The following is a 144,179-nucleotide window of genomic DNA, read 5'->3' on the forward strand; positions in this document are numbered from 1 at the left end:
TCCAAGACGGAGTGGCTGTGGATGCCGGCACCCCGGTACAGTCAGCTGCAGCCGCGGCTGTCTGTTGGGGGTGAGTCATTGGCCCCGATGGAGAGGGTGCGCAACTTGGGCGTGCTCCTGGATGGGCGGTTGTCTTTCGAAGACCATTTGACAGCCGTCTCCAGGAGAGCTTTTTATCAGGTTCACCTGATCTGCCAGTTGCACCTCTTCCTGGACCGGGATGCCCTATGCACGGTCACTCATGCTCTCGTTACCTCTCGTCTGAACTATTGCAATGCTCTCTACATGGGGCTCCCCTTGAAGAGCACCCGGAGACTCCAGTTAGTCCAGAATGCGGCTGCACGGGTTATTGAGGTAGCAGTTCGGAGCTCCCATGTAACACCTATCCTGCGCAGACTGCACTGGCTGCCTGTTGTCTTCCGGGTGTGCTTCAGGGTGTTAGTTACTACCTTTAAAGCGCTTCATGGCTTAGGACCGGGATACCTACGGGACCGTCTACTGCCAACGTCTATCTCCCAACGACCGGTGCGCTCTCACAGAGAGGGGCTCCTCAGGGTGCTGTCAGCCAAGCAATGTCGGCTGGCGGCCCCCAGGGGGAGGGCCCTCTTTGTGGGGGCTCCTACCTTATGGAATGAGCTTCCCCCTGGACTCCGACAAATACCTGACCTTAGGACCTTCCGCCGCGAACTTAAAACCTACTTATTTCGTCTTGCTGGACTCGCTTAAATTTTATATTATCAAATTGATTTATGGGTTTTAAATTTTTTGTAAATTTTAGAGGGTAATATTTTATTTATAAGTAGCCAAATCAAATAGGTTTTTTAAGGTTTTTTTTTAGTTTTGTATTGTTGTTTTCTTTCTGTATTTTATTCGTGGCTGTACACCGCCCTGAGTCCTTTGGGAGAAAGACGGTCTATAAATAAAAATATTCTAATTCTAATTCTTGATTTCAATAGGTCTAGCTTGAGCAATCCAGGTCTCTTTTTAAATGTGTAGAGGTATACAGATAGTCTCAACTTGCAACCACAATTGAGCCCAAAATTTATGTTGTTAAGTGAGATATTTGGTAAGTGAGTTTTGCCCCATTTTAAAACCTGTCTTACCACAGTTGTTAAGTATCTCTGCAGTTGATAAGTTAATAACCCAGCTTTTAAGTGAATCTGGTTTCCCCATCACATCAGGTGACATAATGATCACATAATGATCACATGATCTTGGGACACAGAAGCAGTTCATAAATATGAACCCAGTTGCCAAGCATCTAAATCTTGATCACATGATCCTGGGCATGCTGCAAAGGTTGTAACTGTGAAAAACGGTCATAAGTCACATTTTTTAGTGGTGTTTAACTTTGAACAATTACTAAACAAACTGTTGTAAGTCAAGGACTATCTGTATTATAATATTTGATATTAATCTCTTCTGCTAAGCTCATTTACAATACAACCTTACTGTATGTTATTTAATTGTGATTATTGGTTTACATTCCAAAGTAATGCTACCTGATTGCCAACAATTAGAGATGCTATTAAAGGTGAATTTTAAACCTGAAAGGTGCAGCACTAATTCAATGTTTTCACAAATATTGCCTCTTAGTATCCATATTAATAATATCCACAAAACTAGAGAACAAGGTAATGCAGAAAGTAATGAATTACAGAATCAGCACCGTTTGCTTTATCTACATCAAGAATTAAAAAGAAAAAACATATGTTTTCCAGTAATAATAGTGTCATGTTTCAGCTATTTTTTCACCAGTTCATTTTAGCTGCAAATATAGTAATATTCAATTCAGAATAGATCTGGAAGGGACCTTGGAGGTCTTCTAGTCCAACCTCCTACTCAAGTAGGAGACCTTGTACCATTTCAGACAAGTGGCTATTTAGTCTCTTAAAAACCTCTAGTGATGAAGCACCCACAACTTCCGAAGACAAGCTGTTCTACTGGTTAATTGTTCTCACTCTTAGGAAGTTTTTCCTTAATTTTAGATTGCTTCTCTTCTTGATTAATTTTGATCCATTGTTTCTTATCCTTCCCTCTGGTGCTTTGGAAAATAAGTTGATCCCCTCTTCTTTGTGGTAGCCCATCAAATACTAGTATACTGCTATCATGTCACCCCAGTCCCTCTTTTCTCTAGACTGGGCATACTCAATTCTTGCAATCTTGTTCTTTACATGTTTTTTGTCTCGAGGCCCTTAGTCATCTTCCAAAATGTCAACTTCTTTTTTGTAATGTGGTGACCAAAACTAGATAACAGTATTTCAGGGGTGGTCTTATTAAGGTTTTATAAACAGTAATGATAATATTGAATGCCTTACTGAAATCTAAGCATACTATGCCTACACCATTTTGTTGGTCTACTTATTTAGTCACTTTGTCAAAGAATGAAATAAGATTGGTTTGGCATGATCTGTTTTTAACAAACCCTTGCTGGAAGTAGTTATTTGTTTATTTCTTTCTATATGTCCACAGATCTGGGATTTTTTTTTATGTTTCCCAGTATCTTGCCAAGTCTTGAAAGATATTGAAAAATGTAATATATTTAATTTTGCCCCTGAGTATGGCAGCATGCTATATAAAATTCTAGGTGTTCAGTACATCACCCAAATTCAATTTAGATAATCTACTAGCCTCAAATGAAATATCCAGACTATAGCAAAGATATAATCAATTTAAGGAACTCTCAACTTTCAGATTTTCTCCTATTCTAATTATTCAGGAGAAAAACCAGAAGACTAGTTGGTAGTGTGCTGTCTTTATGGGTGACAATTTGATATGAAGAGAGGATCTGTGCCTCCAAGGAACTGGCCTGATAAATCTTGCTGGATTCTTCTAATCTGTGGCCATCGCCAATCCTTAGGCGTCTGCTGAAAATGAGGGTGAAGGAATCCTAATAGTCCTTTAACATTCCCACTGTGTTTCCCAAGTAGCACTTTTATTTTCTACCCGAAGAGAATGATGCAATACAATCTTGAATGAACAGAGTATTTGAAGGAAGGGTTGGTCCATTAAATCCAAATGTCCATTCAATCTGAAATTGCATAATTTGAAACAATTTTCTCATTTCAGTAATTATATATAATTATTGTTTTATTCAAATTCATTTGCATAAAGAGGTCAATTATATTGCTAAATTACATAAAATGATATAACATACTTTCCATGAACAGTCTGGACCACTTCAGAAACAATGGACATTTTTTATTATATGAAGTAAGGTCTGAATGAAATTTTGTTCATTGCATCTGAGGTCCACTGAACAAAGGTCCAGATAATTGATGTTCTGATATCATCTTTTTTTTGTCTAATATCTAACATTCTTGGGCCATTTACTTTGATTTTTCTAACAAAAGAAATGCCTGGCTACTGATTATCAAAGAAGTTTCACACAGTGGTTCCATAAACCTTATTTTGTTCAACCCTGCAATCTTCTAATAAAGCTTGCACATTATTTTATATCTTTGAAGAATGCTTAATTAATGCAATACACTAAGTACATTTTCTCCATTTAGTAAAAAAAAAGCAAAAACAAAAAAGAAATATTATTCCAAGTAAAAGAAACACAGTTAACACATAAAACACACTCTTTTCTCTCTCTCTCTCTTTCTCTCTCTCTCTCTCTCTCTCTCTCTCTCTCTCATTTCTCAGAAAAGAAAAAGCAGCATGGATTAATGTTTTGAGAATGAAATAAGATGTAGTTGAAGGCTAAAGGATAGATAATTATCTACTTATATGAACACAGAAATCAAATTTTAAAACCCTAGCAAAGTTGAACAACTGCAGAACACAAATTAAATGTGTTCATTGTATTTTCTGTGTGATATGACTACAGTGATGGTAGAGTTGATGTTTGTGTCCAGTCAATGTTATCACTGTCACAGCATTTAAGTTTTCTTCCTATTCAACAAGGTAATGTAATGTAACATAATATAATGCAACACAATGCAATAAATGCAACATAACTAGCATAACATAAAAACATAACATAATATAACAATACAATACAATACAATATATTCAACATAAATGAATTATTTACAAATATAACAAAAATAAACTATATTCTTTTTAGAGCAAGGTAGGCAAAACTTTTGAATTTGGAGTTCAAATAATTATTTGGTGTGAGGGAATAAAGGAGAGATGGAGCAGTAAATCAAAATTTCCAGAATGACATCATGTTAAAAATGTTTCCATACCAAGTATTACAAAGTGTGATATATATGAAGTACATATACTAATTCTACAAAAGGGGGAAATAACAATAAAATGGGATTAAAACATTCTATTAAAGGATAAAAATTAGAGAAAATTAATGTCTGGGAAGGCTAATGTAAGAAGATGCGTTCTGAAAATTTGCCTAAAACATATGTGCGTTGGAACTCAATGGCAATTTGTAAGTCTAAGAACACACTGTAGAGGAATTCTTCTCGGGAATGATATAATTGAAGATGTAATTGAATTCTTTATTATAGATTTCTGGGTTGTGGGCAGGGCTAAGATTTCTGACATTAGATTTCTTGATAGTGCTTAATGCACCAAAAGTTTAATATAATTCATGGCGGCATCCTACGAGTCCATGTACAAGGTTTAGGAGGCAAAGACCCTATTTGGTAATCGTTCAGTGGTGAAATCCAAAATTTCTTTACTACCGGTTCTGTGGGCGTGGCTTGGTGGGCATGGTGTGGCTTGGTGGGTGTGGCAGGGGAAGGATACTGCAAAATCCCCATTCCCACCCCACTCTGGGGCCAGCCAGAGGTGGTATTTGCCGGTTCTCCAAACTGCTCAAAATTTCCACTACCAGTTCTCTAAACTGCTCAAAATTTCCACTATTAGTTCTCCAGAACCTGTCAGAATCTGCTGGATTTCACCCTTGTAATCATTCCACTTCTATTTGAATGGTTGGTTACAATCAGTGATGATCAAGGAGAACCACTTGCACCCAACAAATCTCCAGTGTAGGATTCTAAAGTTTCACTCTTCTTTTCTATGTAGGAGAAGCATGTACTCTGCTCCCAGTAGTTATCAGAATGAGATTGTGATTCCCCAAAGGATGTGATTCTTGAACTGAGGGGTCATCTAAGCAACTCCTTCCTAATCAGCATTTGTAAATAATGGCCAGGGGAATCTTTTTTCTGCTTTGTACGTTATATGTAGATCAAAATGCCCTCAGTAACTCCTGCCTTGTTGGATTATCAGTTGGATTATTGCAAAGCATTGTATATGAGGGTCTCTTTGGAGACTACCTGGAAGTTTCCAGTCATGCAGCAGTAAAATTATTGGCAGGAAAATCCCACTGATATATCAAAGTCACTGCATTGGTTGCCTTGGTCCTTATTTGGGTGACTGACATCTTGGATTTTATTTTTCATGCTATCATTTTTCTTTGTGGTAATCTTTTTTTTTCTTGGACTCATTTGAATTTAATTTTTAATTACTGTACTTTTAATGTAGTTGCTTTGTTGCATTGGTTTCTGTGTACCACCAAAATTCCTTTAAGAATGGTGGCAAGATGAGAATTAGTTAATCAATCTGATTTTCCAGCCAAAACTGATTGAGGGTAATGAGAGATCAACATCAATATATCAAAGTAGAGCCCGGGGGGTTGGGAATGTACTGCATACCGACATGGGAAAGATAACTCCTAAAATCCATTAAGAAATTGGAAGAATATTTAACAATGACCGTTCTGACATTATCCTAAGTTTATTTAAAATTAAATTAATATTTTCTTGGTCTTGGAGAGGTCTCATTAAATTAAAAATAAAGGAAAAGATTATTGTATTTAAAGTCTGAGTTTATTAAGTATTCACAATTATTTTTTGTAAAAAAATGTACTTTAATTTGGCTTTCTGGTTATTTCATAAATTTTGAATAGCTTCACCAGTGATAAATTTTAATCAAAATTAAATGCTAATTTTGGAACTAGCAGGAATGTAAAGTGACATATGAGATAGCTGCTTTATGAAACATTATGCTGAATTCTCAAAATTATATTAAAATATTATGTTACTAAATCTGTATGAAAAAGTATAGATACAGACAGAAAATAAACAAAAAAGAACTCTTGTGCATAAAATGTGCTAAAAGAAAGTGTATGAGACAAAATTTATTTACCAGCTTATTCATTTTTCATCACATTTTATAGCTGTTGTTATCTATAAAGTAGATGGAAGCATCTTAATAGAAGCAACTCTAAATCCTTTGTCCTGTAGTCCTCTGACATTTGCTTTTATTAAAAAAGGTTGTTCAGTTTAAGCATCCTTTGCTTAGAAAGAAAGGCTGGGGGTGAACTTTGTCTGCAATACAGATATTACCAATAAATCCATAAAGAACAAACATGTAACAAAGCAAGCTTTGCCATAAATTAAAAGGTATAAATGTGTCTCCTTTTACAGTGACAACTATTCATTTCAAGGGGGTGAACTGCAACTGGAAGATCTAGGGTCTTTTTATATATATAATATATAAAATATATATATATAATTTATATATATAATTTATATATATAAAGACCTAGATCTTCCAGTTGCAGAATATATATATATTCTGAGATTTTCGCGGGTGTTTGTATATAGGTCTTCGGTTATTCGGGTTTTCTCCCACGTAAAATTGGAAGTGTCTTGGCGACGTTTCGACGAAGTCTCATTCGTCATCTTCAGGCTTCAGCTTCGTGCTTCTGGGAGCAATGTGTGATCGCAGCTGTTTCTTCCTTTTAACTGCTAGAGCGGGTTTGAACTGATTGAACTGACAAGCTCCCACCCAATCAGTTCAAAAACCTCAGAAAACAAATAAATAAATAAATATATATATATATATATATATATATATATATATATATATATATATATATATATATATATATATATATATATATATATATATATATATATATATGAAAATAGGATTGGAAAGATTAGAAACTTCATGTTTATGTAAACAATATATACAGTTACCCATCTCACAAAAGAATCTTGTAACACGCAAGGTTACAAACCAACACACAACTCATTAAAAAGCTAACATAAACGACATAACCATCCAGCTCAAATGGCAATAAAAGTCTAACTGGCTAGGGGCCACTCAGATCTTTGCAAGGATGCTGTTCCATATAGAAAGCATAAATTTGGGGTCCAACAAGATGATACTGTTTAACAGAAGAGATATTGGCAATGCATCTTAGGTATTTTAGGGCAGTCCTTCTAACTTTAAAAGCCACTGTGAAATACATATTGTTACAATTCTGACATTTATGCAGAATAAGTACTCTGTTTCTCCCAAAATGAGACATCCCCAATTGGGCTTTTAAGCGCATAGGCTTATTTCATGGTTCAAAAAAATATAAGACAGGGTCTTATTTTGGGGGAAACACAGTATTACAGTACATACGTACATATGACCACCAGCACCCCATTTGCATACACAAACACATAATTTTCAGATATAAATGAGGTGTGAGCTCTTAAGAGATCAGTTGGAATGCTAAGCTGAATTTACAACATATGACTTGATCCCTTGGCATCTCAATACTTGATCCCTTTGATATCTCAATACTTCAGGACTCACAAAGAAGCATATTTGAGATTCAATCTAAAAAGGCAAGTGATGAAAGAATTTCAAAATGCTAAACAATAACTAGATTTACTCGAAACAGAAGAATTACAAAAGAAGATAACATATGCTAAACAAAAACACTTTGAGGATGCAAACAAACCAGGAAAAATGTTGGCATACCAAATTAGAAAAGAGAAAGCTGCACAATATCAGAAAAGAATTAAATTGTTATGTGCAAGATTGGAAATTGCAAAAGAACTACTCTAGAAAATTGTATGCTAAGCCTCATATTGACTACTTCAGCTTCAATCACAACAATACACGAGCACACAATAGATTTTAGCTTAATTTGAACCGTTCCAATCTTGATTGCAGAAAATATGACTTCAGTAACAGAGTTGTTAATGCCTGGAATGCATTACCTGACTCCGTGGTCTCATCCCCAAATCCCCAAAGCTTTAACCAAAGACTATCTACTACTGACCTCACCCCATTCCTAAGAGGTCTGTAAGGGGCATGCATAAGAGCACCAGTGTGCCTACCGTTCCTGTCCTAATGTTCCCTTTGATTGTATCCAATTCGTATAGTTATTTCATGCTTATGCTTATATATACTGTTGTGACAAATAAATAAATAAAATAAATAAATAAGTAAAGCAAGGATTACTACATTGCTATCAAGGACTTCGAACTCAAAGATTGTAATATACAACATAGACAAATATTAAATAAAGTTATAGCTATTCAAGAAACCAGAGAAGCAGTGAAACAAATTAAGCTTGGAAAGATACGAGGCCCAGTTGGGCTTATCGCTCTGTATAATTAAGAACTGGAAGAACTCCTAGAATTTCTGACAAAAGCAATGAATAAAATAAGAAAGGCAAGAACAATACTACAAACATATCTAACTTGGATTGATAAAAAGGAAATAATCTGGAGAAGCCACAGTCATACAGACCAATCATATGGCATTTTTTAAACTACAATAATAAATCAACAGTTAAAGAAGTGTATGTAATACATATGGAACAGAGTATATTCCCAGGAAAAATATTAAAGACAACATATATTAAATATTAAAAAATATTAAAGACTGTTCTAATAAACACAACAGAATATTTCAATTAAAAAAAACAGAAGCAGAGATTCTTCTTTAGACACATAATTTTTTTTTGGCAATATAGAAAGGACATTTATCTTTGCAGTATTGAAAAAGCATATATAAGCATATATAAGCATTTTTAGTAAGTAAAGGTCCTGCAAATGAATGTGAGAATTGGCAATCAGTGACACTGTTAAAATGAAGGTATTATCCAATATATTATTTTCTAATTTCAAATGGTACCAATTTCCATCCCAGAATATTTTTTTTGCAAGATTAGTAAAGAACAATTTAGTTAAATTTTAAAATACTTTTAGGGGTGGGTGGGTGGAGACATAGAGTAAAAAAAACCAACAACCTGCATGACTCAAAACACAGAGGTGGACTTCCTCCACTACCAAATTTTAAATTATATTATTATGCAAGTTGTTTGTCATGGATATCTGAATAGATAAAATCGTTGAATAGAAGTGTATCCATATTAGAAAGTCTCAGCCTAACTAATGGCCTTCTCGGTACTTATGATATAAGAGTACCAAAGAAAAAAGGCAAATACTTAAAAAAAATATAATGTAGGACAGGACTGGGAGGGGGGAGATAAAATTCCACAAAAGCAATAATAAATCCAGAAATCTTGCCTTTAGCCTCACCCACAAATACTTTCTATTTTGAAAATAATTTTGCAAGAAAAGTGTAATTATGCGTGCAGATATGGTGCATCCAGACTCTAGAAACAGAGCAAAGATACAGCAAGAATAATTGGTTGAAATCAAAATGTACCATGGTTAGTGTATTTACAGGTTGCTAGAAGATAAAAGCAACTTTGAGAAAGAAGAAAGGTTTTTGAGACAAGTGGTAAAAGTTGAAACACTTCCAGAAAATTGAGACTATCTACAAGGACAAATATGTAAAGTGCTGTTAAAATCACAAATATAGAAATAACAAATGAAACATTGCATGATAAATTAGATTTTTTAATGCATTACAAAAATGGAAAGATTTATTGAAAAATTCACTAAAACTGAACCCATATTGTAATTTAAGAAAAAAATGGTATAACTTATTTTACAGATGATACATAACTCCATGAATATTGGTTTAAAAAAAAAGATAAAGTAGACTGGAATATTTTAAAACAATACAGAAAGAAAACTTAGTAAAGTTTATATTGCTTTATTGTTATGTCCTTAAAAAAAGATGATGATGATGATAGATAGATAGATAGATAGATAGATAGATAGATAGATAGATAGATAGATAGATAGATAGATAGATAGATAGATAGATAGACAGACAGACAGACAGACAGACAGGATAGTTATAATGTAAAGATAGATGTAGCCTTCTTGAAAATGTCCTAATTAAAGAATATTGCATTTTCTCCTTTAACTCTAGAATTTTATAGCAAATTCCTCTCCCCAAACTGTTGTTATTGTTGAAACATTTGACATTATATTACTTATAAATTCAAATAAAATAATGAATAAACAAACATACTTTCCTGATTTTATGCTGACCAAAGAAAGACTGGAATTTACTTTTACCTGCAAATTCATACATTCTGACTGCTTCACTAGAGATTCCTCTGTGGTTTCTCTTCATTTATGTGCTGAGACATCATTCATCCTAAATCCCTACTCCTTTTTTTTCCTGGTCTCCTGATGTCGACAGGGTTTCGACCTCTTTTGGTCTGAGCCCAATGTCATGCTTTTGCAGCTCTTTTTTCCTCACAAAGATTTTTGAATTCATCCCTCTGGTTGATCGTGGCTTTCTTTGCTGTCTCTCTCATCAATTGTTGTTTAATTCTTGCGTTCATTTTTTCCCCTAAACTCTCACCTGTTGAGTGCTAAAGCCTTTTTTTTCCTAGAACAACCCCAACTACCTATTAAAACATGAAAATGTAGTTGATTGTTGGATGTTCATATAGGATGTTGTGTATAACACTCTGGGTGTAACACTTTGTGAATAACACTTTGATAATTTCCTACCAGAAACTTCCAACTGTGCCAAAGCAGCAGTAACAAGGGCAAAATTTATATCATTTCAACAATGGCCTTCCTATGTTATAAAGTTATTACTAGTGGAGAAATGACCTTTGACTAGCAATTTCTGCCTACAAAAAAAAAAAAAAGAAGAAGCTTTCTTTTAAAATATTGCAATTAGCATTGAGTGATAATTGTTAGGTAGAAGTCTCACATGGAAGTTGAGACTTTCTATAAATGCCATCCAAAGTAGAAATCTTTGTACATTGCATCAGAAATGTAATATGTTCTGATGAACTCTGAATCAACGATAATTATCTTTTAAGTACCATATTATAATGTGGTATTATTTGCCAGATTTTTAAACATTGAACTGTAAAACTGCCAACACAAAAGAAGGCAATAAATCTGATTCTTTTCTGAAGGGATGCTATATCTATGCCTCTCTAAGATAGCCAAAATCTATCTTTAATATTAATATTAGTCAAAGAAATCCTATGTCACTTAGATTTGAATTCTTCTCCTTCCCCAATCATTTAGTCTACAAATCTCACCACTTTGTAACTCATTTTCTCTTGCTGCAGAAATCTGATTGGGGTGAGGAGGAGGAAAAAACACCCCTGAAAAATATCCAAAGTTGATAGATTGCTCTATTTATAAAATTTTCCCGCTGGTTTTATTTCTTTTTTTTGTCACAACAGTATACACAAATAATTATCATAGATAAAACAACATAACTTGAAGAATATATATATGTGTGTGTGTGTGTGTGTGTGTGTGTGTGTGTGTGTCTGTCTCTTTGGTTATTCGGGTTTTCTTTTCATCATTGCTCCCAGAAGCACGAAGCTGAAGCCTGAAGATGACGAATGAGACTTCGTCGAAACGTCGCCAAGACACTTCCAATTTTACGCGGGAGAAAACCCGAATAACCAAAGACCTACATACAAACACCCACGAAAACCTCAGAAAACAAATATATATATATATACATAAGTAAAAAAATATATGCATCGATAATATTAATTTGATATAATGAAGGGAACAATAGGACAGGAACGGTAGGCACTATTGTGCTCTTATGCACGCCCCTTATAGTCCTCTTAGGAATGGGGTGAGGTCAATAGTAGACAGTTTTTGGTTGAAGATTTTGGGATTTTGAGTAGAGTAGAGTAGAGTAGAGTTGAGTAGAGACTATGGAGTCAGGTAATGAGTTCCAAGCATTAACAACTCTGTTACAGAAGTCATATTTTCTGCAATCAAGTTTGAAGCGGTTGACATTTAGCTTGAATCTATTTTTTGCTCTTGTAATATTGCGATTGAAGCTGAAGTAGTCTTTTATAGGAAGGATATTGCAATAGATGATTTTGTGTGTTAAACACAGGTCATGTCGAAGTCGACGTTACTACTGGTTCTTATGAACTGGTCCGAACGGGGGGGAACTCACCACTGAACGTACCCACTTCTCAGCAGAAGTCAATGTGCAAAAAGAGAGAATTACTATAAGCTTTCCTATTGCCTATAATGGGTAATCTTTAACCCACAATGTGCTCTCTTGAGCTGTCAGTTTCATGTTCTTCGGCATTATTTTTTTTAACTCAAATTTCTTTTCCTCTGTGGAAGAAGACATTTGTGATTTGAATTTTTTTTTAATGAATAGCATCAAATATTTACCCAAATTCAGGAAGCACAGCCCTTTTCTACACAGAAATACTGACTTTGCAGGACTCTAAATGCTGCAAAATTGATTCAGAAGTGTCTCAGACTTTACAAAAAACATAACAGTTTATTGTGCTCCTTAAGGTCACCCAGCTTTTGTTGCTGCTCTAAAAGCAAAGTGTAGATGCCTTCAAGCAGCAGAATTATTTTTCAATGTCATCCAGAGATGCTGTATTTCCATGAGGCTCAAATTATCCAGATTATTTTTGACTGTTTTTAATTCTCCTATTTTGTATTTATATCTGATGTTTCCATTGAATAATCAAAACATGACAGAAACAAAGGAGCAAAACAAATTCAGCATGTATACAGTTCAAAAAGACCTGGGAAAAAACAAATTATTTTTGTAGCTTCTGGAACCTCTTGCAGTCAAAGCTATTGAGTGGTATGCTTTTCTGCTTTGAGTCAAAGAGTACATGAAAATACATGAAAACTAAAGCAGGGTTAAAATCACTTTTTTATATTAAAAAAAACAGATTTTAGAACTTCTCTTCTTATTAAAAATTTTGATTTACGTCTCATATTTCAAAATTTCCCAAATCCATATTAAGGTTTCAGAAGAAAAGCATTTCCTCCTTCTATTTTAGTGTGTGTGTGTGTGTGCTTTAAGTATATATTTGTGTGTGAGTGTGTGCATGTAGGATCCTTGGTGCTCTCAGACAGTGGTGGGATTCAAGTAATTTAACAACCGGTTCTCTATCCTAATGATTTCTTCCAAAAATCAGTTTACCAAACTGTTCAGAAAGTTAACAACTGGTTCTCCCGAAGTGGTGCAAACTGGCTGAATCCCACCACTGCTCTCAGAGCTTGATCTTCTCTGAGTAATTCAGACAAGCAAGCTAATAGTAAACAATAGCCCATTCAAAGAATTACCAAGACTACTACTAGCAACCCTGGTAGGGCAAGCTACTAGTATATAAAATGAGAACAAATCCACCTCTCCTACTAGAACTGATGCGACTTAGTATCTGCAAGAAAACAACCAAGCTCAGCGAGCACCAAGGACAGGACAAAACAGAATAACAAAACAGAATAACAGAGTTAGAAGAGATCTTGAAAGTTTTCTAATCCAACCACCTGCTCAAGCAGGAAACCCTATACCACTTCAGAAAAATGGTTGTCCAATCGCTTCTTAAAAACCTTCAATGCTGGAGCACCCACCATATTCTCTTTAGTTCCTTCTTCAGCCCTTAGTATTTTTCCAGCTTCTCATACTCCTTCTTTTTATGGTGTCATATATCTTCTCTTATTAGGTCTACTGTTATCTAGTATTCAGTTAATCCAGGTTCTCTTGTCTTGTCAATGTACAGTTTGTTCTAGTAGTCCTTTTATTCTCAGATTATCTGGGATTCCTAAATCTGACATGGACCTTTTTAATCTGATCGATGCCCAAGCCAGCATGACTCTATTAGTTTGTGAGTGTGAAGCAATAGGGGGTCTTTACCCAAGAACCTTGCTGGTAACATAGGTACCAGACAGGATGTGTGTCCTGGTCCCCCATGTCAAAGGTGGCACACTAATCAGTACACTATCCAGCCACTCTAGCTATGGTTTTGTGTTTCTGAATACACTTACCTTGTTTATAAAGAGACCTACAAAACAGTTGAGTATGTTGTTAGAAAAATCTAATTAAATGAAATCTTAAACTCTTATTTAAGATGATTCTTATGAACAAATTTGGGAGCGAAAACATTGGGTGCCACTTAGATCAAAGAGATTTTAAGTACAAATAATTGCTTGCCCAGGTTTTGGGTTTTTCAAGAAGGCAATCTAACGGCTTCTTACATTTTATTTTTGGGATTTCTCCCAATGAAATTCTGTTCTTAGAGTCACGTTATACTGTAATTATCAATGAGAAATCTCTACAAAGATAATCCCTGGCTATCTCAAATAAAATATCATATGATTCCTGGGGTATCAGGAAAAACGTAAATCAGGAATAAATCTTCCAACCTTTACTTACAGAAACCAAGTTATTTGTGAGATACAAGAAGGCTGGTATATGAAAAGCAAGGGCAAACAGTGGCAAAGTCCCTGTCTTATTTACCCCAACATGCCTAACTTGAGAATATTTCGCCAGACACCCTCCTAGACTTTGCTCTCTTCAGCTATAAGCTATCACTTTTAGTTGCTGACATTTGGGCATTGCAAATAAAACAATCACACGCACCACAGGTGTTGGTTTGTTATACAGAAAAAGCTTTTCAGATGGACAAATTTGTTGTCAACCTCTGACAGTAAAATATTTGCAGCTTTGACTTTAAGAAAGGAGATATTACAATTTGCAATTATTCCTGTAGCACAGGTGCTTTTTCTGAAGATCAGGAGGTGAAAAATGAATTTAGGATCACTGGACTGAGAACATAAGAGGAGAGGGAAGACAGTTCCTTCCATTTTGATATCCAGCATCTGAAACAGAATGTAGCATCTATTTTAGCTGTTGCTTCAACTTCTGCTTCTGCCTTTTCAATCAACAAAACAGTTTTCTCTGGTCTTTCTTCAGCTTTGTAGGTGGTATCATCATCATCATAATCATCTATTTCTGTTTAACATAACTGCAAAACAGAGGGTTATATCTTCTATTCCTGTGAAGGAAAATTCAGTGAATATTAGTGTAATATGATAAATAACAGTGGCTTCCAAGCCTGACAACAGCATTAAAGAGAAACATGGGAACACTTTATGTGAGAAGCCCTTAAATATGTACTTATTCAGTCTGTAAGATTAAAATTCATAGGTTTAAAACTATTCCAGTCTGCTGCTATTCCAAAATAAATCTCCAGTTGCAGACAACCATTGGGTGAACAAGGTGGCTAGGAATCATGTTGACCTGAGGTGAGATAGGTGGCCAATAAATTTAATAAATAATAATGTCATTTTTTAACCTAAAAAATAGTAGAGTTTGGCAGTATTTTAGGCTGAAAAGTGAAAAAAAAAATAGATCAAGATTGAAGCCACTGTAGATAAAATTGAAAAGGTATAAATCTTATTCACTCTCACACCCTTTTTTATCCTGTTTAATTCTCCCTCTTAACTGTAGGTAGAAAGGAAAAGGAAAAGGTTCAACAAGAACTACAGCTAGAACCTCTGATGGCTCAGACTTCTAAGACAGTCTGTTATTAACACAGCTGCTTGCAATTACTGCAGGTTCAAGTCCCACCAAGCCCAAGGTTGACTCAGCCTTCCATCCTTTATAAGGTAGGTAAAATGAGGACCCAGATTGTTGGGGGCAATAAGTTGACTTTGTATATAATATACAAATGGATGAAGACTATTGCTTAACATAGTGTAAGCCGCCCTGAGTCTTCGGAGAAGGGCGGGATATAAATGCAAATAAATTTTTTTTTAAAAAACCCACCTTATTTTTTGCACTACTACTTGAGTCTGATAGTCCTTTCTTCTAGTGGCACAGAACATGGCTGACAGGGAATGATTCTGAATTATGAAGACTGCCTGAGGCTAATATATGCAGGGCTATAAAATCTAGGCTAAAATATATGAATACTGGCTAGAAGGCAACAAAGAATTACAGATAGTTTTTGAATTACATATAGTGTTCAAGATCTGACCATAATCAAACCGGCATATTATGGTCACATGTCATGATGGCCATTAAGTGAAAGTTTTTTACCCAACAATTCCCCATCCCTGCTTCCCCTAGTGAATTGTTCAAAGAATGTGTGGGTCATTCAGTGAAGCCTCAGGGGTGGGACGGACCATAGGGTGCCTAGTGCAGGCACAAGCCCACCTGCCTCAGGCTTCCCCCACCCTCTGAAAAACCTCATGCTGTGTATCTCACTCCTCTAGTTCCAATAGTTACTTGGCTCTCCTTTCTCCCTCCTCCCATATTTTTCTGAATAAAAAATAACACTTTTAGTTTTCCTTTCATTGATGGATGCTAATTTTGTGGGAGCTAAGGCTACTGTCTAATGAGGAAAGGAAAATCAAGAAGATTTTTCTGCCTTGCTAATGTGAACCTTAGCTCCCCCAGTGTTAGTGCACTAAGGCTAACATCTCCCGAGTAAAGGAAAACCAAGAATTTCACTTATTTTTGTTCAAAAAAGAAAAAAAGATGGCCACTTGTGGAATTGTGCAACATAGCGCAGAAACAGAGCAACCTAACCTCCTTTCCTACCTTATCCTGCTGAATTCTGGAGAACTTTGAAAGGTAAGTAAGTGATTGGTGATGAGTGGAGGAGTGTATGGAGACTTCCCCTTGGAAGACTTTTCCTTAGAAGTCTTGCTCCACAAATAAATCTGTGGAAAAATAACTATATAAACATAATTATAAATGAGGCAAGAGCCTTCAATGAAAGCTCTCAGACTTCAGCTCTTCTGTTCTGTTTTGCTCCTGTGACTACCTTCATACATCATTTATCCAGCTCTGTGGTAGAATGATACATATATTTAGTGAAATTTGTTTTCATTAAATAAGAGGGGGGAAAAATTGAAGAGCAAATTCAGGGTATGAGGGAAAGGTATTACTCCTTTCCCATGTCCTTACCATTAGGTAATGATAAAAAAGTAAGATATAACAATTATGGATCATCAGATCTAGGAACAGTTTCCCATAATTTAAAATAGATTCAGCAGAGTCTGTAACAACCACATGCATATCTGATGCCAAGAGGATGGTATGTATGTGGTGACATCATCACACAAATGCCACAGTTAAATACTTGTATCATGATATTAGATATTAGCATAAATTGACAACATTTAAGTGATATCATCACACAAATGGCTTGTTCCTTTGCCTCTGTTTTTGTTCACGGGTACGTAAGTGTCATATCTGTTCCTGACTGTTTTCTCAAAAATGTAGTCATTTAATCCCTTTTTAGATGCATTCTGAGAGATGTAATGCAATCCAAATAATTTGGTATCAAGGGAAAACGTTCATTATTCTATTATTGATCTCTGATATGAAGTTCCTTGTGCCTTGATCCATTCTCTTCTGTATCTGTCTGAAAGATTAACTACAAAATTGCCCATGAAAATATGGCAGTATTTACCCCTAAAACATTGCTTCATGCTATGTTAAAAAAGTTGATTCCCACCTCTACAGAGATTGCATCTATGCACTTACCTCATATCATGATCTAGGTCACCTCTCTTATAACCATTTTAAAATTAACAATGCTGCCATTTTGAACTGCTTTTACTGAAAAGAGCACCAGAATTTTATACATCTTGACAGTCTATTGCATTAGAAGCACCAAAGCATCTTGTGGCATTTTAAAAAGCTAACACATGTCTCGAGGCATATGTTTTTGTTTGGTTTTTGTGTTTGTAAGAGCTGCAGTCTACAGATGGATACATATTTTTTTTTTTGAGTTACATGCATTTGCTGAGAAATTGTAAATAGTATGAACAGGGGGAAATTTAAAAAAGAAATAACAGAAATTAGCTACAAAAAAAAAAGTAACTGTACCAATATTGACCATGAGGCAAAAATCGAAATTCTTTTGGAACAGTTGGGAGTGCAATGTAATGTAACCTATTTGCTGGGATTCCATTGGCATGTTTACATTTGACTTCATGCTTTATCTATCACTATCATGAAAGATGCAAATAGAAGGGATGCAAGAAATGTAAAACTTTTTGCAACAAAAGTTATTGGTGTTACCAACCAAGGACATTATGCCACAGGAAAACTAATTAGTGCCTTTTTCATTGATGTTTTTTAATCAAGTGGGATCTGTTCTGCGATTGTCTTGGTCCACCTGCCATCTGTTCTTCTTGCTATGTAACCAGTCCATTTCCATTTCAATTCTTTTACTCTCTTGATGACATCGTATACTTTTGTTTGTTCTCTAATCCATGTGTAGGTCTTTCTATCTTGTTTTGTAATGCTGAACATGTATCTTTCCATGGCTTTTTGTGTCACTCATAGTTTTTGTATCGATTGTGAGGTTAGTGTCCATGTTTCACCGGCATATGTTAGAACAGGAAGCACACACTGATCTAAAACTTTTCTTTTCAGGCATAGGGGAAGTTGTTGGCAATTATGCTTAGATTGGCGAAAGCCTGCCAACCACATTTAACATGCTGTTCAAGGTTGTATTTAATACATTCACCAAATTATGTATGTGTGTGTGTGTGTGTGTGTGTGTGTGTCTGGAGAAGAACTAGATTACATATAGCTTGGCCAACTGGAATGTAAGGTGATATAATAAAGGAAATCTCATAAATAGAAGTTAAAAACTCATATCCAAAAATAGCTTGACAAATAGCTTGAGAACATTAAACTAGGTTCATACTTTGTTAGAGCTTGATATAAGTCTGACATCCCCCCTCCTCTTTGTATCTTTTTTTTCCTGGTGATTTTACTTAAAGATTTATCTGTCAAGCTCTTTTGCCATTAGTAGGCACCTGCTTCTTTTATTTGTAATCAATCATTTCAAATGATGAAGTACTTCTCCTTATTCAGACATAATGTAGCATTTGAAATGGTGATTAACGACTCAGAGTATTCTGGGATTTATGAGTCAGAAAGAATGGTTCTGAGAAACTAGGAGGCACTTTGAACTTTGGAAAAGAGGTCATTATCAACAATCAAACATGTGAAAAATTAACATTTCTCCAGGCAGTCTCACACAGCTTTTATTTATCTCTTTCATTCTGCCTTCAACAAAGACCCAATGTTACTTTGATAAAGAGAGGACACATCACTACTGCATGTTCTGTAGCAGGAACCAGAGACTCACCTTTGACCTAAAGTTGTTTCTTCTTACTATTTTCTTCTTACAGCAAATTAGGAACTGTGAAGAATCATTACTATTATCATATTATTATGGGAAAACATGGAGCTGCACCAGAAATTATTTTGTTAGTGCATGTCTGACCATTTCTCCCTTTCTACTCACTACACCTATCTGCATGAAATTTTTGAAATTAGCCTATGTTTGCATTGTGATCCTGTTATTTCCTCTCAGAATGTAAAACAACAACAAAAAAACAACTTTCTTTTAATATTTCCATCTAATAAATAAATCCAGTAGTGGAATTGTGTATCAAAAATGGCTTTAATCATGAATACAATAAAGAATATTTAGTCTCTGAATAATCGCTATGTCTGTATGCATGCTTGCCTGAGTGGCAGTACCTAGCTGATCTCAAAAGCTAATCAAGACTGGGTCTGATTAATACTTATATGGGAGACACCAAGAATCTCAGGGTTATAGCTAGACTAGTAACTTATAAAAAATATCCTATAACACAGTGACAAACTATTGCATATGAACTCACTTGTACATAGCTCCACTTAAAGCTGGGGTGAAATGTTCCAAGTTCGGACCGGATCACTCGATCCGGTAGCGATCTTGGCTGGCGGTTCGGAGAACGGGTAGCAATTGCAGTGCGAGGCTCCACCCACCCACCTGGCTGTGATTACTTCCTGGTTTTAACCAGGAAGTAATGTGTTTTGTACCCTCTGCAAATGCGCAGAAAGGTTTTACGCATGCGCAGAGGGTGTCTATGCGCACTTCCAAATCGGTAAGAAAGGTAAGTAGATTTAACCCCTGACTTAAAGGACATTTATGTTACCATTTGAGACTAGCTTAATATGCATATGCTATATATTGTCATGAGCCCCTTAGGCACAGGAGGCAGACTAAAAGAATTCTGTACTCAAAAACCCATTCTAGAAATGAAAGCATTTGGTGCTTGTATTCCCAGCATAGTTCAAGTTATATAGAGGCAGGGGAATCCACCAACCAAGGTGAATGGTAGAAAAGCCCTAAGTATTACAAAGAGTTTTCAAGCACAGTAACATTTCTTTGTTTGCCTTATGATGTCCTTTTTATACATGGACAGTCTATGTGGTCTCAATAGGATACAATGGATTAACATACAAAAGTATAAAATGAATAGATAGCAACAATGGGTGATGTCTTGGATACAGCCAACAGTTTCAAAAACTCAAGTCCTGTCCTAGACTTTGATTTCTCTTGATGATATTTATTCATAAATAAATAACCTTCCTTTAAGAAATGTTTGTGAGAAAATGAACTAAGAATTTTAAAGCACATTATATATAAGATTGCTATATAAATGGTAATCAAAACAGCATCTTTGGTATTGGAACACAAAATAACTTCACTTTTATAGAATGTTAGCACCAGATGCTTTATAAAACGTCAAAAACGCTGGGGGATTACTATAGAAAAAAGACACTTTTCCATCAACTCAGCATGTTACAGTGACAAGAAAACTCACTATAAAAACTAGAAATGTAAACTGGAATAAATATTGAACAGGACTTTCAAAATTGATGGATTTAATGACTTGAAATGGTACTTCTTTGGTGCATTTTCTTTACGTCCAAATTGAATATTAAAGTCTTCACGCTGGTTTTGTGTGATTAAGTCGAGCTTCATACTGTTTAAACATGTGAGAAAAGGATCAAGCTTCATATTGTATAAACATGTCACAAAAGGAAACATTGCTGATATCATGAAAGACTATAAATCAATAGACTGAATCCAAAGTATTAATATTAAAATAACAAATGAAAATGAGACTGAGTAAACCGATATGTCTTTCTCAAAATTAAGACTCATTATGTTCTGTAGGACTTAATTTTGGGTAATTGTGTATGGTCACCATTGTATTCTCATTGAGGACAAAGGAAAAAAAGAAAAGAATCTGACTAAAGATGGCTGATCATATTCTGTTATCCATTTAGTACAGATTAAAATTGAACATATATGTGAATTACTGTTACAGGTATATTTCCTCTTTGGCCATTCATACAACACTTTGATTCCCTCTCTATACATCTGCAAGTACAGTATGTTTTATCTCCCACCATAGCAAAAATACTAGCTCTTTGATTTTCAACCGGACTAAAGGAAGGGGGATGGGAAAGGTTAAAACAAGGGTGGTTTGTAAGGAAAATCCAGCTCAGCTGCCAAAGCAACCAAATTGATATATCCTAACCATGAAAGATAGTTAAACATGCTACTGGTAGTTAAACATAAAGCATTCCTTTTGTGACATGTCTATACAGTATGAAACTCCATCCTTTTCTCACATGGTTAACAACTAAGAGATGTTGACATGTTGTATTCCTGGGTGCCATAGTACCACTAAAATATGTGTGTGGAACCTCCCTCTGTGAGGGAGATGGGGAATTTAAAAATGTGATAAATAAATAATAAACAAAAATTGAAGTATTTTATCATTATGTTCAAATCGGTTTCATCGAGCATGAAAATTATTGGCTTTGTATTATTTTCATAATAAATAAATACAAAAAATATTAGCTTATGAGACCGCTCTCATACATTTCAGTACTCTTGCAAATCTCACCTCAGAAAAAACAAGATTTTGGTATCTGTGCATGAAACTCAAGAACTGAGATTTCTGACAATTGTACAATTTCAGCCATTTTTTTTCTTTTTCTTTAAAGGAACCTGGTCTTTATCAAAATGCTAAAAAATAGTGAGCAGTTGGGATCATTTCTTCATATTTGGCAGCAAAGTTGCAAAGCTCAACAATTTATTCTTCTTCCGCGCAGGACTGGCATAGAATTAGTACTATTATTTGTAATTTTAAATGGGGTTTTATGGTTTTATGTATTTTAATTTAGGGGCCAAATTTAATAATTTTTTATCAGTGTTTTTATTTGTATTGTATCTATTTATTGTTGGTTTTTATCTGGCTGTGAACCGCCCTGAGTCCTTTGGGAGAAGGGCGGTATAAAAATTAAATTATTATTATTATTATTAATTCTGGAAAATGATTTCTAGTAGAGTGAAACAAATTTAAAGCTTGGATTCCTATTTCAAGGTGTAGGATTATTATTAAGATTTGCTAAGCTACCATATGGGGATATATTCCAGGCGTACTGAATTAGCCTTGTGTATTATGCTAATTGTGACACGGATATTGTTATCTTTTTTTATTACAAAACACACACACTCCTTACAGTACAGTATATTTCATAGGCATAGTATCAGTGGGGAAATCCAAATTTTTTTACTACCGGTTCTGTGGCCGTGGCTTGGTGGGTGTGGTGTGGCTTGGTGGGCAGGGCAAGGGAAGGATACTGCAAAATCTCCATTCCCATCCCACTCCTGAGGGAAGGATATTGCAAAATCCCCATTCCCTTCCCCCTCTAGGGCCAGCCAGAGTGGCATTTTCTGGTTCTCCAAACTGCTCAAAATTTCCGCTACTGGTTCTCCAGAACCTGTCAGAACCTGCTGGATTTCACCCCTGCATAGTTTGCATTTACATAAACAAACCAAATCTCAACCCACCCACCCCTTGCAAAATGTCCCCCATGACTTTTCTCACTCTCTTTTGCCTGGCTGCTTGATTCTTCTTTCTGGATTGAATATTCCCCATTTTGGCCCATTTTATCTAATTTAGTTATCCACCCACTGGCTCTTTTTTTTATTTATTTATTTCATTTGTCACAACAGTATACACAAGCATCGTCATAGATAAAAAACAATACATCATAAAAGAAAAATATAAATATATAAGTAAAAGTATGCAACAGCTATATTAATTTGATATAATAAAGGGAACAATAGGACAGGAACAGTAGGCACTTTTGTGCTCTTATGCACGCCCCTTATAGTCCTTTTAGGAATGGAGTGAGGTCAATAGTAGACAGTTTTTGGTTGAAGATTTTGGGATTTTGAGTAGAGACTATGGAGTCAGGTAATGAGTTCCAAGTGTTAACAACTCTGTTACAGAAGTCATATTTTCTGCAATCAAGTTTGAAGCGGTTGACATTAAGTTTGACTCTATTGTTTGCTCTTGTATTATTGCGATTGAAGCTGAAGTAGTCTTTTACAGGAAGGATATTGCAATAGATTATTTTGTGTGTTAAACACAAGTCATGTCGAAGTCGGCGGAGTTCTAAGTTTTCTAATCCCAGGATTTCAAGCCTGGTGGTATAAGGTATTTTGTTGTTTTCGGAGGAGCGAAGAACTCTTCTAGTAAAATATTTTTGGACGCGTTCAATTGTATTAATGTCAGAGATGTGGTATGGGTTTCAGACGGATGAGCTGTATTCAAGAATAGGTCTGGCAAATGTTTTGTATCCTCTAGTTAGTAGTGTAGAGTTTTTGGAAAAGAAGCTGCGTAAAATTAGGTTTACAAGTCTTAGAGCCTTTTTTGCTATGTAGTTGCAGTGAGCTTTGGCATTTAGCCTTCCAGAGCCAATTTGCTTGCCAAGTCTAACCCTAACCTAAAGTAAAGTAGGTAACTCAAAAGTACCTACTTTGCAAGTAACTCAAATAAACATCTAAGATAGCCCCTCCCTAATTCAGGGAAAGATCAAAGGAGAGAGGGGCAAACACATTCAGACTTACAAGATTCTGTTGTTAGAGCTGTTACAATAAACATAGTTTTGACCTACATGGCACTGATTTCTTAGCCTAGTCCACCACCTTGTAGGATTGGCAATAGTTTATTTTCTCCTTATCTCAGCCTACTTACTTTCTTCAGCGGTTTCTATTTCCCTCTTGCTTCTAACTTTCAGTTACTGATCTTTGCAGGCAGAATTTTGGCAGCCAAGTTAGAACTTCTTTACTTCTGTCAAAGTCATTCCAGTGACATTAGTGCACCTTTGGAAAGGAAAAAAATATATAGGACTTTCTTTGTTACAATCACTGTCTTGACTTTTTGACCCCTCTTTCTGGATGTTGCTGCTACAGTATGTCCTTTAATTATTTTTCAACTGCAGCTGGATTGCACAATATAGATGTGGAATGTTGACCTGGTTACCTTACTAATGGAGAAGTCTTTTTTTGTTCCCTCCCAGAGTGTAGATATCTGAAAAACATCCTATGGTTTCTCGATATCTTCTGATGAACAAATTTATTTGATGTATATGCTTTTGTAATATAAAAGTATATGCTTCTTATACACTTCTAAGCACTTTAATTTTTTTTATTGGATTCTGTTTAATGGTTTGCACCCTTGATTCAGGGAAGTTCATTGAGAGTAGATCTTTCATATATAATCCAAGTGGATTTTGGATTTATTTTCCCTTACTTTTTGGTACTTCCTTTTGTTATAGTTGCTATATCTACTTGAATAGAAAAGTGGTTTTATGGTATTTATTTTTACATTGTTCAAAAGGAATGCAATAGATCTGCATCCTGTCTTTATGTAGTGTGAGGATTTGCACTAAGTATCTAAAAATTAACTTCAAATATTACAAAAACATTCTTTTCAAAATCCCATGCTACTAAATTAAATTTCTTTCACAAAATAGATACTATCCTATATACATAGTTGTTCCCAAGTATTTTAATACTTGAGCCTGTAACTACATTGAGTCTATAACTAGCTGGTAACAAAAGATCTTCTGAAGATTGAAAAAATATTGGCCTATGGTTGGCAACATAATGAAAAATTGCCCCCCCCCCACCCCCCGACAGAATTTGAGGACCATGAAAGCTTTTCCATAGGAGCTTTTTCATAACTCCCAAATCATCAGTGGCTTGTTTGTTTGTGTGAATCACACCAACTTAAATTTCTTAATCTTTGCTTAGATATCAACCTATTTTACCTAACCACCACCTATCTACAATAAAACACTATTTTTTTAGGTGTCTTTCCTTACCTCTGTTATGATATATTAACTCTCTCTAACCCAGGCAAAATCAAGAGAAAGAAAATTTCTTGAAGACTGGTTTTCCACAAATAAGTTAATAAACAGACACATTGACATCAACCTAATGTACCAATCACTAAGAATGAAAGAACTACATCAGCCATGATCCTGAAGGTAGTATTTAAAATGAACAAACAGGCACTTCACTACGCAGCAACAAAATTATAACTCATTGGCTCACAAGAAATTGGACCATGTCTCAATAACAACAGCCAGCCAATCAAAGAGTCCGAAATCAAACCATGACTCAGAAACAACTGAACAAACAATATTCAGACTAATTTGCATCTCATAAAAAGGTTTTTAAAGTCCTGTGTTCTGACAGACAAGCACAATTCAAAACACACTGACGATATCTCCTCGAATGGTGATGAAACATTTGGGACCAAATTGCCAAGTTCGGAGCTCAAACCAACAGCCATATTAACTCTCTGCCAACCAATTTTATTCTATATTAATAACTTGCATTAACTGTGGAATCAATCAATTAATTTTATTGCAAGTTGATACAATATAGCTGTTATATATATAGAATTCACTCCTTGAGACCTCAATTTTAGCAACATATTGTTATATCTATCTACTCTGTTTGATAGAGATACATTACAGGTTGCTGGAATCTGAGCACTCTTAATGAACCTACTTTCCCATCATAATTCAAATGATATTGGCTGCTGCAAATGTAAGCATAAAAGTCTCTAGGAGGTGAGTCTTTGTACCACAGAAGGTTTCATACAAATTAGGACTCTGTATTAGCAACACTTATAATGTCTGAACAGGGTTTTCAGTTTATATGAATTGTTTGAAGAACATTAGAAAGTATTTTAGTGTTATGTTGTTTATAATAACGATGAAAACATGTATTTATTACATAGTAGTAGCAATAGCCAAGGTTGCTTGAGACAGAGCAAGTTTTCAAACGAATGTCTCATAAATTTTATTTTTATTATTTTATTTATTTATTTATTTATTTTGTCACAACAATATATGTAAGTATCATACAGAAAGGTTATATAGTATATAAACATATATATGAGTAAATACAAGGAGGTATAAGCATATATATATATATATATAGGAAGAAGAAAAGAAAAACAATAGGACAGGAACGGTAGACACGTTTGTGCGCTTATGCACGCCCCTTATGGTCCTCTTAGGAATTGGATGAGGTCAATAGTAGAGAGTTTTAGAATAAAGCTTTTAGGATTATGGGAAGAGACCACAGAGTCAGGTAAAGTGTTCCAAGCACTGATGATTCTGTTACATAAGTCATATTTTCTGCAATCTAGATTAAAGCGGTTGACATTAAGTTTAAATCTATTGGTTGCTCTTGTATTATTGCAATTAAAGCTGAAGTAGTCTTTAACAGGAAGGACATTACAATAGATGATTCTATGAGTTAAACTTAGGTCTTGTCGAAGGCGACGGAGTTCCAAGTTTTCTAAGCCTAGGATTTTAAGTCTAGTGGGATAAGGTATTTTGTTGTTTACAGAGGAATGGAGAACTCTTCTTGTAAAATATTTCTGGACACGTTCAATTGTAGAAAGCCAAGATTAATAACCTGTAGAGTAGTAGATTGGGGGCTGCATTTATACCTTATTTTACTGATATTATTACCATGTTTATACATCCACCATATAATATAAGTTATTTGGACACCAAGTACAGTACAAACAATAAAAAAGAAAAAAAAAGGGAGGGTTTTTTTAAAGAGATTTCTTAGAGCCATTGAGAATAAAGCAATGGAAGTAGTCAAGCTGTATCAGTCTTATTTTACTTCTTCAGAGAGTATAATTTCCTGTTCAACTTTGTTTTCCATTCAGGGGTTTCTGTTGGAGGATGATTGTATATCATGCTGACGCAAATAATTTTAGATTAGTAGAGCAAACGCTCAAAATTCAAGTAATTTCCATGAATTGCGGGTTTGTTTGTTATAAAAAGCTAACAAGAATGGGCAATTCTTCTGGTCTTAGCTTATGAGATAAGATTACATGAGGGATGTTGGTGGGTTGTTGTTGTTTTTTTTCCAAATGTACATTATCTACAAGTCATGTAAATAGATATAATTGAACCTCTGAGGAGTAAAACATATCAAGTGGAATATTGTGCACCCACACAGAATCAACAGCTTGACTGTCCCCTACTGATTTTCTTGCCAGCTTATCTAAAGAAGTTAAGTGGGACATCTGGTGCTCTGCGGGTGGCATGGCAGCACTCCAATAGATTCACAAAAATCCTGATTTTTGTTTGTGTAACTCTGCAGTTAAGTTTCAAAACGCAAAAGCCATAATATATATTCCAGTCTTCTTTCATTCATTTCTACTTGTCCAAAAATGTTTCTCAGGGCAATCTAAACAAACGTCACAACTGGACACCCCAAATGATGCACACACGAGCACTTTATACCCAAGAGCTTCCTTATATTTAAAGTTTTTGTCAGAATGTTATTTTTTTACACACACACACCCCAAAAAATATGAAGCATTAAAGCTATTATAACTGTAATATTTTGTATTCTCAGTGTTTGTCTGAATATAGACTGTGATTTTTCCCATTATTTTTAGAAACAATTCACATTGGTTGTGCCAATAGGAACTGAATCATCTCTGCTATGTGACTATCAATATGGAAATAGATTCATAACTGATTCCTTTGTTATTCAGTTGAAATTTATTCTTGAGGAACGTGTAAGAGGGAGCAGAGTTAAAGTGGTAAAATCAAATGCACTATTTTAGATGTATAAATAAATAAATAATAATAATTCTAATTAAATCGACAAGTAGAAAATTAACATTTACAAAAAAAACCATAAACATGAAATTATTTGAACAAATAGGAAGTTAGCACATCTGGAAGGAAATTAAATTAGAACATTACCCACATGACTGACTTTATATTAATTTATTCAAAGGTCTGTGTTGCCAACTGTATTTGTTTAAATACACTTAACGTATATCACAGAGGCAGGCAATCTTCAGCTCTAGGGCCAGAGGTGGGATTCACTTACCTTCCCTACTGGTTTGCAAATGTGAGCATGTGTGTGCGCTTGCTTCTCTCGCACCCACCTCTTCTGTGCATGGGCAGTGCTCACAAATTGCGTCTGGGCGGGCGGAGCCTCCTGCAGTCGCCGCTACAGTTCATCCGAACCGGAGAGAACTGGCTGAATCCCACCATTGTCTAAGGCTATATGTAATTCTTATCCTACTTGGTCTATTTTGATACCAGGCCTCCATCAGGAGAGGAGGATTTTGTTCCCCAGAAGCCTAATTTGGTGAAGAGAGAAAAGAAGAAAAAGAGGATTGATGCAAGAAAATGGTTAAGTTTCAACTTAGCCTACCACTGTCAGAGAATACAGCTTTCAAACCAACCCTGCAGGAATCTGTTGTTTATTCCTGATTTAGAGTCCAAGATGAGGTTTAGTGTATACCTTAAGGAAAAAAAGCTCTCAAAGCCCTTATTGTGTCTTTTTTAGACACTGTGACTTTGTTTTTTGGAGATTTTTGTCATAAAAAGTTCAAATACCACCATGCTTAACTCTTACTGGTTTGCAAATGTGAGCATGTGTGTGCGCTTGCTTCTCTCGCACCCACCTCTTCTGTGCATGGGCAGTGCTCACAAATTGCGTCTGGCCAGTGTTTTTAGAATTGGATATAGAAGGCAAAATGGTTCTAACAGGAATGTGCTTGTCAGGTTCGCAAATCTTGGTGATAAGTTGGAAGTTATGGCCAAGGTAAGAGAGTTGGGAGATACTTTGAAGTTTGAAGGGAAGACTATTCAAGTCTTCCCGGATATATCAAGAGAAGAAAGGGCATGGAGATTTTTTTTAAAACCAATCACAAAAGTTTTGAGGGATAATGGAATTAAATACAATTGGAGGCCACCACAACAATTGAAATTTTTTTATAAAGGAAGGATGCGTACAATCACCCCAGATATAGATGCATTATTATATTTACGGGAGCTTGGACTGATTGAGATGGAGGATTTAATGGAGATAAAAGATCAAATGCTTCAGATGGGTGGAACATACGGAAACATCAATCCCAGAAGAAGAAAAAGGGGCTATTGGAGGCAAGACTCAAAGGGTTAAAGAGGAAAGAAATATCACCTGTGTTGGTTGAACAGAAGAAGAGTCGTGAGGATACAGTAAGAGAAGAAGCAGATAAGAGTCTTGGAAAATCTGAAGCTGAATGCGGGTCATCGCTATCTTTTTTGAGTGATGAATTTAAATAGACAGCCCGAAAGAAGTGGCCCAGGCATTGGCACGTCCCTCTCCCCATTCTCTTTATAGGCGAAATCGATGAGGATGTGGGGGAAGAAGATTGTTTGTACTTTATTGTTTGTTTTGTTTTTTGTTTTTTTTCTGTTTTCTTATTGTTGTTTATATGTTAAATATGGTAGTTTAATGTCGGGTGGTGGGCACAGAAAGGAAGATGCGGGGATAGGATTAAAAAAATTATATTTTAAATGGGAGTTATAAAAATAATGTCATGGAATGTGAAGGGTACGGGAAACAAGATAAAAAGAAGAAGATTGGAGTTTAAGATTAAAAGGGATTTGCCAGACATTTTATTTTTACAAGAAACCCATCAGAAATCTGAAGATTCAAATAGAATGTATATAAAAGGTATGCAAATATATGAAAAAGCATTTGGAACTTCAAAAGCTAGAGGAGTTGCAACACTGATATCAGATAGGGTGTACTTTGAAAAACATAAGGTAATTTTGGATGAAGATGGAAGATATGTAATAATTGTTGGAAATCTTAATGAGGAAAAAGTGACACTTGTTAATTTATATTTACCGAATGAAAAACAAAGAGAATTTCTTGAAAAAATAACAAAAATTTTGGAGAATGAAAGTGTAGGAAAGTAATTGTGGCTGGGGATTTTAATTTAATCAGAGATAAAATAGATAGTACTAATCCCACCCGCTGTGGAGGAGCAAATAAAATGGGGATTTTAAATATGTGGATGCTTCAAACGGCGTGGTCGATGTGGAGAGAGGTTAAAGGAATTGAGAGAGTATACACTTTTTCTCTAAGATATATAATACATATTCTAGAATTGATTATATTTTTCTTTCTAAAGATTTGTTGAATAATGTGGATAAGGTAGATGTGGGAATTTTAAAGATTCTGATCATGCAGAAGTTATGGTGGACTTAGATTTTAATTTTGAGAAAAAAGAAGCTATTGGAGATATGACGAGAAATTGTATAAAATGAAAAGGATAAAAATGGATACTTAAAAACTGGAGGAAAGTTGGAGATTAAATGATAACGGGAGGTTAAATTTGAAATTGTTTGGGATGCGATGAAAGCGGTGTTTAGAGGAGAGTATTAAATTATCAAGTAGGAAATATAAAAATTATAAAAATTAAAATGGAAAGAGATAAAAATCAGATTAAAGAATTGGAAAATCAATTTTGCTTACTAAAGAAAAAAAATTCTTCAGGAGCTTAATATGTTAAGAAATAAAATGATAGAAGAAGATACAGAGTTAGTAAAAGAAATTTGAGATTTTAAATAGGAATTTTTGAATTTAGTAATAGAAATTCTAAATTATTGGCAAAGATGGCGAAAGATAAAAGAGAGAAGAGAGAAATTGGAGTTTTGATAGATGATAGAGGTATAAGATGTTATAAAAATTAGAGAAATGTGAAGTGGTTAGAAATTTTTTCAGAATCTATATTCAAAGAAACCAATTAATCGGGAAAATTGCAAAGCTATTTAGAAAAGTATGTGGTGAAAATTGATCAAACATATAAGGAATTGATGGAAGAAGATATAACACAAGATGAGATTAATGGAATAATACAAAATTAAAATTAGGAAAGCTCCAGGTGAGGATGGATTACCTGTTGAGTTTTATAAAGAATTTAAAGAATTAATAATACCAAGATTGCAAAAATTATTTAATGGAATATTACATGGTGGGAAGTACCTTCGTCATGGAATAGAACGGTGATATCCTAATTCCTAAACCAGATAAAGATTTAGAAAGGATTGAGTCCTATCGGCCCATTTCTTTAATTAATCAGGATGCAAAGATATTTACTGCTATTATAAGTAATAGATTAAATAGATTTATAGATAGATATATAAGTTATAATCAAGTAGGTTTTGTGAAGGGTAGATACATGAGTGATATTGTTAGAAGAGTATTAAATATTATAGATGTAGCTGAATATAATGGTGATAAAATTGGTATAGTATCATTGGATATTTTAAAGCTTTTGATTCTGTACAATGGGAAACAATTAAAGTAATTGTGGAGGCTTTAGGCTTTGGTAATAAGTTTATACATGTTATTTCAAAATTGTACCAAAAGAGCAGTGCAAGAGTGAAGGTGAATGGAATATTAACTGAAGAGATAAAATTAGAAGCTGGTACGAGACAAGGATGTCCCCTGTCCCCAACATTATTTTTATTGGCTATGGAAATATTGACAAAAATGATAGAAAAAGATGAAGAATTAGAAGGATATAAGGGGTATAAGATAAATTTGTATGGATGATACTTTAATTATTTTGAAAAATGTAGAGAAAGATCTGAAAAAGATATATAAGCATTTGATAGAATTTGAGGAAATGACAGGATTGAAAGTAAATTGGTCAAAGTCAGAATTATTGATGGATAGTAATGGTAATGAGTCTGAGAATATGCAAGAGCAATTTGGGATAAGGATTAAAACACATTGAAATATTTGGGTATAGTGCTTTCACTTAAGGTTAAAGAATTGAAAAACTTAATTATGATGTGGTGATTAACGAAATTGAGAAGAAGATAGATAAATATAAAATTTTAAAGTTGTCTTGGTTTGGTAGAATTGCAATGTGTAAGATGATGTTGCTGCCCAAGTTCAACTTTTTATTCGAGATGCTACCACTAAATTTGACAGAGAAAGATATTGAAGGATATCAGAAAAAACTGGATAAATTTTGCAACGGTGGCAAAAGACCTAGATTAGTGAAGAAAATGTGGTATCAAAATCAAAAGGAAGGTGGATTAGGAATCCCCAAATTATTTAATTATTACTGTGCGTATGGTATCCGGATAGTGGTAAAAATACTTAAAGGTGAAGATAACTATTGGAGAGATTTAGAGTTAAGGGATATAGAAATTTGGATCAAGGTGGTTTTTAGATAAAGCAAATTTAAAATGTGTAAGTAGAAGTTATTGGTTAAAGGGATTAAGTAAAATGTGGAACAAATTTGTTAAAATTTTAATTCCGGATATAATCTTTTTGGGGGAGACAACTGGAATTTGGCCAATTAAAAATAATATAAAAGCGTAATGAAGTGATTAAAGAGGAAAATATAGAAATTATTAGAGATTGGATAAAAGTTATGGGAAATGAAAGGAGGAATAAAGAAATTATTGAAAAATTAGGGTTAAGTTGGTTTGAAAAATACAGATAGAAAATGGACAAAAAACTAAAGGAAAATTATTCGATAAATAGATGTGAAACTGAATTTGAATATTTAGTATCTCGGATTATGAAAGATGAAATTGGGCTAAAGGGACTCGTTAGTAGGGTTTATAAGATTATAAATTCTGATGAAAAATTACAAAGAGTGATGAGGACAAATTGGGAAAAAGATCTTAATATTGAAATACCAGAGTCAGATTGGAATGTGAATTGGAAGAGTAGAATTATGAGAACTTTATCTATAAGGATTAAAGAGCACAATTATAAAGTTGTTTGGAAATGGTATTTGACTCCAGTAAGATTGTCACAAATGGATAAAAAATTAGTAAAAATGTTGGAGATGTGAGATGGAATTGGGGACTTATGAACATATGTGGTATAATTGTGATAAGGTTAAAAGTTTTGGCAACAATTGAGAAAATGATATTTGAAATGATGGGGAAAGTAATAACATTGAGAGTGGAAACTATATTATTGTTGGTAATTAAGGAACTAGAATTAACAAAATATGAAAAAGAATTGATTAGAATTATGATTATAATAGGTAGAATTATAATAGCTAGATATTGGAAACTAGATGTGATTTTTAGAATAGAAGAGTGGAATTCTGAAATGTGGAAATTAGCTTTAAATGATAAAATGACATGTGATATTAAAATTAGAAGTGGTGTGTATAAAGAAGATATTTTCTGGAAGACTTGGAAACCATTTGTGGACTTTGCGCTTGGAACATTGGACGCTTCAGTACCTGTACCTCGAGAACGTGGATTTTGGCAATCATGAGGATATATCCGAAGACCCAAATCTTCCTTTTATGTATAGCACAAGGGTGTAATAATGTATTTTTTTTTGTTTGTTTGTTGTAAAAAAAGTAATTAAAAAACAAAAAACAAATTGCGTCTGGGCGGGCGGAGCCTCCTGCAGTCGCCGCTACAGTTCATCCGAACCGGAGAGAACTGGCTGAATTCCACCATTGTCTAAGGCTATATGTAATTCTTATCCTACTTGGTCTATTTTGATACCAGGCCTCCATCAGGAGAGGAGGATTTTGTTCCCCAGAAGCCTAATTTGGTGAAGAGAGAAAAGAAGAAAAAGAGGATTGATGCAAGAAAATGGTTAAGTTTCAACTTAGCCTACCACTGTCAGAGAATACAGCTTTCAAACCAACCCTGCAGGAATCTGTTGTTTATTCCTGATTTAGAGTCCAAGATGAGGTTTAGTGTATACCTTAAGGAAAAAAAGCTCTCAAAGCCCTTATTGTGTCTTTTTTAGACACTGTGACTTTGTTTTTTGGAGATTTTTGTCATAAAAAGTTCAAATACCACCATGCTTAACTCTTCTGAATTATCTTTTTAGGTAAGTAGTACTGTTCTACGCGAACCATTTGGATGGGATAGCTCCATGGGGAAGTGTTCGTTGGGGCCAGGGGCTATCGAAAAAAGCCCATACGATTGAGCAATTTATTTTTGTGCAATGTGTTGTGTTGTGTGATTGTGTTTTTACTTGTGCAGTAAAAATGGGTGGTGCTTCATTTGCAGAACCCCCTTTTGCATGTTGGCTTTTTAAATTGTTGCCTTTCAGAACCCTCTGCTCTGAACCTGTGATTTAAATTTTTGAAACACATCTTCCATGTTCTTTGATCGGAAGCATCTTCTATAAAAAAAATACTTAATGAAAACTCATGAAGCATTCCTCTGATCAGTTTGTGCTGCCTAGGTGATGGTCAGAATCTGAACAGAATTTGTGATCAACATCTCAGCCTGACTCAGTGATGTACCTTTCAAAACGATACTGATGGCCTTAGCATTTAAGATAAGAATATGATTTTTCCCCCAGTGTTGCTATTCCACATGAAGAGTTGTTAACAGAGGAACAAGATATTTCTGCATTTTTAGGACATTTCCATTAATCAACCTTAAATGATGGGAGAGACTAGAGACTTTTTTTTTTTTGGGTGGTGGGGAGGAAGAAGACACAACAGTAATGCTTTTTTGCAATTATATAATGTGCTGTGTGCCAAACGATGGGAAAGGCTATGGAAATAGCTGGTATTGCTATATACGCAAGAGTGATGTGCAGGAATTAGTTGCAACATCACATTTATCTTCTATGATATCCTGTGGCTGAATATTACACATTGAAAGTTGCAACAACAGAATTTGGCAGTGAATTTAATGTTTAGGGATCTTCCCTTAATAATTGTCCAAAATCAGAATAACAGAAGTAGGATTTAGGTTTCCTTTGCTTCAAATCCTTTTGAGAGTAATTATTTTCATATGTTTAAACGTTGAATGGACGGTTGTTTTAAAACAGTTTTTAGCAATAAAAGTGAAGTTTCTCTAAACTGTAGTGTTGTTATGCATTTATTAAACACCTCTCCTCTGTTCAAAACTTAATTAGTTTGGATGCTGCAATGTAGTTTCTATTTAACTTTGGATTAGACGTGTCAATGCAGAGAGCAGAACCTCAATATATTCCTGTTTATTTCTTGTGGGTTTCAATTTGTTTAAAGGAATGTAGATAACCAAATGCAAAGAGAATAACAGTTTATACAGAATTGAAATTATCATAGGCAAAACTATATTTTGCTTTGAATCAACAGCTGTTTAATTTTGTCAAGCGCTCAACATTTAATATTACCCCAGCATCAATGCTTTTTCTTCAGTCTTTGGTACAAGTGTATCTGGTTGAATGAATGGAAGTGTCTGCAGTGTTATAATTGCCAGCAGATGGCGCTACTGATGCATTAGAAGTTCTGACATGTTCTTCAGCATTTGTTCTTTCATTTCAGTTGGCAGGAAGTTGCTCAGAGAAAAGGTTGTGCCGCTTTTGTTTGTGAAATGGAAGCCTGTACTTGCCAATATAGTTGAAGCAACATAACATGGTTGAATTTTTGACTAAAGTGCCTCCACTTGAAATGTACTATGAAATGTGAGCACTATGTGTTTCTGGATCACAAAAAAATGTAAGTCTCGTAATGTATATAATCAAGAATGGAATGGATGACCTGAGACAGCAACTGAGGAGTTTCACATGAGAAAATCTGATGGAGTCAAGATAATTGATAAGTCACTAGAAAGGAAATTGCTGTGAAGATTGGCATTGTATAGGAGCTTATGGATCACATTATTTATGTCCTTTAATATTGAATATTTGTGCAAGATGGGTTCTTTGCATGCTGACAGCAAAGATGAAAACCTCCAGAGTTGAAAATTGCCAAAAGCTGTTATCATGCTACAAGAATTAAGGTGAGGAATTTGGCTCATTATGACTCAGAAATTATCTGTCACTCTATGGAATAACATCTCAAAGCTTTACATGTGGAGAAAAAAAATCAAACCCTGGTTTCAACAGGGAGAAAATCTCATGGTTACAGTTATTTTGGGAGAGGGATGATGCCACTCACATAGATTCCCTTGAACATGACAGCACTATCAATTCAGAATACTACATTGCAATACTCAAAATCGGTGAAACAATTATTAAGCAGAGTTCAAAAGCATAAGAAGGAAATGTTGATGCAACATGACAATGCTAGGTCTTACATCCTACAAGCTACCAAAGTTGGATCTCATTATCTTATCCATCTGTTATATAGTTCAGATTTGACACTATCTAACTTCCAACTTTCTCCAAAATTGAAGAAATACTTTTGTGGGATTTGTTGATTCAATCGAAGAGATAGGAAGGTCTCTCAGAATTTCATTGAAAATACAAAATCTGAAGTTCTTTTAAGACAGCTGTAAGATGTTTGTCTGTTAATGGCTAACATTAGAAGGGCTAATGATAATAATTATATTATAATATTATTATTATTCACATAATAATTATGTGAAGGAGTAAATCTGGGTAACAAAACAGCTCATTTCAAGGATTATTTTAAACTAAAATAATCTCTTTTAAAACTAAAGTTATGGAGGCAGAGGCACTATTTTCATTCAGCTCTGATATTTATCAATTTCCTCCAAACATGGGACATATGAGGGATGAACATACAGTTTATTTGTATGTTCATTTATAATTTTAGTTTCTAAGCCTGATCATTTACCAACAATTCTGAGTGTCTTAGAGAAGATGGCTGTAAGATGGTTATTAAAGATGGCTAATAACATTAAAAAACCACAACTAGCAATAAAGGAAAATGGCTAAGCCTGGGGAAAGCATCAATTCCAAATCAAATAGCAGATTCACATAACATTCTGGGCAAGTTCAGTTACTATCACTACGTTTAAGGGGTTAGCTGTCATGATGCCAACATTGTAGCTTTCAGCAGCAAACTTAAAAATGCAGCCTATTGCTGGAGAACATTTGTAAGCAAAACTCACAAGTGACAAACTATAAACTTTTCTGAATGTTATCATAGCATTTTTTGGAATTAGTTTGTTTCAGCAAAATCTCCTTAATTTTATTAAAATTTCCCATTCCGCTAAATACAAATAGCTCAAGAGTCCAAACAAAAGAAACAAATCATATAGCAGCCATCCTTAAAACCTATTGGAAATACGTTGAGGTTTAAAGGATGTAGACCAGTTTACTTAAGAAACATTTTTGTTTGTTTCAGAATACACAAAAATCTAGATAGAAATCAAAAGCCCCCAGAAGCTAAATGCTACGGAGAACATTTAAAATAATATGAACTATGGACATGCACAATAACAAACAGAAAAACCTTACTACCAGCTGTTAGCTAACATTTAAAAACCAAATGACGCAAACTTGGAAAATAATGCACCAGATGGAGAAAAATAATGCACACTAAGGGGAGAACTGTGGAGCATTATCTGTCATTTGACCAAAGTATCTACTTTTCAGCAATTAAATGTGGTTATGATTACACACACACACACACACACACACACCTGGGTAACTAACACATGAAAAGCACACTCTATTTTAATATCATACTTAACCTCCCTATGAGAAGATATAGATACATATCATTCTGATGCGAACATCTTTACCATCAGTTGACCATTAAACTACCATGGAAATGAATTTGTAAGGTTCCTGGTGTAATAGATTAAGTTAAGGTAATTATTATGTGCTCTGAGCAAGACTCTCTAAGGAGACTTATGCAGAAGGGATGGAATGTGATAGAAAGCTTTGTGCAAATGTTATCATGCAACAATGAAAGCTGATGAAGAAATGGTGGGTATCAGCAGGTAGTTTGGCTTCAGGCTTTTGTCAAATTACTCCCATCCCATATAGATCTCTCCCTCTATCCCTATCAACTGCATCTCCACCTAGAGCGCCATTTATCCGACTTGGCACAAGGTGTCAAATTCGGGAGAGATTTTTGTTGATTATAACCTATCAATTAAAAGAATAAAATATTTATAATTAAAAAGAAAAGGAATAACGCAAACATACATACACAAAGAATTGGTAATTTAACTCAATATCACACACGCACACCACAAACATTCTCTCCCAAGCCCAAGAGAACAACCAGGTTTTAAATAATTTCTAGAAAATCATTAGGATTGGAACAATATGGATCTCTAGAGGGATGTCATTCCAAAGGTCAGGCACCTACACTAAAATGACCTATTTTCTCGGTCCTATAAATTGACATGGTTTAATCAATAGGTTGCAAAGTGTGCTGACTCAACTTGATCTGACCATATTTATTTTTTTATTTATTTTATTTATTTTGTCACACAATATATATAAGCATAAGCATGAAATAACTATACAATATATAAGCATATATATAAGTATGAGTATGTAATAACTATATTAATTGGATATAACGAAAGGAAACAATAGGACAGGAACGGTAGGCACACTTGTGCTCTTATGGGCACAAACATTTGGAAGAGTTCAAAAGTTGTCACAAAAGTTGTCACAAATTTGTAATTCTAGCATTTCATTACACTGCAAAACTGAAAACCTGTAACATCAGCTTCTAAAAGATATGACCTCAGCTTGGTGACTCTTCTGATCATATCCCTAAATATTTGTTCTAGATGAAGCATTTGTACAAATGATAAAAACAAGGAGATATGCTTTTTGGCCATTGTTTGGGCATGGTAGGAGTCAATTCTCTTCATGTAGGCATTACTGGGCATTGAGGGAATATGAAGAGGAGATCTGAGCAAGCAGTTTTGGACAATCACAATCCACATACTCATGGAGACAAAATTAAGAGATGAATGTGGCATATGTCAGAACCTGCTGAATACCACCTCTGTTATGTTTGGTTATTTTACTCTTCCACATCTGGAGGTTTCTTATTGTTTGGTTGTGGTTTTGATGGTTTCTTTGGTATATGTCGGAAATAATGGGAGACAGCCAGTCAACAAAATCAGTGAATAAGTAGAAGCAGCAGAAATTACATTTTTCTTTATCAGTAGAGGATGCTATGGCACTGAAACTGTTTCATAGCCTCTTTTAATGACAACAAAGGAAACATGCAGTGTTTATTTTTCTTTATTTTGGAATAAATGGATGATGTATCATGTTCTGGTAATATTTATTGTATTAATAAATGTTCTTCCAGGCAACGTAGGAAATCTGGAACAGATTGTGTAGGAAAGCTGGAAAATTCAGGTAAGCTCGAAGGATAGCACAGCCAAAAGGCTGGAAGGACTGACTGAATGGACTGGATTAGGGAATGGTGTACAGAGAACCTGAAGAAAAGGATGGCTATTGTATTTATTTATTTATTTATTTTGTCACAACAGTATATATAAGCATAAGCATGAAAATAACTATATAATATATAAGCATATATATAAGCATAAGTATGTAATAACTATATGAATTGGATATAATGAAAGGAAACATTAGGACAGGTACGGTAGGCATGCTTGCACTCTTATGCACGCCCCTTACAGACCTCTTAGGAATGGGGTGAGGTCAATAGTAGATAGTTTTTGGTTGAAGCTTTGGGGATTTTGGGAAGAGACTTCAGAGTCAGGTAGTGCATTCCAGGCATTAACAACTCTGTTACTGAAGTCATATTTTCTGCAATCAAGATAGAAGCGGTTAACATTAAGTTTAAATCTATTGTGTGCTCGTGTATTGTTGCAATTGAAGCTGAAGTAATAATGATATTTATTTAAGTATATTTAAGTATAATAATGATCTTCCCCGCTCTACATTCCCTTCCCACACCCAGATGCCAGGTGTGAAGCTGAAGAAGCAACTTGAAATCCAGAAACAAGCTTTGAATGTATTTTGGAAAATTTTTCTCCCTTTTGAAACCCTTGCCTAAATTTCTACTGAAATCAAAGTCATGGTGTGACTTTGTTAAGAAAAGCAAAAAAGAGGAAGAAAATTATGTACTAGTTCCACCCCAGTCAACCTCAATTAGTTTTTTTTTTTTTTTTAAAAAGAAACAACAGTTCCAGTTAAGGAGAGTTCTTTTGTGTCAGCAGAGATTTTAATGTTGCAAGGAAATGAAATTATTACTCAACATATGGAGATTTTTTTTAAATGGAAGGAAGGGAAATCATTTTTTTTTTCTTGTTTGCATTATGACAACATAATAACTTTCTATAATCACTGCAGAAAGTGGTAAAAAAGACAGGAAATGAATAAAAACTGTCCAGAGAGAGAATTAAACCATTGCACTGAATTCTCCACACGCTTACCCTTTCCTACACAGAGAGATTACATTTACTTCAGACGATCATTACAGAAGTAGCTCTCCAGTCCAGATGTCAATATTGAAAAATGAACAAACTTTTTTTTTTAAAAAATCATTGTTTCATTAAAAATGTATCTCATTTTCATACTTCCCCCAATATTTGAACAAGCAGATGGCTTCATGTGAGCTATTCACGCTTTCTATGTTGCTCATTTGTTTGAATTCAAAGTTTAAAAAAAGGAGCGGGAGAGAGAAAAATAATTACTCTCCCCTCTAATATGCTAATAAAACAAAATAAATTGGAATGAAGCTAACCAGTCCTTTTTTCAAGAGAATTCTTTCACCTGTCACAATCCAGCAATTTATGTGATATGTGCTGATCAATGAATCAATATCATCAGGTGAAAAATATGAGGCTATTGGTAACACTCAAATCCTACTTTGACATCTCTTCTGAATAAAAGTGCCCCAAATCATTAATAATGTTTCCTGACACTTTTGAGATGGCCATCACCTAAAACTGGACTGCACGTATGAAATATCAGTTATCTGCTCTAGATCAGTAAATATTCAGATCCTGAGAAATCTACACTAGGTATACATGATTCTAGATTGTGCCCTCTTCTTCTCTCTCCAGTGATCTACTGTTTCTCCAAGAACTCTTCAGTTATCTATCCTGGAAACAGCAACAAACAAAAATTCTAAAATCTAAATTTATTTTCAAACTCCCTCTTCTTCCTCATCTTTCTCGATATAAACAGACTTTATCCGTTTCAATTCCTGTTTTCTCACAGATAATTTATCACTTCCAAGGAGATCTTATATATCTGAAGATCACTTGCTCACTGAGTTCCTCTGTTCTCGAGCAGCAAATTCACTTGGACTTTCTGTCTGAAGCACAATCTTACTTTTCTTTTTCTTTTAGGTAACAGTATGTAATAAATCTGCTTCATATATAGTATGATTTCAGACCCTAAGGTGAGTATGGGCAATGTGCTGAATCTACTACTCTTACTCCTGAAATCTGTTTTCTCAATCTCCCTTCCTCTCCCTTCTGGCAAATTAAACACTTTTTCTATACCAGTGGAAAAACCCAGAAGTAAAATGGACAGGGGGAATTATTTGGAGTCAACGTGTTTAATATCTACATGCATTTTTACTGTTTAAAAATAACATTGCTTTGCTGTCACTTTTTATTTATTTATTTATTTATCAAACTTATATACCGCACCATCTCCCGTAGGACTCAGGGTGGTTCACAGGCATATTAAAAACAATATAATAAATAAGCATTAAAACCCAGTTAAAACTAAATATTATCCTGGCCTGATCACTAAAACAATAAAACCCCCATTAAAATTTAACTAAAACATTTTATTCTTAGGCTAGTCCTGCACGCTGGAATAATAAAGTCTTCAGTTCCCGTCTGAAGGTCCGGAGGTCGGGGAGTTGTAGTAATCCCGGAGGAAGCTCGTTCCACAGGGCTGGTGCCACCACAGAGAAGGCCCTCCCCCTGGGGGTCGCCAACCTGCATTGTTTGGTCGACGGCACCCTGAGGAGGCCCATTCTGTGGGAGCGCACAGGTCGTTGGGAGGCAATCGGCGGCAGAAGGCGGTCTCGAAGGTATCCCAGTCCTAAGCCATGGAGCACTTTAAAGATGGTAACCAAAACCTTGACTTGCACCCGGAAGACTACCGGTAGCCAGTGTAGGCCGCGCAGGATAGGTGTTATATGGGAGCAATGCGGTGCTCCCTCTATTACCCGCGCGGCCGCGTTCTGGACTAACTGGAGCCTCCGGGTGCTCTTCAAGGGGAGCCCCATGTAGAGAGCATTGCAATAGTCCAGGCGGGAAGTGACGAGGGTTCTTTTTCTTTTACTTGCTTGGAGACATGACTGCATTTTATGGGTCTGCTATCCTTCAGTACAGCTGCGACTCCATTTCAGCAAAACTGGAGTGGCAAAAGGAAAGGGCAGGCTTCTTGTAATCCTGTGTATATCAGCATTCCAGAAAACCCCTCCTGCAGAAAAGACTCTGAAGCAAATATCTTTCAAAGTTCTTTTACTAGCATAGGTAAACTGGCACAGTTGAATGAAATCCGAATCTGGGGATCCGGGTTTCTCCCTCAGTAAAACAAACTCCAAAATCCCCACCCTCATGACCCCTCTGCCGATCACATGCTCCAATCTCCAACCGTCCCATCTTGAGACATCACTCCAACCACTCCTTCTCCAGATGTAGGCTCAGCCTGACTTGACTGGCAGGAAGAATGTTTTTTATGTCTAATAGCCCTTTCTACCACCATCACCCCTCCTACTTTCCCACACATTAGAAAGTGGCAGTGCCAAAGCCTTCGGCCTAGTATGGCTTCCAAAGCTGACAGTATACATATTAGGATTTTTTGTTTTGTTTTTGTTAAGCTCAGAATCTTTCTTGAATTATTTGGCAACTGTATCTTCACTGAGCAATTCTATAATTTGATCTCAAGCATAATTCTCTGATTCAAAGGTGTCAACCAAAGCTCTAAGAACTCTTCTATAAATGAATTTTTTACCACTATGTGTTTTTGCTCAGAGACCAGGGACAATTTCCAATGTCATTTGTCTTCTCTGCTTTTGGGGAAAAAAATAGGCTCAACATTTGTAGCTTGTATGCCTATAATGGAGAGTTGATTGTTTATTTAAAGAATTTTTGTTAATTTGTCTGGGTTTTTTTAGCAACAGATGACTCATGGTAGGTAAATGCAAAATTTCTGGTTGCTGTTTGAAAGCACATGGCACAATAGCATTGTTGAAGCTGACAAGTTGATCCATTGTTTGTATGGGAGGTCATCTACTGAGGAATTTAAGAGACAAAGTGAGAATAAAAATGCAATCCCTTTTAGAAATATGTAGAATTCTGATCATTGATCTATAAAAGATGACTGACTGGAAATATCTACTTGTCAAGAAATAAGAGAAAATGGTCTACTCAGTTCAGGCCAAATGTCTATGGAGATTCTCAGTCATCCAGGTCATGGTTGTCCCAAAGGTGCTTTTTCAAGAGGCAACTGGACTTTTTTGTTTTTCTTTGAAAATATTTCAGTTCTCATCCAAGAAGCTTCTTCAGCTATGACTAGGTGGTGGGGAATTGAAGGATTTATATTTGTGGCAGACAGCTGGTCATTTGCATTCTTTTAGAGAGTTGTTGAGACCACTTACAGGTTTTTCTGTGTCCTCATGGTTATCTGAGTGGTGCAAATGGGTATGGAACCTTCTTGAAACTGCTGAAAGGACTATGTTGTAAACCAGAGATAGATGATGTAGTATCCCTCTCAGGGGCGGGTTTCAAAACCCGTCTCTACCCATTTGCTCGTGGGCGTGCGAACTTGCTCATGCACGCGACACTTTTGCGCATGTGCAGAAGCTTCCGGGTGGGCAGAGCCTGCCGCTGCTGCTACCAGTTTGCCCGATCTGGGGCAAACCGGTAGCAATCCACCAGTGATCCCGCCCCTTCTGTTAAGAGAGGGCTGTTCAATTTTGACATACATGGCCTCTTTGACCCCTTCCTTCTTTGACCAGTAGTCTTCGCTGTCCAAAATGTGGACTTTACTATCTTCAAAAAAGTGGCCTTTGTCTTTTAAATGGATATGAACTGCTGAATCTTGTCCTGATGGGTTTGTTTCTTGGATTAGAAAAAAAAAAATCCAGTTGCCTCTTGAAAAATCACCCAATCATCAATTTCTCCAATCCTGACTAGGCCATTTCATTAATTCCTAATATAATTGTAACATTTCTATGCTTCATTTTTTGCATCTTCTTCTTTATATTTAATTCCCATTGTCTTTCCACTTTTTGGCTGTAAAAGGACAGCCATTTCATATATGCTAACAATAACTGCATTCTTTGTACACTTTAGAGCTTAAAAAGTTGAAATTTCACTGGTTTAAAGAGCAAATTTCTTTGGTACATATGCATCTGTAATCAGGCCACTTCAATAACAGCAGTGAATAATAATAATAATAATAATAATAATAATAATAATAATAATAATAATAATAATAATAATTATTATTATTATTATTATTATTATTATTATTATTAGTAGTAGTAGTAGTAGTAGTAGTAGTAGTAGTACATCCTTTTTTGATAGCCTCGTTTTTCTGGTTCTGCTTTGTAGTAGCATTTCATTACATTGTGGTTCTTTGACATGGTGTATTTCTGCTGCTTCTGAGGTTGTTCTGCTTCCAGTAGCTCTACAGGCCCATGCCCTGGTTGCTCAGCTATGGGACCCATGGCCTGTAGCCCACTTGTCGACGGATGCCCAGGTTCCCCAACATCCGACGTGGTCCTTGTTAACCCGGGCTACGACCGAGCTGGTATAGGCTTCGTTCGGTTGTGTTTCACCATGAATAATTGCATGGGTTGTTGGGTGCACTCAGTTCTGCTCCTTGGCCTAGACCTCTCTGCCATGGTTGGACCTGCTGGTAGTTTACACTACCACCAGCACAGCTCTCAGCTTCATTGGAGCAGTTAACCCCCCCCCCCCCACGTCAAGGCGGCACTCAGTGGGCGGGATTCAGACTGATAAAGTTTTGGAAAACAATACCCCGGATATCACGATTGTGGAAAAGAAAAAAGTGTGGATAGTTGACATTGCTATACCTGGTGACAGCAGAATTGATGAGAAACAACTTGAAAAATTCACTAGAAATCAAGATTTGAGAATCAAATTGTAGAGACTCTGGCATAAACCAGTGCAGGTGGTTCAAGTTGTACTCGGCACATTGGGAGCTGTGCCTAAAGACCAAGGCAAGCACTTAAAAGCAATTGGTGCTGACAAGATCACAATTGGTCAGCTGCAGAAGGCCACCTTACTGGGATCTGCTCGCATAATTCATCGATACATCACGCAGTCCTAAACGCTTGAGAAGTGTTCGACTAGTGATCCGTGATACAAAATCCAGCATAGTTATCTCGTTTGCTGTGTATACTGTCATTTTGTGTAAATAAAGTAATAATAATAATAATAATAATAATAATAATAATAATAATAATAATAATAATAATAATAATACAATAATTGTGGAAACATCTGCTTACAGAATGGTGAACTGCAATGATTCCTGAGAATGTTAAGTTCTCAGATATTCAAATCCCTTCCTGCTTCTGTAATACATTCCTTCTGCTCTACCAGTTGCTGTCTTTGGAATAACAGATATACTTTAATATTCAAATGCAAGTTTGGATTTTATCCCAATTCTTCTATGAGATTAATAAACCCTCAGTTGGATTTTTTTAAAAAAAAATATGAAAGCAAGAGAACATGAACATATTCTAAAGTATTTTATTTTCTCTTGTCAGAGCAGAATTATCTTGTCTGCATATAGCTCGCTGTTGCATTTATTATACCCCACAATCTTGCCTCTATTTTTAGGTAATGAAGCAATCAATGATTCAGATAGAAATACTAAAAGGTAATCCATCTTTTTAAAAATGATGTTTCTGTTTCAAATACACACACACACATTCATTCACCCACAAACAATTGCTATAATATGTAATTATCATCAAATGCAATTTTTGCTTGTGTGTAGTTTCCTTTCTGTGCAGAACAGGGTTTTGCGCAGAGAACTGAAAGTGGATCATATGTAGCACAATGTAAGAGGGAAAATAATAACCTCTGTATTAAAAAGACCTTGAAAAGAATATCTGATTCCCAGAACAGACTCAGGTTATTTTGCCTACTGACTACATGCAAGGAAGGACTTGGTAGCCTAGCTGAGGGTTGTTGTTTTTTTAACTAGGTTTTTTCCCCTGTTGTTAAATGCCTCAAAGAAGAACATATTGGAAGAAGGGAGGAGGAAGGAAGAAGGAGGAAGGAGGAAGGAGGAAAGAAGACAGAGGAAGGAGAAGGAGGAGAAGGTAACTTCTTAAACCTAAAGCAACAAAATCTATAGGGAAATTCTGTACTTGCATCAACTTTTTCACCAACTGTGGCCCTTTTCCATATTCATTAGAAATGAATTATTGCTTTCTTTCCATTTTATTTTAAAGGGAAAGGAAAGCAGCTGCTGTTGAGAAAACTAAAAGAAGATGCTTTGCATATCAGTTCCATGTCTAGAATTTTAGACTGGCAGATAAACATTAATTAAAAACTATCATTGACTTTGCTGCAGCAAAGGTCAACATCTTTCAATTACTTTCCTAAGAACTGGTCCTTAGTTTATGTCATTCTTCCCGTGCCTCAGATAACACTGACTGTCACCAGATTCTGTCTAGTAGTAAGACTGGCAGTTCAATTGTTCTCCCAATTCAGCTTCTGATCAAAAATAGTGATTTGTGAGGAAAATTGTGTTCTGCTTACAGCAGCATTTCTCAGACTTGGTAACTTTAAGCTGTATGGACCTAAACTTTTAGAATTTCCTAACCACCACAAGAGTCGCACTGACATAGAAGAATTTCCTAATTAGATAATCCTTCAGATAAGAATCAGAGGAAGACTGCTGTCTTTCATATTTACCTATATTCTCAAACCAGATTTATCCAGAATTGCTTTTGAGTCTAAGATTTATAATCCTAAAAGAAATATTTGAATAGTGTTGGACTATCTCATTTGATGTCAAGTTGTGCCATCAAACTGCGTTTTCCTCCTGATTTCAGGGTACCTATCCTTCACCACTCCATAAAAAGAATCATTTGCAGGAGAGCTACAAACACATTAAAATTAAAATTGAGCTTTAGGTGATAATAGCATTTCCCAAAGCAGCACACTAGCAATTATAACTTTTTGGTTAAGATTATAACCCATGCACAAGTTTGATGAAAGCAAACATTTAGAGTCTGTGAAATATAATCTCTTTCTCCAGAGTCACAAAATGAAGTCCAAGTAATTTACATCATTTATGATTTCTCAAAGAAGAGAATTGCTGAAATAAAATCAGTTCAGTTACACCGATTTACAATTTCTCTCTTTAAACACAACTATTGTTTTTCATCTTCAGAGAAAAAAAAATGGTTACAGAATTATAACTGTCAACTTGTGCCAAATTTTTTTGATATCTCTAACAATTTTTGGAAAATTATATTTACTCATATATGTATCAGCTCTCCACTCAAGTAAACTAGGGAGTGACCCTAACTGTTTGAGAACATGTAGTTTCTTAACAGGGATGTTATTATCCACTATTAACGTCAGTACTATTTTTTAATATATTTATAAACAGTAATGTCTGGTCTATGACTGTAATAAAGTTATATTCTATTCTATTTCATCTTCAGAGCTTTTAGCCAAAAACTTTTTCTGAATGCAATTAACCGGAGTAGTTTTAGTTCATTTTCATTACATCTTTCTTTCAATAAGCTTTTATCCGCATAACAATCCTGAGGTAAGTAAAGAAGACAGACAGTGAGTAGATCAAATTCATCCGTTAGTTTTATGAATGTAAGACAAGAAAGATTTATTTATTTATTATTTATTTATTAATTAGATTTCTAGACCGCCCTTCTCCCGAAGGACTCAGGGCGGTGTACAGCCTTATTAAAACACATAGGTACACAATAAATTTAAAATACATTTAAAATGAAATATTTAACCGGCCAATTTAAAACTAAAAACGGTCAGACGACCGATATAAAACCCTAAACTATAAAATCACCATTAAAAACCCATAACTTAAAAAACTAACCCAGTCCAGCGCAGATAAATAAGTACGTTTTGAGCTCGCGGCGAAAGGTTCGGAGGTCCGGAAGTTGACGAAGTCCTGGGGGGAGCTCGTTCCAGAGGGCGGGAGCCCCCACAGAGAAGGCCCTTCCCCTGGGTGTCGCCAGACGACACTGTCGCTACCGACGGCACCCTGAGGAGTCCCTCTCTGTGAGAGCGCACGGCCCGGTGAGAGGTATTCGCAACCAGCAGGCGGTCCCGTAAGTAACCCGGCCCTATGCCATGGAGCGCTTTAAAGACGTTCACCAACACCTTGAAGCGCACCCGGAAGGCCACAGGTAGCCAGTGCAGCCTGCGCAGGATAGGTGTCACTCGGGAGCCACGAGGGGCTCCCTCTATCACCCGCGCAGCTGCATTCTGGACCAACTGCAGCCTCCGGATGCCCTTCAAGGGGAGCCCCATGTAGAGAGCATTGCAGTAATCCAGACGAGACGTCACAAGGGCGTGAGTGACTGTGCACAAGGCATCCCGGTCTAGAAAGGGGCGCAACTGGCGCACCAGGCGAACCTGGTGGAAAGCTCTCCTGGAGACGGCCGTCAAATGATCTTCAAAAGACAGCCGAGCATCCAGGAGAACGCCCAAATTACGCACCCTTTCCATCGGGGCCAATGACTCGCTCCCGACAGTCAGCCGCGGACTCAGCTGACTGTACCGGGATGCCGGCATCCACAGCCACTCCGTCTTGGAGGGATTGAGCTTGAGCCTGTTTCTCCCCATCCAGACCCGACGGCTTCCAGACACCGGGACAGCACTTGATAGCTTCATTGGGGTGGCCGGTGTGGAAAAGTACAGCTGGGTGTCATCAGCGACAGCTGGTACCTCACACGAAGCCACTGATGATCTCACCCAGCGGCTTCATATAGATGTTGAACAGAAGGGCGAGAGAATCGACCCCGCGGCACCACAAGTGAGGCGCGCGGGTCGACCTCTGCCCCGTCAACACCGTCTGCGACCGGTCGGAGAGATAGAGGAGAACCACCGATAAACGGTGCCTCCACTCCCAACCCTCCAACCGGCGCAGCAGGATACCATGGTCGATGGTATCAAAAGCCGCTGAGAGGTCTAATAGGACCAGGGCAGAGGAATAACCCCATCCCTGGCCCTCCAGAGATCATCCACCAACGCGACCAAAGCCGTCTCAGTGCTGTAACCGGGTCGGAAGCCGGACTGGAACGGGTCCAGATAGACAGTTTCCTCCAGGTGCAGGGGAAACTGATATGCCACCATACTCTCTACAACCTTCGCCGCGAAGCGAAGGTTGGAGACCGGACGATAATTACCTAAAACAGCCGGGTCCAGGGAAGGCTTGAGGAGGGGCCTCACCACCGCCTCTTTCAAGGCGGCCGGAAAGACTCCCTCCAACAAGGAAGCACTCGTAATCCCCTGGAGCCAGCCTCGTGTCACCTCCTGAGTGGCCAGCACCAGCCAGGAGGGGCACGGGTCCAGTAAACACGTGGTGGCATTCAATCTACCCAGCAACCTGTCCATGTCCTCGGGAGTCACAGGGTCAAACTCATCCCACACAACATCACCAAGACCGGCCTCAGATACCCGCCTGAATCGCCACAATGTTGGTCCAGACCGTCCCTAAGCTGAACGATTTTATCGTATAGATAACCGTTAAACTCCTCAGCACGTCCCCACAACGGGTCATCCCGCTCCCCCTGGTGAAGGAGGGAGCGGGTCACCCGAAACAGGGCAGCTGGGCGGTTATCTGCCGACGCAATGAGGGAGGAGGCGTAGGAACGCCACGCTTCCTCAGTGCCACTAGGTAGGTCCTGGTATAGGATCTAACTAGTGTCCGATCAGCCTCTGAACGGCTGGACCTCCAGGAACTCTCTAGGCGCCTTCTCCGCGTTTCATCCCCTCAGCCTCGGAGAACCAAGGAGCCGGTTGGGATCTGCGCCGGGTCAGAGGCCGCAAAGGCACGACACGGTCTAAAGCCCCAGCCGCAGCCCGCTCCCAGGCTGCAGCTAGTTCCTCTGCCGTGCCGTGAGCCAGACCTCAGGAAGTGGCCCAAGCTCCGTCCGAATCCTCTCTGGGTCCATCAGGCGCCAGGGACGGTACCACCGTAATGGTTCCGTCCCCCTGCGGTGTTGGGTAGCGGACAGAAAGTCCAGGCGAAGAAGAGAGTGATCTGACCATGACAAAGGTTCAGTGACTATTTCCTTTAAGTCCAGATCTCTCAACCACTGACCAGAGACAAAATCAGGTCCAGTGTGCCTCCCCCGATGTGAGTGGGGCCATCCACTACTTGAGTCAGGTCCAAGGCCGTCATGGAGGCCAGGAACTCCCGAGCTACCGTCGACGACGAGCCGGCAGATGGCAGTTAAAGTCCCCATGACTAAAAGTCTGGGGTCTCCACTGCCACCCGGCAAGCACCTCCAGGAGCTCGGGCAGGGCAGCTGTCACGCAGCAAGGAGCCAGGTGCAGCGACCAGCAAGCCCATCTGACATCTATGACCCCACCTCACAAAGAGGATTCACACCCGGCAATCTGAGGTACAGTGGTCTCCTCGGCTCTAGACTCTCTTTAATAGCAACCGCCACCCTCCACCCCTACCCTGGGCCTCGGCTGATGGAATGCACGGAAACCCGGTGGGCACATCTCGACCAGGGCACACCTTCAGTGCCCAACCAGGTCTCCGTAACGCCTATAATATCCGTGGCACCCCCCTGTATCAGATCATGTATTAGGGGGGCCTTATTGGCCACGGACCGTGCGTTGCATAACATCAGACGAAGGCCCAGGCTCTGAGGGTCTTGACCATCCGGGGAACGGGAGAAGTCAGGGGGATCGGGGCACGCGATCGCCTGCAGACATCGAACGCGTGACCCCCTATGTCGATACGATCCCCCCCTTCCGCCATATCTGCCCCTCCCACTTACCGTGCAAATAGACTCACCCTCACACAAAGGAACACACTCCCCCCCCATAACCTCCGAACCCATTTGATAGTCGCCACGAGCATGCGCTGGAACTGGTTTCCCTCCCGACGGGCTACCCCCCTCATCCGCCCTAACCCTCCCACCCCCACCCACCTTCCCTCCCCCCACCAACCCAAGCCCGTCGATTTCCACCCTGTGGATGTGGATAATAAATCTGGTTATGCAGTCAATTATTCTCTTCCATCATTCTATGGCAGTTCTTTTTTTTTTTTTTAAATCTCAATGGAGTCCAGACATTTTCCTTCTTGCAACTCCACTTATGTGTTAGGGAAAGCCATCCCAAATATATGATAGTTAGATAGAAATTGGAAATTAGAATTTCCCTAATCACACATTTTAATGAATATATTAGACAAAAATTATGAAATACACATGTAGATGTATGGCTATATACAGAGGCACATGGAATGCTGTTACCTTCCCATTGAAATGGTACCTATTTATCTATTCGTATTTGCATGCTTTTGAACTGCTAGGTAGGCAGGAACTGGGGCAAGGAACAGGAGGACAGTGCTTGAACTGCCTCGAACCTGGGCTGCCAGCTCCAGCTGACAAACTCAGCATCTTTAACCTCTGAGCAATCATGCCTACATTTACACATACACATAAATAATTAGCTAAAGCATTTATTTTGTAAGTAGTGTTCCTTTGTACTGTATATATTGATATATATACATATACATATACATATACATATACATATACATATACATATACATATACATATACATATACATATATATATATATATATATATATATATATAGGTCTTTGGTTGTTCGGGTTTTCTCCCGTGTAAAATTGGAAGTGTCTTGGCGACGTTTCGACGAAGTCTCATTCGTCATCTTCAGGCTTCAGCTTCGTGCTTCTGGGAGCAATGTGTGATCGCAGCTATTTCTTCCTTTTAACTGCTAGTGGGGGTTTGAACTGATTGGGTGGGAGCTTGGCTGTGCTCTGATTGGCTGGGGGTTTTTCTGTGCTCTGATTGGCTGGGGTGTGTCCTGTGTTGGTGGGGGCTTGGTTGTGCTCAGTCTAATCTGTGCTGCAGGGGATTTGAGCTGGTGAGCTGCACTGCTGCTGTTTGGCTTCGTGTTCGTGGTCGTGCTACATCTTCATAGTGGGTGTCAGTCTGCTGCATGTATGGATTGGAGGGTTTGAAATGGCTAATGTTGCAGCTGCGGTCTGGCTTCTGGTCCTTGGTCGTGCTTCCTGATCAGTGTGGGTTTGGGTGTGCTTTCTGGGTGGATGTGTGGTGGTGACATCCTGTGTGGACCTCGTGAGTGTGGGTCTGGTGTCATTCCTCGTGTTAGGGACACGTTTGTCAATAAGGGCAGGTTTCCAAATGGCTGGTAGGCGGGAGGTATCATCTCGTTTGTTCATGCTGTGTGGGCGTTTTTCTATCTCGATGGCTTCTCTGATTATTCTGTTGTTAAAGTGTTCAGTTTTGGCGGTAGTTCTGGTCTTTTTAAAGTCAATATCATGTCCTGTGACTTTAAAGTGTTGGACCAGGGAAGAAGTTGGTTCCTCTTTTTTGAATGAGTTCTTGTGTTCTTCAATGCGTGCACTTATTCTTCTGTTGGTTTGTCCAATGTATGTGGTGGGGCAGGCGGTGCATGGGATTTCATATACTCCTTGATTTTCTAACTCAATTTTGTCTTTGGGGTTTCTTAGGATGGTGGATATTTTTTGGTTTGTGCAGAATGCTGTCTTGATGTTATGTTTGTGGAGGATCTTGCTGATTCTGTCTGCCCCACCACATACATTGGACAAACCAACTTGCACCGCCTGCCCCACCACATACATTGGACAAACCAACAGAAGAATAAGTGCACGCATTGAAGAACACAAGAACTCATTCAAAAAAGAGGAACCAACTTCTTCCCTGGTCCAACACTTTAAAGTCACAGGACATGATATTGACTTTAAAAAGACCAGAACTATCGCCAAAACTGAACACTTTAACAACAGAATAATCAGAGAAGCCATCGAGATAGAAAAACGCCCACACAGCATGAACAAACGAGATGATACCTCCCGCCTACCAGCCATTTGGAAACCTGCCCTTATTGACAAACGTGTCCCTAACACGAGGAATGACACCAGACCCACACTCACGAGGTCCACACAGGATGTCACCACCACACATCCACCCAGAAAGCACACCCAAACCCACACTGATCAGGAAGCACGACCAAGGACCAGAAGCCAGACCGCAGCTGCAACATTAGCCACTTCAAACCCTCCAATCCATACATGCAGCAGACTGACACCCACTACGAAGATGTAGCACGACCACGAACACGAAGCCAAACAGCAGCAGTGCAGCTCACCAGCTCAAATCCCCTGCAGCACAGATTAGACTGAGCACAACCAAGCCCCACCAACACAGGACACACCCCAGCCAATCAGAGCACAGAAACCCCAGCCAATCAGAGCACAGCCAAGCTCCCACCCAATCAGTTCAAACCCCACTAGCAGTTAAAGGAAGAAATAGCTGCGATCACACATTGCTCCCAGAAGCACGAACCCAGTACCAGCCTGAAGATGACGAATGAGACTTCGTCGCCAAGACACTTCCAATTTTACACGGGAGAAAACCCGAACAACCAAAGACCTATATACAAACACCCGTGAAAACCTCAGAAAACAAATATATATATATATATATATATACCTGTCTGTCTGTCTGTCTGTCTTGGCATATTCGAGTCTTTTCCCATGTAAGGTTGAGAGTATCTTGGCGGCGTTTCGACAAGGTCTCACTCATCATCTTCAGGCTGGTGCTTTCGGCTTCGTGCTTCTGTGAGCAAGTGTGGTCGGAGCTGCCGTCTCTCTATAAATACTGGTGGGGAGGTGGGGAGTGTTGCCGTGAGCAGGTTGATTGGCTGTGTAGTTGCATCTTGATTGGTAGATGGAGTGGGTGTTTGCAGATTGGTCGGCTGCCTCGCAGCATCCTGTGTGGGTGTGGTCCTAGTCTTTTGTTCCTGAGCTTTGGTGTTGTGGCCTCTGGAGTTCTGTGATGTGATGTCTTGAGCAGATGGCTGTGATGTAGCATCCCGGGTTTTGGTTTGGCTCCGAGTCCGAGGTCTTGTCCTGTGTTCCTGGCATGTGTCCAGTATTTATAGAGAGATGGCAGCTCCGACCAAACTTTGCTCACAGAAGCACGAACCCGAAAGTACCAGCCTGAAGATGATGAGTGAGACCTTTTTTGTTTGTTTGTTTATATTTATACCCCGCCCTTCTCCGAAGACTCAGGGCGGCTTACAATGTATAAGGCAATAGTCTCATTCTATTTGTATTTTTTTTTTTACAAAGTCAACTTATTGCCCCCCCAACAATCTGGGTCCTCATTTTACCTACCTTATAAAGGGTGGAAGGCTGAGTCAACCTTGGGCCGGGCTCGAACCTGCAGTAATTGCAGGCTCTGTGTTCTAATAACAGGCTTCTCTACTGCCTGAGCTATCCCGGCCCCTGTCGAAACATCGCCAAGATTCTCTCAACCTTACACAGGAAAAGACCCGAATATGCCAAGACCTACATACCTATACCCATGAAAACCTACGAAAACACACACACACACACACACACACACACGTATGTATGTATGTCTTGGCATATTCGGGTCTTTTCCCATGTAAGGTTGAGAGTATCCTGGCGACATTTCGACAAGGTCTCACTCATCATCTTCAGGCTGGTGCTTTCGGCTTTGTGCTTGTGTGATGTATGTATGTGTGTGTGTGTGTGTGTGTGTGTGTGTGTATGTATGTATGTATATATATATATATATATAGGTCTTTGGTTGTTCGGGTTTTCTCCCGTGTAAAATTGGAAGTGTCTTGGCGACGTTTCGACGAAGTCTCATTCGTCATCTTCAGGCTTCAGCTTCGTGCTTCTGGGAGCAATGTGTGATCGCAGCTGTTTCTTCCTTTTAACTGCTAGTGGGGGTTTGAACTGATTGGGTGGGAGCTTGGCTGTGCTCTGATTGGATGGGGGTTTTTCTGTGCTCTGATTGGCTGGGGGTATGTCCTGTGTTGGTGGGGGCTTGGTTGTGCTCAGTCTAGTCTGTGCTGCAGGGGGATTTGAGCTGGTGAGCTGCATAGCTGTTGTTTGGCTTTGTGGTCGTGCTACATCTTCATAGTGGGTGTCAGTCTGCTGCATGAATGGATTGGAGGGGTTTGAAATGGCTAATGTTGCAGCTGCGGTCTGGCTTCTGGTCCTTGGTCGTGCTTCATGATCAGTGTGGGTTTGGGTCTGCTTTATACAAACACCCGTGAAAACCTCAGAAAACATATATATATATATATATATATACACATACACATACATACACATACATACATATACATACACACACACACACACACACACACACACACACACACACACACACATCGTCCTTTGCATAAATGCATGGATTTTTATATGAACTGGAGAAATTGACTGAAGAAAGAATTGCATCAAAAAACCTAGAGAAGCAGTTTTGAAGATGCATTGGTTCAAAGTGTTACATTGGGCACATTCTTATTAAAATATGTCTAGCAGGAAGCAAACTGAATGTTCACTCAATTGTCTGCTCTTAAGCTTGAATAAGTCTATCTGGAATTCTGCCAGGTTCATATTTAACTCACTGTTAGGCAAGCAGAAAATGCAGTAAACCAAGGAAGGTATACTAAAAGATATTTGAGATCTAATCTCCTAGAACTCTTTTAAGCTCATCTGGGATCTTAATCCATCAGGCTGATTTCATGTATTGTGGTAAGATATAAATATGCAATGTTGTCTGGAAAATAACAGCCACCTGCTCCTCAGGCTTTCTTATATTTAACAGTGAAAGCTGAGATACAGAAAATTAAAACACTCTTCTCAAAAACACAAAGGGCAATTAATAATAAGGAAAAATCCTTTAGAGTCTGCAAAGCACCAGTAGTTGGGGAGTGAGAAAAACCTGCTTTTTCTATCTTTAAATGAACTAGAAAAGATGCACAGGTGGAATTCCTGTTAGTTAAGAGGGAAGAAGAAGAAAAAAGAAACATGTAGGACTTTAAATCCACAAGGATTTTGTTTCAATGAGTAATTGCCTTTCCTTGCATTCACACTCATTTTTGAAACTGCCCCTAGCAACAGCTTCAGAGATAAGGTCAGTGGGAAACAATAATGTCTCCATAGGTAGAAATGTCACTACTGGCTGTTGGATTTTACCCAATCCTTCTAGCAGCTGCACAGTCAAGATTTCTAGATTCTTTAGAGCAGGATTGTCAAATTTGCAGCCCGTGGGCTGGATGCATCATGCACTGGCCACACCCACGCCCAGTTTAGCAAAGGAGAAAAATGTCACGATATGTCATGTGACACCGCCAAGGCGACACAAGTTTGACACCCCTACTTTAGTGTCTCAGTCTGATTTGAGCTACAGAATCTTGGAAACTGGATTTTGTATTTTAGCATACTGGATTCCTATTTATAAGGCAGTCTGTTGGCAGTGTGGTGGTGGGGAGTGTTTTGATCCCCCTGGTCTTCTTTCTAACTGATGTAGAGGAGATGTTGTAACCTGTTTGCTCTGGTAAGGAAGGAAAACATACATAATCCAGTTCTGTAGTATTTAGCACACTGTTAATCCAATGTTGAGACTCAGATAATTTTATTACATACAACTGTGGCAATGGTTGAACTGGGTGGAAATCTAGTAGCTGCCTTTGGCTCAGAATCTAGGATCTTCAAGGTGGAGGTCAATCATATTTAGGCCTGTCCCCCACAAGATTGGAAAATCATATAGGAATTGCTGTGGTTCAAATTAACAGCACATACTCTATCTGTGAATATTCCAGAGTCAAATTAAGGATTCGGGTATTATCAATGACAATGATAACAATGCTTTAGAACAGGGGTCACCAACCTTTCAGACCTCAGGGACCACTAAATTAATAATTTTAAATCCAGCAGACCACTAATATGATCTTCTTAATGGGTGGGTTTGGCTAGGTGCCATGTGACTGGGTGGGCGTGGCCAACTTGATGTCACTCACGTCGAGGGGTGCCTCGCCAGCCTCTACTCGCCCCTCCCCTCCCAGCCACCCCTTGCCTGCCTGCCTGGGCTTCTTAGGGCCCCAACAGGAGGCAGTTGGTGGAGCTAACCAGCCACCACGAGAAAGAGTTGGCAAAACAGCTCAGTTCAAATTGGATCTGACTGAGAAGGAGGCTCAGCAGAAGCTGAGGATTACAAGCATAGGATTTCCAAGCAGAGGGAAGACCTGCGGGAATGCAAGGCCACGTACCGGCACTTGGAGGCTCAGCAGGCTGAGATGGTGAGCCAGTTCCAGGCCATGATGCAATCCCACTGGAACAAGGCTTCTGGCACTTCGCCACACACCAGGAAGCTGAAGTGGATCCCAAGTCAGAATTTCTACCCCCCTCCAACCTGCACAAAAAGACCCAAGCGGGGAGACTCTCTGCAGTAACACAAGCGTTCATTGCACAAATCTGTCCCAGGGGCTATAGTTTGAGGACCCCTGATTTAGTGCCCTATATATAATGTATACAATATACAATGCAAATAATTTTTCTGCGGACCACCAAAATTTTCTCGTGGACCACTGGTGACTGCTGCTTTAGAATCCTGCTGTTCTTCTAGAAGCTTAAACGTAATATTACACAATATACCCCTTTCAAGGAGAACTTATGCTTACTATTATGGCTGTCTTGAACCTTCTTTCTTGTGCAATTATCTCAGGAGGAAATGCCAAGTTCATTAGAACTTTTTAGGTGGAGGTTTAGGGTTTGTTTATTCTCTCCCTGGCTTGTCAAAAAGCTCTACAAATTGTCTAATGGTCCTAAGCAGTCCATTTTGGGCTATCTTTTTGTTTTGGATAGATTTAATTCTGGCTAAGCATTTGAGATTAATGGAACACTCTGTGGTCTCTTCCCAAAATCCCCAAAACTTCAACCAAAAACTGTCTACTATTGACCTCACCCCATTCCTAAGAGGTCTATAAGGGGCGTGCATAAGAGCACAAACGTGCCTACCGTTCCTGTCCACCTGTTTCCTTTCATTATATCCAATTTATATAGTTATTACATGCTTATACTCATATATATGCTTACATGTTATATAGTTGCTTCATGCTTATGCTTATGTATGCTGTTATGACAAATAAAATAAAATAAAAAAAATAAAAATTTTGTTGCAGGACTAAATGAAAATTTGCTTCTCAGACTTGTTAATGCTGTTGCCCCAGTTCTCTCACAGTTTGAATGTTATAGGTATTATACATATTTGTGTTTTATAGGAGCCAAATACATAGATACCATTCATACATACATATAACACACATACATACATACATGAAGCTGTAATTAATAACGAAACAAGACATTTTATTAAACAACACTTGAGCTAATACATACATGACCAAAAAATAATTTCTTGTTATTGGATAGTTATGGTTAATGGTTTGCAAACTAGTAAGATTTTGAATTGTTATTATAAAAAAGCACAGAAATCTTAAGAAGGTAGCAGCAGAAAAGACAAGGCAGAGGTCTTAAGAGGTTCATAAATTATGGGACATTCAATACTTTCTGTTCAAGAAAGAAGGATGAAAAGTGAATTAGTAGAATGATTCCTACCATGCAAATAAAATTAAAGGGTTAAAAATATTTACAGTCTATAGGTTAACAAAGAGTTCTTAATACTTAATAATAGCCCGAAAGCTAACACAAAGCTCTTGGACTACAATGGTCAACAATTCAGATTGAGTATAAGAAAACAAATGAATTAAGCAAACTAAGAAGAAAGGAGTAAGAGTAGTGCAGTGATTATTGTGTTCGTCTCACAGGCAAGGGATCTCTAGTTCAGAACTGGGCAGAAATAATTTTTTCTGAAAAAATTTTTTTCCTCCCCGAGCTGTTCATTTCATTCATTAAAAACAAGCACACACAACTTGGGTGTGTTTTAACTATGGGCTCTTTAATTGTGCTTGCTGTCACTTCAGGTAGAAGGGGAAACTAGCAAACTCTTGTCAGTTTCACCCCCTATCAAACAGTCTATATGGGTAAACAGGGAAAGGTTCTGTCACTGGATTTACTATTTATCTGAGGCTGGGTAAAAGGTGGAGGAGGGGGAGAAAATCAACATTTAAATGGCCCATTGGCAATATGGTCAAAACAAACTTTTAAAAAAAATCAAAAAATAAACAAAATAATAAACCAGAGCAAAGGACTCTTTCATCATTGTGTGGTTGAAAACTAGTAGGAATAGATGGATCTAATTATACCATATGAATAACTAGATTTAATGAATTATACTCTTGAATTACACTAATGAATCTAAAGATCTAATGAATAATACTCTTCCAGAAAATTAATGATTCCGTGTATCAAACTCTGGGAATGTCCTTTCTGGGAAAAGGCACTGAGTTCAAGGCAAAGGGACAGAGACTCCAGGATTGAAGGCATTTCCACCATAGTCCAGATTAGAGTGGAGGCATTTCCCTAATGATATAATGAAACACAACGGACAAACCATTCATCATCCCTCACAAAATGGGAGACAGTCATTTTGAGGTGAAATAGGAAACATCCCTGGCAATTGTGCTCCCCACAAGCTGGGTGATGGGTGGTAACCATGCATTTTTGTCCTGCAGAAATGGGAAGGGGAAGAGTTGGGCTCTCACTAGGATAAGCAGGAATGCAGAACTGCTGAGAGGGAAAGGGAAGAGCTGCTTAGGTGGCCAGTATCCAGGGGTGAAATCCAGCAGGTTCTGACAGGTTCTGGAGGACCGGTAGTGGAAATTTTGAGTAGTTTGGAGAACTGGCAAATACCACCTCTGAGTGGGGTGGGAATGGAGATTTTGCACTATTCTGCCCCTGCCATGCCCACCAAGCCATGCCCACAGAACCTGTAGTAAAAAAATTTGGATTTCACTACTGCCAGTATCTCAATTCTGCAACATGACTGGATTGGGGTAGGAAGGAGGTTACCAAAATAAAGGAAATCAAACACAAGATTCAAGATTCAGGAAATAATCAGCAAGAGTTTAGATTGGAAACTAAACTATGGGGGAGGGAAGAAAGAAAAACATGACAATCATAAAGCCTAGAGTAATTCTTATGCTCCCCTTTAGGTTTAAAATAGGATGGTTTAATGGTTAGGCCTTAAATAGGATGGTCCTATGGTGAATTCTTCCATTTTACAAATGTTAATGAAAGGATTAATTAAAGGAGTATTAAAAGAGTTCTTTGGGAATGCAGATTGCATGTGGAATTTATCTAACATACCTTAGGAAGTGTGTTGGGCAAGTTTTAATAATGCCTTCTCCCTGCGCTTTGGATTAACTGGAATAGCCAACGTTAAACTGCATGCTATTTTTACCTCAAATATGTGAGAGACTCCTAAAAAACATTATAAAATAACATTGGAAAAAGCTTTGCTGCTCTATACAAATGATAATTACTATTTCCTCAGCACCCGAGATTCTATGCCTGAGAGACGCTGCCTCGCTAATCTGGCTATAAGAAGCGGAGAGCTTTTAGGATTTCCTCACGCTTTTTGATACTTTTCATGATTTCAGCCTTCCTTGCTTGCATTCTAGATTAGGAACAGTTAACTCGAGGAATTTATAAAGTAATAAAACTCTCGTCGTGACCTTTAACTGGGCGAAACAGTGCTTAATAGGGCAACAATTTCTGAACCAAGATACCTCAAATGGACTAACTTACAGAATTACTTCAAAAGTCAGAACCCATGAAACCTGAAAGAATGAAACATGGGGGAAATGTGGCAGCTTCACTGCTGCTAGGTTGCTGCTACGTACAATCATGAGATCTTCATTTTCAACATTCCATGACAGTTTCCCAGCCAGCTTCAAAATCCCTTGTTTGGTTCCCCCCACCCAGCACTAGTCACTTACCTGCCTGATAGAAAGGGGAAGGGAAGGAAAAGTGACTCCTGTGCATTCTTACTGGCTGATACCAAACAATGCATAAGAGCACAAACGTGCCTACCGTTCCTGTCCTACTGTTTCTTTCCCTATGTATATACACGTTTTTAGTACCTCATTTCTCCTCATATATACGTTCATATATTTATAACCTTTTATGTAACGCTTGTATATATTGTTATGACAAATAAATAAATAAATAAAATAAATAAAATAAATAAAATAAATGCACTCCCTTGAGTGTCTTTTACCAATTTATGCGCTCCCTGTAGGCCTTCCTTGAACTACATGGCATCTCTTGCTCATCTGCACACACTCTCTTCCACCCACATCCCACCTGCTTGCCTTCTTTGACTCATATAGCAAGTCTTGGGCAATTCCCCTGTGTGTCTTCTTAACCTACGTGGCACCTCTTGCATGTCAAAATGCATCCTTCCTGACCTGCAAAACTCATGTTCACCTTCTCTGCTCCATGTGGTACCTCTTGTTCAACTCCCCACACCCTCTCCAGTTCACATTCCTCCCACCCATGTTCTCATGAGACGTCTTTTAGGCAGCCTCCCACATACTTCTGACCCACACTAGTCCCCACCTACCACTTCTGATTGGTGTGATTTCTCACACACACCTGTAATCCCCATGCATTCTTTTTTAAAAAACCTAGTGCCCTACTTGACTTTTCCAGCATCTCTTACATACCCTGACGATTCCCACATACCGCTTTTGATCTGTGCATTCCCTTACTTACCCTACCCAACCTGCACTGTCTTTCTAGTGCACCCCTAGTCTCCATTCCCAACCTATGCTGTTCACCCATTAATCAATTTAGAGGGAGGGAGGGAGGGAGGGAGGGAGGGAGGGAGGGAGGGAGGAAGGAAGGAAGGAAGGAAGGAAGGAAGGAAGGAAGGAAGGAAGGAAGGAAGATTCATTTCTGATGCTCCCTGCCAGCTTCCCATATGGACACTCAATGGGAAAGTCCGCAGTAAGCCTGAAGTCACATTCACTCCCACTGCTTTTTTGACTGCCCAGTGGTCATTTCCTGTCTGGGCAGGGGGTTGTACTAGAAGACCTCCAAGGTCCTTTCCAACTCTATTATTATGTTATGTTTAATAGCATAACATAATAATAGAGTTGGAAAGGACCTTGAAGGTCTTCTAGTCCAACCCCCTGCCCAGACAGGAAACCCTACACCATTTCAGACAAATGGCTATCCAACATTTTCTTAAAAATTTCCAGTGTTGGAGCATTCACATGTTTCTCATGTTTAGCTAAGGAAATACTGTATCTCTGAAACTATGACTTATTGGGGCCATGGGCTGCCTAGTAAGCATTGAAAAGCTCCGATTATTAGCATTTATTAGGATAGTTAAAGGTACAAACAAGAATTCCAGCAAGTATCTTATTTCAAATGTGACTCCAGCTAAAGCAATTTAAGTTAGCAAAGCTCTTGTCCATTTTCACATGCTTAGGTCTTTTGTGACAGCTCGGCTCTTTTGTGAAGGCAGGAAACTCTGTCTCTGCTCCTATTTTGATAACTGCCGTTCCCTTTATCAGTGTGAGAAGTAACTCTCACATGTCAGATGGACTAATAGAATTTCCCTTCATTCCATATTGCTGTGAATTATGGAAGTGGACTATCACTTTTTTTTTCAGTGCTCATTTTGCCAAAGGAACAAAATGGCACACTTTCACTCGACAGAAAATGCTAACGTCGTTAAAGCAGAAAATAAGTTTCAACAGCCTTCCATTTTCTCTTCCATAAAAATAAGAGAGCTACAGAGAAAGGTGTTTTGTTTCCCCCTCAGATTAAAAGCATTTGTCAAAAAACGATCTCCTTTTCTGAAGAAGCACTGCGGGGAACATTATATTGTGTCACATCAGGAAGTTGAGAATGCTAAGAAATGAGAAAGGGCTGGAAATGATTTATCCAATTTTATTCAAACTCAGCCTCACATCTAATTGAGAAACTGAGCAGAGTTCATTTGCAAGGATGTGTAGATGGTGGGTGATGCATGTTTCATTCAGAGGTATCAATGCATTGATGAACAATTATGCATTCAGGAAGTTGATGCATGATGGTGGCAAATGAATTCCTACAGCTGTTAGGCAAATCCTGGTTAAATTTTCCATGCATAAGGTAAGCATAGCAAAAGCATATAAATTTATGCTACTCTGGAAGCAATCTGTAGCACTGTGAGGGGCAAAATAAAAGCATGTAATAGTCTGTGATGGCTGTTTTACATTGCTGATCGGGACTACAGAGATTGCCATTTTCCCCACGTTCAAATGCAGATCCAAATAGCTGGTGGTGAAATCCTACCAGTTTGCACCATTTCAGGCGAACCGGTAGTGATAAAAGCTATTGATTCAGCGAACCAGTAGGTAAAAAAAACCTACCAGTTGATCCGAACCGGTATTTCCGATGATCAGCTGTGCCGTGCGATTTATATTTGCTAGAAAGCAGGAAATCCTACTTTCTAGTGAATCTAAATAGCAAAGCACAGCTGTTCCCCCCCTCGCTGTTCTACTTACCTTGTTAAGTGTCCTTTTTCTGTGCAAACTGTGTGTTTGGTGTGCACTGCACCTGTGTGCATGAGCAGTGTGCATTTGGTGCTTGGCACACACTGTGCATGCACACGCATGCAGCATGCATTTGGCGCATACTACACATGCACACTCAGCTAACGTTTGGCGCACACCGCGCATACACAGGCAGTGAACAGTGGCAAAGCATGAAGGATTTCACCACTGCAAATAACGTTTTTACTCTGGAGTAATAGGTATATGTTTATATAAGTGCATATATCAAAATATAAGACAAACATGTAAGATACTAATATGATTCAGAAAATACACAACAGAATAAAAGGAGTAAAAACTGGGATAATCATGATACTGGTGAAAACAATTTGGACGTTCCTATTCATGTCATACATCAGGCAATATACTATAGCTCTGTGAATCTTCCAAGGGATATTATACTTTGAAACTCTGAAGGAACCATTTTCTTGAAGGTAGTGCGTGAAGCAATATGGTCTTAAACTAAGAAGATTGAAAAGATTCTTCTTCAATGGGTCTTCTGGAAGTAGATTGAAAGTAGTATTTCATCTAGCAATGACCTAGTTCTGCTAAGTAGAGATTGAACTGCAAATAAATAGCGATTTAAAAAATAAGTAGCACCTGGCTGAGGGTTCCCCAGATTGAATGCATTTAGTGGACATTCCATGATTCACTGAGGATTAGTGATACTCCTGCGATGGTTACTGAACCTACTCAGTCTGAACCTGGGTAGGATCAGCTTCCTGGTTGCTCAATTTTGAAAATCCCAAATCTGCTAGTCTGGAGGGAAGGTTAGGGAGTCCTCACACTATTGGTCTGAAATGGATCAGGGTCAGCTGAACTGCTTGATCAAGGGATTTGAGGTGTTGGTTATGACCTTTAAAGCCTTTAATGGTATAGGTCTAGGCCAGGGATGTGAAACTGGTGGCCTGCGGGCCATGTCCACCCCAGCTCCGCAAAGGGGGAAAAGTCACAAAACATCACTTCTCCGAGGGGCTGAGAGAGATGAAACGCCGGAGAAGACGCCTAGAGAGCACTTGGAGGTCCAGTCGTTCCGAAGCTGATCGGACACTAGTTAGGTCCTATTCTAGGACCTACCTAGTGACAATGAGGGAGGCGAGGCGTTCCTACGCCTCCACCCTCATTGCGTCGGCAGATAACCGCCCGGCCGCCCTGTTTCGGGTGACCCGCTCCCTCCTTCATCAGGAGGTGCGGGATGACCCTTTACAGGGACGTGCCGAGGAGTTTAGTGGTTATCTATACGACAAAATCGCTCAGCTCCGGGATGGTCTGGACCGAAATTGGGATGATCCAAGCGAGGGAGAGGAGGCACGTCTTGTTGAGTCTGTTTGGGATGAATTTGACCCTGTGGCTCCCGAGGACGTGGACAGGTTGTTGGGGAGGCTCCACGCCACTACATGTTTACTGGATCCGTGTCCTTCCTGGCTGGTGCTGGCCACTCAGGAGGTGACACGAGGCTGGCTCCAGAGGATTACAAATGCTTCTTTGTTGGAAGGGGTTTTCCCTGCCGCCTTGAAAGAGGCGGTGGTGAGACCCCTCCTTAAGAAGCCCTCTTTGGACCCGGCTATTTTGGGAAATTATCGGCCAGTCTCCAACCTTCGCTTTGTTGCGAAGGTTGTAGAGAGTGCTGTGGCGCGTCAGCTACCCCAATACCTGGAAGAATCCGTCTATCTAGACCCGTTCCAGTCCGGCTTCCGACCCGGTTACAGCACGGAGACAGCTTTGGTCGCATTGGTGGATGATCTCTGGAGGGCCAGGGACAGGGGTTATTCCTCTGCCCTGGTCCTATTAGACCTCTCAGCGGCTTTTGATACCATCGACCATGGTATCTTGCTGCGCCGGCTGGGGGGATTGGGAGTGGGAGGCACCGTTTATCGGTGGTTCTCCTCCTATCTCTCCGACCGGTCGCAGACGGTGTTGACAGGGGGGCAGAGGTCGACCGCAAGGGCCCTCACTTGTGGGGTGCCGCAGGGGTCGATTCTCTCGCCCCTTCTGTTCAACATCTACATGAAGCCGTTGGGTGAGATCATCAGTGGCTTTGGGGTGAAGTACCATCAGTACGCTGATGACACTCAGCTGTACTTCTCCACCCCAGGTCACCCCAATGAAGTTGTTGAAGTGCTGTCCCGGTGTTTGGAAGCCGTACGGGTCTGGATGGGGAGAAACAGGCTCAAGCTCAATCCCTCCAAGACGGAGTGGCTGTGGATGCCGGCATCTCGATTCAGTCAGCTGCAGCTGCAGCTGACTGTTGGAGGCGAGTTATTGGCCCCAAAGGATAGGGTGCGCAACTTAGGTGTCCTCCTGGATGAGCGGCTGTCGTTTGAAGATCATTTGACGGCCGTCTCCAGGGGGGCCTTCCACCAGGTCCGCCTGGTTCGGCAGTTGCGCCCCTTCCTTGATCGGGATGCCTTGTGCACAGTCACTCATGCACTCGTTACCTCTCGCTTGGATTATTGTAATGCTCTCTACATGGGGCTCCCCTTGAAGTGCACTCGAAGGCTTCAGTTAGTCCAGAATGCAGCTGCGCGGGTGATAGAGGGAGTGTTGCGTACCTCCCATGTAACATCTCTCCTGCGCAGACTGCACTGGCTACCTGTGGCTTTTCGGGTGCACTTTAAGGTTTTGGTTATGACCTTTAAAGCGCTCCATGGCTTAGGGCCTGGGTACTTACGGGACCGTCTGCTGTTACCATATGCCTCCCACCGACCCGTATGCTCTCACAGAGAGGGACTTCTCAGGGTGCCGTCCGCCAAGCAGTGTCGGCTGGCGGCCCCCAGGGGAAGGTCCTTCTCTGTGGGGGCTCCCACACTCTGGAACGAACTTCCCCCGGGTCTGCGCCAAATACCTGACCTTCGGACCTTTCGCCGCGAACTGAAGACACACCTTTTTATTCGCGCGGGGCTGGCTTAAATTTTATGGATTTTATAGTTTTTATTATTAATTTTAAATGGGGTTTTAGTTTCTATATTTTTTAAATTTTTAGGCAAATTATAATAAGTTTTTTAATCTTGCATTTTATATAATACTGTCTTGTCTGTTTTTATTTGCCTGTACACCGCCCTGAGTCCTTGGGGAGAAGGGCGGTATAAAAATCAAATAAATGAAATAAATGAAATGAATCACTTGATGCTGACATCCGTGGTCTAGGCTATCTGATGAAGCATTTGTCCCATTAGGACAAGCTTGTCCTACTTATGATGGCAAAGAGGGCTTACTCTGGATCCTGTCAATGTACTCTGACTTTTGGGATCCAGAAGAAGAGCCTTCTCCACTGCAGCACCCATCCTTTGGAAAATATAGCTGTCATGGCACGTACATCTCAAAGCCAATAATTGATGCTGAGCCTGAGTCATTTCTGGCTATCTCAGCAGGATCTTCGCTTGTTTTCACCATGCAAATCTGGTAAATTTGGGAGTTATGTCATACCGTTTGTCAGGACAAGTATTGTAGTAGTTACTTTCTCTCCATTGCCTGTAATGCTTATCACATTTATCTGTGAATCAGACTTTCTAGAAATTGTATACTGAAGATATGCGGACCTTATCCGATCCTATAAGAATAAATGCCTGATATGTGCTTTAATTAATGTACACAATTTTGGCATAGCAGATAGGCAGAAAAAATGTGATATAAACATAAACTTGCACATTGGACAGGAAAGCATATTCCACTTAGAACCAAGAAAATCTCTATATTACTTTGAGTATTAAAACAAATCTTGTCACATAGCATTCTTTGGCTAATGAAACAGATTGCCCACGAAATTTGCAGCTTTGTCCAACACAAATAGCCACAAAGCTTCTCCTCCTGCTTTTATCCCCTGTGGGTGTCACTCCGTGACTCCGTGACTCAGCACTCCCTGGGCCTGCCCCTGGGCCTGCTCCGTGACTCAGCACTGCCTGGGCCTGCCCCACTTTTTACTCTGCTGATCACGTCTTTGCAGTCTCACATTGAGCCAAGGTTGGTCTTGGGGCGTTGCCAAATCGGAAGAAGGCCCGGGGGAATCAGGTCTTGCCAGCTTCTCCTACTCACTCTCTAATTCATCCTCCTCCAGTAGGCCAAGTCCGGGGCCTGGGTCACAACAGGCACCTTCTTTCTCATAAAATTATCAAATTCAGCTAAATAAAATGCAGCATATCTTAATTCTTGTTAATTTGAAGGGAAAATACAACAGAACACTCCCCTGAAGACCAAGCAATAGTCAAAGAATTTTGGCTGTATGGAAATATACTTAATTTATGTTGTTGTTGTTAGTTGCGAAGTTATGTCCTACCCATTGTGACCCCCAGTGTTCCTCCATGTTTTCTTGTCCTCTACCATCATCTGGAGTCCATTTAAACTCATGCCTTATGCTTCAGTGACCCAATCCAGCCAACGCATTCTCTGTCGTCCTCTTCTTCTTTTGCCCTCAATCTTTCCCAGCATTAGGCAGTTCTCCAGTGAGTTCTTCCTTCTCATTAGGTGGCCATAGTATTTGAGTTTCATCTTCAGGACTTGGCCTTCTAAAGATTAGTCAGGGTTGATCTCCTCTAGGACTGACTGGTTTGATTTCCTTGCAGTCCAAGGGACTCATAGGAGTCTTCTCCAGCACTATAGTTCAAAGGCCTCAATTCTTTGGCACTCAGTCTTTCTTATGATCCAACTTTTACAGCCATACATTGCAACTGGGAAAACCATAGCCTTGACTATACACACTTTTGTTGGCAGGGTGATGTCTTTGTTTTTTAGTATGCTGTCTAGATTTGCCAAAGCTTCTCCCCCCAGAGCAAGAATATTAAGAATATAAACTTAATTTATATTCCCCCAAATTATTACATGAATCAAAATATGACAGTCATATTTAAACTTTTTGATTCTGTTTTATGGTATGTTATATGTTATGATCTGTTGTTACAACAATAAATTTACTTCTCTTTAGATGAAAAGTATCTTCTCCATTGAAATATGCAACAATTGCATATATCCTTTGAAGTAAACTACATTGAAATGTAGTTTAGGAAGCTTGCTTGGAGAAATACATATTAAAATATTACAATATCTAATAATACATGAAAATTTATATGCATTTTCTTATGGATTTCATAAAGGAAATGCAGAAATGAAATGTAGAAACGTAATAAAACAAAATAAATCTGTGGAAAAATAAGAAGGTGGATGAAATTAAATTGATGGATTGAACTGCTCCTAAAATGGTCAGAATAAAATGGATAATCTGAAAGGAAAAGGCAGACTAGAATCCTTTATGTAAATTGGAGTTTTAAAAAAATTAAGAAAGAGGAATCAATACAGCATTTTGTGTGGCTAAAGGACAGAAATATTATTCAACGATCAAAATCAAACCTGCATACAGTTTAATTAATGCATAATATATTTCATTTTAACTTATGTTGCAATACAATGGTAGTCAAGTACTCTATACACATTCATGTTCAATGTCATTTTTGAAATGTATTTCTTTTTCCTTACGACTAGCAGATGCTTGATGAAATGCCTGATGATTTTGCTATATATCCTTTTAACAACTCCAAATAAATTATATGGCAACATAACCTTGATAGCTCAAGCAGAGTGACTTAAAAATGATCAGCTGAGAATATTTGAAAGTTTACAGCATGAGATCCTATCCATGGCATATTGTATCTGGCAATACTTTTAGAGTATCTCATGGGCATAGCTTACTGAATTTCATTATTAAAAACTGTGTTAAGATATGACAAATAGGTATGGTTTCCTTCTAAGTGGAAGCCAGTATGTGACTTCCTGTGAGAGGAAAGATGTAGCTTTCTCTTAAGAAAGGCCCTGGAAAAACTTGGGAAATAGCGCCTATTAAGAATTCCTCACATTTTCTCTGTATACCATAACAAACATAAGACTTATTCAATCTAATTAACTACTTCACGTTTAGTTTTCTGTGCAGCTTCTCTTGACCGTTTTCTTCAGTTCTTCGAATTGATAAGCCTTTATTAAACTTATTAGCTATATATACCAAATATATACATGGGACGTGGTGGCTCAGTGGCTAAGACACTGAGCTTGTCGATCGAAAGGTTGGCAGTTCAGTGGTTCGTATCCCTAGTGAACCCCTAATGTGAGCTCCCGTTACTTGTCCCAGCTTCTGCCAACCTAGCAGTTCAAAAGCATGTAAAAAATGCAAGTAGAAAAATAGGGACCACCTTTGGTGGGAAGGTAACAGCATTCCATGCACCTTTGGCATTTAGTCATGCCCACGGAGTTGTCTTTGGACAGTGCTGGCTTTTTGGCTTTGAAACGGAGATGAACACCACCCCCTAGAGTCGGGAACGACTAGCACGTATGCGCGAGAGGAAGCTTTACCTTTTACCAAATAATAGGTGTATTAATCTTTTGGAATAGTTTCTCAGTAGATCATTTTTGATGGTTGTGATGGTTTTTTGTATTCTTTGATGGTGTTTCTTTCGATGGTTATGTCCTTTAGGAATTTTAACACAGAGAGAGTATACATGCATGGTATGTATATGTGTGTTTGCATGTATGTATCTATGCATGTGCATATACATAAACATGCATACACATATCACAAACAGGGGTGAAATCTACTTACCTTCCTTTCCAGTTCAGAAGTGCATGCTCATTTCGCTCGCTTGCATGCTTGAATCACATGCGTGCACAGACCTTCTGCGCATGCACAAAACCTTCTGTGCATGTGCAGAAGGTAAAAAAACATATTACTTCCTAGTTAAAACAAGGAAGTAATGACATCCGGGTGGGTGGGCGGAGCTTCGCTATGCCATCGCTACCAGATCGCTGAACTACTGGCCATGATTGCTACTGGATCACGCGATCTGGTCCGAACTGAAAGCATTTCACCCCTGATCACAAAGGTGCTTTTTTTCTTCAAAACAGCAACTGGATTGTTTTTCTTTGAGGAAGAAAAAGAAAATGTTTCATTTCTCATCCAAGAAGCTTCATCAGTTCTGATGGCAGGAGGATAGAAAGCTAGTTTCTGATAGGATGGTGGGGAGGGATGGAAGGATTATATTTCTTTGCACTTATCTGGTTGATAACTCTCTGACAGCTGTTGACCAGATAACTACAAATAAATACAATTTTTCCATCCCCCCCCTCAACCTTAACCCTAATCCCCCTACTTCCTGTCAGAATCTATCCTTCCATCCTCCTATTTGTAAAATGTGTTACAAATTCTATCCCAAAATTTCAAGCAACAGATAAATAATAATAATAATAATAATCAGCAAGGGAAAATAATCTTCCAGGTGTTTATTAAACTCTTGCTTTCATTGCCCCAACTGCATTTGATACATTTTATTTGCTAAGTGGCAAATATTGCATAATGAGCTGCATTTGACAGGTTTTACTTGCTAAATTGTGTTTTAATCAATCAGGCAATCAATCAGAACAATTACTTTTTTTTTTTGCACTGGAGATAAATCAGAAAACGAGCCAAACATTTAATAAAGGTGATAAGCATGGATTTACAAAATTTTACTTTTATATATACTTTACTTTTACTAGTGTTAGTGACCTAAACATTATTGACTTTTAATGTCAATCTCTCAAAGATATTAAGATGGATATTATCCCAAATTCCATGTTCCAAAATATACTCAAAGTGTTCTTCAGTCCATGCCCAGAAAATCCAATGAAAATAATGGAATGGAATGAATACTGTAAATAAAAGGTAGACAAGACTCATTATAGAAGACTTAACTTACTTTCTTGATTAAAATCAAAGCGCAAAAGGTAAGGAAAAATATGAAATATTAAATTACTAAAAATAAAACAAAAACTTTAGTATTATAATGTAATATACAGTAATGAAAGCAACACACCAAAAGAAGATTGGCGAAAATGATTTGAATTGAGATTAGCCATATGACCCTATAAAGTAAAAACTTTGTGCCACATTTTTTTTTATTGCAATAGTGATCAGCAGAACATGACAACATTCCTGGAAATCTTCAGTAAAAACTCTGAAGGTAAAAAGTGGAATGCTCTTGATTTCTGGCCAACTAAGGTAAGATGATAGGAAGCGGACACCTAAGCACTACATGCCAAATATCATAATGGTAGCAATAGAATAAAATGTGAACAACTCTTTCATTATTAGACACTGAGCAAATACAGAAGTTCTGTGAATAATAGATATTGTTTAGTCTTTCCTCTTTCAACATAGAGGGAATTTAATTAAACTTCCATAGCATGAGAATTCTTTTATATTTGACAGAGGTGATAGTATGGAGATTTTCTTGAGACCCCAAAGGACTTCATTTTGAAAAGACTGATATATTTTGAAAATGTGGAAGGAGTTTAAAAAAATGATGCCAACAGAAGACAAAGTGGATAGGTAAAAATCACTGAAGATACAAGCATGAGATTAAAAGAAGTCAAAGAAGCAGTAATTAAAGTCTTAGGAACGTGACAGCTGCTGGATCACTAAGTGTTAGCAGCAATTGAAAGACTGAACAATAAATATGAACTTCTAGATATATAAAACTTGGGGTAAGTTTAAAGTCATTCCAGGTAAAATAATGGAATTTAACATTTCACAGGACATGCAATTATACAAAGTAAAAGTAATGAACAAATTCTATAACATATTACCTTTTGTTCTTATTTAAAATTAGGTCCTTTGTCTTTTTTTCATCCTGACCAATGTTTACCAATATTTACTGACATAAGCATCAAGTTGCTCAACCCTGAGTGTCACCAATTTCTTTCTGATAATATTGACATTTTGTAAGTTTTGATGTTCTCCCAAGTATCAAAGTGGCAACATTGCTACCATCAATGATAAGCAATAACTCGTACGGATTCATAAACCACAGGGAAAAGATCCCTCTTCACAAGCTGAATGCTTTAGCTCTAAATTAGGAGAACAAAATATTGCCTTCAGGTTACCAACTCAGCAACTTCTAGATTTTTTAAAAAACTGTTACAATCATTGATAAGGAATGTTGAAAGTGGGGATCTGTCAGAGTATATTCATAGACTGGAATAGGCAACAAGATCAGCCAATGAATAGGCATGGCAACAGGTCATCCAATGAGGACTGTTTGGGAGCTGAAACAGCTTGGAGCCTGGACGTGACTTAGGTTAACTGATACGTATAAATATAAGTTGTGTGCTCCTATTATTGTCCTGCCTTCTGAGTTAACCATGCTTCTGTGATTATGCTTTTGATTCTGAGAACTGCTTTTGGTATTGTATATATGTCTCATGTGTTATTATGTATATAAAGAAGTTTCTTATTTAATGAATCCTGCTGAATCAGTTATCTGTCTGTGCTTTCTGGATGTGATTTCTGCAACAAACTCTGACAGGATCCAAAACATTTAGAAGGGATATAGTGAGGAAGATACTATACAACAAGGAAAGGCAGAAAGCACATGCTGTTCAGATGTATGAGCAATAGATTGGTAAGGCTTTCTGGCTTTGAGTTGTTTATTACTAGCAACAATAAAATGACTCATATATTCCACAATTATATTGTTGAAATGATGAGAGGAAGAGTCAGAAATAAATGCTTATTTTTAAAGAAGAGTGGCATGAATTCTGATGCTAAAACAAAGGAAAACAAACCATTTAGGGATTTTCTTCTTCTGCTGCTGCTGGTTGTCAAATTTTGGGACTTAGCAATTCCATTTTTCTGAAGTTGGCCCATCTTGAAAGGGCAGAAGCTATACCTATTAGCTAAAAGCTATCTAACTTCAGTTTAGATTTGACCATTTGGCTCAATATTGCTTCCTGTAGACATCCCGATTCTAATTCACATGAGTTTGAACTACAGCTTCCATAATCATATGAAATCTGAATGTTGCAATCATCAAAGAGAATTAAGCTGAGGAAGGCTGGTGTATTTGAACTACCACCAATAGTTGTTTCCTATTACTTTGTGATTTCATCACTTTAGGTAGAATACCTGGAGAATAAATAAACCTTGAGATCTTTTGAATACCAGAATACGTACATTATCACTGAGTTGTAATAATTCATAAAGGTCATTAAAAAAATGAAATAATCCAATAAAGAAAGCATTCATACTACCATGGTAGCTAAATCCGGACTTTTATTGTTGGCTGCATACCAACCAAACATGAGTGTCACTAGCTGCCTGTCTACCAAGAAGTCTGTCAAATTAAGATGAAGTCTAAATTGTAAAATGATGTAAAGTTGGTACTAAAGGGAGACAATTGTGACCAATATTCATGTGTTAATGGAACATTCAATAAAGCTGTAGAAATAACATTTCACTATCTTGTACTGAAAAAGGCCATTTGCGCTGCCACTGAAAAAGACTGTGATCTTTCCCATCTTCTACATCCTACAATTTTTAATAATTTTAAGCAGGGTTGAAATCGAGCAGGTTCTGGAAAACCGGTAGTGGAAATTTTCAGCAGTTTGGGTAACCCATTGCAGAAATTTTGAGTAGTTCAGAGAACCGGCAAATATCACCTCTGGCTGGTCCCAGAGTGGGGTAGGAATGGAGATTTTGCAGTATCCTTCCCCTGGAGTGGGCTGGGAATATGGATTTTGCAGTATCCATCCCCTGAGGTGGGGTGGGAATGGAGATTTTGCAGTATCCTTCCCCTGGAGTGGGGTGGGAATGGAGATTTTGCAGTATCCTTCCAGTGCCACCCCCACCAAGCCACACCACGCCCACCAAGCCACTCCCACAGAACTGTTAGTAAAAAAAATTGGATTTCACCACTGATTTTAAGCATGGATAAAGTGAAACCTGAGCAAATGAGACAAGGATTTAGGTTTTGGTCTTGAAAGGATAGCAAGTAAACTATATATATATATATATATATATATATATATATATATATATATATATATATATATATATATATATATATTTGTTTGCTGAGGTTTCATGGTGTTTGTATGTAGGTCTTTGGTTATTCGGGTTTCTCAGCGTAAAATTGGAAGTGTCTTGGCGGCGTTTGACGAAGTCTCATTCGTCATCTTCAGGCTTCAGCTTGGGAGCAATGTGATTGCAATCACACATTGCTCCCAGAAGCACGAAGCTGAAGCCTGAAGATGACGAATGAGACTTCGTCGAAACGTCACCAAGACACTTCCAATTTTACGTGGGAGAAAACCCGAATAACCAAAGACCTATATATATATATATATATATATATATATATATATATATATATATATATATACACGCGCGCTATTTTTTCTCCTCTCTGAACTCAACCACTTGCCAAAAGGCTCAGTTCTCTGTGAATTCTGACTTATTTATTTATTTATTTATTTATTTATTTATTTATTTATTTATTATTTACATTTCTATACCGCCCTTCTCCGAAGACTCAGGATGGTTTACAACCAAGTTAAAAAGACATATACAAAAATTAAAACACAATATTTGAAATTTAAAAATCTGAAACCATAAGGCCGAATATTAAAATAACAAGTAATAAAACCACTCAATTAAAAATTACCCTTAGGCCAACCCTGCTCAGTGAAACAAAAAAGTCTTGAGCTCGCGCTTAAAGGCCTGGAGGTCGGGAAGAAGGCGTAGCCCCAGAGGCAGTTCGTTCCATAGGGTAGGTGCCCCCACAGAGAAGGCTGTTCCCCTGGGGGCCGCCAGCCGACATTGTTTAGCTGACGGCACCCCGAGGAGACCCTCCCTGTGGGAGCGCACAGGTTGATGGGAGACTATTGGCGGCAGTAGGTGGTCCTGTAAGTAACCTGGTCCTATGCCATGGAGCGCTTTAAAGGTGATCACCAACACCTTGAATTGCACGCGGAAGACCACCGGCAACCAGTGCAGCTTGCGTAGGAGAGGTGTTATATGGAAGCTCCGAGACGCTCCCTCTATCTCCTGCGCAGCCACATTCTGTACCAGTTGAAGTCTCCCGGTGCTCTTCAAGGGGAGCCCCATGTAGAGAGCATTGCAGTAATCCAGGCGGGAGGTAACGAGGGCATGAGTGACTGTGCATAACTGTCGTGTCCCACTCCTCCGCTGACGGCTGGGTCCGGGAAATCCGAATCAGGCGTGCCTCTGCAGCTCTGCCCAAAGTCCTAGCAAAGTCCTCAGAGCAGGCAGGAGACCAGTAAGTGACTTCAGCAAGATAAGTTTGACTTTTGCCTGACTCAGAGACTGCCAGAAAGTAGATCCTTTATATAGGCCATGGGGTGTGGCTCCATGACTCAGCACTCATTAAGGCCTGCCCCTCCCTTCCCTCTGTAGCCTCCGCCTCTCCAATCTTCTGATGCGAGGGTCACACCAATCAGCTGTTGGTAATAAACCCTCCTCAGGCTCACCTGCTGTGGAGGAGGGGGAGGGGTCTAGCTGCTCCGTTTGCCTGGGCATGGAGTCAGGGCTGGGGCAGGGAGATTCTCCTTCTGCAGTTTGTGTGGGCATGGAGCCAGGACTGGGACCGGGAGGCATACATTCCTCAGTGTGCGGGAGCAGGTAAGAAGGCCCCGGCTGCTCTGAGGGCGGGCAAGACACAACAATAACGAATCCCGGTCCAGGAAGGGATGCAGTTGGCGGATCAGGTGAACCTGATAAAAAGCTCCCCTGGCAACAACCGTCAAGTGTTCTTCCAACGACAGCCGGGCATCCAGGAGAACGCCTAAGCTGCGAACCAACTCCCTGGGGGCCAGTGACTCGCCCCCCACAGTCAGCGATGGAACTAGCTGACTGTACCGGGGCGCCAGCATCCACAGCCACTCCGTCTTGGATGGGTTGAGTCGAAGTCTGTTCGTCCCCATCCAGACCCGAACAGCTTCAAGGCACCGGGACATCACATCGACGGCTTCGTTGGGGTGATCCGGGGTGGAAATGTACAGTTGAGTGTCATCAGCGTACAGCTGGCAACTCACCCCAAAACCACGGATGATCTCCCCCAACGGCTTCACAGATATATCAACTTTAATTGATCAATCAATTGATTAGGTGCCATCAAGTCTTTTTTTTTTTTTTTACTCTTAGTAGCTATGTAGAAGATGCATAGCTACCTACTTTACTGTCCTTATATTACTTAGATCTGCAGTAATTAAAATATATCTTATCATTCCTCAGAACATTTTAACAGGATTGAAAAGAGTTGGAAGAAAGCAAGTCTAGTGAAATAGAGAAGTTCTAAGTGATAGTTTGCTATTGCAGCAGAATTTTTTAAAAGAAAACTAGGAACTTAGGTCTAAAGTATTGCAACAATCTGAGTTTTCTGAGTACGTTATAAGCACATAGATTCGTTTACATAAAAAAGAAATTAGTTATCAGGCATATGATGCATGAAGAATAAGGCTTGCCGCTCAGTAAAATACAAGTTTTAAAGCAGTGCAAGAGAAACCAGCATGATTAAGACTAACTGTAAAAACCATAGGGATGAAAAAGATCATTAGTGGCATGAAGAATTTAGTAAATAGGATGACGGGACAGATTTTCTGAACAAGCTGAAGCCAGCAAAATAGAATAATTAGAGACACTACTACAAGTGAGTGTTAAAATTGTAAGCATCTTAGTGATAATTGCTTCAAGTGGCTGCTGAACATGGGCTGTAAACACTGAAAATGCTTCTCTTTTACAACTGAAGGGATAAATTAGATTCTGAAGAGCTTCATGTGTATGTTTTTTGTCATTTGGATATCATGGAGAGAACTCTGTTTTGTCGCTGATATACTCCAATGCAATGAAATCCTACTATCCTTGAGCAACTAAAGTTTTCCTACTGTAGGACATTTTCAAAACATCTTGCTAACCCTAACCCTAACCCTTAAAATTCCCCCCACCCCCTATTTTTCAGAAATCTAAGAAAAGGCTTCTGGTACTTTGTAACCTTATTTTGAAAGCACTATTCGGTTGCACTTATAGCTGTATCTGATTTGAAGCAAATAGTTCAAATAACTACATTTTGACATTAATGTGTTTATGTGTGGTTAAAGAATTAAATTTTTACTTTGATTAGTTTAGATTAGAGCAGGGGTCCCCGATGCCTGGGTGCTGGTCCACTATTGGGTTGTGGCCTGTTCACAACTGGACTGCATAAGCATTGGACTGGCGCACACATGTGTGCATGTAGCTTGACCTGTGAGCAGCAAGCCGGTGCACATGTGTGCGCACAACTCAACAAGCATGAGGCTAGTGTACACACGGATGCATGTGCATCTACACTGGCCCTCCACTCATGCAGCCCGGTTTCCTTCTTTCCCTCCCAGCAGGGCTGCCAAGCCACAAAGGTTGGGGACTGCTGGACTAGAGATTTCAGTGATCAGCATATTTACTGATTTCCAGCACATGGTAAAAAGGAGCAACTGCTATATTGATGTGAATTGAAACATGAATAGAATAGAATAGAATAGAATAGAATAGAATAGAATAGAATAGAATAGAATAGAATAGAATAGATTTTTTGTGATTGGACAGACAAATAATTTGTCTTGGTGCATATGCTCTCAGTGTACGTAAAAGAATAGATACATTCATCAAGAATCATAAGGTACAACACTTAATGATAGTCATAGGGTACAAATAAGCAATTAGAAAACAATATCAATATAAATCATTAGCAGATGGTCTCGTGAGAATGAAATTCGTAGTGAACTGCAGAGAATAATAATAAAAAAATAAAATAAAAACAAACAAACAAACATTAGAGAGCATTTCACTGAGGCAGCCTTCGGTGGTGCCATCTTGGAATAACCAATGAAAATTAGGGTTGCCAAATTAATCCGAGTCATAATTCAATATGTACAACTACATCGCAGCTACGGAAAGCAAGATGGAAATATTCTCCCTCTCAGTGTTAATTCTAATGTGTCTGTGTGTAAATAATCCAAATCCCAAGGTATATTTTGCATTTTGCTCTCATCAGTTTTATACCTTTTTGGTTGAAATATCCCTGAATCTTTCAGGACCAGTTAGAGCATGTATTGTTCAACCTCGCACAAAGGATTTTTGATTAAGTGCTAAAGACCTCTTTTTGCCCTTGGAAAACTAACTCTCATAGTTCTAATAAAACCCAGCAAATGAACTCTACATTTAATATCTTCTGCACAATCAAAATTAGGAAGTCTTTCATTGTACCTCATTAAAAAAATAATAATCAAGGACTAAAAGACTGCCCAATGTGTCCGACCCCAGTGACAAATTATAATAAACCACAAAATCCAGGATTTATGGTGGACACACTGATTGGCCCTTTATTTAAACCAGAAGTAAAGGAGTCACTTATAATCTGATCACCATGGTGATTTCAACGTGGCTTTAATTCAAAATGCCTGATGACATACTGTGCCCTGTGATCTATTTAAAGTTTAATAAATTCAGGCTAAGTGCAAGATAGTGGGGTTATTTAATTAGTATTTTCTAATATGTGTTCTCTATGCAATGCATTTACACGTTACTTATACTAACTTTTCAATTTTCATTGGAATTAATTTTCAAGAATCCCATACAATGTGCAACCATAACAACAACAACAGCAGCAACAACAACTTTCTATTTCCCAGCAGTTGTGTTTTCTTTTTCCAGCTACTAACATTCTGTAAAAATAGATTGATTTTAAAATGACACAATTCAAAATGATATTTTGAATTGGCTCACCAAATAATAGAAACTTGATGGAGGACTTCAAAATAAGTTCCTAGGAATTTTGGTCATTATTTATTTTCTTTTGAGGAAAGTGCTTTAATTTTCAGGTACCTAATTTCTGTATGAATCAGAAGACTGTTCATTACAGTCATTTTCTGCATGTGCTAACCCCATAATATGTGGGATCTAGCAGTTTTACTCTCTGATTTGCTTGAATTATGGTATGCTGCTGTTGATACTTTAGATAATACCTTAAGTGGCCTAAAGCCTGCTTTTCTGACTTCATCTTGTAGAGTCACAAAAGGTCCTTTTTATCTCTAGAGCTAAAGATTTAGATTTTTGAGATTTGGCCAAAGTCAATACACAATTTTCAACGAAATCCTTCTCTATGGATTTGTACCTTTAAACAAAATAGATACAGAAACTGCCCCTCAGATGCACCTACAAATAAAGTACCCATATTAATATTCATAAAATGAAAAAGAAGATATTTTGTTCCTGAAAATCCTTACTTTGAACTAATGCTATCACTATGATTTTCATTTTGAATTCTACATTCAAAGTAGAAAGTAGGATTGTCTCAAACATTTTTCACTTCTAAGGTCCAAAGTAGTTATTTTACCTTAGTAAGCATCATAACTAGGATGATACTTGTGGCAAGATGGTTTGCTGATTGTTTACGGAAGATGCCTCTTTGCAATAGAGATTCCATCTTTTATGCTATCCTGCTGTTAAGGCTTGTAATCAAATTAACATGGACATAAGAAGATAGAACATTTAGCTTTCTAATAATTACTGATTTTCCAGCAGTTCCAATACAAATCAACAATAGTGAAGTAGACTGGGATTTGAACTTTTGCAACATTTAGAGAGCTACCTCATTACTGATGTCACCAACCCCACCCCCCCCACACACATGAATATACTAAAAACATTTCTACTGAAACTTTGGGATAATGGGAAAAAACGGTGAGGCAAGGGGAAGAAAACAACATAGGTAATCTAAATATGTAAATAATTTATAAACCGTCCTGAAACAAACGCTTCAGTTCTTATCTACAGATCTGTATGTCAAAATGTAGGAGAAACAAGGTGTAGGTTTATAGCAATCCTTAAGTCAAAACCTGTAGTCTGAAATTTATCCTTATTAAAATGATTAGAAACTTTGACAGCAGAGTCCCATAGTCCCATTCTTCTCAGGTGCCAGTATATTATCTGCAGCCCTTCTGATATTTGCTAATAATTAGCATTAAATAACAATAATCCCCTCTCGATAAAACCCTGTCTTGTGATACACTAATGAAGTTATGTTGGTGGTAGTGTAATATTTGGCCAAATAGGTTGTAAAAAAAATGCTTTTAAAAGTTAAAAAAGAGGCTCTGACAATCACGCAGCACAGCTGTGATCCTCGGAGTTTTTTTGGTTTTTTTTTTACTTTTTTAAAGCATTTTTACTACCGGTTCTGGAGAACCGGTAGTAAAAAAATGGCTAAAAAGTTTTTTTAAAAAAAGTTCTGACGATCAGCTGAGGGACGCGTGATCTTCTGAACTTTATTTTTTTACTTTTTAAAGCATTTTTAACTACTGGTTCCGACGATCGGGCATCACTCACCTGATCATCGGAACTTTTTCTTTTTACATTTTTCAGCGAATCAGTAGCCTTTTTTACTACCGGTTCAGGTGAACAGGACCGAACCGGGAGCATTTCACTCCTGTAATGTATTCTACCAGAATGGTCAATCTTGTCAGATAGGTCTTAGAGGAAAAACCAGACTAAGTGTATTCATTCATCCATTTAATATGGCAAGAAAACAGAAAAAGAATCCTATACTAGATTGGTACTTCCCCAGATAAACAAGAACTGTGTCATATGTTAGAGTTCCTGAGTATCTGTTGACAACATCAGAAGCTAGGCAACCAGGCCTAGCCCTTCAGGAATACTTGATTTCCACTTTCTCTTCTAGTAATCTGATCAGTTTGCCCTTGGTGCTGGTATAATTGGAGTCCCTCAAGGGGAAGAATACAAACATAGCATATTTGTTGCAGGTGTGCCACAATGCTACTAGCCTTTTTCTCCATGACTTTGGTATTTTGCTACTCTTCAGGATTTATGGAGATGCAAATAGATATTCTCTTGTAGTCTTCCTGCTTTAAACTTTTAGTCCCAGTCAGTGGTGAGATTCAGCCAGTTCGCACCAGTTCAGGAGAACCGGTTGTTAACTTTCTGAGCAGTTTGGCAAACTGGTTGTTAAAAGAAGCCATTAGGGCAGAGAACCGGTTGTTAAATTACTTGAATCCCACCACTGGTCCCAGTTCTCTGCAACTCATGGTGAGCAATTCTTTGTTCTCCAGGCAGCCTCTGATGCTATGCAAATGCAACCAGTGACTTAGTTACTAGGCCGCTAGTTTGATCCACCATAAGTCCCAGTTCTCTGCAACTCACTGTGAGCAGAGAGGCCGTGGAGGCTCACGTGGTAAGATGCTGGGACTGTGCACCACTGAGGTCAGCAGCTCAATTCCTGTGAGTGAATAAACTGCATGGGGACAAGAAAGGAGCCTCCCCCGATTGCCTACCGACATTCAGTTGTCCTAAAGGAAAAAGATAACACCACCTGAAAAAATTCCTTTTGCAGAGGCAGCCACTACCTCGGTGATTCCTGGCTAACACATGACATACGCTAAAAACAACAACAACAACAACAACAACCTGTGAACAATTCCTTGTCCTCCCAGAAGTCTCTAGTGCTATGCAACCATCAACCCCGAGTCTCATCCATCAAAATGAGGAATTCCTTGGAATGACAGAAATCTGTATTCAAAGTAAAAGTAGCAAGGAAGAATTTTATGAACATTTGGCCTAAACACAGTTATATGGCATTTAGAAACTTTACTTTGGTTAGCCTATTGAAAAGGGAGCTTTGGGATTTTAAAGCTACAGCTTCATATGAAACTTTTGAGACTTTGGCCATTTGATTAGATTTCTAGAAACCTTTTCAGCTGAAGACATTTTTTTTTCCTGCTAGAAATGAATTAGAAATGACCTGCTGACCCAATATGATATAGAGTCCCGTCAAGAAAGATACCATTTATAAAACACTTACCAATTCTACCAATAATGAAATCTATGGATCTTGGAAGAAGTGAAAGCCAAGAACTGATCCAGAAGGAAGAGGCTGGAAAGAAAAGGTACTGAAAATAAATCTTGGATGGGAATAGAACAATCCATTTAAATTGCTGAGGAGTCTTTGAACCATGAAAAGCAGAAAGAAAGAAGCTGGAGCAGAAAAACAAAACAAAACAACCATTGTGCTCATTGTTTCTCCTGACATATAATTAAATTCCTCTTATTTTGCACCAACATCCAGCTGAAGCTAGAAGCCTTCAGTCAAAGATTAGCTTACTTATTTTGATCCAATTTTCAAATTTTCACTGTTGTAGTTCTTGGCAATACATTCATCTCTCTTTACATTCCATCTCCCACTTAGTCTTTCCCTGGCAGGTTTTATTTTTCCCCATTTGTTTTCATATACTGAAACACTTGACTTCTCCAACTCTTTTTTTTCTTAGCCAATGTGCCCCTGTTTTCCTGCCACAAAGTGGCAAGAACTCTAGTCTTAAGAACTCTAGTCTGCATAGTTTTTCTAGCTTCTTTCTATGGGTACTTGATAGTTGATGTTAAGGCTGTCTCTTCATATAGTTTGGCATGTATGGGGCATCCTCCCTTCAAATTTAGGTTGCCTTCATACAGAAAAGATTATGATCTTCAAATGGCGGGCACACAACCATCCCAGTCAGTGGTGAAATCCAAATTTTTTTACTATTGGTTCTGTGGGCATAGTTTGGTGGGTGTGGTGTGGTTTGGTGGGCATGGCTTGGTGGGTGTGGCAGGGAAAGGATACTGCAAAATTTCCATTTCCACCCCACTCCAGAGGAAGGATACTTCAAAATTCCCACCCCACTCTGGGACCAGCCAGAGGTGGTATTTGCCAGTTCTCCAAACTACTCAAAATTTCCACTACTGGTTCTCCAAACTACTCAAAATTTCCACTATTGGTTCTCCGAACTATTCAAAATTTCCGCTACCGGTTCTCCAAACTACTCAAAATTTCCACTGTCAGTTCTCTGAACTACTCAAACTTTCCGCTACCGGTTCTCCACAACCTATCAGAACGTGCTGGATTTCATCCCTGATCACAGTGCTTCCTCTTTTAACACTGTTTCCTCTTCAACATATGGGAATCACAACACGTGATGAAATAATTCTGCCTATGGGGCCAAAAGAGTTGATCAGATAATATGGCAGGAGGAAAAAAGAACATATTATTGTACATATTTACATTGCCAATAATTGTTAAAGCAAATGTGCTTAAGCTACTCTCAGGTAGCTTAGAATTCCCTCCTTAATATTACCTAACAACTGCAAACTTAGTAGATCCTTCTTAATTACAATGCTCTGTGTGTAAATTTTACATAAGGTAAATAAGAACACATTCTTCCACATACTACAACAAGAAACCCTTACCTTTCTGAGGTTGCTAATTATGGAATGAGTGACAGGTTATGTTACACAACAGATGCTCCTTTTCTGTTTCTCCTAAGACTATTGTCACAATCAATTCTGCTGTACTTACACGTGATGAATATATTTTAGCTAGCTGTGTGGTTGGCAGGGACTAAGATGTCCCAAAGAACAAAAGTAGAATGCATGTTTTGCACATGTAAGTCATTGGCTAATGATGTTATCTGCTTTTTAAAATAACATATTTTTCATGATTCAGCCTAACATAAACATCTTATGGGGACAATAACAATGAATTCAGTGAAACGTATTTGTGAACAGGCAGAAATAGGATTGTGATAGAAATAGCAATAGCACTTAGGTTAATATACCACTTCACAGTGCTCTCTAACTGGTTTACAGATATTGCTCCCCAAAAATCTGGGTCCTCATTTTACCAACCTCGGAAGGATGGAAGGCTGAGTCAACCTTGAGTTAGTGAGATTTGAACTGCCAAACTTCTGGCAATTGGTAATTCTTAAAGTCAAAATCCTACTCTTTTCTTGCTAAAAAACCAAAATATTTGAAGTAGACTGCTTGGACCACCATATTAGGTAAGAGATATCAACAATGATATTGTCTAATAAACAATATGAGACCAAAACATATGTGAGATTATATTAGTCGATCCATTTTTAGTTTTGCATTTTTGCTTTTCTTTTGTAATCTAGATTATTCAAAACATTTATTTAAAATGGGAAAAAAGTACCAAATCACTTGTTTTCATTCTATATTCTTGTTTTGCTTTGAAATAACACTGAGTACCTGCAAAACAGAATATATAAAGTATATGAATCTATTTTACAATAAGCATTGTTTGTTCTTCAAACAGGCAATCCTGCAGTTTCTTTTATTTTCTTAGAAAGTCTTTTAAATCCTATATTGATCTGACACTACATGTTCTACATATTCTAAAACTTCTTGTTTTTCCAAGTAGTGGTATAGGGAACATTAGGTAGTGTAAATGAAGCCTCCAACTATCTTGAAGTTGTGTGTGACACCTTGTTACAAGTGTCCTATACAACTTCATCAAAGAATCTCAATATCAGTACTTCCATATGCTAGACAAGTAAATGGGTAAACATTTATTTATTTATTTATTTATTTGCATTTATATCCCGCCCTTCTCCGAAGACTCAGGGCGGCTTACACTATGTCAAGCAATAACATGGTAAATGGAAATATGCTGTAATAGTGAAAAGGACCAGAAGTAGAAGAATAGTAAGCTGCTATTGGTGCACACAGTTAAGAGCTGTAATCTGATCTGAATTGCAGTTGGTGCACACAAGCTGAGAGCTGTTCATGTCTTTTAAATTGCAAATAGGGACTAGCATTGGGGGAGAACCAGGACAAAAACTAAATTTTATTGAAATTATTTTTAAATTCATCTGTGTATGCAATTAAAATTATAATTAAATGAAATAAATGCAGTTAATAGGATTGTCTCCCATGTATCAAATTTCAATCAACCAGTGGCAAAGTGTGACGGGGTGAGAGTATATCTAAGGATTTGGGATTTAATGTTCTGATTTTGTAGCTTATGGGCAAGTTCTTATTAATGTATAGTTGCAAGCTTTTCAGTAGCTCTCTATAGCAATACTTTTCACACTGCTACTATAGGTAAGTGAAATAACCTACTCTCTGATAAACAATTTAGTTTCAGGTAAAATTTGTCATGTAATCTGCAACTCATACACTGTAAAAACAGTTGGACCTGTCAACTTGACCAGGGCAAAGTAATAGATGCAGTTTACATTGACTTCTATAAAGCCTTTGATTTAGTTGTGCACAACAAACTACTTCTGAAACTTAAATCTTATGGCATTTCTGGACTCCTACATAATTGGATAACTACTGTCCTGTCAAACAGGCAACAAACAGTCAAAATAGGCAGCACCCTATCAAATCCTGCACCTCTCAACAGCAGTGTTCTCCAAGGTAGTGTTCTAGGTCTAACACTCTTTCTGCTTCATATCAATGACCTTTTCGATCAAATTATAAGCAGCTGAGTCCTCTTTGCCAATGATGGTAAACTATTCAACACCACAGACAACTTTGCTACCCTTCAAAATCTTCTCGACTATGTATCTAAATGGTCTAACAATTGGCAACTCCAAATCTCTGCTAACAAATGTTCAGTCCTGCACATTAGCAGTAGAAATAAGAACTTCAAATATTTGCTGGCTGGTAATGATCTAAAAGTTGACCCACGCTCTGGCAAGGATCTAGGAGTACTCATTTCTAAAGATCTAAGTCCCAGAGCTCACTGTAACATCATTGCAAAAAAGGCTTTAAGAGCTGTAAGTCTTATTTTACAAAGATTTGTCTCTGGTAATGCTGTGCTCCAAAGTAGGGCATATAAAACCTTTGCCAGACCTATACTTAATTACTGTTCACCTGCCTGGAACCCTCACTGTATTTCAGACATCATTACATTAGAGAGGGTCCAGAGATATTTTACTAGGAGAGTTCTCAAATCTTCTGCTCGAAATAAAATTCCGTATACCACCAGGCTTGAAATCTTAAATCTAGAAAGCCTTGAACTATGTTGTCTATGTTTTGACCTATGCTTTGTTCATAAGATTATTTACCAAAATGTTCTACCTGTAAATGAATACTTTAATTTCAACCATAACAATACAAGGGCCATCAATAGATTTAAACTGAGTGTAATTTGCTCTAATCTTATTTGTAGGAAATATGACTTTTGCAATAGAGTAGTAAATGTCTGGAACAATCTACCTGATCCTGCTGTTGGTCTCTCTAATCCCCATACCTTTTACCAAAACTGTATACCGTGGATCTTTCATGTTTCTTAAGAGGTCTCTAAGGAGGCATGCATAAGCACACCAGTGTGCCTACCATCCCTGCCCTGCTGTTCCCAATTATATGTGTTTATGGCTATGTTTTACCTATTTATATCCTTTTTTGTGTGTGTGCCAATTTTTTTTCATGTGTCCATGTCTGTGTCTACTCTGTTACTTGTTTTCTTGTATTTGTTGACAAACAAACAAACAAATAAATAAATAAAAATAAAAGTGTAAGTTGTCTAGATATGAAAAACAATCTTCACCTGTGTAGATTATGTATTGCACGGGTGTAAAACACAATCACATCACGTGATGTCACATGACATATCGCAACATTTTTGGGATTTGCAGAGCCTGCGCATGACGCATCTGGCCACCAGTTTGACATCCCTGATGTATTGTTTTCTACCAGTTCAATTTAGCCATTGCAGCAGGTTCCACCATCTTCAACATCCATTCCTCCATTGCAGCTAATGCAAAATCTTTCCATCTTTCTGTATAAATAATGTTGCTGGAGTTATCACATACAGAAACAAAGTTCCATAGCATTTTTCAAACTGTTTGACCATCAATTCCAAAATAAAAATCCTAGTTTCAATTGTATATCTATCTTTCAATCCTATGAATCAGTTTATGTATTTGAAAATATATTTTTCTTTCTTTTTTACACAGCCACCAAACATGATAAAATGTTACTTCTTACCATTCAAAACATCAATTTGAAGGGCTTTTATACATTCTAGACAATTTCTCCGGTGACACATACCATAGTACATCATTTTATAATAATTATCTTTCAGATTATAATATAATGTAACATTAAAACCTTTCTGCCACATATTTTTGATTGTTCCATCTATATATTATAACCAAAAAATTCAGCCCATTTTATCATACTTTCTTTTGTTCTTGTTTCAAATTTCAATAAAAATGGATACATTTTTAGCAATCACATATCAATCATTTGTACAGAGTTCTATTTTACATTCCACCTTACATTGTTAAAAACAAAATATTTTTTGTACTTTAAATCTTTCTAACTGTAAACAAGAAACTCATTAATAATTATATCCTCTGCCATGAGTTCTCTTGATTTATTTTAATTCCTTTTGACAAATTTTTAGTATCACGAGATACTAAGTCAGTGGTGGGTTTCAATTTTTTTTACTACTGGTTCTGTGGGTGTGGCTTGGTGGGTGTGGCATGGCTTGGTGGGCGTGGCTTGGTGGGCATGGCATGGGAAGGATACTGTAAAATCTCCATTCCCTCCCCAATCCAGAGGAAAGTACTTCAAAATCCCCATTTCCTTCTGATCAGCTGGAGACAGAATAGATGGGGATGGAGCCAGTCAGAATTTTTACTACCAGTTCTCCGAATTACTCAAAGTTTCCTCTACCGGTTCTCCAGAATTGGTCAGAAACCCACCTCTGTACTAAGTTAACTATTTGTGTTTGCCTATTATTTCTCATAAACATTTCTTATGCAGAGAGCCAGAAAGTGTCTTCAGGCACAATCTGGGTTTGTATCTTTCCATATTATCAATATGGCATGACTAACTATGATTTTTAAAATTCACATTAACTTTTACCTTGTACCAGTGGTGGGTTGCTACAGGTTCGCCCCAGTTTGGATGAACCGGTAGTAGCAGCGGTGGGAGGCTCCGCCCATCCACCCGGACATCATCAAATATGATCTGTGCATGCGCAGAAGCTTCTCCATGTGCAAGCAAAGTGCACGTGCATGAGCGAACCAGTTGCAAAAGTAAGTGAAACTGACTTCTGCCTTGTACCAAAATGTTCATCGTCAAAAACATTATAATAACCTGATAATTTATCTGGTCCAAGCATCTTTCCTAATTTAACCTTTTTATAGCTTCAGAAATTGATTGTTATAATAATCTGTTTAGAATCTGTTTCTATCCCTCTGTAATCCTTGATAAATTCTGCTTCTTTAGATATTTGACTTTTTTTTTCTAGAAGGATATCACTTCTTTTATATACATTGAAAAAGAAATTGATTGTTTAATAATACAGTATTTCCCCCTCTTAATTTCAATATCATTTTTTTTTCTTTCTATTTCTCTTTGAATTTTATATGCTAGCTACTTCACTAATGTACGTAATTCATTTTTATTTCAATTTCTCTTACTATTAACATAGAAAATTGTCATTGTAAAAGCTTAATTTGCTGAGAAATACTTTTCTGCCATTTTAAAAAATTCTTCTTTACTCTTTATTTTATCCAAAATTGTTTCTGCTCTATCTTGATTCTTCTTTTTAACTTCTCTATTATGCTGTATAAAATAATTTCTAATAAAAGCTTTGCTTGCACCACAAACTATTCTTAAATCAGTGCCTCTCCTTGAATTATTTAAAAATTAATAATAATTTCTGTCTACAATTCTCCGCTATTGCTTCTTTCTGTAGCAACCTTTTATTTAATGTCCATCTAAAAAAATAGATTTTCTTTTATAAAGCAAATTAATAGGATTATGATCTGAAAAAGTCTAAAGTATCTCTATTTAAGAAAACTTAGTAACGAACTTATTTCTTCTTTTCTCTTTTACATTTTCTTCTTTTATATTAGTCTGTATTAGTAATAATCTTCCTTTTAGTTTTTTAAAAAAAATAAAATTATATTGAGAAACAATGTTCACCTGCTTATTTTGCCAAGTTGAAGTTCTTTTAAAAACACAAGAACAGACAACTTTTTAGATGAATTGGCAGTCCTTCGTAAACTGCTTGTAATTGCATTGTAGGAATCACACTGAATATTTATGACTTAATATAACTACAAATATTTTTGGTCTGGATGTTCTGAAATAAAAGTCTGTATCACCAAGATAAATGTGGTATTCTTTTGGCTATATACAATCCTAGCTAGCGTTTTTTGGGGGAATCTGTTATCTTAATAAAAAATGATGGGCCCCATATGTTATCGTTATTTTGATGAAGGTTTTTCTGCCTTTATATCATTTTATTCTACCAATAACTATGCAGATAGTGTGTAAAATATTCAGAAAGAGGATGAGTCCCCCCTTCTCTGCCTCCTTTCCAATTGCTGATCAAGAAGTTGGAGTGAATTATAGCTGGCAGCTGATTTGGAAGTTTGAATAATTTAAATCTTTCTCCATCCTGCATTTCACATGCAGATAGACTGGTAATACAAAGTTCTAACAGAAAGCAATGGTGGGAAATGAAAAGCAAACACTCTCTTTCACAAAAATACCTAAGCGAAATAAACAATTTTAGAAAACGAGAAATCACACTCCACTGTGATTTGGGTAATGAGTTTTTAATATTCTTCTGTGATTTCCATAACCCTGTCATGCAGTGTCATGCTTTGAATGGCTTATCACTCTAAGTACAAAGACTTGTCAACAAGTCTTTATACCAAATACATTTGCTGTCTGTAAAAAATGCTGATACTTTGTAAATGTCCTAGGAAGACAGCAGTCAGTTGCTGTTGCTTACAAACTAAGGTATGATTGAATATTTGTCGTGTGATGCTCTTCGGAAAAAAAAACCTATGTTTTTTTTTTATCTTGGATGCACAAAACTCTGAAACATAAATTCAGAATGTTCTACCCTGTCCTTCCGTTGCCATCTCCATTTGGCATTTTGAAGGAGAAACAGTCCCATGCCCCAAATCTTTTATTCACATGTTGTTAATGAATTAATGGATTAGTAATGGATTAATGGAGATAGATAGATAGATAGATAGATAGATAGATAGATAGATAGATAGATAGATAGATAGATAGAATATCACAGAAGTGAGTACAACCCCTCATATTTTGTAACTATTTAAGTATTTTCATGACACTTGGCTATAATGTAAAGTAGTGAGTATACAGCTTGTATAACAGTGTAAATGTGCTGTCCCCTCAAAATAATGCAACACACAGCCATTAATGTCTAAACTGGCGGCAACAAAAGTGAGTACACTCCTAAGTGATAATGTCCAAATGGGGCCCAAAGTGTCAATATTTTGTATGGCCATCATTATTTTCCAGCAGTGCCTTAACCCACTTGGGCATAGAGTTCATCAGAGTTTCACAGGTTGCCACTGGAGTCCTCTTCCACTCCTCCATGACAACATCACAGAGCTGGTGGATGTTAGAGACCTTGTGCACCTCCACCTTCCATTTCTGGATGCCCCACAGTGCTCAATAGGGTTTAGGTCTGGAGACCTGCTTGGCCAGTCCATCACTTTTATCTTCAGCTTCTTTAGCAAGGCAGTGGTCATTTTGGAGGTATGTTTGGGGTCATCATCATGTTGCCCTGCGACCCAGTCTCCAAAGGGAGAGGATCAGGCTCTGCTTCAGTATGTCACAGTACATGTTGGCATTCATAGTTCCCTCAATGAACTGTAGCTCCCCAGTGTCGGCAGCACTCATGCAGCCCCAGACCATGACATTCCCACCACCATGCTTGACTGTAGGCAAGACACACTTGTCTTTGTACTCCTCACCTGGTTACCACCACACACGCTTCACACCATATGAACCAAATAAGTTTATCTTGGTCTCATTGGACCACAGGACATGGTTCCAGAAATCCATGTCCTTCGTGCTTGTCTGCAGCAAACCATTTGTGGGCTTTCTTGTGCATTATCTTTAGAAGAGGCTTCCTTCTAGGACAACAGCCCTGCAGACCAATTTGATGCACCATGCAGTGCATGGTCTGAGCACTGACAGGATGACCTCCCACCCCCACCCCTTCAACCTTTGCAGCAATGCTGGCAGCACTCATAAATCTATTTCCCAAAGCCAACCTCTGGATATGATGCTGAGCACGGGCACTCAACTTCTTTGGTCAACCATGGTGAGGTCTGTTCTGAGTGAAACCTGTCATGTTAAAGCACTGTATGGTCTTGGCCACCATGCTGCAGCTCAGTTTCAGGGTCTTAGCAATCTTCTTATAGCCTAGGCCATCTTTATGTAGAGCAACAATTTGTTTTTTCAGATCCTCAGAGACTTCATTGCCATGAGGTGCCATGTTGAACTTCCAGTGACCAGTATGAGAGAGTGAGAGGGATAACACCAAATTTAATACACCTGCTCCCCCTTCACACCTGAGACCTTGTACCACTAATGAGTCACATGACACCAGGGAGGTAAAACGGCTACTTGGGCCCCATTTGGACATTATCACTTAGGGGTGTACTCACTTTTGTTGCCACCAGTTTAGACTTTAATGGCTGTGTGTTGCATTATTCTGAGGGACAGCACATTTACACTGTTATACAACCTGTATACTCACTACTTTATAGCCAAGTAGCCAAGTGTCACTTTTTCAGTGTTGTCAGATGAAAAGATATACTTAAACATTTACAAAATATGAGGGGGTTTACTCACTTCTCTGATATACTCTGTGTATGCACGTGCAACACACACATTTACTACCTCTGGGGGGGGGGGAAAGGAAGAAATGTTTGTGTAATCTATTTTGCAGACAAGTTGGTTTGGATGCAAAAGATATGGATGCATGAGCAATACTAGAAATGTTTCCATGGTGATCTAAGCCAAAAGGACATTACAAGTGCACTATAGATGATGGAGAGGCTTGCTGGTCAATGATTATGGTTGGCAAGACATTTTCTTTCTATTTTTATGTATCCAAAAATGTGAAAAGAGTGCTATACAACAATCCTTTCCAATAAATCTTATTAGAAGTATTATCAACTGCAAGCAAACTGATAGAACTTGTGTGTCTTCATAGAGAACACTTTTCTAACTGCAGAAGAGGATGATCAATGTAATCATACTTATCCTGGTATCTGTTCCCTTGCCTTTCCATACTAAATTACATTGGGGAAGGGAAATAGTTTCCACACATTGATTATTTGCAAATCTTTGAGCCAAGTGCCTTTCAGCTACATAACATTGCTATTCTGTAACTCTATACCCTTTACTTATTCATTACTTATTGCTCAATCCTATATCCATGCCACCCACTCAGAAATTATCCCTCTATAATTGATACTAGCTGCAGGGGGGAAAAAGGGAATATGCGGCAGGAAAATATCACTGTAAGGTTTATTTGAAAGTCTCATTTGGCTTTTCACCTTGATTAACTTTAGATTATTAAGCATGCCTTTCTGTCCAGGTGAGGTAACTATATTGGTGTGATCTGCCAGTTTTGTTCTCCATCACTGCACACAGTGATGCACCAACCTTGTTCCTAACAAGCCACAGAAAGTCTTGGCCAACCTAATGTGTGCATTTAAATGTGGTCTACATTTCATGGCCCTTCCTTGATTGACCTGTCTTCTTCTTGTGCCATATTCCTCATCGGACGTTAGTGATCATGTTGGCAATCCTATTTTTGTCAACAGCTACCTGAAAAAGTGCTGCTGAGTTCGTCCAAACCAGTCTTTTAGGTTTTGAAGCCATGATGTTCTTTTTCTGCCTAGACCTTGTTTGCCTTCAATCTTTCCTGGAGGATTAAGTGAAGGATGCACATTTTTCTGGGTGTCACATCACATGCCCAAATATTCTAACTTTTGCTTTTTAATGGCTTTGATTATTTCCCTTGGCTTTCCCAGGTGGCTTATCACCTCCTCATTTGTGATTTTGTTAACCCAGCTTATATGTAATACCCATCTGTAAGTCCACATTTCAAATGCTTCTAGTTTCTTCAAGTGGTTTTCTGTCAGAGACCAACTCTCTACTCCATAGAACAGGACAGAAAAGACGTAATATCTGACAAGCCTGATTTTCAGTCTTAGGCTTATGTCATGACTGCAGAAGACCTTTTTCATTTTGAAGAATACTGTTCGAGCTTTCTCAATCCTTATCTTTACTTCACTGATCATGTCCCAGCTTTCATGTAAATTAAAACCGAGGTACATGATCTTTTCAACTTTTTCTAGTGGTATTCCTTCTGAATTTATCAGTGGTAAATTAATGGGTTGTTTGCTGACCACCATGATCTTGGTTTTTGAGGTGTTAAGCTTGAAGCCATATTTGATTGACCTGTAGGCTAATCCAAACAGCTATTGATGACCTTTTGGTTTATTTCACAAACAAACAGTCATGATTTTCTCTCTATGATACAACCTTGAGTCATCACAGTTCACTTTTATTCTAGCAAAAAGAAACTATGAAGTTTGACTTTTTCTAGTCACACCCCTGTTTTGGTCATTTATTTTTTTCCCCAAAGTTGGGGAGAATTCACTACAATTGGATGAAGGGCTGCTTTTATATACCTTGTTCTTTTGATGGGATAATTCGCTCAAAGCTTCTTGGAAGTATTTCTGATTTCAACAGAGAAGGGGCTTTAAGAATCTTCCTTCCAAGAATGATTTTCAGCTGAAATATATCTGAATACATGTCAATATATAACTAACTCAGAAATCAATATACAGCCACTTACGTCCTCTATATTTTAAAGAAAAACAGTAGGTGATACTTAGACACTTTCTTTTGGAGGAAGAATACGGATAACTCTTTACAAAATAACAGGTCACTGACTGAAGATATCAGTCTGTATGTAATAGAAACTCCTTCTACAATTTCATTCAAATAAGAATAATCCTAAATTTAATATCAGAGCTTGCTGATAGAGCTTAATATTACAGCTTGTACAAACAGAAGTCTATACTTACATAGGAAATTTCATAAAAAAGGAGGTAAACATCTATTTTAACTAAAGCTTTTAATCCTTTTGAGAAGTCTAATTTTTTGCCAAACAATGTATTTCAAAAGATGTAGCAATTCCTGAGCATTCAAGTAATTTATGATTTTGGCAGCAGAGACAGTGTTAGTCTTCTTTCATGCCATCTGTTTTTTTTCTTTTGAAATTATGATTTCCACACACCCCTCCCCACTCTGCCACCATTTCTTCTCAAAGATATTTCTTCTCAAAGATATCTTGTGGTCTTTCTTGGAAAGTGTGCTACTCTTCATTATTGCGATGGCTTGCAGGGTTTCTTGGCATGAGGAGGCCTTGACAGATGACTTCGACTATATCAGAGATTGGCAAACACCAGTGTACAAATGAACATGAATAAACGAACACTAGTAGTTTAATTCTATGTGACAAGCAGAGTCTCAGAAGAATAGTTGGAATTTAAGGAGCCATAATTCTCAGCCCTTCGTTTCAGAGGACCCACTTGCTTGCCAACATTTCCAGCTTTCAAGTGAAGTGCCATAAAAGCAAATCTCTGACCCTTATAAAACTGGTGATAAGCTCCAAATGTTCTGGCATTATCCTCCCAGATAGCTTCTTTAGTATAGAAACTTGCTGCTGCCTTTCAACGTTTTTAGCCAACAACACCATATTTGTGCTCTACCGTTTGTGAACAGCCCTAGAGGCAAGGTGCAGAATAAGTATTTATCTGAGGGGGGAAAAAAAATCCAGCACACTTGTAGCAGACATTATAGACAGATTTAACCATAGTTTCAACTGAGAAAATTTGACAATCCTAGACCAGGCCAAGTCCAAAAATGCCAGGAAATTTCTAGAAGCCTGGCACTCTGACAAATCACCCATCAGTAGGCACACAGACATTAATAATATCTATAGACTACGCAAAAGAGACAACCAACCATTCCAAAGAGGAACAAAAAGACTCAAGCACCTGGGTTGTTAACTTCATCTGATTGGCCTGAGACTGAGTTGAATTTGTTTAAACACACCTCCTCTTCCTGTTTAGCTCCAGTTTATTAACGAAGAAGCGGTATTGGAGAAGACGAACTCAATTTGAAAACTGGAAAAAACGGAACAATAAACTCCAGATCCCTGTATATAGACAAAAACAATAAGTGAAAATAGGGAGGGGTTGGACTCTCACGCAGCGTACATAGAAGGAACCTTCAGGTAAGCCAATGTTCCTTCTCCTGTACGCTGCTAAGAGAGTCCAAAGCAATGGGATATACCCAAGCTAAATATCCCTAGGGCGGGAAAGGAAAGATTAGGAAGACTCAGCAACACCTTTCCACCAGCAATCCAGATCACCATAGATTAACTCCAAGGATAACATCAGACTAAGGATCAAGTAAACAATACCGCAATCATGAAACTGCCAAAGAGTCAACAATAAATAGCCCAAGCAAAGGATCTCTAAGACAAACCCCACCAACACTGATAGGACAAGCACCAGAATATAAACTGACAGCAAACCACACACCTTACTAGCACTGATGATGTTACCTATTTTGCGTAATGGAACTTCTGCAAGAAAACAAGCATGATCAGAGAGCACCAAGGGCGCAACTGGCGAACCAGGCGAACCTGGTAAAAAGCTCTCCTGGAGACGGCCGTCAAATGGTCTTCAAAGGACAGCCGTCCATCCAGGAGAATGCCCAAGTTGCGCACCCTCTCCATTGGGGCCAATGACTCACCCCCAACAGTCAGCCGCGGCTGCAGCTGACTGTACCGGGATGCCGGCATCCACAGCCACTCTGTCTTGGAGGGATTGAGCTTGAGCCTGTTTCTCCCCATCCAGACCCGTACGGCTTCCAGGCACTGGGACAGCACTTCGATAGCTTCTTTGGGGTGGCCCGGTGTGGAAAAGTACAGCTGAGTATCGTCAGCGTACAGCTGGTACCTCACACCCTGGTACCTCACACCCTGGTACCACACCCTGGTACCTCACACCCTGGTACCTCATTTCAACCCTGAGCTACAAATATGCTCCTTTATTAGACTTCGGTCTTTTGGTCATGGGAAACATGGAACATATTTTCCAGTAAGATATATACCAAAATATAGGGTTGCTTTTTTTTTTAATATACATAAAATATATTTACTTGAATATGCACACCACAAATAATATATGCTGGGTCAAACAAGATTCCATTACAGCCTGTTTAGTCTCAGCATAAACCATGTCTTAATTCAACCCTGAATAATGACAATATTCTCTACTTTTCCTCTTTTCCTTTTAACCAATGGAGGAGTTAAATCCACAAGTATGTAATCCAAATTGCCTAGTTTGTCTTTGGAGATTTAAATTTGCTTTTCTTGTACAAAGCTAATTTAATACCATTCTCCTAAAATATTAGAACGTATTCAAAAATACCAATCCCAAATGAAAATATTTGTTCAACCTTTTCAAATTTCATGGTAATATTTGGGGTAAATGTGACAGATCTTGATTGGATTGGCAGTTTTTGTTTAAAGTAATAGAAAAAATGCAATTTGGGGATTATTTTATCCATGCAATTAAAGCAATATATCAGAAGCAAACAGCACAAATAATAGTAAATGGTGGGTTAACAGAAATTTTTAAAATTGGGAAAGGGACGAGACAGGGATGTCCCCTGTCCCCATTACTTTTTATTTTAACTTTAGAAATTCTTCTGAATAAAATAAGTGGTTCCGATCGAATAAAGGGAATTAGAGTTAAACATCAAGATTATAGATTAAGAGCTTTTGCAGATGACTTGGTTGTTACTGTATCCCAACCAATATACTCAGCTACTGGTTTAAAAGATATAATTGGTCAGTATGGTAAAGTATCTGGATTTAAGGTGAATCATCAAAAGACAAAGATGATAACTAAAAATATGAATATACAACAAAAAGAAGAGTTAGAAAGAACTACAGGTTTTGAAATCATTAAAAAGGTTAAATGGCTTCGGTGTGAGGTACCAGCTGTACGCTGACGATACTCAGCTGTACTTTTCCACACCGGACCACCCCAACGAAGCTATCGAAGTGCTGTCCCAGTGCCTGGAAGCCGTACGGGTCTGGATGGGGAGAAACAGGCTCAAACTCAATCCCTCCAAGACAGAGTGGCTGTGGATGCCGGCATCCCGGTACAGTCAGCTGCAGCCACGGCTGACTGTTGGGGGCGAGTCATTGGCCCCAATGGAGAGGGTGCGCAACTTGGGCGTTCTCCTGGATGGACGGCTGTCCTTTGAAGACCATTTGACGGCCGTCTCCAGGAGAGCTTTTTACCAGGTTCGCCTGGTTCGCCAGTTGCGCCCCTTTCTAGACCGGGATGCCCTATGCATGGTCACTCACGCTCTCGTGACATCTCGTCTGGATTACTGCAATGCTCTCTACATGGGGCTCCCCTTGAGGAGCACCCGGAGACTCCAGTTAGTTCAGAATGCGGCTGCGTGGGTGATAGAGGGAGCCCCTCGTGGCTCCCATGTGACACCTCTCCTGCGCAGACTGCACTGGCTACCTGTGGCCTTCTGGGTACGCTTCAAGGTTTTGGTAATTATCTTCAAAGTGCTCCATGGCATAGGGCCGGGTTACTTACGGGACCATCTGCTGCCACCGATTGCCTCTCACCGACCCGTGCGCTCTCACAGGGAGGGACTCCTCAGGGTGCCATCAGCCAGGCTGTGCCGACTGGCGACACCCAGGGGAAGGGCCTTTTCTGTGGGGGCTCCCACCCTCTGGAACGAACTTCCCCCAGGACTTCGCCAACTTCCTGACCTTCGAACCTTCCACCGCGAGCTTAAGACACATCTATTTATTTGCGCAGGACGGGACTAGAATTTTTGAATTTTTAAATTTGGTTTTAATGGGGTTTTATTATTTGTATTTCTATTTTAAATATTCGGCCTTATTTAATAAGTTTTTTAATTGTTGTTTTATCCTGTATTTATATGTATGTTTTATTCTGGCTGGAAACCGCCCTGAGTCCCTAGGGAGATAGGGCGGTATAAAAATGCGAAAAATAAATAAATAAATAAATAAATAAATAAATAAATAAATAAATAAATAAATAAATAAATAAATAAATAAATAAATATTTAGGAATATATATTACAGCTTCAAATGTCAAATTATACAAAAATAATTATGAGGTATTGTGGCAGAAGGTATGGAAAGAAATGGAGAATTGGAAGAAGTTACAACTATCCTTGCTGGGAAGAATAGCGGCTATAAAAATGAATGTTTTGCCCAGGTTTCTATTTTTGTTTCAAATGATACCGGTACTTAAGAATGATATCAAATTACAGGAATGGCAAAAGGGGGTTAATAACTTTGTATGGATGGGCAAAAAACCAAGAATAAAATTAAAAATAATGCAGGACACAAGGGAAAGGGGTGTGTGTCTTAAAATGCCTAATTTAAAATTGTATTATGAAGCAGTTGTCTTATCATTAATTACTGATTGGATTAATTTAACTGAGGAAAGAGTTTTGAATATAGAAGGTTATGGTTTGTTATATGGGTGGCATGCCTATTTATTATATGATAAGAAAGTAGATAAAATATTTAAAAATAATATAATTAGAAATGCATTATTGAGGGTCTGGAGGAAATATCAATATAAATTAGATGGAAAGATTCCAATATGGGCAATCCCGAGACACATGATAGAAAATATAAATATATATCAAAAGATGGAGGTAGTTACCTATAAAGAACTTCTTTGTATGGAAAAGGGGGAATTACAATTAAAATCCAGAGAAAAGATGGGGGAAGAAGGGAAAAATTATACATGGTTCCAATATGGACAATTACAAGCTAGATGGAAATTAGATCAAAAAATAGGTGTTAAGCAAACTGAGGATAATTTGTTAAAACAAATGAGAGATCAAGGCCAACAGCATATTAAGAGGTTGTATAATGTATTAGTAGAAATAGACTCAGAGATGGAATTGGTTAAGGATTGTATGATTAAGTGGGCACAAAATTTTCAGCAATCAATAATGTTGGAAACTTGGGAAAGAATTTGGGTGAGGAATGTTAAATTTACACAAGCGCAAAATATGAGAGAAAATTTTTATAAGATGTTTTATAGATGGCATTTAGACCCCAAAAAGTTGTCATGTATGTATCCTAATGTACAGGCTAAATGTTGGAGATGCGATTGTGAAGATGCCACTTATTACCATATATGGTGGACTTGTAAAAAAGTTAAAGCATTTTGGATTAAAGTATGGTGGATCATGCAGAATATTTTGAAAAAGAAGATTAAGTTTACTCCACAGTTCTTTCTACTAGGAATAATTATGGATTGTACAGCTATAGAGACTAAATTGATTTTGAACTTAATAACAGCCACAAGGCTTTTGATTGCTCAATATTGGAAGAAAGAAGAATTACCTACAATTGAAGAATGGACACTCAAAGTATCAAATTTGGCAGAAATGGCAAAAATTTCTGCTTATTTGAAAGACTATACACAAGAAAAATATATTTTAGAATGGAAAATGTGGATTGATTATATTCAAAATAAGTATCAGATAAAAAAATATCAAATAGCATATGAGTAAATTTAGGAAATATTTTGTATTAGATTTATTTCTGAAGGAGAGGGGAATTGAGAGTGTGATTATGTGTGGAGTGACTAGAAATTATAATTTAGGAATTATTTTGGATTATGATTGTTAGTTTTGATACCCTGCATTTTGTTCTGGGAAGTCGGGGTGGGGGTAAGGGGAGGGAATAGGGGTTGAGGGTAAAGGATGGAGTGATGGTTAATGTACAGGGATTATTGAAGATTTATAAATATAATTAATGTAGGGTCGGGTCTGCCCAGTTACCATTTTAGAACGGTGGGGAGGGAGAAAAGAGGAGAGAGTAGGAGGTAGGAAAGAGGAGAAGAGGAAGGAAGAGGGGTAGAAGAGGGAGAAGGAAGGTGTAGGGTGGAGGGAGGAGAGGATGTAGATAAGAGAAGGAGAGGAAGGTCTGGAAAGTAGAAGAAGGTAGAAGAGGGAAGAGTGTTAAAAAGGGGGGGGTGGTGACTGGGCAAGCCCGACTAATTGTATATAACTGTACATTGGATGAGCTGTTTGATATGATTGTAAAAATAAAACTTTTTTATGAAAAAAAAATGTGACAGATCTTGCATTACTAAACCTGAACAGTGCACTAAAATACTTTGTGTTAATATTGGTCCTGTTGAACACTAATAAATATATTGTTTTGTGATTTATCACCCTTCCCCTCTTCACAAAAGTATTTTCTTTCTTACTGAGAAAAGTGAAAGACTGAAAAACCCACAGGATGCCTAGAAATCTTTGAAAACTACTGTTTTGAAATGTGAAGCATGCTTTTCTTTGGAGTTATTTTTAATTAAATTCTGACAGGGAGCAATGGAACTCTTTCACCACACTAATACACGCATTTTGAAAAAAAAATCAGAATGTATTTTCAAATGCCAAATGAATAAGGTAGGTGTCAAAATTTGGGCTACTCGTTCTGGAATTTATTATTTATTTGTTTTATTTATTAAGTTATTTGGAGATTGGACTGAGAAGATATAGGTAATGGTAAAGGTTCCCCCCGCACATATGTGCTAGTCATTCCCGACTCTAGGGGGCAGTACTCATCTCCGTTTCAAAGCCGAAGAGCCAGTGCTGTCAGAAGACGTCTCCGTGGTCATGTGGCCAGCATGACTAAATGCCAAAGGCCCACAGAACTCTGTTACCTTCCCACCAAAGGTGGTCCCTATTTTTCTACTTGCATTACTTATGTGCTTTCGAACTGCTAGGTTGGCAGAAGCTGGGACAAGTAATGGGAGCTCACCCCATTATGCAGCACTAGGGATTTGAATCGCTGAACTACTGAACTACTGACTCTTTGATCGACAAACTCAGATTCTTAGCCACTGAGCCACTGCATCCTGGCTGAGAAGATATAGGTGGCCCTAAATAACTCAGTCAGCTTCAATGCCCAATGATAGCCTTGAATTTAAGTCTCTTCAAGTCTTGTCCCACACCCTAACTGATATACCATGCTGTTAATATGTTAAAAATGTAATACCAAAATTATAGCTATTCAAATGTCCAAGAATAAAACTTGCAAATTGATTACTACATAACATACTTCCAAATCCCTATAATTGCTTAATAGATCCTAGCAGATATTATCATCTATTAAATCTTAGCTGCCAAATACTGACTATAGCATGTCATACACTAGCTGCCAAAAGAGCCTTTAAAGGCCTGCTTTTCTTTAACAAAACTTTGAATGAGCATTTAGGGTGCTTTGGGAAGAAACAATGGGGGCCACCTTAATTGTGGGATTTTCTCTGGAGGTCTCTCCACCGAGTCTTTTTCCCATAGAGTGCATGCTATAAGAGCAGCTCTAGAAGGTCTTGTAGGATCTTCCGTAATTGGCTGTGAAAATAATTTTGGAAGACAGAAAGAAGAGCCACAGCCCAGACGATTGTCAGACAAGAGATTTCTCAGCCCACAGAAGGAACGGAGGTGTTGAAAACATTAAGTTCTTCAGAGAGTAAAGATAGGAGAGGCGAGAATGTTTTCAGATTTTCAAGATTCTGTTACTGTAACCTTATAAAAATGGTAATGTTAGCACTCATGGTTTTGTTTCTTGACTTGATTACGTCTAAGGCCTGGCATCTGCAAGACTGGGCATCTGCAAGACCTTTCTAGAGCTTTGACCAGAAAAAAGTAGGCTGAGATTGCTGCCTCATTCAGCACTATCTCTTTTAGCACCAACTGATGAACCCTTTTTGACAGTGTGTCATGGAAGGTACCATGGCAATAGTGCTTGCTTGTCTTCTTCCAACACCAAATGGAGTATAATCCATTTCTCTCCTTCCAGCACTGGTTGATCAAAGTTTCCGGAAAGAGATCAACTGGCAGCCCTAGTGCATACTGGCAAAGCTTAGCTATTGTCAGCAACTATCAGTCCATCGTAGAGAAGGTAAAACATCATTCATCAGAATCCACTTAGCAAAAGTGGTTAGTAAAAACTTGCCCCTGGGTAGATGAGCTGGTAGTGTTAACTACCTACCACTTCTGGCTCCAGGGCCAACTTGTCCCAGAGAGGAAAATCAGGTTCACTATCTGTTTCCCTTTCTTAAAACTGGTTTGTAAAAATTCCTGGCCAGCATAGGAGAAAGATAATAGACATCATTACCTTTCTGCTCAGCTACAAAAACTCCAATACATCCTGAAGAGAACAGCCAATCCTGGGAAGAGAAGCCAGTGGCACTACCAAATTAACACCTAGCATGACTACCCACATATCTTGGCCAGCACATTCTGGAAGAAGTAAATTATTTGCCCTGTCCAGCATTGCTTAGCCAGTGGTTGTGATGTAACCAGTAGTAATAGAGGAGTTGCAGCCTCCTAGCGTGAACTGTAGACATGAATGGCCTCGCAAGCTGCATGGCATAGCTAAAATGCTGCGGGTGTCCCTACAGTCCTCACTTTGAATTTAACCAGTTCTGCGTGTGAAAAAAGATTTCATGGTTTCAGGCAGTGGTGATGGCTACCGGTTTGCCCCGGATCAGGAGAACTGGTAGCGATGGCGGTGGGAGGCTCTGCTCACCCGCCTGGACATCTCTGCACATGTGCAGAAGTGTCACACATGTGTGTGAGTGCGCACTCATGAGCAAACAGTTAGTGACAAGATTTGAAACCCACTACTGGTTTCAGGCTCCCTGAATTGTTTCACTGAAAAAAACTGTGTGAATATTTTTCATCTTCAGGAAAAGATATCAGGTTTCCTCCTTGGCTTGAAAGGTTTCATCAAAGGGAATCTTGATCACTTCACAGTAAGGGATTGAATGTTTATGCCATGTGTGATGAAAGGCATATAAATTCCTTTGCTGCTCACAAAATATAATGTTCCAAGGTGGATATGCAAATGGTTATATTGGGATTTAGGCCACATCATAAGTTCTATGATCAAACATTCCAACTTCTTTGTTTCTGGTATATGTCTCACTTCCACTCCTTTTTAGAATTCCAAAGATCCTTTGGAACAAATGATTTATTTCTCCTGTGATTCTCTCAGCATCCTTTTAAGACATCTTTATGCTCCCACACTGTTGATGTACTTTGTCCTATTTTCTAAACGAAAAGATTAATGCTCCTTGCTTCTGATTCTTGTCATTCCCTCTGCAATCCAGACATCGATACTTCTTGAGACCATCTTCGCTGTGTAACTGTCTGATGAGCTGAATATTTTTTTGTAAGTGACTTCTGTCTTCAAATTAGAGGCTATCCAGTTGAATGCTGTCACACTTTCTAAACCACTTGGTAGGAGCATGGAGGGCACTGGAAAGTAAAGATCAATCCTACTAACTGAGCCTTTTGAGGTGGCATGTGAAATATTTGTAATGAAACTCCATTCCTTATGAACTCACTCATTTTCTTTCTCATAACTGAGCCCAGGTTCATTGGAGTTCACCAAATCTTTCAGGAAATGACTGCGTTACCAGTCACTGGGTCCAATTTGTGGCTGTTTTCTGAGTTTGTGCTCTCAGACAGAAATGCAAGCATAGTTAGCCGCTAGAAAGGCTGAGATCTCACATCAAGAGGAACAGAACAATATCTTAAAAGTTTTCATAATATTTGTGTTTCTTCTCCAGCAAAGGAAATGGATCATTATATTCCTTTGGATTTTCTTTCTAAAGAGCACCTAAATATTACAAAACAATATTACTGATTTCAAATATATATGTTCTGTAGAAAGAAGGCATATTATTGTAAGTTAGTTCCCACAGCTTCCATTCTCAGTTTTTCAAAAGGGGGCCAAGAGTCATTTCAAAATTGAAATGATTAAACAGGGAAGTTTACAGGATTAATTATGGTAGTTGATCAGTACCAATGCATTTTGTTTGATTCATACCGTATTTTTCGGGTATAAGATGCACCTTTTCCCCAAAAAAAGAGGGTGAAAATCTGGGTGTGTCTTATACTCTGAATGTAGCCCCGCCTAGCTTCTCAAACGGAGGTTTCAGAAGCTGAAAAAAGCATCAGAAACGGAGCTTCAGAAAAAAAGCCCCAAATGGAGCTTCAGAAAAAAAGCCCCAAACAGAGCTTCAGAAAAGAAGCTCCCAAACAGAGATTCAGAGGCTTTTTTTCTGAAGCTCTGCTTTGGAGGCTTTCAGAGGCAGAAAAAAAAAAAAAAAAGCAAGGCACAGCGCTCACAACCAAAGAATCTGTTGCTCCAATCCACCTGCCAATCAGCTTTTTAAAAAATTTCTTCCCCAAAAACTAAGGTGCATCTTATACTCTGAAAAATACGATAGTTATGATTGCCCTCACCATACTGCTTCAGCAATTTGTAGTTCTTCCAAAAATGCTCTATTTAATCCCATCCAGACAGTTTATTTATTTATGTATCAAATTTATATAGCTGGTCATCTCACAAGAATTGACTCTGGTTAGTATGCAGCATATATCTTATATATTATCTTATATATCTATATCTATGTTTATATCTATTCATCTATCTCATCTATCTAAATCTGGATCTTGATTCAACTTTACAGCATTCATCCATTTTAATTCCTACTATCACACTCAAGCCAGATCCTGTTATTACTGTCTGTAATAATTAAAGATTTAGTAGAATGTTGTTATATTAACTAATGTAGATAATATTGAACAAGAAGTCTCATCAAAATATATTGAGCATTTTTGCTGTCTTATAAAAAGTTCACTGTGTTACAAGAATCATTTCTACACAAATATCTCCTCCTCAACTCCCATCCCCCCTTAAATAACAGCTGTTAAAATATATACCATAATAAAAACAAAGCACCTTACTTGTACAGCTGATGAAATAAAAACAATTCCACATTTTTCTAAGATAGAAGAAATCCTTAGCAAAGGGACTTCATAAATACATCTCTCACATACTTGACAATTGAATCTCCTTATCTCAATTTATAAGAATCTGGAAAGCAGGAAATGAACTAAAAATAAGCCCTTATTTTGACAATGCTCTTGAAGCATAACTACTTCAGTTGTGAGAAGTTTGAAATATTCAAGTTCTACAATAGTCTGAAACTAACAGTTAAGTAGCAAAGATAATAAATGTTATTATGAAATGGAACAAGGCAACAAAACTAACCTTCCCCAAAGTGATGGCTTCCAGAACAACAACTCATACAAAGCTGGGTAGGAAGGAGGGTCATCCCATGGTTTTAGCTGAAAAAGTGGTTTTACCTGGAAAAAATGTTAGTGTTCTGTTCCCCCAAACCACAACCAAGAAGACACGCAAGCTGACTATATTTGCCAGCAATTTATTCCTACGACAGATATCAGTTCTGGCAATTGCCTGCCAAGTTCTCTTATCTCCTCAGAAGTCAGCGTAACTCAGTTCGTTGCTGGAGCAACCAAGAGTTCAGAAATAAACAGAAATCCAGAAGCCAAGTTCTTAGTTTTGAAATATTGCAGCCAAAGTTTCCAAGAGTCAGTTTTTGTCCATCACAAGAAGCTATAGAGCAGCTCCTCCTGCTTTTATACCCTGTGGGATGTGTCTCCGTGACTCAGCACTCTCTAGGCCTGCCCCACCCCTTCTCTTGTTGTTCCCGCCTCTCCTTTCTGCAATGCCTGGGATTTAACCAGGACTGATTGTCAGCAGCTGGGTCTTGAGGCATTCCCTGGGAGAGGGAAGGTGCCTTGTCATCTCCTCCACCTGGCCTGCCTCTGGAACCTGGAGCGGAGCCAGAGAGGAAGGTCATGCAGAGGGAAGCCCTATCGGCTCTTCCCCCTCATTCTCTGAGTCACTCTCTGCCAAGAGGCCCGCCTCAGGAGCCAAAGACACAACAGTTAGGTTTCAGGTTTTATATCTGGCTTCATAATAGTGCCAGCTATGGAAGGAAAAACAAAGAGGAAGCTAAGGATGATGATAAGAGAATAGAAATTTTGCTTTATATTAATTACTGCTAGAGATATGATTTATTTTATTTATTTATTTATTAAATTTTTATACCGCCCTTCTCCCGAAAGACTCAGGGCGGTGTACAGCCAAGGATAAAACACAATACATATACAATTAAAACCAACAATTAAAACCTAGCAAATTTCAAAAGGCTGATAATTAAAAGTTTAAATTTAAAATTATAAAAAATTTTAAAAACCCAATAAAAACCCCAATTTAAGATTATAACTATAAAAACCATTATGCCAGTCCCGCTTGAATAAATAAATATGTTTTTAGCTCACGACGGAAGGTCCGAAGATCAGGCACTTGACGTAGGCCAGGGGGAAGTTCATTCCAGAGCGTCGATGCTCCAACAGAGAAGGCCCTACTCCTGGGGGCCGCCAGCCGACACTGTTTGGCAGACGGCACCCTGAGGAGACCTTCTCTGTGAGAGCGTACGGGTCGGTGGGAGGCATAGGGTAACAGCAGGCTGTCTCGTAAGTACCCGGGTCCTAAGCCATGGAGCGTTTTGAAGGTGGTAACCAAAATCTTGAAGTGCACCCTAAAGACCACAGGAAGCCAGTGCAGACTACGCAGCAGTGATGTTACATGGGAGCCATATGATGATGATGATTTTTAAAATCTTATTAAAGAAGTTTGCATTGAAAATTAAAAGCTAATCTATCTACAATTGTATTCAACAAGGGTGTGTGTGTGTGTATGCGAGAGAGAGAGAGAGAGAGAGAGGGAGGGAGGGAGGGAGGGAGGGAGGGAGGGAAGAAGAGACAGACAGACAGACAGATACACACAGAGAGAAATATTCCTAATAGCCAAGTCCCTTAGCATGCAATTTATTAAGTTTTTCTATCGAGTTGTTCTCCTAACAATATTTTGGAGAGGCCTGTAAGGATAAGTCTGTTTCAGGAAAACATTTTTTTCTGAAAAAATAAAAATATATTTAGAAAACGAGATTGTCTCATGCTTGTGGACTCATGCAACTGAGATTTCTAACCAGAAAAGAATTGATTTCTTCTGGAATAGAGGAATACATGCATCTTTTAAAAAGCTGACTTTTTAAAGAAATTCCAGAAATGATAGTTGTATATTGTTATATTTTAAAGTCATTTTTGTAACATTACACCCTGGTGGATGAGGAAACAAAAGAAAGTTAGGAATAATTCAGAGGGAATATTAGCTCTTCTCCCCCTGTCATTATTTCTGCTTAAAGAACTATAACAGAATCCATCTGCATTGTTCTAATTATTTGTACTTTTCATTAATAACAGTCAACATTTTATTATGAGGTTATATTGATATGGTGTATTATTTTGTGCCAAGGGTAGGTCTGGAAAAGAGAGTTGAAATCCCTACTGAGCCAGAGAGCCTACTGTGTGAGTTTGGGACTATAACTATTTTTCCTTCTTCCAAACTAATTGTTCTTTCTTTGGTTTTGGTGGAGATAAAATAATAAATATAGGTAAAAATCCATTAATATTTTGCTGAAGAAAATAAGTTTATTTGGAGGGGGGAGAGAATACTTGTTTTATCTTTTTATATGGAACCTCTTTATACAGTAATATACTGTACACTGTACATTTTCACTACTACAAAATGTGGACCTGGAACTTCTCTGTCCTGTGAATGCCAATGATATAACCCTGACTTCAGCTATAAAAATAAACCTGGAATATCAGTCAAATGGAAGTTTGATTAAACATGCAATGCAGGAAGACTCAATTCATCTTTACCTTCAAATGCCTTAAACAAGTGTACCTGCTGTTCACTACTTATTGCCTAAAGTATATTGTAAGTGAAGCAGAAAGGCCAAAAAAAATATGTCTTTTGTGTTGTGATACACAATAACATTATAGTTTCCAGGAATAAACAGTTAGCCATTGAATAAGAATGAAACATAACCTTTTTTCAACTATGTCATTTTTTTTCTACACTATGCACAGTTCAAAAATTTTACACCTTTGTATGTTTGTTTAGTGAAATGTAACAATTGTATGGTGTTTTTTTTTTAAGATTTATATATTTCCTGTTCAGGTTCAAGGTTGCATACCTAGGAGTCACTCCTCCACTGTTCTCCACAACAACACTATTGAAGTAGGTTGAACATAGATCTTCTTAATCCTCAAACCACTCTTAGCCACCATATTATACTGCCTCTCACTTGTTTGTTTGGGGTTTGTTTGTTTTTTGCATAGACTCTTAACTAAGAGGAAGAGACCATGGGGGAAAAAGAAAGAAAAATGGAAAATTATAGCAACTGAGCTCTAAGTTTTATTTTATTTTATTTTATTTTATTTTAATTTGAATTTATATCCCGCCTTTCTCCGAAGACTCAGGGCGGCTTACACAGTGTTAAGCAATAGTCTTCATCCATTTGTATATTATATTCAAAGTCAACTTTTATTGCCCCCAACAATCTGGGTCCTATTTTACCTACCTTATAAAGGATGGAAGGCTGAGTCAACCTTGGGCCTGATGGGACTTGAACTTGCAGTAATTGCAAGCAGCTGTGTTAATAACAGACAGATTTAGTCTGCTGAGCCACCAGAGGCCTCTCTGGTGTTAGTTTTACCTCCCACCATGATATTACAAATTAAAACAAAAGGCATCAACATATTCAAACATATTCTGAGAAGTGTTCCTTTCTTTAGAACATATATTTCAAATACTATATTCACTTGCTGTATTTCTTATATTAGCAATAGGACTTAGACTTATATATTGCTTCACAATGCTTTACAGCCCTCTCTAAGCAGTTTATAGAGTCAGCATATTTCCCTCAACAACCTGGGTCCTCATTTTACCGACCTCAGAAGGATGAAAGGCTGAGTCAACCTTAAGCCTGGTGAGATTCGATCTGCCAAACTGCTGGCAGCCGATGATCAGCATAAGTACAGGCTACTTCTGCACTCTAACCACTGTTCCACCACAGCTTTTAACTCACACATTGGTTACATTCTGTAATATATTAATAGAATTTCTCATTTTACCATGACTTATACAACCAACTGATGGTTTCCTTCCTTCCTTCCTTCCTTCCTTCCTTCCTTCCTTCCTTCCTTCCTTCCTTCCTTCCTTCCTTCCTTCTTTCCTTCCTTCCTTGTCACTGAATCTTTCTCCCTTCCCCCAAGATGGGCTAAGTTATGTTATGTTAAATGTACATGAGTTAGTAGCTAATATTTTGCTCTACATTTCTAATGAATGGATATTACGAAGCTGATCTAGTAGAAGCAGAAACTTAGCACTTCTTTATTAAATTCATAACTGAAGTCTTACTAGAGAAAGAAATGATCTTACATTTCAGTCTGCAATAAAGAGTTTCTGGTGCATTTGTTAAAAATGGTATTAAATATTAATTTGAATTGCCTGATATATTAAAGCCCCCCGTTTGCATAGCATATACAATATATGTTCAAGTGAGAAAGCAGCAGTTAAGCTGGGATATGAATCAGCTTTTTTTCCAATAAAAAATTAATTAAGGTGGAGTTTATGCTTTCTGACAGTTCATTTGGGTAAACTTCAGAACACCAACTTTAACATTTACGTGCCTCAAATTTTGAACCAAAAGTTGATGATTAAAAAGACTACCTACCTACTAAAAACATTGATTAATATCACTTTCCAACTGTAGAAAGTTCTATCAATGTAGTACCTGATTTTTTCCATGTATAAGAAGCTACTTTTTCTTTAAAATATTTACTTGAAAATGGAGGGGTGTCTTATATATGGAGACTGAGAGGAGAAGACATGGCCCATCCCTGCCCTCCAGCTCTGCTGGATGAGCCTCTACCTTATATCCAACTCTATCATTACTCTCTATTCTACTTGTTTCCTGTATCACATTGCAACTCTAGGTTTCATCTCTATTGTTTCTGTGATGCATTTTCTGTTCTTGTATTACTCACTCTCTAATAAGATGCCTTCTGCACAGGGATGGTTTGTAGTGTGCTTACTTACTCTACATGAAACATAGAGTAAGTAAGCACACTACAAACCAGAGTGTCAGAGGTGGGCTGTTGCTGGTTGGGACCGGTTCGCCCAAACTGGTTGTTCCGATTCTATGCTGTTCAGAGAACTGGCAAATCAGACCACAAGCTGGCCCCAGCCCTGCTGTTTTTCAGGCTGTTTTGGGGCCATTTTCAGACTGCTTTAGGGACATTTTTCTGGCCAAAATTGGTCTGAAAAAGGGCCTGGAAAACACCCCAAAAACCAGGCTGTTTTTCAGGCCATTTTGAAGCCATTTTTCCATCCAAAATCAGCCTGAAAAATGGCCCCCCCAAAGGCCTGAAATCTTCCAAAAATCACCTGAAAATGCCCAAAAAGCAGGCCTGAAATCTGCCTGAAAAACAGCCTGAAAATGGCCCCAAAAATCTGGCTGTGAGAGGAAGAGAAGCCAAGTGACCTGGACTCAGATGTGTCCTGGATCTCCTCATCCCAGAAGCAGCAACCTCACACTCTTCCTCACTCTGCTAACCCCTTCTTTGTGCGGGATTGCCCAGCAATGGAGAGGGAGAGGGAGAAGATGGTGGCATTTCTGTGTGGCACTCTCCCCTCAATTCTAATGGCTGCTGCTGCCCCCTTTTCCCTCTCCATCTTTACTGTTGGGTGATTCTGCGCAAACAGGGGGCTAGCAGAGGGGGAGAGTACAAGGTTGCTGCTTCTGGGATGAAGGGGCCTGGGAAGCATCTTGGTCCAGCTTACCCAGCTTCTCTTCCTCTCGCAGCCAGATTTCCCAGTCTAGCTTGACGCAGTCTCTCTCTCTCTCTCACACACACACACATACACACACACATGCATGCACACACACACAAACAGGTTGGATCTTTCTTTCCTCCCCACCCCACCGGAGACCCCTGGATTCCCTCTCAAACCCTGCCTGTTCCATAAAGGTACCTCCCACACAAGTAATGTAGAGTTGGCCATGCCCTCCCAGCCACGCCCCCAAGCCACGCCCCCAAGCCACGCCAGCCAGCCAGTCATTAGGGCAGAGAACTGGTTGTTAAAAAAATTGGAGCCCACCACTGGGGGTTGTTCTATACATGGGGGCGTCTTATAGATCGAAAAAGTACAGGCAACTATCCAGACATAAAATTAAGCATTAATATTAAGGGAAAAGGTTATTTAAGGGCAAGCTTGGTTGTCAGAAAAGAACTAGAGGATCAGTTGGATGTTTCCAGATAAAACTGAGATGACAGTGAGTTGCTCATTATCTATCAGAGATAATCCCTAATTCCTACTACTGCTCTCCGTAAATCAAATCTCTATATTTTTATTTCACCTATTGCTTTGTGGATCACGGAAATTCCTATCCTATGAATATCTTAAAGATCAATCTTTTCCTTCAAATATAATGAACATCATTAGATTGATAGCTGGGCTAAGCCTATATTCTTGATCCAAGACAACTGTATTATAAGCATGAAAAGGGACTAATTTATACTAAACTAGGGATGAAATCCAGCAAGTTCTGACAGGTTCTGGAGAAGCAGTAAAGGAAATTTTGAGTAGTTCGGAAAACCGGAAAATACCACCTCTGGCTGGCCCCAGAGTGGGGTGGGAATGGACATTTTGCAATATCCTTCCCCTGGAGTAGGGTGGGAATGAAGATTTTGCAGTATCCTTCCACTGGAGTGGGGTGGGAATAGAGATTTTGCAGTATTCTTCCCCTGACACATTCAAGTCATGTTCACCAAACCACACCACGCCCACTAAGCCACGCCCACAGAGCTGGTAGTAAAAAAAATTGGATTTCACTGATTAAACTACTACTATGGTCAAAAGCACATTCCCCCTAATGACAGCTCCAGCACTATCACTAAAGCAGCAAATGATTGCAGGGAAGATCTACAGCACTATATAATTGTGAATCAACCCTGCATGCATGTAACATTACCCAAACCACAGAAGAGAACAAAAAGGCTCTCTTCCCCCTATTAATATATTCATCATCACTAAAATTGCTACATAGGATGTGGCTTCACTGCAGCATGGCTTTAAATGCTGACTTCCAAGATAATCATTAAGTCAAGGTCAAAACTGTTAAGAATGCCATTGCCATTGCAATGTTAACATAAATTATTCTCCTTATGCTTGACATCAAAGCATCAGAATGAAGAAAGCATCTTGCTGATAAGATCGAGACTTGTATCCTTCTCCTATTATATCTGTGTCCTGTGCAGAGCCTGCTTTTTCTGACAACAACAACAACATCACTGTCATTATTATTGCACTGACCTTTCTTTTATTATCAGGTGATGGTTCCATTAGCAGGAGAATAACTGTAACCCTTGTTGTCCCAAAGACTCTTTTTCAAGAGGCAACTGGGCTTTCTTGTTTTTCTTTGAAGACATTTTGCTTCTCATCCAGGAAGCTTCTTCAGCTTTGAAATTACTGAATATGTGGAGAGCAGCGATTACCTATATTTGCTGTTATTTTAATTAAATATAAATCAAACTTTTTTTTGTTTCCTGATAATGCTCTCTGTGTCAAGGTTCCAGAAAAACCTCTTCTGCATAAAAAAAACTCAGAAGCCATTGTCTTTCAGAGTTCTTTACTAGCATGAGGAAACTGGCACACGATGAGTGAAATTCCAAAACTGAACTTCCGGATTCTTTTCCCAGTTATACAAACCCCAAGAGTCCCACCCCCCTGACCCCTTTGCTGGTCACATGGTCCCATGTTCTCCCAGTTCATTCAAATATCTTCTCGCCACTCCTCCTGCAGATGTGAACACCATCCGACCTTGACCGCTTGAAGAATGTTACCATACCCCTCAACCCCCCTTCTTCCCCTCAGGGGAAAAATGTGGCAGCGTCTGGAACCCTAAAGTCTAGTATGATTTCCAGGTCTGACACTCTGTTTTCCCTGAATTCTATTTTTAATTCTCTCTCTCTCTCTCTCTCTCTCTCTCTCTCTCTCTCCGCCCCCCCCCCCGACACACCAACATGGACACTATCATATTTTCTGATCACAAATTAATGGCCTGATGTAATCTGGCTGTGAAATATGGGCAAGCTTAACAGAAGGACCTTTTTGACCAGCCAAGTGAAGTCTTTTTTTTTCTCCCTCACATAAAGCTGATTCAAATGTGTTAGCTATTTGTGACCTAGGACTATGCAGCCAAAATAATAGGGTATATTCTGTTCTTGGTCTTTTTTCAAATACAAAGGCCCTGCCCTGTACTTGCCATTGGTAAGAGATGACGTGAAATTCATTTGGTTCATATTTTAATCTGTTCCAATTTTATCCACATTTTGCAAATTATTGTACTAATCAGAAATAGCAGTCCTTTGGGTTTAATTATTAAGTTTTCTGCTGTAATTAAAGCAAATATTCAAGCACATGGAACCACACACATTATGAATGCATTGGATGTGTATTTAGGTATCAAGATGGGGGAAGGCACATAGCTTGCATAAACCTTCTCCAGAAACCTTGAAGACGTATCTTACTATTCCCAAGCAATGCAGTAAGTCTTGTAGATTCTTGTAAAATAGGTGAATATCAATAAATTTCTGTTTGAGCGTATTCACGAGTGGTTCTGGTTTCTTTTTCATGACAAATAGGATATGGACATAGGATTGTAATGGAGTGAACTTACTTGAGAGGGAAAAAAAGTGAAGAAGGCAAAAGAGTCCGATTCATTCAACTGAAGTAACATTATTTGTTTTCAGTGTATGGATTTTATACCAAACCAGCATTTAATGTTCCATGGCTTGAAAATCATTTTAAGAAAATTGAAATGCATGAAGTTTAAAGATAATCTTAACAAGGTGACAAATATTTCTCTCTTCATAAAGTAGATAATTAAAAAAAATATATATTTTAAAGGTTTCTGAGGTTCTTTTTCCAAATATCCTTAACAAATTGAAAAGGGCACAATAATAAAAGTAGCTGATCTGAGGAATGAGTACAATAAAAAGTAATTTCTATCAGACACAATAACATGCAGATTGAGGACTGAAGTGAAGCTTTTTATTAACTAAGAAAGGTACACAGAAACCCAATGAAGAACACTCAAAACACACAGGGATTCGTATATACACTGCATCAATCATTTTCTTCCAAAGGGAACTAAAAAGCAGGGAAATGAATGTTGTGAGAAAGTCGACACTGTTCATATGAATATTCTTTCATTGACCTTTGAACAGTGTTTAAACCAATGTACTTCTTTGGCCACTTTAAACCAGTGAGAAGGTAACGAACTTCATAGGGAAAATATAATATATTTTTAGAATTTAATATGAACTAGCTAATAGGAAAGTACAAGATTCCCCAATATACAAGGCGTGTAGGCTTTCAATTTCCTATAAATGAATTGCTTTTTTAGACCAGCTACCCAATAGTAAATTCCATATAAAAGTAATGACTTAAGGGAATATGAATGCCCCATAATATGAAGGGTACAGTATTCTATGACTATAAATGAATAGAAACATGTGATCTTTAGAAAATGTGTATGAAGTAATAATTTATATGAAAAAATGCTGCTAAAATTCCTTTCTGTATTGTCAATACTGTGTCACAACAATTATGGGCAAGGAGGAAAGGAGAAGAACAACTAAACTACAGTCCCAAAAAAGAAAAGAACAAAAATACATATGAATGTGTTGAACTGAATTTCGTAGCAATTACTTCCCACTGTCAATTTAAAAAAAAACAAAAAACACATTTCTGAGTCTTGAGACTAAGATTTAAACATTTTCAGGTACTCATTCACGGGCTGAATTGTACCCTTGTGGTTTAAACCAGTTACCCAATGTGGTGATTATTGATCCACAAGGGTTTGTGTCAGGGGTGAAATGCTCTCGATTCGGACCAGATCGCGCGATCTGGTAGTAATGGAGGTAGGTAGTTTGGAGAACTGGTAGCAAAAATCCCTGCCCCCCCCCCCCCACTGCCTACACCTCACTGTTCCTCTTCTCTGTCCTTGAAGCTCTCCATGATGATATAGCTGCAAGCAGCCTTAAATGACTGCAGCAGTGCTTCAAAGGGCCGCACTACAGCTGATCAGGGCTGTAGGTGGCTAGTAGACTGGTGCCTCTATTTTTAAAGAAGGTAGACTGATGCGCTCCCAAAAAAAGGCAATTAGTAGACCAGTGCCTCTTTTTTTAAAGAAGGTAGACCAGTGCGCTCCCAAGTTTTGTATACTTTGTTTATTATTTTTATTATTTATTATTATTGGCCATGCCCATATACCTGACCGCCAAGCCATGCCCACTGAGTCATCTGACCACCAAGCCACACCCACCAATTAAGCCACGCCCACAGAACCAGTAGAGAAATTTTTTTAGATTTCAACCCTGGTTTATGGGAGTATTCAAAGGATTGATAAATGTCTGGGGTCAAAAGATTCAGTAAATATTTGGGTTAAATAGATGATCAATAAATGATAGAAAGTTGATTGGGATAAATTAATCACTTTGGGGAGGGGGTCTCTTTAATGCTTCACTCCAGTCTCTAGACCTGAAGGTAAGGGGACTCAGTTACTCAGGCTTGGAACGTATCAGCGGTGGGATTCAACTGGTGTAACAAGTGGGTCGCTGAGTGCACACTTTGTGCATTTGAAAACAGCTCTAAAACTTAACTTCTACTGCAGCCCTGGTGAGTAAAACAGCTGAGATGTGCCAATCCACTGTGCCGCACTGATCAGCTGGGCTTCAAACATAGGAAATATAGGTCAGTATAGTGCAGGGGCAGGTGGGTGGGTCCACCTGATCAGCGGAGTGAACCAGTTCACACTCAGCTGATCGTTGGAGCTACCGGTTTGCCCACAATGGTCCGAATAGGCTGAATCCCACCCCTGGATAGTATTGTTCTTACTTATTTCTTAGGTTTATTTTATTTCTTAGGGTTTTTTTTATCCCACCTTTATTACTGTAATCAGTAACTCAAGGCAGCAAAATAGACTCTTATTATGATTAATTTATGCTGGGTCACCCAATCACCCAGATATTTACACTAGATTTGACATTTTTGTCCACTTATTGAGTCCTTTCTAAGGACCTGGGATCATTAAAGGATCTGAAAGCAGCCATTCTATATATAGATACCAATATAATATTTTGCATGAAAGCCAGTTTGGTCTAGAGGTTAAGGCAACAGGCTAGAAACTAGGGGTGAAAGCCAGCAGGTTCTGACAGGTTCTAGAGAACCGGTAGCAGAAATTTTAAGCAGTTTGGAAAACTGACAAATACCACCTCTGGCTGGCCCCAGAGTGGGGTGGAAATGGAGATTTTGCAATATCCTTGCAAAAATGCAAGGAGGGAATGGGGATTTTGTAGTGTTCTTCCCCTGAAGTGGGGTGGGAATGGAGATTTTACAGTATGCTCCTCCTGCCACACCCACCAAGCCATGCCCACAGAAACAGTAGTAAAAAAAATGTATTTTACCATTGCTAGAAACCAAGAGGCTTTGAATTCTGGTCCTGATTTACACAAAGTCAATGGGAAGATGTTAGAAAGAAGAAAGAACAAAAGTCAAATGTTTTGCATATTCCCATAAAGATTTGTCAGATAGCTGTACATGATTATGAATCAGGTAGCATCAAACTAGGATAATTACCTAATATCTTAGAAAATAGTGTCATATTCAAGATGACCTTAAGATGACCTTAAGAGGAGATGAAGAACATTCTAACAGAACGTTCTTCAACTGCTCCAGTGCCAACTTCTGCCTTTTAATAGCTCCTGAAGTCAAGCATGTGTTTTCTGTGCTAAGGCCATATGACTACTTTCTGAGAACTAGAAAAAGTGTAGCCTCTTTAAACTGCCACTGAAAGGTACAAGACACCCACCTAATCTGAAGCACTGTAGTTCCCACTTCAGATTTGAATATGCACATTCCTAGTAAGCAGCAAAAGAGCCTTCCTAAATAAAATAGCATAGATTTTCCCTAACTGGCAATTTGTAGACCGGGGCTGCATGATCAACTTCTTGGAATGATCCTGTGCTGAAGAGGAAATTGCCAACTCTAGATGACCCATAAGCAAATTCCAACTAATACACTCTATGATTTTGTTAAACTCTCATTTAGGATGCTTTTAAGCATTTTGAACTGGGAACTTAGAATGACTCTTAAAATTGTTTCAATAGTATGAATGAAAGGATTTATAAATGAAGAGAACCCATTGGTGAGCAGAGTATGAGATGCAAAGCATCTTTCTTTAGTATGAATTGCAGATGACCTGGTTTTATACTGGAAGCAAAGAAAATTATCTTCATTTGCAACAAGAAATGCTGACTGTGTGAAGTTCTAGGTGACTGATTGGTATTATTAGTATTATTTATTCATAGGATTAGGGTTCCTATACATTCTCAAGCCAGTTATCAGAGGGAGATAAGTTTCTTGTTTCAATGGAGTAGAGAATAAGATACCTCTCTATGTCTCTTTCCCTCTCTCTCTCCCTCTCCCTCTCTCTCTCTCACACAAACACAAGTCCCTGAAATAGGTCTCCTGTTGCTCGACCACAAGTTAAATGAACCCAGAACTCTTCCAAATATATCTAAACAGTTGAAAGACATATTATGCCAAATCACCTATGGGCTTTGTTAAAGTTTAATTTGGCTACATACATATGCCAAATCACCTATGGGCTTTGTTAAAGTTTAATTTGGCTACATACATATACATACATACATACATACATACATACATACATATATATATATATATATATATATATATATATATATATATATATATATATATATATATATATATATAAAATTTTAAAACACCAGGAGTTAAGTAGTTTAATTCAATCTCATATAGTTTTTCTTCTAGGGAGATAATTGCTTGTGCTCACTTCATAGCCATCAGTCAGAGGAAGATATGTCAGTGTCCTAAATATATCACCCACTTCATTCTAACACTTTGAGTCACAAAACACTAAATGGTATAATAATGTTGATATCAAGTGCAATTATAGGAGTAAATACTCAGCATAATGCGTGTGGAGCTACCATGCAACTTCCATTAACTTGAATGGTTGCTTTGCAGCTTAATCCCCACAGAGATACCCAAAATTACTCTATCCTTGTAAAAATATAAAATATTAGTGCATTAATCTGACCACTACCAACTAACCGCAAAGCTGAGCACAATGTTGGAAATCAGTGCAGGCAAAACAAGGCACTTTATTTGGTAAGGCGATGGTTTCAGTGGTGGAGTTTTTATACCTGACATTCAAAATGGGAACTCAAAATCATTGTAATATATGTAACACTGCATGATTATGAAATAATCGTGTTAAAATATACTCAAGCTGTCATTGGCTTCAAAAAAAATGAACAAGATGGCAAAACAGATGTGGATAGAAAGCAATGGTGAAATCTGAACCGGTTTACTACCGGTTCACTAGTTATGCATGTGTTGTGACCCAGATTCCTGGACTTGGACTCCTGGAGGAGGATGATTCAAAGAGTGAGGAGAAGGAGCTGGCAAGGCCTGCTTCCCCTGGGCCCTCTCCCTCCCTGGCACCCACCCAGGAGGAGGAGGAGGGGCTGGCAAGGCGTGATTGCCCCGGGCCTTCTTCTGATTAGGCAACGCCCCAAGAACAATTTTGGCTTGATGCGAGACTGCGCAGATGTGACCGGCGCGCACAGCAGAGGAGGTGTTGGGACAAGGTCAAAGAATGATGAGTCATGGAGTGACAACCACAGGGGCTATAAAGCAGGAGGCGGAGCTTCCTGGCTTTTTGTCTTCGACAAAGCAGTGAATTTGCGCAGGCAAACTGTTTCAATGGGGGGAAGAATATATTCGTGAGTGACTCTTGCCTTATCTATAATTTCCTAGTTATCTCCAGAGACTTGGCAGGTGCGTGGGTAGACGTGGCCAGAACATCTCTGTACCAGAAGGAATCCAGCCAAATGTAAATAAACTTGAAAAGAAGGCCTTTGACTGACTTTTTGTTGGGAGTATTGGGAGGGGAAAACAGAACAGCATGTGTGCCTCGTGCCAAATGCATGCTGTGTGCACGCATGCACAGTGTGCACCACACACCAAATGTGAGGTGCGCTCATGCATGCAGTGCATGCCAAAAAGGAGGCATGGGATAAGTAGAACAGTGCGCAGGGGTGTGTGATAAGCTGTAGCACGCAATCCTTTTTTTTACTTTTAAAAGCATTTTTTTACAACCTATTCGGCCAAATAGGTTGTAAAAAATGCTTTTAAAAGTTAAAAAAAGGCTCAGCTGTGATCGTCAGAGCCTTTTTTTTAACTTTTTAAAAACATTTTTTGATGATCACAGCTGAGCCTTTTTTTAACTTTTAAAAGCATTTTTACAACCTATTTCTTTTTTTATTATAAAAAGTTTTTATTGGTCAAAAAAATTTATGCAAATACATATCAGGTATGGTAAATTTTCATTTTTCTTATACATGATAAGAATTTTACTCAAAATTTTAAACACATACAACAGCCATATGGCAAGCAGGTGAAACGAAGTAGCTAAGTTTCAATCTTACATACACAATGAGGAAGGGTCAAGAATAATCAGATTATCATACGAAAGAGAATAAGGAAAACCAACACAATACCAAATATCTTTATCACTTCCTAGTTTTGGATCTCAGAACTCTGGGTTCAGCCTGACCCAACTCCAGGGCCGCAACAGCGGCAGCCGCCTCCGCCCCATGGTCTATAACCTCCCCTTCTTCAACTCCTGGGTCATCTAAATCCAAGAGGGCTTTGTGTTCCTCCACGTAGGCCGCAGCCTCCGCAATTGTACTAATTTTTTTCGTAATGCCCTCCCGGAAAATCATCAATCCCTCTGGCTTTACAACCTATTTCTACCATTCAGGTGGGAAAAGTGAGCGAGCAGGAAAGAAGTGGCAAGCGGGCAAGCAGTCGATTGGGGGGACATGGGTGGGATAGAAGGGATTTTTGCTACTGGTTCTTCAAACCATCTGCCACCATCACTACCAGATTGGCCGATCCAATCCAAACCGGGAGCATTTCACCCCTGATAGAAAAGGTCTTACAAAAAACCAGCTATTATAAAAGCTGATACTTTCCAGAAACAGGGATTTAAAACATTTTTTATTTGTCAGTTATGGAAAAGCTTTATTGACACAGAGAAAATGTCAAAGACTGATCAACCAGTTAAATATAGGTTTGCTAAATGGAAACTACAAGCAAGCAAGGATATGAAGCAACATAAATATCTGTAATAAAAGGTTTGGGGATTTTTTGTTCTTGTTTGTTTCTTAGAAAAAAATGAGAAAAGGGAAAGTCTTGATATAGCTTAAAAGGAGCATTCCTATGTTAGGATAGCAAGCAAAATAAGAAGAGCTTTTGATTTATGCATTATACATACACAAAATCTATAAAATATTGCATTGTCAACTGTAAGAGAAGACAGCAAGGTCCACATCAGAGGTGGCATTCAACAGGTTCTGACCAGTTCTGAAGAACCGGTAGTGGAAATTTTGAGTAGTTCAGAGAACCAGTAAATACCATCTCTGACTGCCCCCACCCCCATCTATTCTCTGCCTCTTGTTGATGGGGAGAAAATGGGGATTTTGCAGTAACCTTCCCCTGGACTGGGAAGGGAATGGAGATTTTACAGTATTCTTCCCCTGCCAGGGCTACCAAGCCATGCCATGCCCTCCAAGCCATGCCATGCCATGCCCATCTAGCCACGCCCACAGAACCAGTAGAAAAAAAAATTGAATCCCACCACCGGTCCACATTCAGTCATTTGAAGACAGCAAAGTCCACACTCTGGACAGAAAGGACCGTTGGTTTAAAAGAGGAGTCAAAGATGTGATGTATATTAAAATTGAATAGCCCTCACTTAATAGAGAGGGAGGATACAACATCATCTATCTCCTGCCTACAACACAATCCTTTCAGCAGCTCCAAGAAGATTCCACACCTATTTACACTCTGATTCAGGTGATCCTGAGGGTACGTATAAATTCCCAAGTAGCCTCAGGGACTCTCAGAGAGCTAATGACTGACTTTTAGAGTGTTAAGGACAGGATGACTGCAAAGAATATAAATCCTTACATTCCCCATCATTCAGTCAGAACTGAAGAAGCTTTTTGGATGAGAAGTGAAATGTCTTCAAGGGAAAAAAAAAACAAAGTCAAGTTGCCTTTTGAAAAGCACCTTTGGGGCAATGATCAGTTCTATTCAACAGTCTTAGATATACTATGCTTTGGATATACTACTTTCAGGGGTGAAATGCTCCCAGTTCGGACCGGCTCACCCGATCCGGTAGCGATGGCAGCTGGTGGTTCAGAGGACAGGTAGCAAAAATCCCTGGCCCCGCCCCCTGCCTCTGCTGAGCAGCACCATCATCAGAGGGTTGTTTTTTGTTTTTTGTTTTTAAAGCAGTTTTTCTTCAGCCGAAAACATGTCTTTAAAAGTAAAAAAAAAAGCCTTCGAGGATCCTGCGGCTCAGCTAAGATTGGGAGAAGCCTTTAAACTCTTTTTTTTTTAACAACAGATTCAGCCGAAGAGGTTGAAAAACAGTTTTAAAAGGCTCCTCTGGTGATCCCACATGAGTTCCTCATCACCAGAACCTTAAAAAACATGTTTTCTACTTTTAAGAGGTTCTGGGCTGCGATAAGACACTTACCTAATTAACTGCTCTGTTCTGGCTGGGAAATCCATGCATCAGCTAGCAACTGCCTGCCTGGAATCCATCTGCTCAGTCAGCAACTGTTTTGCTGGCTGAGGAACTCTGGGAATTGAAGTCCACAAATCTTAAAGTTACTAAGGTTGGAGACCCCGATCTAAAACATATAAATAAAATAAAATAATAAAATAAAATATTTGTGCAGCTTTCTGAGATTTGGTGTGTTTCTGTAGTGTTTCACTCTAGCTACGCAAACACACAAAATCTCACAAAGCTTTATGTGGCATTTTGTGTGTGTGAGTCAGTTGTGTTGTGTGTGTGTAAAGTGTGAAAGTTGGTTTTTGAGCTTTTTGTTGCTGTATGAGGTTCCTGCTTGTTGCAGGGGCCATTTTGCATGAAGTGCAGCTACTTTTATATTGTGTGTGTGTCAGTTGTGTTGTGTTGTGTGTGTGTGTAAAGTGTGAAAGTTGATTCTTGTTGTTTTGTATACTTTGTTTATTATTTTTATTATTTATTGTTATTGGCCACGCCCACCCAGTCATCTGACCACCAAGCCACACCCACCAATTAAGCCACGCCCACAGAACCAGTTGGGAAAATTTTTAGATTTCACCCCTGACTACTTTCCTTTGAACTGTAGCCAATTTGTCTTTGAAAATAGATTTCACAGCTTGTCTCAAAGGTGGTTTTTCAAAACCAATGAAGCTTCTTGGATGAGGAGTGAAATATCTTCTAGGAAAAACAAAAAAGCTCCTTTGATACAATCATGACCTGGATGGCTGAGAATCTCCATAAACATTTCACAACTCTATACCATGTCAGTATGTATACCACTGGTGGGTTTCAATTTTTTTTACTATTGGTTCTGTGGGTGTGGCTTGATGGGTGTGGCATGGCTTGGTGGGCGTGGTAGAGGAAGGATACTTTAAAATCTCCATTCCCACCCCACTCCAGGGGAAGGTTATTGCAAAATCCCCATTTCTTCCCAATCATCTGGGAATTGGGAGGCAGAGAATAGATGATGGCAGGGCCAGTCAGAATATTTACTACCAGTTCTCTGAACTACTCAAAATTTCCACTAATGGTTCTCCGGAACTGGTCAGAACCTGTTGAAACCCATCTCTGATGTATATCCATTGGAGGTGTAAGCTTTAAAAAGAAAGCATCATATGATTAAAATTTTATTGCTATATTATAATAAATAAGTTATGTCCTTGTATTACAATACTCTTTTATATGGACAAAATTTGGTTTTCAGATGGTCCCTAAAGTAGTTATCCAATTAAAGTACCAGTAATATATAACATATAATTCAAGTACTTTAAGTTTGCATTTCAATGAGGAAGAAATGAGAACAAAACTATTATTCACTTTCTTGTCTAGGACCTTTTGTTAAGCGTTTAGTCCTACAGGGTTCCAATAGTAAGGGGGAGGGGGTGGAGTTTTGGAAGCTACTATTTTAGACTTCCACCTATCTGGTTTGCTCTTACAAGTTAATTACCTTGTTAAAATAGCTTTAATGAGACTCTTCAAAGAAACTAAAATACAGAACAACCATTTCCTGCATCATTTTTTAAAACCACATTAAAAATACAGTTCGTGGCATGCAAAACCAAACAAAGATAATGTAGCTTCTAAGGGACCTGCATTTTCTTGGATAAGTTTTAGGTGGGCTGCTTTTGTTTGACATGTTTTTCAAAATGCTTTGAATGTATTACCTCTGAGATGATGTGACATTAACAGGGTTGTATCAACTAAGCAACTCAGCAACCAGGAATAGGAGCTTCAGATGATGTTCTGGGCTTTTCAATAATTAAATGCTTGAGTTGATGTTAAGGCTTACACATTTTACTTCCCATGTAAATAGGGTAGAAAATGGTAATACTGGATTTGAATAGCCCCATTGTAAAGATATATATATATATATATTGTAAAGCCCCATTGTAAAGATACACACACACACAAACTTAGAACCGTATGCAGCTCATAGCTTGTGGTTTTCCCAATTTGATCAAAGATCAATAATCAGAACCCTGATCAGGTAAGATTGGGTTGAAATCAGTTTTCCACAGGTCTCAAGTGAACGTCACAGTACAGAATTTCAGAGGATCTAAATAATGCCTCAGAAAGCTATTGCAGCAGTGATATTGTAGCAACATCACTTTGCCCCATCTTCTACACTGTGGATATGCCTTAGAGAAGTGTACAGTCTACAAGCAAATAGCAATCCTATCCAATGTTGACATGACTCCTGGAACCATACAAGCAAGGGTGAAATCCAGCAGGTTCTGACAGGTTCTGGAGAACCAGTAGCGGAAATTTTGAGCAGTTTGGAGAACAGGTAGTAGAAATTTTGAGTAGAACCGGCAAATACCACCTCTGGCTGGCCCCAGAGTGGTGTGGGAGTGGAGATTTTGCAGTATCCTTCTCCTGCCATACCCACCAAGCCATGCCCACCAAACCATGTTCACAGAACCAATAGTAAAAAAAAAATGGATTTCACCACTGCATACATGTTAAAATAAATTAGGAAATGCAAACTGAATTATTGCTGAGAATAATCTAATGATTTTTTAATGTTATTTTCAATTAAGAAAATGATTATGTTTTTTGAAGCAAATTGTGATGTTCTTATTCTCCTGTAATACAATATCATATCTTCTACCAATGGAGGGTAAATATGTTGTTTGTTTGGTATGGTATAATTTATATTTTAAAAACTTGACTAGCTACTTTCTTCTTTTCTTTAAGCCCTTGTGTTCTGATAGCTCCTGGATTAACCAAGATTCCTCAAAATATTCTCATATTGGCATTCACTAATCTCTCTCATTAGCATTTTTAAACCACTGCATTTGGAATTAAACATGCATGAAGCCAGTGCTCTCTGTGGCACTAATTAGGTTCATTAGTGTTTGTTCAATTAATGTTCTGCGGTAATCATGGGCAGGTATTGTTCTGGGCTTTTCATTACTCGAGTCGCTTCACAAGATGTTAACTAAGATGGTAGATATGAAAAATCTATTTCATCCTTTTCCATTAAGCGGATAAACACTAATCAGCAGATTTAGGAACAGAATGTCAGTGTAATAGCTTCCATAGGTTATTAAATGTTACCGTGTAGTGGCTGCTGTACAGAAGGTTATAGAGCAAAGGGACTGGCAAATAGACTGCAAATTCCCCACCACATTGGTTTTTAAAAAAAAATGTTTTAATTTTTTTTATTTATTTGTCAAGTATGTATTAGATAATATATATAAGTATAAGCATGAGTTGAATACATAAAATGAATAGAATTAAAGGGAACATTAGGACAGGGATGGTAGGCACGCTGGTGCTCTTATGCATGCCCCTTACAGACCTCTTAGGAATGGGGTGAGGTCAACAGTAGACAGTCTTAGGTTAAAGTTTTGAGGGTTTTGGGAAGAAACCACAGACAGAGGTAGTGCATTCCAGGCATTGACCACTCTATTGCTGAAGTCATATTTTCTGCAACTGAGTTTGGTGTGGTTTACCTTAAGTTTGTATTTATCGTGTGCTCGTGTATTGTTGTGGTTGAAGCTGAAGTAGTCATTGACAAGTAGGACATTATAGCAAATGATTTTATGAGCTATGCTTTGGTCATACCGAAGGCAGTGTAGTTCTAAATTTTCTAAGACCAAAATTTCAAGTCTGGTGGCATAAGGTATTTTGTTGCGAGCGGAGAAGTGGAGGACTCTTCTTGTGAAATATTTCTGGACATGTTCAATTGTATTAATGTCCAATATGCAGTGCAGGTTTTGTGTTTTCCTTGCCCATCGCCTTGCTTTTTGAATGGGAAATTCTTCTTTGATGCTGAGAAGTTTGTGTCTCCTAATCAAAAGAAACAATCTCTACAGCAGAGTTCATTGTAGTGAGCAGAAACAAAGAGGAGATGGTATGCAGGAAGGCAAACTCTAGTAGCATGGACACCTTGGGAGTGGCAGAAGCAACACTCCTGTCGGGTCCGTATACCAATGAGCATATTGACAAAGAAACTTTTAACATCATTTATCCCATGTTAGATGGCCTATCATTCCTAATAACAAATTAACCAAATTACATCTTTCCTTACTGCTACTGAAAGGCAAGTAGCAGATCATGAAAGAAAAGTTAAATGAATGCTCTTAGGGTTTAAGACGGTTGCAATAACACAAGGTGGTGAGCTAATTATGAATTCCAGATGCATATTGGCTAGCAATCAGATGGACCGGGGTGTCAAACTCATGTCATCACGGCGGAGTCATGTGACATATTGGGACTTTTCCCCCTTTTTTTAAACCATGCATGGGCATGGCCAGTGCATGACACATTCGGCCCACCAGACAGGAGTTTGACAGCCCTGAGACAGACCAAAAGAAGTATGCTTCTTACCTTTGATTTTTGTGTGTATCTGTATTCTGAGGTTATTTTTTTCAATCTTTATGAAGCTTAGCCTTTCTCTTCTATTGCTTAGGGAATGGAGCTTAGCTAGAGGGCTTTGCCTGTGAATTGTTATTGAATTTAAGTTTTCTGCTGCGGTTTCATTTAGCCTGTTTATTACTCAATTGAGTTTGTGGAACTCTTCATTTTGCTGGAAACTATTAGCTTTATTTTACTACTTCTGCCACCAGCCTCTGCAGCCTATTCCCTGAAGTACTTTCATTTCAGTCAAACTGAGCAGGATGAAATATTTGCTGCTAGTCCTCTTGATTTCCAAGTCAAAAATGCATGATAGGTATGAATATATATATTTTTTTTTGCAAAATTAGGTCAGATTCAACAAAAGGGAACAGATCAACAAAAAGGCTGAATTAATGAACTCACTTTCATATTTTTAAATTATGTAGGTGCTTGTAAACGAAGCACAACTACAGTGTTTATAAATGTTTTTAATCATGAAGTAATAAGTGAAGATAACATTATTTTAAACAAAAGAATTGCAGTCATCCCCAACCAAAGTGACATTGTCAAGAAAACAGTTCTGGGCTGTATAAACAGAGGGATAGAATCAAGATCACGTGAAGTGTTAGTGGCACTTTAGAATGCCTTGGTAAGGCCACACTTGGAATATTGTATCCAGTTTTGGTCGCCACGATGTAAAAAAGATGTTGAGACTCTAGAAAGAGTGCAGAGAAGAGCAAAAAAGATGATTAGGGGACTGGAGGCTAAAACATATGAAGAACGGTTGCAGGAACTGGGTATGCCTAGTTTAATAAAAAGAAGGACTAGGGGAGACATGATAGCAGTGTTCCAATATCTCAGGGGTTGCCACAAAGAAGAGGGAGTCGGGCTGTTCTCCAAAGCACCTGAGGGTAGAACAAGAAGCAATGGGTGGAAACTGATCAAGGAAAGAAGCAACTTAGAACTAAGGAGAAATTTCCTGACAGTTTGAACAATTAATAAGTGGAACAACTTGCCTGCAGAAGTTGTAAATGCCCCAACACTGGAAATTTTTAAGACAATGTTGGATAACCATCTGTCTGAGATGGTGTAGGGTTTCCTGCCTGGGCAGGGGGTTGGACTAGAATGCCTCCAAGGTCCCTTCCAACTCTGTTATTATTATTATTATTAAACTAAGAACTTTTTTTTTTCATTTTTGATCTAAATTCATCTAAGTCTTCATTCAACTATTTTGAATACTATTTAGTATTCTTGGCAATTTCAAAGATAATGTCTTTCATTCTATAAAAGCCCAAGATGAAGAAAAGAATGATACTGGAAATAAAAGCTTTTTTTATAATTTCCTGTCATGCAGGGAATCCTTAACATTTTTCAAAATAAACATGTATGAATTCAAAAGGCACTGCCATAGAATCTGGTTACTTTGTTTTGTTTCTGTGTCTCCTTCAATTTCATTAATTGCAGTTAAGTTACAATAGAGCTCTACTTTGAAGTAAAAGCTCTGAGTATTGAAAGCATCTGTCAGATGACCAAAGAAATTATTAACAATAAGAAATCTTATGAAGATTAAAATATGTAACATTTATGAAAAGATTTTTTTTCTCTGTTGTATAATATTATAAAAAAAATGATCATTCATTACACTACAACAAAGAGCACAGAACCTGCTGAAGACATATTGCTGCCTGGGACAAAGCGCAAAATGATAGTTTCTGTTCATTTTATGCTTGGAACTCATGTGGAAATGGTGCCTGGTTATTGAACTCAATCTTTTGCCACAATTAAATTATCGAACTGCTACATATTAATCTATATTCCACAAAAGGAAACACCTATACAATCCAGTATGGCTACCTGGGACTGTCACTATATCAGTTGTTGGAAGAAATATCCTTCTGGGTTCAATTCCAAGTGGGGAAAAAGACACTTGAAACATGGAGACTGCTTGGAAAGATGGTTTTTAATGGTGGACAGGATCACATGCCTTGATGATGTTAGATGAAGGAAAAAAGGGATGCTGAGAATGCCTGCATTTTATACCCTCTCTGGGCTTTTGAATTTGAGCTTGTATACCGATTGTGTTGTGGTTCACCAGCAGAGTCGGACAGTGAGGAGGTTGGGGAGGACCGTGGGACAGTTCTTGACTCTGGGGAAGACCCGGGCAAAAGCTCTGCATCAGAGGCAGAGATGGGGCCAGGGCCATCTGGGAGTGATGCGTGGACTCTGGAGCCTCCAGAGCCGGACAGCAGACAGGAAGAGGAACAGAAGGATCCTGTCCCTAGTACACTCATGCGAAGAGCTGCCAGAAGGCAAGAGCACCTAAAGCAAAAAGGACAACTCAGGAGTAAGGCCATGAGATGATTGGCCCTCCCATAAGGCTTAAAAGAGCAGCAACGGCTCTTGGGCTCTTTGTAAGAAAGTAGCATTGCTACATTTGTTTCTAGCCGTCGTCTCTTGTTTCTGAAGTTTGTGGGGCTTTGCCAAGAAAAGCCTTTGGCAGGGTGCCAAAGAGGACAAAGGTGTCAGGCCTGGAAACCATACTAGACTTTAGGGTTCCAGACGCTGCCACATTTTTCCCCTGAGGGGAAAAAGGGGGGTTGAGGGGTATGGTAACATTCTTCAAACGGTCAAGGTTGGATGGTGTTCACATCTGCAGGAGGAGTGGCGAGAAGATATTCGAATGAACTGGGAGAACATGGGACCATGTGACCAGCAAAGGGGTTAGGGAGGTGGGACTCTTGGGGTTTGTATAACTGGGAAAAGAATCCGGAAGTTCAGTTTTGGAATTTCACTCATCGTGTGCCAGTTTCCTTATGCTAGTAAAGAACTCTGAAAGACAATGGCTTCTGAGTTTTTTTTATGCAGAAGAGGTTTTTCTGGAACCTTGACACAAAGGTTTATGATAAGGACTTTTTCTGAAGGATTTGTTTTGGAATTAATGTGGACTAAGCAGAGAATGAAGTAATTCTCAGCTGTTCTAATAAAATATATTTGTTTAGGATTGATTGTGTCTGGTAATAACTACTTGGGCCTAGGTCACAACAGATTGGTTGTCAGACTCTCATGGAACCATGCAGGGGCAACTCTGTCCTATGTCCACAGACTGCTCTGTGTCCGAGCTTCGTTGAGCCTTGCTGGGTAATGTAATCTTCCCAGGTGCCATGTGGCAAGTTCTGTTGCTAGATGGGTAGAGGACTAATCCTACCTTTGTTGGATTTTGGATGAAGGCATTTGCCTATGAATAGACCTAGCTATCTCTTTATCTCTTAAGTACGGACATCTGCTGTGGGCTTTTGAGGATGGTGGGGACTGTTAAAAGTGAGTCTATTTCCTGCCTAAAAACATGTTTCTCCATTTCTCATCCAGAGAAATATAATAGTCTTCCTTTTTAATATTTCCTAGAATATTTCATTTTTCTAGGAGAGGGGTGGATGCTACCTTCCTACATAGTGTTGCTCAATCTTGGTGACTTTATGATGTGTGGACTTCAACTCTATGACTATACAAGTTTAGTTTAAAAATCTGAAATTCGTTTATACTATTAAATTATTTTAATATAGCATTGCTGATGAAAGAACATAAGCAGTGTTCTGCTGGATCAGACCCTTGACCCATCTAGTCCAGCTGTCTATTTTTAGAGTGGACAACCAAGAATAGTAATTGCAATAGCACTTAGACTTATATAGCACTTCATAGTGCTTTATAGAACTTCTAAGCAGTTTACAGAGTCAGCATATTACTCCGAACAACTTGGGTCTTCATTTTGTTGACTTTGGAAGGGTCTATATTTGGCTGAACTTCACCCTGAATACCTTTGCAGCATTATCACCTCCTTGACCCACAAGAGAGATGTATATCTAGCCTGTCACTATTGGGATCCTGGAAGCCTATTTTCTCTGTTGTAGCACCTGCTTTTTGGAGATAGATTTCCCCAAGGTTTCCTCCAACTTTGTGGGTGTTTTGAGAGGCCAGGAGACCTGGATCTTGGCTCAGGCCTTTGGGGAGGATGCCTGAAGCTTCCATTTTCTTTGTTTCCATTTATTTTTGTCATCTCTGCCATCTTTGGTGGGGGAAGGGGAAGAGGTATTCTTGTTCCTTTGTGTTTAAATGCTTTTTAACAATTTGTTTTTAGGTTGGCAAAAGCTGGGACAAGTAACGGGAGCTCACCCCATTACGCGACACTAGGGATTCAGACCGCTGAACTGTTGATCTTTCGACCGACAACCTCAGCGTCTTAGCCACTGAGCCACTGCATCCCTTACTAATACCTTACATACCTACTATTATAACAATCCTCTTCTTAACTTATTAAACTTTATTAAAACATTTTTCATATTTCATTTCTCTGTTTTTCTTTCTAATTTTCATATCTGTTCTCTAACCATTGATAGAATAACTCCCATATAATATAATAATCAGAATCTTCCCTTTCTTTAATTGCAAGTGTTAATCTATTCATTTCTGCACATTCTAATATTTTCTTAATAACATTCTCATCCGTAGGGATCTCTTCACTTTTTCTCTTTTTAACAATTCGTAAAGTTTCCAGAGTTGCTAGGAAGTGGAAAGCATATATATTTAGATGATGATGACGATGACAATGATGATTATGTGATTTTAAGAACTCTTCTGGGAGGGCAGTTGCACTCTTCCCAGAAATAGGGAAAAAAACCCAAGAATGATTCCTTTGTTTCAACTTTGCAGTCTTCAATATGGACCTATCCAATGACACATTTGATTAGTGTGTGAAATGTAGAAAGTGCTCTCTGGAGCATTTTGCTTTTTTCAATATCCAGCATTCTAACATTGATGATGTTACCTAATTTGGTAATGAAACTTCTGCAAGAAAATCACCAAAATCAGAGAGCACCAAGGACACCCACAGTTCAACATTGAGCTATAAATATTCTCCTCTATTGATACATTATTTTTTTTCTTAAGTGTAATTTTCCAGAATATGAATGAATTCATTTTGAATATTTTGAGATAAGAATTAAGATAAGAATTCTTATAATTCTTATATATATATAAGAATATATATTCTGAGGTTTTCACGGGTGTTTGTATGTAGGTCTTTGGTTGTTCGGGTTTTCTCCCGTGTAAAATTGGAAGTGTCTTGGTGACGTTTTGATGAAGTCTCATTCGTCATCTTCAGGCTTCAGCTTCATGCTTCCTGCTCCCAGAAGCACAAAGCTGAAGCCTGAAGATGACGAATGAGATTTTGTCGAAACGTCGCCAAGACACTTCAATTTTACACGGAGAAAACCCAACAACCAAAGACCTACATATATATATATATATATATATATATATATATATATATATATATATATATATATATTTTCTGAGGTTTTCACGGTGTTTGTATGTAGGTTTTCTCCCGTAAAATTGGAAGTGTCTTGGCGACGTTCGTGAAGTCTCATTTGTCATCTTCAGGCTTCAGCCGTGCTTCTGGGAGCAATGTGACTGCAGCTGTTTCTTCCTTTTAACTGCTAGTGGGGTTTGAACTGATTGGGTGGGAGCTTGGCTGTGCTCTGATTGGATGGGGTTTTTGGTGCTCTGATTGGATGGGGTGTGTCCTCTTTGGGTGGGGGCTTGGTTGTGCTCAGATTAGCTAATCTGAGCACAACCAAGCCCCCACCCAAAGAGGACATCCCCCCATCCAATCAGAGCACAGCCAAGCTCCCACCCAATCAGTTCAAACCCCCACTAGCAGTCAAAAAGGAAGAAACAGCTGCAGTCACACATTGCTCCCAGAAGCACGAAGCTGAAGCCTGAAGATGACGAATGAGATTTTGTCGAAACGTCGCCAAGACACTTCCAATTTTACGCGGGAGAAAACCCGAATAACCAAAGATCTACATACAAACCCCCGCGAAAACCTCAGAAAACAAATATTGCACCTCTACGGGGAGGAAATCCACCATCTGACCAGGACCTATGAAAAACTAGAAGTCCAAAGAGCTTCCATTTTATGTGACCTTGCATTCCTACGAAACTGCCGAGATCAAAATTTAATCCCCACATGCTTCCAATTGAAATTCCACTCCAACTCTGCAGCCGCCAAACGCATCCTAAAAAGAACAGAATTGGCCCTAATCAGAAATGAACTTCACACAAAAAGATTCCTCCTAGATCAAATCAACAAAGATCTCCTCACACTTCATCTCAAACTCAGCAACAAGATCCACCCTGCACTTTGGGACAAATCCAAACAACTCGCCGTCTGGAGAGCGAAACACAGACCATCCTCAAGACAGATACACACACCAACAAACTCAAGACTACAAGAATGCCAGAAACAAACCCCTCCCCACTCACAGCCACACATGAAACAAACAGTGCATAACATCTCAGATAGGATCCTCACCAAAGCTGAAACCGATGTCCTTTCCAAAGGATTCAACTTTGCAGTCACTCCCAAATACATCCCCACTGAAACCATTATATGCGGAGTAGAAACCAGCCTGACCAAAATCAACCCCGATGACGCTAACAGAATCAGACTCGAAATCACCAACATCCTCTGCAGCAGCAAGCCACCCAAAAGCAACTTACCCAAAGAGGAACAGACAGCACTACTTAACCTGAAAAAAGACACCAGCATAATAATCCTACCAGCAGACAAGGGCAACGCCACGGTGGTTATGAACACATCTGACTACCAAACCAAATTAACCAACCTACTCCAAGACCCTGCATACAAGCCCCTAAAAACAGACCCCACCACCTACCTAGAAAAAACTACTAGATCCAAAATAAAAGCCTCCCCCATCAGCGAAGAAATCCAACAAAGAATCATTCCCAGGGAGAAATCATCAAGATGCCCTAAGCTCTACGGCCTCCCCAAGATACACAAAGAAGGAACCCCACTCAGACCCATAGTCAGCTCCATAGGCTCACCTCTACAAAACCTAGCCAAATTTCTCGCCAAACAACTACAGCCCTATGCAGAATCCATCGCCTCACACGTAAAAAACTCATTCCAGTTCATAGATATCATAAAGAAACAAAACTTACAGCCCAGCGACCTACTCGTGAGCTTTGATGTCATATCCCTCTTCACCCAAGTGCCAATCAAAGAAGCCTTGACAGCTATCCAAAACAAATATAACCCCCCCAAGCACATCCTAGATCTGACCAACCACTGCCTATCCAACACATACTTCATCTATAATGGACAAAAATACAAACAAATAGAAGGAGCACCCATGGGATCATCCCTCTCACCTGTCATTGCCAACCTCTACATGGAACACTTTGAAACCCAAGCACTAGAAAAATCTGATCACAAACCCAAACTCTGGCTCAGATCGTAGATGACACCTTCATAATCTGGCCACACGGGAAAGAAAAACTTGACAACTTCCTCACACACCTCAATAGCCTATACCCCAAAATACAGTTCACCATGGAAACAGAAGTTAACAACCAACTTCCTTCCTAGATGTCTTAGTCTACAGAAACCCAATGGCTCCCTAGGACACACCATCTACCAGAAGAAAACACACAAACCGCTATCTGCACGCACTCTCACACCACCACCCAGCACAGATCAACTCCGTAGCCAAGACACTCATCTCCAGAACAAAATGCTTAGCTGATGAACAACACCTAAAACCGAACTACACACCCTCACAAACGTACTAACATCCAATGGATTCCAGAGATATAAGATTACCAAACTAATCCAAAAGAACCCCCCCACTAAAATCCAAGACAGAGAACAAGAAAACGGCACAGCCCTCCTCCCATATATAAAAGGCACCACAGACAGAATCAGCAAGATCCTCCACAAACACAACATCAAGACAACATTCTGCACAAACCAAAAAATATCCACCATCTTAAGAAACCCCAAAGACAAAATTGAGTTAGAAAATCAAGGAGTATATGAAATCCCATGCACCGCCTGCCCCACCACATACATTGGACAAACCAACAGAAGAATAAGTGCACGCATTGAAGAACACAAGAACTCAGTCAAAAAAGAGGAACCAACTTCTTCCTGGTCCAACACTTTAAAGTCACAGGACACGATATTGACTTTAAAAGACCAGAACTATCGCCAAAACTGAACACTTTAACAACAGAATAATCAGAGAAGCCATCGAGATAGAAAACGCCCACACAGCATGAACAAAGAGATGATACCTCCGCCTACCAGCCATTTGGAAACCCGCCTTATTGACAAACGTGTCCCTAACACGAGGAATGACACCAGACCCACACTCACGAGGTCCACACAGGATGTCAGCACCACACATCCACCCAGAAAACAGACCCAAACCCACACTGATCATGAAGCACGATTAAGGACCAGAAGCCAGACCGCAGCTGCAACATTAGCCATTTCAAACCCCTCCAATCCATACATGCAGCAGACTGACACCCACTGTGAAGATGTGGCACGACCGCGAACACAAAGCCGGACAACAGCTGTGCAGCTCACCAGCTCAAATCCCCCTGCAGCTCAGACTAATCTGAGCACAACCACCCAAAGAGGACACACCCCCATCCAATCAGAGCACCAAAAAACCCCCATCCAATCAGAGCACAGCCAAGCTCCCACCCAATCAGTTCAAACCCCCACTAGCAGTTAAAAAGGAAGAAACAGCTGCAGTCACACATTGCTCCCAGAAGCACGAAGCTGAAGCCTGAAGATGACGAATGAGACTTCGTCGAAACGTCGCCAAGAAACTTCCAATTTTACGCGGGAGAAAACCCGAATAACCAAAGATCTACATATATATATATATATATGTATGTATGTATATGTAGATCTTTGGTTGTTGAGTTTCTCAATATGAACATATATGGCATTTGTATCTCGTCGTCATCTTCACATCTTCTGGGAGCAGAAGCACTGCTCCCAGAAGCACGAAGCTGAAGCCTGAAGATGACAAATGAGACTTCATCGAAATGTCGCCAAGACACTTCCAATTTTACACTGGAGAGAACCCGAACAACCAAAGACCTACATACAAACACCTGCGAAAACCTCAGAAAATATATATATATATATATATATATATATATATATATATATATATATGTATGTATGTATGTATGTATGTATGTATGTATGTATGTATGTATGTATGTATGTATGTATGTATAAAATTATATATATATAAAGATAAGAGGGATAGACTCAAGATCACGTGAAGTGTTAGTGCCACTTTATAATGCCTTGGTAAGGCCACACTTGGAATATTGCATCCAGTTTTGGTCGCCACGATGTAAAAAAGATGTTGAGACTCTAGAAAGAGTGCAGAGAAGAGCAACAAAGATGATTAGGGGACTGGAGGCTAAAACATATGAAGAACGGTTGCAGGAACTCAGTATGCCTAGTTTAATGAAAAGAAGGACTAGGGGAGACATGATAGCAGTGTTCCAATATCTCAGGGGTTGCCACAAAGAAGAGGGAGTCAGGCTGTTCTCCAAAGCACCTGAGGGTAGAACAAGAAGCAATGGGTGGAAACTGATCAAGTAAAGAAGCAACTTAGAACTAAGGAGAAATTTCCTGACAGTTAGAACAATTAATATGTGGAACGAATGCTCCAACACTGGAAATTTTTAAGAAAAAGTTGGATAACCATCTGTCTGAGATGGTGTAGGGTTTCCTGCCTGGGCAGGGGTTTGGACTAGAAGGCCTCCAAGGTCACTTCCAACTCTGTTGTTTTTATTGTTATTGTAAATTGACCTCCCAGGCAGCAACATGTCTTCAGCAGGTTCTGTGCTCTTTGCAGTAATGTAATGAATACTTTTTAAAAAAAATAATATACAACAGAAAAAAATTCATTTCATAAATGTTATATATTTTAATCTTCATAAATTTTCTTATTTTTAATAATTTCTTTGGTCATCTTAAAGATGCTTTCAATACTCAGAACTTTCTTTTCAAAGTAGAGCTGTATTGTAATTTAACTGCAATTAATGAAATTGAAGGAGACACAGAAACAAAGCAAAGCATAGATTCTATCTATGGCAGTGCCTTTTGAATTCATACGTGTTTATTTTGAAAAAAATTGCGTATTTAATTTTTATAAAATGTTTCTTGAAAATTGGCTCATGACATGACAGTAATTCTACCATTCCCTCCCACCCAAAAAATCTTTTGTTCGCTGATGATATCCTCTCCAGGACCACAGAAAGGAAGGCTCTTATTTACAGCCAAAATACTACGTGAAAATGCTCTCCATTTTTTCTGGGTTTTTTTTTCAGTTCCTCTTGATGCATTTTTATCAATACTTTCTGGAGGTTAAGTCCCACTGCCAATTTTTTCCATTGTTCTAAGCAAGTGAGATATCTCATTTTCAGGGGTTTTAGGATTTAATTTCCTGGAATTTCTGGTGATTTAATTTAATTACCATGTTTTAAAGCCAGTTATAAGTTGGATGTTCCAGCTTTAGTTCTCATTATCTGCAGTGTGCAACAAACCCAAAACCTTGTTTGGATTTGGAATAAACTATTCAAATTTCCAACACTCATACACTGTTCAGTAAAGATTTATAAAACCATGATATTCTCTGCTATTGACTGTATCCTTGGCTCTTTTCGCCTTGTTGTTGACCTGCAGAGAAAGATTCAGGTTTTTTTATTATTATTATTTTGAAGAGGTTCACTTCTTCTCAACCAGATTCACTTTCAACTTTTGTGACACCTGCATTAATAAAAAAAGCAATATCAGAATAAATTAAAATATCATTCATCATCTCATCTTCATCAGAGGTTTGGCCTTGGCCTTTCTTCATCTCCATTAGATTTTGATTCTTTCATTTTTAAAAAAAATCCTACTGGCACTGACTCTCAATAAGACTTTTTTTCTCTTCCTCATTGTCAATGCTTATAAAAGATTATTCACTGACATCTTTCAGCACTGTGGCATCTGGATCTTGTTTTGTTTCTACTATAAATGCTTTCTATGCATTAGCTTCTGTTTCTTCAGAATTCTTATTAACTATATATGATGTTAAAGGCATTGCATATTTCACAATAGATTCAGAAATTGCTTCAATCAATTGCCTTCTGTTCTGATGAGAGAGAGAGAGAGATGAGTTCTACTAGGTCAATGTTGTTTCATGTTTGTATTGTATTCTCCACTTCAAATTTCTTTACAAAATTCAGAATAATTATGAACCAGTTTCAACAATACTGCAAATGACAGCATGTTCCTTCAAAATTCCCAAAGGAGAAAAAGAACAGGGTTGGAGATATCCAAAGCAATCTCAGACAATTCTGAACTATTATGTGTGCAACTGAATCCATGTGTATTGGAGGTCTACTATAGATACCTCCAAGCACCTCTGGAACCAAGGGAGCCACACTATCTCTTCCAAGGTTTGACTCTTTATGGCATGGAGGCAAAATGGCTGCCAGCATAGCACAGGGAACTGAACAGTAGCCACAGGATTCAGACTGACCCAACCATATCATCAATAGCTTGCCTCCCTTTTGCTATTCTCCCAAGTCACCCCAAATACAATAACGTACCACTGTTGAAAGAAATGTCCATCTGGGTTCAGTTCCAAGTGGGGAAAAAGACACTGGATTCATGGAAGTTGCTTGGAAAGGAGGTTTATTGATGAACAGGATCACATGGCCTGAGATCCTGGACAAAAAGGGGAAGAGATGCTGAGTATGCCTGGGTTTTATGCCCTCTGTTGGGTTTTGAATTTGAACTTGTGTTCTGACAGGTTGTCAGACTCCCATGGGGCCATGCAACTTTGTATATTGTCTTTTGAGTCCCAGGCTTGATTGACTCTTGCTGGGTGATGATGTAATGAAAGGGCTTTGGGTAATTCCTATTATGGAGGAGGTAGATCTTTGTTATGTAGAATAGACTGGGCCAGGCCTTAATGGCCCATTTACAAAGGTGGGAGGCTGAGTTTCTGCCTCCCTTTTAGGGGAAATATTCTGCCCTTTTAATATTTCCTAAAATATCTCATTTTCCTAGGAGAGGGTTAACTCCTACACCACAACCAGGGGTGAAATGCTCCTGGTTCGGACTGGCTCTCCCGATCCGGTAGCGATGGAAGCGGGTGGTTTGGAGAACCAGTAGCAAAAATCCATGGCCCCGCCCCCTGCCCCTGCTGAGCCATACCATCATCAGAAGGTGTTTTTTTTTTTACTTTTAAAAGCAGTTTTTCTTTAGCCAAAAACATGCCTTTAAAAGTAAAAAAAAAAGGCTTTGATGATCCCGTGGCTCAGCTGAGATCGTCAGAACCCTTTAAACTCTTTTTTTAACAACCTCTTTGGCCAAAGAGGTTGTGAAATTTTTTTTTTAAAAGGCTCCTCTGGAGATCCCAGCTGAGTTACTCATCACCAGAATCTTAAAAAACTCCTTTTAAGAGGTTCTGGGCTGCGATAAGGCACTTACCTAATTTCTGCTCCTTCCATGCTTTACATCAGTTGTATCAGCTAACAACTGCCTGCCTGCAATCCATCTCCTCAGTCACCAACTCAATCTGCCTGCTTTGCTGGCTGAGGAATTCTGGGAATTGAAGTCCACAAACCTTAAAGTTACTAAGGTTGGAGACCCCTGATCTAAAAAATATAAATAAAATAAAATAATAAAATAAAATATTTGTGCAGCTTTCTGAGATTTGGTGTGTTTTTGTAGTGTTTCACTCTAACTACACAAACACACAAAATCTCACAAAGCTGTATGTGGCATTTTTTGTGTGTGTGGGAGAGAGAGAGAGAGAAAGTCAGTTGTATTATGTTGTATTGTGTGTGTGTAAAATGTGAAAATTGGTTTTTGAGCTTTTTGTGGCTGTGTGAGATTCCTACATGTTGCAGGGGCCATTTTGGGTGAAGTGCAGCTGCTTTTACATTGTGTGCGAGTCAGTTGTGTTGTGTTGTGTGTGTGTAAAGTGTGAAAGTTGGTTTTTGGTACCTCTTATTGTTTTGTATACTTTGTTTATTATTTTTATTATTTATTGTTATTGGCCATGCCCACCCAGTCATCTGACCACCAAGCCACGCCCACCAATTAAGCCACGCCCACAGAACCGGTAGGGAAAAAAATTATATTTCACCCCGACCACAATCCCCAAATTTTTCCATGCTATTATCCAGTGATCTTCTGCCACTACTGTTTGATTCCCTGAAGTTGTATCTACTTGCAGAATTGCACTACAAGGCCCTTTAAGCACTCACTACCTGGGCTTTCTCCATTACTTCACTTCTGCCATTCCAATGACTGCCAAAGAGCCAATCAGACTACACCTGCAGCTGGTTCTCCAAATACCATCATCTTCACAGCATCTCCTTGTTTCCTGCATTCATAAATGAAGAACCTCACTGTTCCTCTAATGCACTATTGATGCAAATTGCTGTCCAAGGAAATGATTCTATAGTAACTTAGAACATTAAGCAGTTTTACTTGTTTTTGGTTGACTGTTCTACACTGCCGAGAACAATCTATGTTTCTGTATGCAGTATAAATATTTAATACTCTTGTCTTCCTGCTAATCAGTGGTGACAGATAACAGCACTAATACTAAGACAGGCACTTAAGTAGTATCTTACAATTTCTCAACACTTAACTTTCTAGTGTTTGTGAAGATTGAGGCAGCAGATGAATTACATAAACAAATAAATAAATGTTCTCTTCACCTGCAAATATAATTCCCTTACTCTCAAGATTTCTTTTGCATTTTTTTTTCTCAGCAGCGTTTAAAACCTTTTATTTTTCAGATGTGTTTCATCATTGCAAGACTAAATGATCATAGAGGGACAGCAATCGAAGACTGGAAGCAGTGGTGGCAGTGGTGGGTTGCTCCCGGTTTGGTCTAGTTCTTGTGAACCGATAGTAAAACTGCAGGAAGCTCCGCCCACTTGCCCAGGCATCATCATGGATGATCTGCACATGTGCAGAAGCGTGCTCCCATTCCTAACTGCTAGTAAAGGTAAGTAGAACCCACCCCTGAGTGGTGGGATTCAATTTTTTTTACTATTGGGTCTGTGGCTTGGTGAGCGTAGCATGGCTTGGTGGGTTGGCATGGTTTGGTGGGCATGGCAGAGGACGGATACTGTAAAATCTTCATTCCCTCCCCCACTCCAGGGGAAGGTTACTGCAAAAATCCCCATTTCTTCCCGATCAGCTGGGACTCAGGAGGCGGAGAATAGATGGGGGAGGGGCCAGTCAGAGGTGGTATTTACTGGTTCTCCGAACTACTCAAAATTTCCACTACCAGTTCTCCAGAACTGGTCAGAACCTGCTGAATACCACCTCTGACTGGAAGGGAGAAGATATTGCCACCACAGTACACCAAAACCAGTCAGATACGAAGCATTTGCCTTCAGTGAAATGACATTCAGCAAGCAGACTGAATAGCACTGATTTAGAAGTCAGAAAACATTACAAGCAGGAAAAGGTGGCTAGAGTTTGCCTTCTTTGTAAGTTGAAGTGAAGTATTTATGCCTTCAGGAGATGAATATTGAGTTATTTTTCAGGTGTAACAAGCAGGATGTGCATATGAAATCATAGTAAAATACAGAATAATGTTTCTAAATAGTACTATATGGAGCTATATGTGAGCTTTTACTTATCAAATCAACCTTACTTGCTAGGTCTGGTCCTGCTTTGGTCACACTAACCTTTAGTTCCACATCATCAAGTATCTATTATCGATTTTGGGCTTGATAATAGGTTGAAAGACTAATTTTGATAATGTAGATTTCACTATGTATATATTACATTTTAAGATTTAATTATTGGGGGACATGTTTACTTCTTATTTAGCTTTTAAACCAGCAACATATTCCAAGGAACATAACAATGAAAGCAAACATATTTTTACAGGTGTTTTTTTTTAAGCTATATGATATCATTATCAAGGAAAGTACTAGAATGATAAAAATAGAAATAAGCTCAAAAATAAATTATCAAAATGGTACAACCTTGAAAATACTGAGGTTTCATATTTATAATATAATAGAAGTTGGAGTTCTAGGCCTAGTTTGCATATACATTTACATTTTTTGTTTCTTCAAAATGATTTCCTTTAATTACTGTTAAATTGCCTTGGGCTAGATTTCCCTCGCTATTCTACTATAAAAATGTCGTAATGTATCTTTATTCCTGTCTAAGCAGCAAGATTTCAACAATACAATATAATACAATAAAATAGAAAATAAAAAAAAATCTGTATTAATAGATAGTGTTTCACTTATTATACCAGTCTGAGATCTTTATGCAAATGTATGAAATCATATTGTTAATTTATGAGTCATTGGCTCAGTTATTCAGAATTTTTAACTCCAAAGGTGCACAATGATTTGTGTCATCGTAGTCAAAGATATGTACAAGCTAATGCATTTCTAGACACTGATTTTGACATCTTGAGGCCTATTTAATACTTGTATAAAGCTGTGAAATGCATAATGCAGCAGCAAGATGTCATTTGTCCCAAAAAATCACTTTTTTATCACAATTTATATATATATAAATATATATTATATATATATATATATAATTTGATGTGATAAAATACAATTTTGCTTGTCTGTTTGTTTTTTTTCTATATAACTTTTTCTTGTGAATTTAAATGTTATGGAACTTTTCTTTTCCTTTTTTTTATTGAAAAAGTTTTACAACAACAATTAAATTTTTCCCCTCCCCTCCGCCCTCCCCCTCCTTCCCCCCTCCCTCCAACCCACCCCCCCCGACTTTCCAGAGCAAACACAAGGTATAGTTCAATAAACTATAGGGTAGGGTAGGGGTGGGGGGGTGGCGGTTGTTATTAAAGAGAGTCTAGAGCCGAGGGAGACCACTGTACCTCAGATTGCCGGGTGTGAATCCCTCTTTGTGAGGTGGGGTCATAGATGTCAGATGGGCTTGCTGGTCGCGTACCTGGCTCCTTGCTGCGTGACAGCGGCCCTGCCCGAGCTCCTGGAGGTGCTTGCCGGGGTGGCAGTGGAGACCCCCAGACTTTTAGTCATGGGGGACTTTAACTTGCCATCTGCTGGCTCGTCATCGACAGTAGCTCGGGAGTTCATGGCCTCCATGACGGCCCTGGACCTGACTCAAGTAGTGGATGGCCCTACTCACATTGGGGGAGGCACACTGGACCTGATTTTTATCTCTGGTCAGTGGCTGAAGGATCTGGACTTGGGAGATATAGTCACAGAGCCTTTGTCATGGTCAGATCACTCTCTCCTTCGCCTGGACTTTCTGACCGCTACCCAACACCGCAGGGAGACGGAACCATTACGTTGGTACCGCCCCAGGCGCCTGATGGACCCAGAGAGGTTCCGGACGGAGCTTGGGCCATTCCCTGAGGGTCTGGCTCACGGCACGGCAGAGGAACTGGCCGCAGCCTGGGAACGGGCTGCGGCTGGGGCTTTGGACCGTGTCGTGCCTCTGCGGCCTCTGACCCGCGCAGATCCCAACCGCCCTTGGTTCTCCGAGGAGCTGAGGGGATGAAACGCCGGAGAAGACGCCTAGAGAGTTCTTGGAGGTCCAGCCGCTCAGAGGTTGATCGGACACTAGTTAGATCCTATACTAGGACCTACCTAGTGGCACTGAGGAAGCGAGGCGTTGCTACGCCTCCTCCCTCATTGCGCCGGCAGATAACCGCCCAGCTGCCCTGTTTGGTGGCCCGCCTCCTTCACCAGGGGAGCGGATGACCCGCTGCAGGGACGTGCTGAGGAGTTTAACGGTTATCTATACGATAAAATCGTTCAGCTTCGGACGGTCTGGACCAAAATTGTGGCGATTCGGACGGGCGCCGGAGGGCGGTCTTGGTGATATTGTTTGGGATGAGTTTGACCCTGTGGCTCCGGAGGACATGGACAGGTTGCTGGGTAGATTGAATGCCACCACGTGTTTACTGGACCCGTGCCCCTCCTGGCTGGTGCTGGCCACTCAGGAGGTGACACGAGGCTGGCTCCAGGGATTACGAGCGCTTCTTTGGTGGAGGAGTCTTCCGCCGCCTTGAAAGAGGCGGTGGTGAGGCCCTCCTCAAGAAGCCTTCCTGACCCGCTGTTTTAGGTAATTATCGTCCGGTCTCCAACCCGCCGCGGCGAAGGTTGTAGAGAGTATGGTGGCATATCAGTTTCCCCTGCTCCTGGAGGAAACTGTCTATCTAGACCCGTTCCAGTCCGGCTTCCGGCCCGGTTACAGCACTGAGACGGCTTTGGTCGCGTTGGTGGATGATCTCTGGAGGGCCAGGGATAGGGGTTGTTCCTCTGCCCTGGTCCTATTAGACCTCTCAGCGGCTTTCGATACCATCGACCATGGTATCCTGCTGCGCCGGTTGGAGGGGTTGGGAGTGAGTGGCACCGTTTATCGGTGGTTCTCCTCCTATCTCTCCGACCGACGCAGACGGTGTTGGCGGAGGGGCAGAGGTCGGCCCCGCGCCTCACTTGTGGGGTGCCGCAGGGTCGATTCTCTCGCCTTCTGTTCAACATCTACATGAAGCCGCTGGGTGAGATCATCAGTGGCTTCGTGTGAGGTACCAGCTGTACGCTGATGACACCCAGCTGTACTTTTCCACACCGGCCACCCCAATGAAGCTATCAAAGTGCTGTCCCGGTGTCTGGAAGCCGTACGGGTCTGGATGGGGAGAAACAGGCTCAAGCTCAATCCCTCCAAGACGGAGTGGCTGTGGATGCCGGCATCCCGGTACAGTCAGCTGAGTCCACGGCTGACTGTTGGGAGCAAGTCATTGGCCCCGATGGAGAGGGTGCGCAACTTGGGCGTTCTCCTGGATGAACGGCTGTCTTTTGAAGACCACCTGACGGCCGTCTCCAGGAGAGCTTTCCACCAGGTTCGCCTGGTGCGCCAGCTGCGCCCCTTTCTAGACCGGGATGCCTTATGCACAGTCACTCACGCCCTTGTGACGTCTCGTCTGGATTACTGCAATGCTCTCTACATGGGGCTCCCCTTGAGGGGCATCCGGAGGCTTCAGTTAGTCCAGAATGCAGCTGCGCGGGTGATAGAGGGAGCCCCTCGTGGCTCCCACGTGACACCTATCCTGCGCAGGCTGCACTGGCTACCTGTGGCCTTCCGGGTGCGCTTCAAGGTGTTGGTGAACGTCTTTAAAGCGCTCATGGCATAGGGCCGGGCTATCTACGGGACCGCCTGCTGCTACCGAATACCTCTCACCGACCCGTGCGCTCTCACAGAGAGGGACTCCTCAGGGTGCCGTCGGCGCGACAGTGTCGTCTGGCGACGCCCAGGGGAAGGGCCTTCTCTGTGGGGGCTCCCGCCCTCTGGAACGAACTCCCCCCAGGACTCCGTCAACTTCCGGACCTCCGAACCTTTCGTCGCGAGCTTAAAACTCACCTATTCATCTGCGCTGGACTGGGTTAGTTTTTAAACTTATGGGTTTTTAATGGGTTTTATTCTAAATTTTAATCATGGCCAATTTAATAAGTTTTTTAATTATATTTTAATCGTATTTATATTGTATTATTTTGTATTTTTTATCAGGCTGTGAACCGCCCTGAGTCCTTCGGGAGAAGGGCGGTATAAAAATTTAAATAAATAAATAAATAATAAATAATAAATAAACAAACAGTC

This window comes from Ahaetulla prasina, chromosome 3 (genome assembly GCF_028640845.1).
Source record: "Ahaetulla prasina isolate Xishuangbanna chromosome 3, ASM2864084v1, whole genome shotgun sequence".
NCBI classification, from domain to species: Eukaryota; Metazoa; Chordata; class Lepidosauria; order Squamata; family Colubridae; genus Ahaetulla; species Ahaetulla prasina.